Here is a 144,179-nt window from a genome sequence, read left to right as displayed (position 1 = left end):
TCAGACAGAACAACGGCAAGGGATTGGGGGCCAATCCGACAAACAACTATCCAACAATTATCCCCACACCCCTGAGCGAGGTTCTCACTCCCCGCTTACCTGGATAAGCGGAGTTGAAACTTGAGCAAAGCTTCCTCCTCTGGATTCCCTCCTCCTTTCTCTCTCTCTTTCTTTCTCTTTCTCTTTCTCTCTCTCTTTCTCTCTCTCTCTCTCTCTTCCTCTTTCTTTCTCTAAGATTTCACTTCTCACTTCAGTATAAAATTTTCACCCCCTGCCTCCTATTTATAGGCAATCTGACGCACCCGGAACGACCCGTACTGATTTCGGAACGGCCCGTTCCAGATCCTTCAAAGATGGGCAAATTTTTCATCTGGAACGGCCTGTTCCAAAATCGGAACGGCCCGTTCCCAAAAAGCAGAACGGCCCGTTCTGAAACCAGAACGGCCCGTTCTCAATCTCAACAGAACGGCTCGTTCTCCCTCCGGAACGGCCCGTTCTCCATACCAGAACGGCCCGTTCCAGGCCCGTTCTGGGACGACTAAAACCTCACATTTTCAACATTTGGAACGGCCCGTTTCACTTTTGGAACGGCCCGTTCCGGAACCCAAAATACCCCTATAACTTTATTAAAATTACGAAAATGCCATTAAAATAATAATAATAAAAAATTGGGTGTTACAATTCTTCCCTCCTTTTAGAAATTTCGTCCCCGAAATTTACCTGAAAACAGAAATGGATAAGCTTCTCGCATCTTGCTTTCTAATTCCCTTGTAGCACTTTCTTCAATATTTCCTCCCCAAACGACCTTAACCAAAGGGATTTCCTTTCCTCTTAGTTGTTTCACCCTCTTGTCATCAATTCTTAAAGGAACCGTTTCATAGGTAATATTATCCTTCAACTGAATGTTGTCAGACTCAATGATATGGGAAGGATCATGAACATACTTTCTGAGTTGGGAAACATGAAAGACACTATGGAGATTTGAAAGAGATGGAGGCAAAGCAATTTGATAGGCTACTTCACCGATCCTTTTAAGAATTTGATAAGGACCAATGAAACATGGAGTAAGCTTACGGGATTTCAGTGCTCTGCCTACTCCTTTCCAAGGAGTGACTTTAAGGAATACATGATCACCTTCTTTAAACTTAAGGTCTTTTCTCCTCTTGTCATTATAACTCTTTTTCCTACTCTGGGTTGCTCTCATCTTCTCTTGGATCATCTTAACCTGTTCAGTAGTTTGTTGAACTATCTCAGGTCCTAACATGACATTCTCTCCAGGTTCTGTCCAACATAAAGGTGTTCTACATCTCCTACCATATAGAGTCTCATATGGTGCCATCCCAATACTGGAATGGTAGCTGTTATTGTAGGTAAATTCTATCAAAGGTAGGAAACTATCCCAACTACCCCCATGTTCTAAGATGCAAACCCTCAACAAGTCTTCCAAAGATTGTATGGTTCTCTCAGTTTGGCCATCTGTTTGGGGATGGTAGGCTGAACTCAATCTAAGCTTAGTGCCTAAAGCCTTATGCAAACTCTCCCAAAATCTAGAGGTGAACCTAGGATCTCTATCAGACACAATACTAGTAGGAACTCCATGCGACCTCACGATCTCACTGATGTACAACTTGGTTAACCTCTCCAAAGAGTACCTAATATTAATGGGAATAAAATGGGCAGACTTAGTCAATCTATCCACAATGACCCATATAGCATCCAAGTTCTTCACAGTCTTAGGTAACCCAACTACAAAATCCATAGAGATGCTATCCCACTTCCACACAGGCACATCTAAAGGTTGCATCAAACCTGAAGGTTTTTGGTGAACCTTAGCTTTCTGACATACTAAGCAAGCATACACAAATTCCTCCACTTCCCTTTTCATCTTAGGCCACCAAAACATCTTCTTAAGGTCTTGGTACATCTTAGTGGCTCCTGGATGGATACTAAGGATACTCTTATGACCTTCTTCTAGAATTGCTCTCTTAAGTTCTGGCACACTAGGAATGCACAACCTATCCTTAAATCTTAAAACTCCATCCACTCCAATTCTAAACTCACTTTTCACACCTTGATTCATCTTCTCTACCTGACTCAATAAGAAAGGATCCATCTTCTGACCTTCTCTAATCTCATCTATCAAGCTATTAGTCACTCTTAAAGCTCCCAACTTAATACTCTTAGAGGTCAACTCACACCCTAAGCTCATATCCCTAAACTCCTCAATCATTTGCAATTCCCTAATCATCAAGGAAGACACTTTCAAAGATTTTCTACTCAAAGCATCAGCTACAACATTAGCCTTGCCAGGGTGATAATTCAATTGAAAGTCATAATCTTTAAGGAACTCTAACCATCTCCTCTGCCTCATATTCAATTCCTTTTGGTCAAACAAGTACTTAAGGCTTTTATGGTCACTAAAAACCTCAAATCTAGACCCAAATAAGTAATGTCTCCACAACTTGAGCACAAAAACTATTGCAGCTAACTCAAGGTCATGGGTAGGATAGTTTTGCTCATGAGTTTTAAGTTGTCTTGAAGCATAGGCTACTACCTTACCCTCCTGCATAAGCACTCCTCCTAAACCCAATTTAGAAGCATCACAAAATACCTCAAAAGTCTTACTAGGATCAGGTAATACTAACACAGGAGCACTAGTTAATCTCCTCTTAAGTTCTTGAAAACTTTCCTCACACTTAGAATCCCACACAAAAGGTTGGTCTTTCTTCGTCAGCTTAGTCAAAGGAAGAGCTAGCCTAGAGAAATTCTCTATGAACCTTCTGTAATAACCAGCTAGTCCTAGGAAACTCCTAATCTCAAATACTGATTTAGGTATTCTCCACTCTAACACAGCTTCTACCTTAGCAGGATCTACAGCTATTCCACCCTTGGATATCACATGTCCTAGAAAGTTCACACTATCCAACCTAAATTCACATTTTGACAATTTAGCATACAACTGTTTCTCCTTAAGGGTTTGAAGAACGATCCTAAGGTGCTCAACATGCTCTTCCCTAGTCTTGGAATACACTAAGATATCATCTATGAAGACCACTACAAATCTATCCAAGTAAGGGTGAAAGATCCTATTCATTTAGTCCATAAAAACACCAGGTGCATTAGTCACACCAAACGGCATAACTAAATACTCATAGTGCCCATAGCGAGTCCTAAATGCAGTCTTAGGAACATCCTCAGCTCTCACTCTAATCTAATGGTATCCTGACCTTAAATCTATCTTACTGAACACACAAGCTCCAACTAGTTGATCCATAAGGTCATCTATCCTAGGCAAAGGATACTTATTCTTAATGGTCACTTTATTCAGTTGCCTATAGTCTACGCACAACCTCATGCTCCCATCTTTCTTCTTAACCAACAAAACAGGCGCTCCCCAAGGCGAGACACTAGGCCTAATGAATTGTTTTCTTTGTAATTCCTCTATTTGTTTCTTAAGCTCAACTAACTCTGTTGGGGACATCCTATAGGGTGCTGTAGATATAGGTGAGGTACCTGACACTAAGTCTATGCTAAACTCAATCTCTCTCTCAGGTGGTAAACTAGACACATCCTTAGGAAATACTTCTGGAAATTCTCTCACTAAGGGAATCTCATCTAGCTTACTATCAGTCTCAAGTGTTAAAGAGGCTAAGATCATGTACACTCTTTCATTGTCTTTTAAACAAGTTTTAATATCAGCAGCACTAAGAAATTCCGTACTCTTACATTCACTAAAGGAAATAGATTTCTCAAAGCAGTTTAAAAGGACATGGTGAGAAGATAACCAATCCATACCAAGAATTACATCTAATTGACTAAGAGGCAAACAAATTAAGTCAACTAGAAACTGCTTATCAGAAACTGTCAAAGGACATTTCAAACACACTAGGGATGTAGTCACAGGACCATTAGTAGGGGTTTCCACAACTAAATCAAAATCTAACAAAGACACAAGCAAATTCAATTTTTGGACACAAGAAACAGAAATAAAGGAATGAGTTGCACCAGAATCAAATAGTACAACAAAAGGAGTCTCAGCTATGAAACAAGTACCTTGTATCAAATTTTCTGACCGAGAAGCTTCAGTACCACTAAGAGCAAATACTCTCCCCACAGTCTTTGGACGCTCAGTTTGCGAACCCGATCCAATAACACGTGTTCTTCGTGGTTCAGGACATTGAGTGCTGATGTGACCTTTGCCACTGCAATTGAAGCAGGTAATCTCCTTGTCAAGACACTCAGACTGATTATGACCAACACGTCCACACTTCCCACATCTTCCTGAAGGAGTGGACACAGACCCTCCAACACTTCCAGTAGCACTAACAGTGGATCCTCTAGTAAGCAACTTGCTTTTATTAGCAGCAGCTTTACTCCCTTGAAATCTATTAGAAGCGGAGTAAGGCTTACTCCTTCCCGAAGTACTAGAATTCACAGCACGGATAGGACCTCCAACTCCTTTATAAAAAGCAGCACGAGCACGATTGTCACGATCATAAATGCTGCACTTATTGACCAGAGTGGGAAAGTGATATATCTCCTGATAGTTAATTGCAGTTTTCACTTCAGGACGCAGACCATTTACAAATTTTATGCATTTAGCTCTTTCACCACCCTCACCATGGTAGTGTGTACAATAACGAACCAAAGCATCAAATTTGGCAGCATACACAGCCACTGTGTCGTTCCCTTGATTCAGCTCAAGGAATTCCATTTCTTTCCGACTTCTCACATCATCCGGGAAATACTTCTCAAGAAAGACCTTCTTGAAGTTGTCCCAATTCAAGTGCACTCCTCCATCAATCATCCTCCGAAGTTCTCCTTCCCACCAAAAGTGAGCATCAGCAGTCAACATGAATGTGGCCAACTTCACCTTCTGAGCGATAGGACAATCCATAACATTGAAAATTTTCTCTATTTCTGTTAGCCAATTCATAGCAGCATCTGGGTCATATCCTCCTTTAAAGGTAGGTGGGTGATTTCGTTGAAATTGCTCCAACCAGTTAGGAGTAACTTCAGTCCTATTGTTATTATTCATAGCTTGTGCTAATGCTTGAAGAGCATCATCAATCGCACGATCATTTCTACCAGCCATAGTCTAAGAAAATAATACAATCAATAAACATAATCAATCATCATACTAGCATACCAACAAGTTTTACAATCAGTTCAGTCCATCATTCATGTACCAAATAAACATAGTAAACCAAATAAGCATAGTAAACTCATAACTCACGGTCGATTAGATCGACCTGCTCTGATACCACTAAATGTGACACCCTCTACCCCATTATTAATATACAACAAATGTAATAATAAAATATTTCTTTTCTTCTTTTTGGGTAAATAAAATCTTTCATAGTTGACAAATATTTCAAATATAACAAGGTAGAAGATTCACATTCGTAACTCATAAATCATAACTCCAGTGTAAAAATTATAAAAGAAAAGAAGTTAAGATTTTCAATACAATTTAGTGTAAAACAAGAAATCATATATATACAAATAATAATAAAGGAAATATAAATTAACTCCAGTAAAGGTGGCAGTGCCTCCTGGTTAGGAATTAATTTATACTCCCAAATCATATAATAAAAAAATATAACAAAAATGTACATCTTGGTCTTTTATCAAGAACGTTCAAATTACAATTCTTAACATATATTTTCCTTGAATTATACATGTTATCTACGTTATCTCTTTGTTAGAAAATTACAAAAGAAGAGAAACTAAAGTTATTAAAACAATAACATATTAAACTAAGCTAACTATGCCCCGATGTCACATCCTATCAGAGCATGCCCAATTGAAGCCTTTAAGCCTCATCACCAACATCCTCATGATGCTGATCACCTGCAACATAATTTAAACATATACAAGAACAACAAGGGAGTAAGAAACATCTCACTCAGTTTCAGGTGCAGAAATAAAGGTTAGATAGCACCCACACACACACAACAAATATAAGTCACTTATAAACAATACACATACATCATCAATATCACATATATATTCATTTATCATGCAATGATGTCATGATCTTGACTTATAAATGCATGCATGTGGCGCCATAAGGAAGTTTCACATATCATCACTGGTGACCCTAAGGCACACCTTGTTAGCATGTTACATCGTGGGTGACCCTAAGGTACACCTTGTTAGACGTGGGTGACCATAAGGTACACCTTATTAGCATGTTACATCGTGGGTGACCATAAGGTACACCTTGTTAGTCGTGGGTATGCGGCCTCAGCGGCACACCTGGAGTAATATATGCATATGATGCATGTCATACATTTATAATCTCATTGACTCAACATTTAACTTATTACATAATTTCATTTAGTACATCATGTCATTATTTGTCATAGTATCATAATCATAGTTTGTCTCAATAGTCCATTCTTAGGTCTCATGTCATTTGTCCATATTTCACATGGTCATGTCATCAATATTCCTCATAAGGTCCGCATAGGTATTCACAGAGAGCATTCTTGTTCATATTAAAACTCATTTATTATTAACATTAATTTCATACTCATTTATTACTTTCAACAAAGAACAAAGTAGAATAAATAGAAAATCGGACAGAACAACGGCACCTTCAACAAAAACAAAGTAGAGTAAATAGAAAATCAAACAGAACAACGGCATCTTCAACAAAGAACAAAGTAAAGTAAATAGAAAATCAAACAGAACAACGGCATCTTCAACAAAGAACAAAATAGAGTAAATAGAAAATCAGACAGAACAACGGCAAGGGATTGGGGGCCAATCCGACAAACAACTATCCAACAATTATCCCCACACCCCTGAGCGAGGTTCTCACTCCCCCCTTACCTGGATAAGCGGAGTTGAAACTTGAGCAAAGCTTCCTCCTCTGGATTCCCTCCTCCTTTCTCTCTCTCTTTCTTTCTCTTTCTCTTTCTCTCTCTCTTTCTCTCTCTCTCTCTCTCTTCCTCTTTCTTTCTCTAAGATTTCACTTCTCACTTCAATATAAAATTTTCACCCCCTGCCTCCTATTTATAGGCAATCTGACGCACCCGGAACGACCCGTACTGATTTCGGAACGTCCCGTTCCGGATCCTTCAAAGATGGGCAAATTTTTCATCTGGAACGGCCCGTTCCAAAATCGGAACGGCCCGTTCCCAAAAACCAGAACGGCCCGTTCTGAAACCAGAACCGCCCGTTCTCAATCTCAGCAGAACGGCTCGTTCTCCCTCCGGAACGGCCCGTTCTCCATACCAGAACGGCCCGTTCCAGGCCCGTTCTAGGACTACTAAAACCTCACATTTTCAACATTTGGAACGGCCCGTTCCGGAACCCAAAATACTCCTATAACTTTATTAAAATTACGAAAATGCCATTAAAATAATAATAAAAAAAAATTGGGTGTTACAAAAACAGTCCCTGTAGTGTGTAATCTATTTCTGACACCCATTCTTTTGTACTTTTCTTTTTTCTTTTTCTTTTGAATATATCTTCATGATTTAAACATTTTTGTACCATTTGAGAATTGTCTAACGACCATAAAATTTCAATAATTTGTATTATTTAGTTATTAAAGTTCTGTTTTTCATTTTTTATAGAATCGACATGGTAAAAAGACATCTTCCTATTTTTGAGCTAGAGGAAGTGCATGAACTTCATAAGCTTGCTTAAAGGTTTGAAGAGAAAATTTTTGCTATTGCAACAAGCCAAGTACAATCAATTTATGATTTTGTATGCAAACATATACAATATGAAAGATTGATTATTTAATGTGGTATTCCCTAATTTTTGTTTGAATATCTACAAAAAAAAAATATCTTTGAAGATGCTTCTAATGGAGACTAAATCCCAAGGCACTATGCCCCCAACATACCTCCAAATCAAGGTGGTCTTAGTTGGCTTTAATTGAAAAAAATTAAAAATGATTTTATATAAAAAATAAAAATAAATAAAAATTAAACTATTTATTTTAAATTGGTTAATATTTATTATTATTTTTTCATTTTAGTGAAAATATGAATGTTTTGAATTTGGATAGTTGAAAAGCAATTATTCTATTGATAAATGAAAAAGATAAATGTTAATAAATTAAAATAAAGAAGATAAAGAAAAGTTACACACACGTATCTGTATATGTCAATAAAATCATAAATGAAATTTAACTTATTTTACTTCTTTTTCTTCTATAATGTTTTTCAAAAATGACGGAAGGAAAGAATAATACTATAACTTAAAGCTTATATTTTAATGCATTATGTTTTAATTTTTTTTATAGCAGTTATTATTAGTATCAAATTATTAATGTATTTTTATCTTTCTATCAAGTTGGCCTATATAAACCCATTTGGCCTATCGGGTTATATATACGGATTGGACTAAAATAACTTATTTCTATTTAGATCATATTTATTAAGGTACAATCTAACCTTATTAACGGGCTGGTTAGGTCGGCTCATCGAACTGAACTTAATTTGATAACTTTAATAATACTAACAACTAAAGATTAATATACATTTGCAAGGTGTGGCTTCCACTAGCCAAACATTATTTTAACATCGATAGAAATTGATCCTTGGAGTACCAGGTCGACCAATATCCCAAGGTAAGTCTTACAATCATTGGGACAAGAGACTTAATTAAACAAAACAGTCTACTTGAGGTAATCTTATTTGATTCAGGTAGAATAATTACGAGCAACAAAGTTCTCCCTTTTGGTATTTAATACAATTGCATACAAGACCATTGATTAAGCTAGAACAACCTTGTATCAATTAATTCACATGTTTGGAGATTTTCAATAATTATTTTAACAAAATTTCCTATTTATTAGTGTCCTTAATATTAAACTATTTATATTAATTATTACCTTATTTATTTTAACTTTCAGCAAAATAATTTATTTTTAAATAAAAAATTATAAGAATTTAGAATTAAATAAAAATATAATTATAAGTACCTCAAAAAATTATTTACAAAATAACAAGCATCTTTTATGGACTATTAATGATGTAATATTATGAGTTTGTTAGGGTACAAACTTATAAGTACTTTGGAAAACTTCTCTACCGAAAAATGCTCTTTATTTTCAATAAAAAAAAATTCTTAAAATTACTTTTAATTTGTATCTAAACAAACTCTATATATATTAAACTTTAATTTTTTCACTAGTGCAACACTAACATCAACTCTTTTATATGCTTCTTGCAAGTAGGCATAACAACTAAACTCACACTTGTATATATATATATGAGTTTGGGCACGAGTTTTTCTCTACTTGAAATATCGGGTTTTGGTGTGGATTTGGGTATATAACTCTCCACCTTACTCCCTTACTCGTCCTATTGTATTTTTTTTACAATTAAAAACATATATATATATATATATATATATATATATATATATATATATATATATATGCATATACATATGAATATAAAAATTAGTTAAATTTTTAATTTTTATAAATATTAAAAAATATAAATGAATTATTTTAATAATTAAATAATTTAAATTATAACAATAAATATGAAACAAACTTAAAATTATACTTTTAATTAAAAATATAATTTAATTCTTAAATTTTCTATTTATAAGTTTTTTCTTATTTATTATTTTTTATATATTATTTATATTATAATATAATTATTAACTTATTTATTATATATATATGTATAAATTAAAATAAAAAATTAAAAAAAATGTAATGGATCTCTGCAATTTTACCCAAAGTTGTCAAAAATTGATAGGAATGTGAATGAGTATAAAAAAAATATAAATCTTCCTTTTTAAAATCTAAACTCAAACTCACCCCCTTTTATGGGACAGAAACGGAGAAAGCAAAATCCCTCCACAAACCAGGCATCCCTACTTGCAAGACATGTCCCTAATCTTTTTAAGAAGGAATAGGACCAAATAATTGAATGTGGTTGTTGAAACATAGCACATGGTTCCGGAGCAACAACAAAAACCATAATAAAGAAAATAATAATAGTGCCAGAAAGGAGAATATTAATATTTTCCATATGTGATGGAGACAGACAGTGCGTGACACAAAAAAATCCTGTAACATGTTTGACATTCTTAGTGCAATATGATGAGAAACTATTCTACCCAAAGAACAGAGAGATCAATTATATAAAATCATATATCCTTTTATGTTAATTTATATTTATAAACTAATTTAATAATTAATTTTATCAATTACTTAATTTAATGTTTATAGCTAAGTTATCATTTATTTTTCCCAAGGTTTAGATGATGATCAGTGGATTTTTGAATCATCGGGCATTATACTTCTTCCATTCTATTTTGTTTTAAGTTTCGACAATTTTTGTGTTTCAATTTTATTGTCTTTTTTTATTTCAATATAATATTAAATATTTTTTTTAGTATATCTTTAATTATTATTAATACATTTCAATTCATGTGTTTTTTTTAATACTTATTTTATTGGTGGGAATCCAAAACGTTTAAAGATATATTGAGAAGTTATCTAAATTTTTGTACTATAAAATAAGATATATTAATTATATTTCTTAAGTCTTATACTAGAAGCTTAAATATCAAATAAAACGAGACTGATGAAGCATATAGAAATTGTTTGTTAAATTTCAATTTATAGTCTAAAAGTTTCTTTTAAACTATAAGTTATTTGGTATTCTTTTGAAAAAAATTTGAATTTATATAAAATTAATTATCTCATACAACGAGAAAACATATTTATAAAATAAAAAATATTATGTAAAATTATTTTAATAATAATAAAAAATATTATGTAAAATTATTTTAATAATAATAAAAACATATGAAAAAAAAAATCTAAAAACAAATATTTAAAGTTTAATTTTTTAAAATGTCAAAAATTACTTAATTAACAAAATTTTATTTTAATGATGATTTGCAAATAATTTATATGTATACTATTAACAAAAGGAATATTCATTTTCAAACTCAGTTCAGATTCTAGGAATATTCATTGTTCAAATAATGTATGCATATCTCAGGTTCAAATTTTCATGTGCACTTTTATTAGACTATTTTGTCCATGTAATTACTTTCAACCCTCTATTTCTTTCTCATCATATTTCTATTTAATTTTTATTCTCTCTCTTCTATGTATATTTCCTTTTTAAAATTTTCAATTTCTGTAATTATTCACCTACTTCATTATCTTTCTCTTATTTTATTTTTTAAAAGATATAATTGTAACACATAACATCTCTTTTTTCGTAACATCTTGCATTTTCATAATTAAATTAATTATGTTTTATTATAAAATTAAAGGTTGATTTTTATGGAGCGTTTTGATATTAAATTTAATATTTTGATATTAATGTAATTAATTATATGAAGATCAAAATATAATATAATGTTTACTATTATTATTATGAGTGTTTTGAGGGGAAGAAAAGGTGTAACTTGAGTTAATGTTAGTAACTATTGTTAAGGTTAAAGGGAGGTTGAGTCTTTTTTTAAAATTAAGGGGAATTCGTCAGTTTTTCTTCTTAGGGTCTCATTTTTATTTTTACGCTATGAAGAACCAAGAGGAGAGGAGTCAGGAGGATATCATCTCAGAAACCCATAATCTTCGCTTTTTACTGATCGAGGTAAGAGAGAGTGAAAATTTTCGCTCTAAGGCGGTGTTGGGGGAAACCCTAATTGTTTTTTGTTCTTGTTTGTTGTCTTCCTCATAATTCTTGTGCCCTTAAATTGTTATGAATTGTAATTATTTATGATTAATTTCGTGCATTAAGCCCTTTTTGGTATGAATTGAGTTGCTTGTGGGTTCCAATGGGAACCTTAAGAGTATGCGTGAATGGTTAATGTGTGAGTAGTTAATAAAAATATGTAATTACTTCTAATCCATGCCTTATTCGTGCTTATTATGAGTATTATGTAGTGTTTACCGATTTGAAATTATCAATGCATGTTTTGGGTTCATTGTTCGCAAATCACGATTCTACAAGTCTTGGATTTTTGATATGGCGCTAGAAGCCATGTGCATCTCGTCGGGTGTTGTGGTGCCCGAGAATAGAGTTCACTCTTTGTTCTATTGATTCGAGCATGAGATACATCTCATTGAGCGCTATTGAGGCCGTGAGTCTCTATGCCACTCGCGCTGACCATGGGTCGAGTCTCATCAAACGTGGGAACTCTAGGTAATTTGTTGTTGCCATCTCGCCAGGTGTGATGCGAATCATGCCAAGCATGAACCATCTCGAGAGCTATGAGTGCTTTCTAGACTTTGTGTCAGGTGAAAATTGACTTCTGTTAGGTGTCATTCCATATATGAAACTTGTTCTTTTACTTGAGTTGAAGTGGATAGGTTGAGTGATTCGAACGTTTGATGAGTGTGCAATAAACATGAATGTTCTTGATACATTGATTGAATGAAATGCTTGACTCATGTATGACAAATAATGTATTTGGCAAATCGTATGTATGACAAATCATTTGTATGTCAAATTGTATATATGATAAATTGTTGAGTATGTGTAGTGATTCATGATATGATAAAGAGTCTATGTGACATGCATTATTCGCACGCAAATTGTTGTATATGCACTATGAATATCTTGTGATTGGTACCACATGCATGCAAATCGAGAGTCCATGTCTATTACATCTCGTATTCCCATGTGACTGTATTGCATGTTGAGATTAATGATTTGATGTATTGTGAATGAATTATTGTGTTTGATAGTGTTAATCATATGTTAATACCATATTGTTGTTATAAATAATGTATGGAGTGTGTTTGGCTATTCATATCTTATTTCATGCCATGAGTTACAATGAGAAGTTTTCTAACTCCCCTTGTTCCATATTGTTGTTGTAAATGTTGATGTAGACAAGACTCATCAGGCTAATGATGATGTTGGTGACAAGGTTTAAACCTTATCTTGGGAGGCTTTGATGGACATGTGACATTGGAGATTAGACTAGTGATGTTCTTTATTAATTTTTATTATAGTATTTATGTTTACTTTTATATCTCGACAAGTATGAAGTTTATTTAAGAGTTTGTTATGTGAAACTTTTTACCTTGTTGTGTAAAGATTTCACTTTGATTAATTATGCATGGATTTAGAAACTTTTATATCTTTAATATGAATTTTTAATTTATATACATATGTGGAGTAGATAGTGTTACAATAATAAAGGGGATACTATCATTTTTTTAAGTATATATTTCTTTGACCTTTTTATGTTCGTAACTACTTTAAACGACTCTTTCTTTCTTTCTCTCTCTCTCTCACCATCATTTTTATTCTTTTTTTTTTCTCAACTCTATTTCTCCATAAGTCTTATTTTTCGAATTTTGCATTCTTTGATTAACCACCTATTATATTATATTTTTTTTTAAATTAAAAATAATAAACTCATTATTTAAAATCCCTAAGTTGATTATTTCAAAAACTCATTTTAATTATATTTTTTCATAAATAATGATCTATTTATTTTTTAAGCACAACCCATTATTGAGAGCTAGGCCTCACCACCAACATTCTCAACACCATGCTGATGATCACTAACAGAAATCACAAGAAAACAACACAAAAAAAAAGAGTGAGAAACATCTCACCCTAACTCACAATGCAAGAATGCAAACCAGTTAGTCAAACACAAACAATGCATACAACAAGATATGACATACACATATAACATTATCTTAATAGTCATTCAGTTGTAGCACACACCAATTGTAACACTCCAATTTTCAAAAAGGTTATTATTATTATTATTATTATTATTATATGATATTTGGTCATAATTATTTTAATAATTGTAGAGAAATATTATTTTGTACGTTTTAAATAATTATTGTTTTGGACAATTATTTTGTACGTATTAAATAAGTATTTTTATTAGTATTTTTAAATAAAAATTTATGTTTTAAGAGAAGGTTGATTTTATATGATATTTTGTTATTAAAATTATATTATTATATTTTGGGTCAGAAATATATTATTATTATAGAGGAAAAATATTTTATAATATACATGTATTTATTTTATTTAATTATTTTGAGGAAAAAGATAAGTGGGTTAGAAGAGAAGGAAAACGGGTTGGGTTGACCCAGTCCAATGGATTAATTTTAAGAAAGAAGTCAGGTAGCATTAACCCTATCTGCCTCATTTACGTTTTGAAGGGTTAGGAAAAAAAAAAAGAGGAGAAACAAAGAGCTCTAAGGAAGAGTACTCAGGAACGACCTTAGATCACACCAAGATCATTCGTCTTCTGCTCATCCAGGTAAGGGGGAGTGAGAAACCTTACTCTGGGTGTGGGAATGTATGTTGGGTAGTGGGATTGGCCTCCAATCCTGTGTTTGTTGTATGCTCATGTATGAGGGGTTTTCCCCAATTGTATCTGTTTCATCTATTGTTTCTCTTGTATGTAATTAATTGTATAAATTGCTTGAATGAATGATTAATTTCAGTTTTAAAATTGTAATTGTGTGATTTGAGATTTCTATAGGTCCTTACAGGAAACCCTATGAGAAAATAGGCAAAATATGAATGTTTTCTGTTTTGCCTTCTGATTGCTTTGTTGTGTTCCTTAATGTTTGCAGAGTGTAAATATGTGTTTAATTTCACAAATAGATGAGTTTTAATATGGATTAAAGTGCTATGTGAGAATTGTGAATATAATGTGATAATGTGAATATGATGATTAAATATGAAGATGAAATATGAGGATGAAATGTGATGATGAAATGTGATGATGAGATGTGATGATAATAATGTGATATGAGAATACATAGAGTCTTGATTGACATGCATCATGTGCATAAATGTTTTTAAGGGTACGATATGGAATACACCGCCAGAGAAGGCTTCCTAGTGTAAAAGCTTTGGGGATTAGTCCTTGGGGATAGCTCGGTTTGGAAGTCCCAGTATCGCCCATTGTGTGCATGGGATGTATCTTGCGCAGCTTAGCTATCCCGACGAGACTCTGATAGTATGTCCTTCTAGTGAGAGTGCGCAGAGGGTGTGACCCGGCATGTACTCCTAGACTACTCTTCGTGTATTGCTAGCGGCAATATGCCATGTGATGTTTTACTGGCACCACATGCATGATAAAATGTAGTTCGTGTCCATCCATGTGCATTTTAATGTTATATGATAAATTGATATTTTTATGTCTTGAATGAGTGAGATGTGATATTATTACTAATTTATCTGTGTTATATATGTTTTGTTTGTGTTTGGCTATCCGGTGTATATTCCTACACTGTGAGCCAGAGTGAGATGTTTCTCACTCCCTTTTCTTGAGTTGTTTTTCCTTGATTGTCTTACAGGTGATTATCAGCATGAGGCTGAGGATGTTGGTGATGAAGCTTAGGCTTCTATGTTGGGATTTGCTCTGATAGGACATGTGACATCATGGCGTAGATAGGATTAGATTAGTATGTTGTTTCTGTTAAATTATTTTGAAAATCTTATCCTTATTTCTTTTGTGATTATGTTATTTTTTTAAGTTATTAATGTGGTGCTCTCTATCTGAACATGTTTGGTATATTAAAAAAAAATGAAAGACTATGTTATTTAAATTTTATTATTTGTATTATGATATGCGGGGTAGAGGGTGTCACACCAATAATATAATCATCACTCTTAATTCATTCATAACATAAACAATATAAGATAAAATTATAATACATTATGCAACAGACATAGACTACATGTTAACATGTATGTGACGTCATTAAAACATCACACTTGTGCATTGCTGTTAGCAATACACGTAGAGTAGTCTAAGAGTACACGTCGGGTCACATCTTCTATGCACTTTCACTAGAAGGACATACTACCAGGATTTGGTCAAGATAGCTAAGCCACACAAGATACATCTCATGCTCATGAGGGTAAGATTGGGACATACTAATTGAGCTATCCCCAAGGTTGGTTCCCAAGTTTTTACATAAGAGACCTTCCCTGACAGTGTATTTCGTATCACTCTCTTAGAAAAAGATATCTTTTATGCACATGATGCATGTCAAATAGACTCTATAACACATTATGCAATGGACACGAACTACATGTTAACATGCATGTGGCACCATTAAAAACATCACACTTGTGCATTGTTGCTAGCAATACATGTAGAGTAGTCCAGGAGTACACATTAGGTCACATCCTCTGCACACTTTCACTAGAAAGACATACTACCAGAGTTTGGTTGGGATAACTAAGTCGCACAAGATATATCTCATGCTTACAATGGAATGACTAGGACATCCAAATTGAGCTATCCCGAAGGATGGTTTCCAAGTTTTTACACAAGGGACCCTCCTTGACGATGTATTCATATCATACCCTAAAAAAAAGACATCTTTTATGCACATGATGAATGTCAAATAGATTTTATGCACTACATTTACATGGTTCCACAATTTCACATTTCACATATTCCTCATACCTCATTACTCATCATTTACTTTCATATATTGATTAACAAAGATTAATTCATATCCGCATTATCATCACATTATAAGAATTACAACATATGATTATGCAAAAGAGCAATAAAAGAATTGCAATAAGAATGTCACCCAGCGACATAGGTCTTGTGCTGATGCAATACCTTCAAAGGACCACATTGGTCTCTATTTGGAATACATCTAGCGTGATCGAGCCCACGCCTGATGAGAACACCACCGAGAGCTCTCTATAGTGTCCAAGCTTGACATGAGTCAGCTCACGCTCAACGGAAGTGTCATAAGGAACCCTAGAGCTTTCACGCCTAACGAGTGTTATCTCGTGCCCAACATGAAAGACCCCATGAGTAGACATTGCTCTTGGCCTTAATGACACTTGATATGCCCCAAGTGGGGCTTGACGACGTATTAGAAATCATAGATCTACATAATCACAAAATTTGGAACACACATATCAACTCAATTTTCACATTCCAATTGGTAAAACATTCCCAAATTATGTAATAAGCATCCTAAACAACATGATTCACACATAGTTGCATACTTAGTCAACCTCTTCATACAATCATCAATACATTCTCTTAGAGTTTTCAATAAGAATCCATAGGGATCTCAAATCCTACAATTACAATCTAAAACATACAATTGATCATACATTCAAATAATTCATGTCATTAGTTATGTACATGAAGAACAAGAGGCAAAACAAACGTATTTGGAAAAAATCCTTCATACATGGGCAAACAACATTCATAGGATTGGGGGTCAATCTCACTACCCGGTATACAAACCAACACATAGAGCGAGGTTTCACACAACCCCTTTACCCTGGTAAGTAGAAGAAGACAAATGCATGACTTTAAGGTGATTTCCTTCTTACTCATATTCTTTGAACTCTGAAACGTGAAAAGAAATGCGTACGTAAAGAAAGTGTAAAAAGGGTTTAATCAGAAAATTACTATTTTAAAAATCATAACCTTCGTTTAACCTCAGTTAAAATATTTAACTACAGTTACTAATTCTTTTCCTCTCAATTAATTTAATAAATATTTAAATAAAATCAATAGTAATACACCTTATTTTATATTCTACAATATATTAAATAATTAAATAAATATTTAACAACTCTTATTAATAAAAATAAAAAATACAAAAATTATTCATAAGATACTTATATTATATTTTATGAAAATAGGGTTTTACAAAATGTGCATTAAAATTTTATTATTACAAACTTTATTATAAAACATAATTTATAATAAAATAGTGGTCTTTTTATAAGTTACTTATATTTTTCATAAAACATTTTTTTTTCATTTCTTGTCCTTATTAAAGTTTATGAGAATATTTGTTTCTTTTTGTTTGATAAATAAAAACGAGTTTAAAAAATAAATGTTTTTTCTCTCATTTTTTTAACTCTCCAATTGACATTTAACTATTTTATTGGTCTTGGTGCATAAGTTTTGATATGCAGGAATATCTTCACCTCTCTCATTAAATTTTAATTATAAGTAAGAATGGTAAATTATATAAATTTTTTCACTTCTTAAACTTTTTTGACTAAAACATGAACAATTTACATTGATGTCAACTTTATTTAATGTTCTTTATTTAAAAATACCCATATAGTAATAAATGAAAGTGTTCTTACCGGAATTTGGTCGTAGAGGTGATCCGTCCAATAAGATCGGTGAGCTTCCTTTGCCTGATGTATTGGTGCTCCAAGATGGGGGAGGTACCTGCAAAAGAGACTCCGATGCCAAAGTTAGGGTTTGTATGTGTAATAGTCTCGTATAAGTAATGCACGTACCTTGGAGTGAATTAGGTTTGCCTTGGGCCTTTTTGGGCTTGAGATAAGATATATCATGATATGATATGATATGATTGAAGGGCGGATCTGGTTTGGGACGAGATCCTTGGAATCAGCTATGATTTGCTCAAATACCGGGCTGACGTCGCGCAGCACGTGCCCGGGGCTGTTTTGTATTGCCAATCCGGGCTCGGAACCCAGGTGCGAAGTACGGTTAGTACACTAGCCCCCCGAGCTCTGAAGACCGTAAGTCGAGGAGCTGAGACCGGGCTCGCCAGTGGGAAATACCGGGCTGACGTCGCGCAGCACGTGCCCGGGGCTATTTTGTATTGCCAATCCGGGCTTGGAGCCCGGGTGCGAAGTACGGTAAGTACACTAGCCCCCCGAGCTCTGAAGACCGTAGGTCGAGGAGCTGAGACCGGGCTCGCTAGTGGGAGGTAGCTTTCCACGTGCGCCATCTGAGGGTCCGCCATGTGTCGCGACTGTTTATTTCCCGGAAACGTGCAAGTGGCGTATTAAGGGAAATGACGGTTATGCAATGATGGGTTGCAATTAATGTGTCATCAGGCGTGCCCCTTGGTTGACACGTCTCGCGTCGGTTTTGAATTTTGGGGGAGAGTTTTTTCCTTTTCTTCCACTCACGCCTCTTCGTTTTTACTCTTTGTCTTTCTTCTGACTTCTCGAGTACGAGAGCTTTTCTTGCTTTCTTGCCTTTGCGCTTTCGTCGCCGTTTCCGGTAACCCTTTCTTTGTTAGAGTTGTTTTCTGAGGAGGAGTACCAGGTACTTCCTTTTTATTTGCTTCTTCTCTCTTTTCATGGCCGGTGGAAGTGGTGCCAGATCCTCTGCGTCTGCCAGGGGCAAGGCGCGTGGCAAGGCGGTGGCTGCTGGAAGGGTCGTTGTTGAGAAGAAAGACTCGCCGCCGTCTGGGGGCCCGGAGCCAGGCGTTCCTGGTTACGACTAGGTTAAACGCGAGGTGGCTGAGGCTCAGAGCATTTTTCGCTCTTTCCTCGAAGTGAATGTGTTTCGGAGGGCGCATAGGGTTTGTGATTCCTCCATCTCCCACATGATTCGGCTTGAGCCCTGTCAAGCCGATGAGGGCGTGTACATGGGGAGGTCTACTGATCCCCCCAATTTCTATGTATATCAATGCTTTTTTAGGGATTTGGGTGTCTGTCTTCCCTTCACTCAGTTTGAGTGTGATTTTTTGAATTTCATCAACACGGCTCCTTGCCAGTTGCATCCCAATAGTTGGGGTTTTTTGAGGGCTTTTCAGGTTCTGTGTACAGTTCTAGGTATATAGGTGTCTCTTCGCGTCTTTCTTCATTTTTATCAGTTGAAGATGGGCGTTCCGCCTTATGGCATTTTGTCCCTGAGCGGGAGTAGGGATGGGGGTTTGTTTACTCCCTACTCCCAATCGTATAAACGCCCTCGTGGGTGTTGATCCTTTGGAAGATGAGGTGTTTTACTTTGGCGGTTTGCCGAGGTTTCCGTTCTATTGGCGTCCCAAACCGTCTAGGTTTCACGGCTTGGGAGATCAGAAGGTGACGGCCGCGGAGGCGGCCTCCATTAAGAATCTTGCCGCGCTCCCTCATCTGCTGGATTGCAAGCTCGTTCTGTTGCTTGCAAATTCGCCTTATAGGGATAGGGGCCTAGAAAGTGAGTATTGTACGCTTCAATAGATTGTCGGGCTTGTGTAGTTGCCTTTTACTGATGTGCTTCTGTTTCTTTTCTGCAGGCATTATGGGGAAAAACTTGTGGCGCGAGCTTAAGCACCGCTACAACGTTACCGAGCTCGAGGTTCCTGAGCCTCCGGAGGAGGATGTTGCCCCCCTAAAGGCTAGTCGGAAGAGAAAGAGGGGGGGAAAGAGGCCGTGGGAACCTCGGTCCTTCCAGGTGCCGAGGAGGTGGCCTCCAAGGCTGCTGATGTTGATGCGGTGGATCTCACTGAGAGTCCACCACCCCAGGTGGCTTCTAAGGAGGTGGCTCAGGTTGTTGAGCCTACTGAGCAGGCTGCCGCGATGGAGGTCCGGACTGCCAGGCAGGCTGCCCGAGTTGCCAAGGTGGTGAGTGTCGTCTTTCTCGGACTTTACCTTTTCCTTTTGTTGTGTTGTCCGGCTGTCCGATCTGGGTGATTTTTGCAAGCAAGAAATACCGCTGAACCTGAGGTGCAGGCGAGAAATGCCGCCGAGCCTGAGGTGCAGGCCGTTGAGCTGGTCGCCCAAGCTGCTGAGGTGGGTGGTGTTTTGTCTCCTTGTTTCCGTGGTTTCTCGTATGTCACATTGTTTGTTTTTGACGTGGGACTAGTTTTTTGCAGGCGGGGCCGGGGTCCCTAAAGTGGACTTTCGGGGTCCCTAAAGTGGACTTTCGGGGTGCTAAGCGGGGAGCACCGTCCTCTGCCACGGATTCGGCGCCGCAGGCGGGCTCGTCGCAGAGGCCTGCCCGGACTCAATACCTATCCCATCGCTTTGGGAAGGGTATAGATAAGGTGCGGCTGGATCACGTGAGCGCCTCCGCCGACATGGATTCATTGTGGAGCGCGGGGGTGACTGCGGAGGGGTTCTTCCCTCAGAGTTCGCTGATCTCCGAGGACCGGGGATTGATAGACAGGGTCAGTCCCGAGGACAGCCTTGATGCTGCCCAGGTCATGCTGCAGAGAGTGATGGGTATAGTGAGCCACTGGAAGCCTAAGTGGGGCCAACAGCGGGAGGATTTGGCTAAGTAGCAAGAGGACCTGGCCAAGTTGAGGGGCCGACTTCAACCTTGGAAGGAGGCAAACAAGATCCTGAGGGAAGAGAATAAAGCTCTCAGTGCAGCCCTTGGTGAGGCGAAGCGGCACGAGGCTGAGCTCCGTTCTGCGTGTGGCGACCTGGCCCGGGTGCAGAAGTCTCTTGAGATTGCGTTGCGATCCAATGAGGCTTATGCCTCTCAAGTGGGGGAGTTGCAGGAGCTCGTCGCCTTTTCTCGAGGCCGCGCTCGCTCCTTGGAGGATGAGGTGACCTCTAGTCGTGGCCAAGTACGGGCTCTGGAGGACATTGTGACCTCTCTTAAGGGCGAGTTGGCGACGGCGACTGAGGAGCGCCTCCGTAACGAGGTAATTCTTGGTGGCCGTGAGGACGAAATTGCCACCTTGAAGGCGGAGCTCGCGGAGCTGGTGGCGGGGAGGGCGGCCACGGACAAGAGGCTCGCGGAGGTCGAATGCTCCGTTGTGGTTGAACACAAGAGGGGCTTCCAAAAGGCTGCTCGTCAAGCTCGGCTTCTTGCTCCCGGATTCGACTTTTCTTCCATGCATGTGGAGAAAGTCGTCCGCTTTGGGAGGCTAGTCAAGGAGGACGATGCCGACGACAGTTCTGGCGGAGATGCTTCAGCCTAGGCCGCCTTTGTAATAGCTGGATTTATTTTTCTTTGGCTTGAATTGATGTACCGAATTTTGAGAACTTTGTTTGTATGTATATATTTTGTTCTGTCTTGTCCGTGTTTGCGTTTAATTTTGGCTGTTCGCGCTGTTTGAGGCACATGTTTGGTGTCTGCTATATGCTTCTGTATTTGGTGATACTTCTACCTTGAGTTGGTGAAGTCGAGATTCGAGGTCGGGCTTAGTTTTTGTTTAGTAGGACTTTTTGTGGGAGTTCGAACCCGGTCGTAAATGAATGTGTTAAGATGCGTATCCGACCTCGAATTTTGACTAAGTAATTGTTGTGAAAGTTCATAAATGACCCTAGACTGGAGTCAAAGTCCGAATTTGACCTTAAGTTGGTCGTGCCGGGGTTTGAATTCGACCCCGGTACTGAGAGTGGGGTGTGCTTTGCCAGGGTTCAAAGTCGTCCTTAGGTTAGCGGTTTGTGCTCGACCCCGGATTTTCGTGTTCGAGGTTCGTGTTCGACCTTGCTTTAAAATGAACAACACAATTAAGGTTCGAATTCGACCTTATGCTTAGAGTCCCGAGGTTCGTGCTCGACCCCGGATTATCATGTTCGAGGTTCGTGTTCGACCTCGCTTTAAAATGAACAACATAATTAAGGTTCGAATTCGACCTTATGCTTAGAGTCCCGAGGTTCGTGCTCGACCCCGAATTTTCGTGTTCGAGGTTCGTGTTCGACCTCGCTTTAAAATGAACAACACAATTAAGGTTCGAATTCGACCTTATGCTTAGAGTCCCGAGGTTCGTGCTCGACCCTGAATTTTCGTGTTCGAGGTTCGTGTTCGACCTCGCTTTAAAATGAACAACACAATTAAGGTTCGAATTCGACCTTATGCTGAGAGTCCCGAGGTTCGTGCTCGACCCCGGATTTTCGTGTTCGAGGTTCGTGTTCGACCTCGCTTTAAAATGAACAACACAATTAAGGTTCGAATTCAACCTTATGCTGAGAGTCCCAAGGTTCGTTCTCGACCCCGGATTATCATGTTCGAGGTTCGTGTTCGACCTCGCTTTAAAATGAACAACACAATTAAGGTTCGAATTCGACCTTATGTTGGGGGTCCCGAGGTTCGTACTCGACCCCGGATTTTCATGTTCGAGGTTCGTGTTCGACCTCGCTTTAAAATGAACAACATAATTAAGGTTCGAATTCGACCTTATGCTTAGAGTCCCGAGGTTCGTAATCGACCCCGGATTTTCGTGTTCGAGATTCGTGTTCGACCTCGCTTTAAAATGAACAACACAATTAAGGTTCGAATTCGACCTTATGTTGAGAGTCCCGAGGTTCGTACTCGACCCCGGATTATCATGTTCGAGGTTCGTGTTCGACCTCGCTTTAAAATGAACAACAAAATTAAGGTTCGAATTCGACCTTGTGCTGAGAGTCCCGAGGTTCGTACTCGACCCCGGATTATCATGTTCGAGGTTCGTGTTCGACCTCGCTTTAAAATGAACAACATAATTAAGGTTCGAATTCGACCTTATGCTGAGAGTCCCGAGGTTCGTACTCGACCCCGGATTATCATGTTCAAGGTTCGTGTTCGACCTCACTTTAAAATGAACAACATAATTAAGGTTCGAATTCGACCTTATGCTGAGAGTCCCGAGGTTCGTACTCGACCCCGGATTATCATGTTCGAGGTTCGTGTTCGACCTCGCTTTAAAATGAACAACATAATTAAGGTTCAAATTCGACCTTATGCTTAGCGTCCCGAGGTTCGTGCTCGACCCCGGATTTTCGTGTAAGAGGCTAGTTTAACTTCGAGTGTTACAAAAGCAATTCGTGAGGAAATGGATTGAGCAAAACGTATAATTTTATTTATTTGTTCTTACGTGCCTCGTTAAAAACCCTCTCAGTCGAGGACCGAGGCGGGAAAAGAGTGCACAGCTTGTTCGTACTGAAAGTAAAAGAAGATTAAGCAAAAAACTTAAGGAGCTATAGTGGGGGGATTCCCCTCGCTTTGCTTGCTTGACGAGGAGATCTTCAGGCTCTCGGCGTAGCATTGTCAAGCTATCTTCTGATTAGCTTTAACGGAGATGACCTGACCGTCTTTGCCCGGGAACTTCATAGTGAGGTGTGGGGTTGACATTACCGCTCCGAGTTGGTTCAAGGTTGGCCTCCCGATGATAATGTTGTAGGAAGTGTTGGCTTCCACGAGGAGGTACCGGACCATGACCCGCCTTGTATCTGGTGGTGTTCCGAAAGTCGTCAGCAAGTCTACGTATCCTCGAGTGTGAACTCGTTCTCCCGCGAAGCCGACTAGGGGCTTCGTGTGAGGTTGAATGAGAGAGTGGGGGACGTCTAGTTTGAGGAAAGTCAGCCAGTACAGGACGTCAGCCGAGCTTCCCTGGTCAATGAGTGTTTTCTGCACTTTTCAGTTGGCTATCTCCACGATGATGACCATGGGGTCATCCTGGTTAGGGCTGACGCCGGCGTAATCTTCATCGGAGAAGGAGATCGGTGGTGAGCTTTGGTGCGGGGCCGAGGTGGTAGAGTGGACGCAGTTGATGCTCTGCAGGTGTCTTCTTCGGGCCGAGCTGTTGGCGCCTCCTCCCGCAAAACCACCTGCAATCGTGTTGATTACTCCCCGTAAGGGAGCCGATGCTGTTTCCTGACTTATTTCGGCCTGTATCGCACCGTTAGCGTTTTGCTGGGACCCTGTGGGTAAGTCTGTGTGAGCTCCTGACCCACGACCTCTCCCGCGTCCCCGGCCTCCAGAGCCACCTCGGGAACCTGGCTGTCGCTGGATGTAGTGGCCGAGGTGGCCTGCCTGGATGAGCTCTTCGATGCGGTCCCGGAGCGTGCGGCACTCGTCAGTGGTGTGGCCGTAGTTCCTGTGGTACCGGTAGTGTTTGGACTAATCGGCGTTGTTGGGGGTGTGGCCGGGTGGTGGGAGGGCTAGTAGGTTATTGTTACTGGCTTCTTCCAGGATGTGGACTCTCGGGGCGTTTAGGAGAGTGTAGAAGTCATACCTCTCGCTTCTGTTGGCTCTGGCCGGCTTCTTGAATTGGCTGTCATTATTGACTTTTACCTTGTCCTTGTGGCCCTGTTCCGGTTTTGCGAGGCCCTTCACGCGAACTTGGTCGCGGAAGGCCGAGTGCTCTTCCATCTGAATGTAGCCGATGACGCGGGCACGCAGCTCATCCATGTCGCGGGGGGCGTCGCGGCATAGGCTGTCGACAAACGATCCGGGTTTCAGTGCCATGAGCATGGCGTGCAGCGCGACCTCCGGGTTTAGATTCCAGATCCGAACCGAGATGTTGGAGAAGCGCTCCATGAAAGCTCGCAGAGATTCATCATCGTTCTGCCTGAGGTTGGCCAAGGCGGCCGAGGTTGTATGATGAGGCCGGCTGATGGCGTATTGTGCCACGAATCGCCGCACCAAGGTGGCAAAGCTGTCGATGGATCCGGCTGGTAGTTGGGTGTACCAATGAAGCGCGGGTCCCTTGAGTGAGGTCGAAAAAACCCTACACAATATAGCGTCGCTGTTAGTGTAGAGGTTTACCTGAGTTGTGTACGAGGCGATGTGCTCGTCGGGGTCCGTGGTGCCGTCGTAGCGGTCGAGGTGGAGGGGCTTCCACCCGCAGGGCAGTGGGGTCTCCATAATGCCATCCACAAAAGGATGACGGCGGAAGGGTTCTTGGCCCTCGGAGACATGGGTGGGGGCCCTGCTAGTACCCTGCCCTGATCTGTGCGTGGATGCATGAGACCGGTGCGTGGTGGGCCGTGAAGTCGGTGCCTTGGTCGTCGCTCGGGATTGGGAGGCTGAATGTGCCTCCTCCTCATGAGTGTCGCTCTCGTGCGGAGGTTGTTCGTAGTGGTGTCGAGGGAGCTGGGCGCGAATGCGCTTGTTCTCGGCACGTAATGCTGCGAGGTCTGCTTCATTAGCGGTCCGCATCGCTGCAAGGTCGTTTTCGTGCTGGGTGCGCATGTTTTGAAGGTCGGCGTCGTGCTGTTGTCGCATCTGCTCGACTTGGTCGATCAACCGCCTTAGGGTTGCAGCGTCGCTGTCCATGTTGACTGAGTGGCTTGCGTTGTCTGTTGCTCGTCTAATGTGGCTTCTAGTAGAAACCATACAGGTGGCCGATGAAGGCTGTCTCGATCAGCCCCACGGTGGGCACCAAATGTTCTTACCGGAATTTGGTCGTAGAGGTGATCCGTCCAGTAAGATCGGTGAGCCTCCTTTGCCTGATGTATTGGTGCTCCAAGATGGGGGAGGTACCTGCAAAAGAGACTTCGATGCCAAAGTTAGGGTTTGTATGTGTAATAGTCTCGTATAAGTAATGCACGTACCTTGGAGTGAATTAGGTTTGCCTTGGGCCTTTTTGGGCTTGAGATAAGATATATCATGATATGATATGATATGATTGAAGGGCGGATCTAGTTTGGGACGAGATCCTTGGAATCAGGTATGATTTGCTCAAATACCGGGCTGACGTCGTGCAGCACGAGCCCGGGGCTGTTTTGTATTGCCAATCCAGGCTCGGAACCCGGGTGCGAAGTACGGTTAGTACAGAAAGCACTGTCTACTATGAACGTGATCAAATATATTTTAAGAAATATATGTGTATTTTATGTGAAATTGTGAAAAATAAATGCATTTAAGAAACTTTATTAATCTGTGTGAAATTGGTTTTATTTGCATATATATAGGTACTGATGGAGTACTTCATTATTTTGTTTTATAAACCTAATAAAATTAACTAACATAACTACTTATATTGATATATGCAATTTAGTTAAAAGTACTTCATAACAAGGACAAGAGGAAACACATCTCATTACTGCATTCACCAAGCAATATTAAGGGTGTTCATTGGATCAGATCAATCCGACAAATCCAACAATCCAAACCAAATGAATTAAATTGCTTCAATTTTTTTTTGTTTAGGTCTAACCCGAACCTAACCAATTAAACCCTATGTTGATTGGTTCAAGTATCAAATTTATACATTTAAAATATGAACCAACCATGTGGAGAAAAGATAAACACTATAAGGGAAGTTGAATAATGTATATTAAAAACTCCCACGTATGCAAGTAAGTGAAGTAGTATCTATAATAGACGAAGGGTTAGCAAGGACAATCAATGAATACAAGAAGCTTTTATACTGGTTCACCTCAACCATCGAGGCTATGTCCAGTTCTTAATCTAACCAGATTGAGTTCCACTAACTTTTAACAGAGTTAAAAGTATTTTTCACCAAGTCGTTTTGGCTGAACACAAGTGTTCTTTAACTGACCTCTTCAAGTCACTATCCAAGTATTCTTTTTACAAAACCTCTTCAGGCTTAATTCCAGATATTTTTTTTACAGTTAATTCTCTTCAGGCTCTACCCTATATATAACAATGGTTATGAAGGTATTACAAGGTTGCAGTTGTCATCTCTTTTAGACGTGATTACAACAAATATGTTCAAGTACAAGAAAACTCTTGAAGAAGATATTCTTGAGTTGTATATTTTCTCTATATCTCAAAATCTTTTCTATGTATCACTTCTTTATCTCTTGAGTTTCAAAACTTCTTATATAGTAGTTTCAAAAGAAATGATCATTCAACTTCTTAAATTTGATTCATAGAATTGTTTCGTCTTACTCCTTCGTTTGATCTAGAGACAGATGAAGTATCTATTGGTGCATTAAATGTTTCAATTAATGTCTTTCACCTAAATGTACTCCTTATCTTTGATAGATCAAGCTACTTATCAAAGTAGAGTAACAAAATGGGAACAACATGAAGTAAAGTCACCATGTAGCAAGGATGCAGTCCTTTTCCTGTGCCTTTTTAGTGAAATTTGGGATTTATGTCCTTTACTATGATGCTCTACATGCTTTTATACACCTTTAACATAGTGTGAATTTCAAGACAATGACTTTCGATTTATTAAGGTATAAATTATTCATTTGAAAATTCAAATGCGTTAGGCATAGTAAATAATGGATGTTAACAACAATTGTATGCTTCGTCTGGTTTGCTTCATCTTATAGATGCTACTTTGTCTTACAAAGTCTGAAATAACGACTTCTCAAAAATGTTTTCTTGTCAAAAGACATAGCACTTATTATTAACTTATGAAAAATGGGGGATCTAAGATTGTCTTTTGACTTAATAAACCAAATCAAACCAATTAATTTATATATTATTATTTTTTATTGTATGTATTATTTTGAAGACATTTTTGTTACATACAATATGTAGATTTTTTCATTCCTTTTTTTCAAATACTTAAAGAAACCAAGAAGAACTATATTGCAAATCTATCAATTTATTTAAATGTTGAAAAATCTATTAATTAAATATAAATACATGTTACGAGATGAAAGTCCGATTATGATCCAAGAATAGTAGCAGAGGACATATGTCGCTGCACCTGAATTTTATTTAAAGAGAGAGAGGAGAAGAGACATCTCTTTATTTTATGCTATAGATAATAACTTTTGCATTATAAGGACTATATGTGCTCTGCAGCCAATGGGGTTGATTTTAAACAGTGTCAGACGTACGTACTAGTATTTCTCAAGTCCATGTGTTTATTAATTATAAAGATAATTATAATCAATTGAAACATATTTGTAGAGTAGCATTTCTGCTATGGTAAAAATATTTGAATAAAAAAATATTTTTTCTTTTTCTTTCTATTATATTTCTTTTATATTTCTTTCAAATTAAATAACTAAATTTTTATTATATTTTTTTTTATCTATTTATACTCATCTATTTCTATATTCTATATTTCTCTCCACTTTATTTCTCACATATTTCTTTCTTTTTTATCAAACATAGTTTAAAAGTCTTTTTTTTAGAGAAAATGTTTTACATTTCTTATTAATTTATAATTTTTGTCTTTTTTACATATTATGTTTTTGTCTAAAGTCTTTTTTACATATTATGTTTTTGTCTCCTATTTTTATTAATTTATAATTTTTATCTTTCAATTTTAAAATAGAAATATTTAATTTTTTAATTTTAAAAAAATATAAAATTTTAGTTTTATCGTCAATTAAACATATGTTAACCATTCTAACACTGACTTATGATATGTTATCGCTTAAGTCACATGACATTTACTGACTTGATATTTTAAGATAATATACATGAAGTTTAATAATAAAATAAATATCAACTACCTATTAAAAAAATTACAAATAAAAATCTTTTATATAATTTATAAAAAGATTATCTCTAAAAATGTCAAGTTATCTAAGAAATTATAGGTCACATGTCATCATTAAAATTTAGCAGTAAATTGATATTAAATTAATAATAAGATTATAATTTAATATTTTTAAAATAAAAAAAAATTAAATATTTTTATTTTAAAATAAAATATTAAAATAATAAATTGACAAAAATAGAAGACGGAAAATGCGATTTGGCCGAATTTCACAACACAAGACAGCTTTTGCACAAATAAATTTACAAACTTTCTTTCCCAAAAAATAATGAAGAAACTTGGTATGAAAAATGTTGCAAATTAAATCATCCATCCTAAACCATCTAAGTTACTCTCTTATACAGAGAGATGAGAGTCAATACAAAAGTGTTTCTATAAAAGTAAACTAAAATAACCTAGTTAATATGTTGGTCTATTAACCCGGATCTGTCTGAACCAAAGAAGAAAATATATAGATATATCCTTAATTTTTTTTTTATATATACATATTCTAGATAGTCTTAAAATTGATAATTAAATATTAATTTACGTTTATATAATTTAGTTTAATTTTTAATTTTTTTCAATCTCTTTTATCTTTATACATATCAGACAGCGGTCCAGAAAATCAAATTAATTACAAATTAACATTTTTTTTAAAGTTATTATAGTTTTACTCTCTTTATTTTTTAGTTTCTATAATTTAAAATAGGTGTTTGCAGTTCCTATATTTTTCTTTTCTAATTTTTTTTTAATTTTTATATTTTAAGATAGATTTTTTATTTCTTGTATTTGTAATTTTAATTCTTTTAATTCTTATTGTTAATTTTATTTTATATTATTTGTTTTGTATTGATATAGTAGAGATATCTAGTCTTGTGAGGTAAAAAAATATAATTTCTCATTAATATAAATGAGATATAAAAATGACACAAAGCATTAATGAATCTAATGTAAAATAATTTTAATAATAAAATAAAATTTAACATATAATATATAAAATTGAATTAATATTTATGTTACATCAATAATAATGTTACAAAAGATTAATTAAAAAGATTATAAAATTACAAGTTAGATTACAAAATATTTATTTTAAACTATAAAAATTAAAAAAAATTAAAAAAGATAACTATAAAAATAAAAGTATTTATTTTAAATTATAAAGAATAAAAAATAAAGTAAGTAAAATTATATGAATAAAAAATATTTTAATCTTAATTGTAATATCAGATGTCAAAACCCTGTCTATTAATTCACTCGGTCATTTGTTATTCTATGACGCTGACTACGATATAATGAGAAAATTAATGGTTTGATTTGAATAGCATCCTTTACTCTGATAGTTACTAGCATTAATTTGTCAATGTGTTTGGATCCGTACTCGTATTATATAGCGGTTCTATCTTATCTTTACGAAAAGACAGTAATTTTTAAAAGAGAAATTTTTTCCCTATATGATAAGACATCTTATAATTTTAAAAAAAAATATTAGATTATTTTTTCTTATTAAAAATTGGGAGAATAATATATATTTTTTTCACTCACTTCTTAAACTTTCACAAATCGATATTTATTATTTTTGTTAATATTGATGTTTATGGGGAAAAAAAATATTGAAAGGGAGTTGAATAATATCAATAAAAAAACGCAGCATTTTTTGGATCTACAAAGTAATAGCTAAATCTTAAGTGCAAACAAAAATTAAGAACAAAGAACAAATAGTATTTTTATATTAATTTGTCTTGATCACATATGTCCAGTTCTTGATCAATCTTATCAAGATCCACTATTTTGCAAAGATACAAGTATTTTTTCATAAGCCACTCTTGGCTCCACTTAAGTATTCTTTAACTTATCTTTTCAAGAAATTACTCAAGTATTCTTTGAACAATAAAGTCTCTACAAGTTTCAACAACAAAATATTCTTTATAATAAAATCTCTTCAGACTTCAAGCTATAACACATTTAGACTTGCCAGACATGTCTTTAGGGTTTTGTGGGTCTTGCTCCACCAATGATGTGACCACATTTAGAGCTTCAAAATCAATTGCACTGGTGTCAAAAGAAGATTGTGCACCTTTGCCTATTATCCTATTTGATGTTCCAACAATCTCTTCAACAATCTACAAGACTACGTTAAAATACTTGCATTTCTAGCACAAGATTGATCCACAAAGAGAACCATTGTTTCAGTAGATGGTGTAGATAATACATTGGAACTTCTTAGACTTATGGGGAGGCTGAAGGGACTTCAGCAATGACTTCTTCAACAACAAACAACCTAGTCTACATTATCTTCAGGGTAGTGTAACACCCAATGTTTTCACAATTAAATTTTATTATATAATTTAAAGGGTTAATTTTATAGAGAATTTTGATATTGGAATCATGTTTTTTTATATATTTATTTTGATTAAATTATTTGAGAATCATGATATAATATATTATTTTATATTATTATTATTTTTATTATTATTAATATTATTATTATTATTAAGTGAGGGGAAAGGATATGTAACTAGATTTAAGGTTCAGTAATCGTGGATGGGTTAGAGGGAGGTTGAGTTAGGTTTAATACCAAAAAGAGAGACGTGTTAGTTTTTTACTCACGCTCTTATTTTCTTTTTACACTTTGAAGAACTAAGAGGAAAGGAGCCAAGAGGAGATCATCTTGAAGACCCACGTTCTTCGCTTTTTGTTAATCAAGGTAAAGGGAAGTGAGAATTTTTGCTTTAGGGCGTGGGGTAATTGTTGGATAGTGAGGTTGGCTCCCAGCCTCTTTGTGTTGTGTGAAAGGGGCCCAAATGTTTCTTGTTCTCATTTGTTGTCTTCCATATGATTCTATTACCCTTGAAATGTTATAAATTGTGATTATCTATGATTAATTTTGTGCATTGAAACCTTTTTTGTATGAATTGAGTTGCCTATGGGTTCTTATGGGAATCCTAAGAGTATGTGTGAATGGTTATTGTGTGAGTAACTAATAGAGATGTGAGTTGTTATGAAACTTGTGTTTTCTGGATGCATTGTATGAGTGTTTTAGGGTGTTTTACCAATTGAATTGTTCTATGCAAGTTTTGGCTCGTAAATCGCATGTTTCGTAATTTTGCAAGTTTGGGGTTTTGATATGGCGTCGAGCACCATTTGCATCTTGTCTAACACTGTGGTGCTCAAGAATAAAGTTCACTCTCTATTTTGTTTGTGTCGAGTCTGGAATATGCTTCGTCAGGCGCTATCGAGGCCAGAGTCTCTATGACACTCACATTGGGTGTAGATTGGGGTTCGTTGGGCGTAGGGACTCTAGGGAAGTCCCTACTGCTATCTTGCCAAATATATATGGCATGGGTCACGTTGAGTGTGAGTCATCTTGAGAGCTATGAGTGTTTTTCTAAACAAGTTGTGTCAAGCGTGGATTAACTTTCGTTGGGTGCTACCCATGTATGAAACTTGTTCCTCTACTCAAGCTGAAAAGGTTCAATTGAGTGATTTGAATGTTGATGAGCGTGAAATAAACATGGATCTTTTGATATATTGATTGAATGAGATACTTGACTCTTGCATGGAAAATCGTGTATATGGTAAGCAAGACGGATCCACGTACATGCTTGTCGGGGCAGTTGCCCCCACTAACTTTTCAGTTTTTTCTTTTTAATATATATAATATTATATTATCTTCATTTAAAATCTAAAAATAGAAATTAAAAATTAAAAAAATTAAAAAGATAAAATTACAACTTAATTTGAGTCTTGTTACAATTATCTTTGTGTGAGAAGAAAGATTTTAAAAAAATTATATTTTAATATATTATAAAAATTAACAACAAATTACATGTTTTAGAAGGAAAAAAGAAAGTTGTTATGCATTTAAAGTGTAAATCAAGATAAAAAAAATTATAAATTAATAATATATGTATTTTAAGTAAAAAAAAAACTAAGGCACAATTGATCAACCATCTCAAGGAAGCAAAAATCCAGCAAGAGAACCAAGGAGAAACCAGTTCATCACACAGTCGTTTCATTCCTAGCCAATCAAGTCATCAGGGTATCAATGCTTTCATGAGCAGAACTGAATATTACGTGCCAGATGAACAGTTCCAGACAGCTAATGATCTAGGAGATAAAGACGAAGATGATTATTATGCTGAATTGATGATAGACAGTTGTTCGGATTCAGATGCATCAGATCCGAATCTCTCTCCCAATCACGAGCTCATCATCAAAGTCTAGAAATAGGACCACTAAACCAACTAGGGGACCTTGGTTCACTCTTGATGATGTTGACCCAAGTCAATGGAGATCTCAGCTAATTGAATTTGGAGCTTGGCTAGACACCAGATTCATGAAAGGAGATACTGAATCCTACAAAATCATTGAAGAATTTGGATGTAGGATGACTGATATCCTAAAAGAATGGTATGCTAATTTAGGTCTTTTTTCTATTTTATTTTTACTTTTCAATTCTATTTATATTTTGAAATTCCTCTCTACCTCTAACATATTTTAAAGTGTAGAAGAGTGAAATTAGAAAAAAAAATACTTCTTCTTCCATCTCTACTCATTCACAATAACTAAACTATATATTTAAAGTGATCTGTGAGGTTAGTATATTTAAAGTTATTATTTTATTTGAATTATTTTTTATTTTCAATGAGAAATTCAGTATTTTAATTTTTATTTACTCATTCTATTTTTATGTTTAGAAGAAACATTGTATGTTATGAATATTACATTAATTAAAATTATATTGCTTTTAGTTGTAGTAATGGAAAGGTATTTTAAAAGAAAATCATCTTCAGAGCAACCATCTTCTCCTCAAATACATGTTGAAAAAGAAGTCAAATTAGGTCCATCAACCAAAAAAAGACACTACAAGAAAAACTGTTATTATCTACGAATATTATCTATGGAAATTTTTCCGTATATAAATGTTTAATTATCTAGGAATATTATCTACAGAAAGTTTTCCGTAGATAATATTTAATTTTCTACGGAATATTATCTAAGGAATTTTTTCCGTAGATAATGTCCAGTTATCTACGGAAATTTCCGTAGATAACTTATCTACGGATAATTCCGTAAATAAATTTCGTAGGTAAAACATATTTTTATTATCTTTTCATTTTTATTTATTATAAAATAATTAGAATATTTAATTTAACATTATTAAAAAAATAATTATTATAAAATTTATTCTTTTTTAATTTAATTATTTATTATAATACTTTTTAGTTACCGTATTTACTAAAAAATTATTTTTAATTAAAATATATTTTATAATTTTAGTTAATTCATTATTATTCACTCACTTGATTAAAAAGTGATAAAATATAATTAATTTTTAATTAATTTAATAAAATAAAAACTTTAAAATATATATCTAAAATTTGTAACAATTTCTTAAATACAAATATTTAATTAATTAATTTTAATATATACTAAATTTAATATTAGAAAATTTATAAATATTTTAGTTATAATTTTTATTATCTTTTGATTTAATATTGGATTTCTTTTGATTATGAAAGATATTTACCTGGATTTGAGTTATGATTGTTATAATCTTTTGATTAAATATTGGATTTTATTTATTATAAACATAATAAATAAAATCTAAAATCTAGAGCAATTTCTTTGATACAAATATGTAATTAATTTTAATATATAATAAATTTAATATTAGAATATTTATTATAATTTTAGATATGATTTATATAATATTTTGATTTAATATTAAAATTCTTTTGATTATAATATTTTAATATATTTTATTTAAAATATCAGTTAACATATTTTATTATCTTTTCATTTTAATTTATTATAAAATAATTAGAATATTTAATTTAACATCATTAATAAAATAGTCATTATAAAATTTATTCTTTTTTAATTTAATTATTTATTATAATACTTTTTAGTTACCGTATTTACCAAAAAATTATTTTTAATTAAAATATATTTTAGAATTTTAGTTAATTCATTATCATTCACTCACTTGATTAAAAAGTGATAAAATATAATTAATTTTGGAAATGGCTTGTTCCAAGCCCGTTCCCATTTAGGGTTATAGGCAGTTTTAATAGTCTAGGCCCGTTCTAACTTGAGAACGGCCCGTTCTGGACTACTAACACTACAAGAAAAACTGAAATTTTCCCATAGATAACGTTTAATTATCTACGGAATATTTTCCGTAGATAATATTTAATTTTCTACGGAATATTATCTATGTAATTTTTTCCGTAGATAATGTCCAGTTATCTACGGAAACTTTCGTAGATAAGTTATCTACGAAATTATCCGTAGATAAGTTATCTACAGACGTAAATTTCCGTATTTAACTTATCTACGGATATTTCCGTAGATAACTTATCTACGGATATTTCCGTAGATAAATTTCGTAGGTAAAACATATTTTTATTATCTTTTCATTTTTATTTATTATAAAATAATTAAAATATTTAATTTAACATCATTAAAAAAAATAATCATTATAAAATTTATTATTTTTAGTTTAATTATTTATTATAATACTTTTTAGTTACCGTATTTACCAAAAAATTATTTTTAATTAAAATATATTTTAGAATTTTAGTTAATTCATTATCATTCACTCACTTGATTAAAAATTGATAAAATATAATTAATTTTTAATTAATTTAATAAAATAAAAACTTTAAAATATATATCTAAAATCTGTAACAATTTCTTAAATACAAATATTTAATTAATTAATTTTAATATATACTAAATTTAATATTAGAAAATTTATAAATATTTTAGTTATAATTTTTATTATCTTTTAATTTAATATTGGATTTGTTTTGATTATGAAAGATATTTACCTAGATTTGAGTTATGATTGTTATAATCTTTTGATTTAATATTAGATTTTATTTATTATAAAACATAATAAATAAAATCTAAATTCTGTAGCAATTTCTTTGATATAAATATGTAATTAATTTTAATATATAATAAATTTAATATCAGAATATTATAATTTTAGTTATTTAATTAGAAAATTTATTATTATTTAATATCAATAATAACATGTTTGATTCAAATTAAATTTTAAAATAAATGTTTATTTATTTATTTATTTTAAATAAATTGAGCAGAAACAAAAATTGAAAATAATGCTGATAAAGAAACTATTTATAAGTTTCAACTAATATCTTAAATAACCAGTTTTTTATTTATAATTAAATAAATATATTTATTTATTTTTATTTTATAGTTTTTTTGAAATAACTGAAGAGTGAAAAAACAACCTCACTCGCAAAACCCTAATTCCTCCCTCCAAACCTTCGCTTCTTCAATCTCCTCCTGCGCCATCTCCAATTTCACTTTCTCTGCTCCTTTCTTCGCTAGGGTACACTCTCTCGTCTTCCACTGCGATCAATTTCGTGTTGACGAATTCTGACTACGTCGCTGCCTCTGCTTCATTGAATTTGTTGCTCACTTGTTATGCTGCGAATTCCGTGACACGTTTTGTTTGTGCAGATGGCAGGGGTGGAGAACAGCGACGGGAACGGGAGTGAACGGGAATTAGCAGGAACTAGCGATAACAGTTATGCGGAAGCTGCAGAGCCTAGTGGCTCTGCTGGTGGCGAAGGGAACGATGCCGTTTCGTATGCGAACGTACTGCGTTCGAGGAACAAGTTTGTCGAAGCTCTCGCGCTCTACGAGCGTGTCTTGGAGAGTGACGGCGCAAATGTGGAGGCTCTCATTGGGAAAGGGATATGCCTTCAGATGCAGAATAAGGGAAAGCCTGCGTTTGAGACTTTTTCTGAGGCTATCAAGATGGATCCTCAGAATGCTTGTGCTCACACGCATTGCGGTATTCTGCACAAAGACGAGGGTCGCCTAGTGGAGGCTGCCGAGGTATGCTTATCTCTGTTCAATAACTCTGCTGAAATTGTTGCATTTGCATTGGCTGATGAGGTATTCCTCCATGTTCTATTCGCTAGTTTGAATTTTAGGTCGTAAAGGGTTTATTTGTTGATGTCATGCCGTCTTGCTTAGTATGCAGGCTTGCTTATTGTTGTAGATTGACTATGGCGTACAAATCGACTCTAAGTTTATTGTTTATGACCACTGACCAGAGTCTTATTGAGTCTTGCATATGTGCTTGTTAATGAACTTCTCAAAGTTGTAGTTCTTTTGAATGTAAGTGTTATATATTAGAGGGAATAAATGGTAGGGCTTGTTGAACTTGGATATTTATCACAGTTTTTACTAACATAACCGAAATTATTGTTCTGTAACTTGACTGTGCTGTTAATTTTCAATCGTGATTCAATTTTTTTTCTTCCAATTGTTAACTGGAAATCGTATCTCAAAGACACAATGAAAAATAGCTTTAACTATATTGTAATAATGATGTATAGTGTTCAATGTGATCATTTCAAATTGCCAAATAAAGTGCATTGAATAAGTGAGTGATGGAGTGAAATGGCTGTTGCAGAAGAATGAAAACAGAGCATAGTAATCATCACATAGGGTGCATGTAGTAGTGGTCTTCCAGTTCCTTTTCATTTAACTGTTTGTGCTTATCCGACTTTCATTTTTTTTAATGAGAATTAGAATTTTTGCAAAAAAAAAGCACAACTAACGAATTGGTGAATCATGTGATTCACATCTATAACACAGAATCACTCTGATTCATCCATGTATCTCATGATAGCCATCTAGGTTCATTACACAATAAAAATTGATCACTGTTAATCAAATTTATCACAATGTAAATCATGCTAGTGTTTATAGATGTTGAAAATTTGTGTGGATTATCACTGTTAATCAAATGATTTACTTGGAACAGTCATATCAGAAGGCTTTACAAGTGGATCCTTCATACAAAGCAGTTGCTGAATGCCTTGCCATTGTTTTAACAGATATTGGTACCAACACAAAGCTTGCAGGGAACACTCAGGATGGAATTCAAAAATATTTTGAAGCCCTCAAAGTAGATCCGCACTATGCTGTATGTAATTATTTCTTATTCATTAAACGAATTAATTTTTTTAGCTTTCCATTTGCATGATATATATTTTTATTTTATATGAACTTTGCAGCCTGCATACTATAATCTTGGTGTGGTCTATTCTGAAATGATGCAATATGACATGGCCCTCAATTTCTATGAAAAGGTTGCGTTAGAGAGGCCCATGTATGCTGAAGCATATTGCAATATGGGTGTGATCTTTAAAAATCGTGGTGATTTGGAATCGGCTATTACTTGTTATGAGAGGTACTCTATAATATCTTTAGCCTTGTCTTCTTTTTCTGAGTGAAGTTTTGCATGTAATTGTTATTTGTTATTTTAATTAATAATAACTTGACTTCTACTGTTAGGTCTTATGATCAATTGATGTTTTGTGGCAGGTGTTTAGCGGTTTCACCTAATTTCCGTAGATAACTTACCTACGGAAATTTCCGTAGGTAATTCCGTAGATAAGTTACCTACGGAAATTTCCGTAGATAAGTTACCTACGAAAATTTCCGTAGATAAGTTACCTACGGAAATTTCCGTAGATAAACGCATCCGTAGATAAATTCCGTAGATAAATTCTATATCCGTAGATAAAATCCGTAGATAACGTTATCTACGAAAAATTTTTCGTAGATAACGTTATCTACGACCTTATTATCTACGGATTTTTTTCCGTAAATAATCCGTAGATAATTATCAATTATCTACGGATTTTTTCCGTAGATAATGCTAATTTTTCTTGTAGTGAGATTTTTAGAATGTGATTTGGAAAGGCTTCCTAATGATCCTTGTTTAAGGCCAAAAATTTCAGATTATCATCCAAGTGATAGAGATGAAGTTAAAATATATTATTTGCAAAAGGGTCTTTGTCAACCAAAAGAGATAGATTTTACACAAAGACAATTTGGAGATATCATTCGTAAATTTAATCCGGATTGGTATTTAAAATATGGAAGTTGGTTAAAATATAGTCAAAAGGAAGATGCAGCATATTGTTTATATTGTTATCTTATGAGGTCACATGTTTGGGAACATAAAGGTAGTGGTGATGTATTCACAACAGAAGGTTTTACAAATTAGAAAAAAGTGAGAGATTTCAAGTTCATGTTGGAGGTCTAAATAGTTCTCAATCAAGCATGGAGGAATTGTCAATCTTTGATGAAATAAAAGCAACATATTGAAGTTGCAATGTGTAAGCAGTTTGATCAAACTAAAAAGGAATATCGAATTCATTTGATTGCAATAGTTGATTGCATTCGATTCTTATTACGCCAAGGTTTAGCTTTCCGTGGTAATGACGAGTCAATGTCATCAAGTAATAAGGGAAATTTTCTTGAACTTTTAGATTTTCTTGCTGACCACAATGAAGTTATTCATAAAGTGATAAAAAAATGCTCATGGAAATCTTAAGTTAATAGCTCCTACAAAACAAAAAGATATTGTTAGATCTGCTGCTAGTGAAACTACTAAAGCTATACTTGAAGATCTAGGAGATAATTTATTTTCTATTTTGATTGATGAATCTTGAGATATCTCAGTGAAAGAGAAAATGGTTGTGGTTTTACGTTATGTTAATAAAAAAAGGGACAAGTTATAGAGCGTTTTCTTGGTCTTGTTCATGTTTCTAATACTAATTCTTTATCATTAAAAATAGCTTTGGAGTCATTGTTTTCAAAATATGGATTAAGTTTATCAAGGTTGCATGGACAAGGATATGATGGAGCAAGTAATATGCAAGGTGATTTTAATGGTCTCAAGAGCTTGATATTAAAAGAGAATTGTTCCGCATCTTATATTCATTGTTTTGCCCATCAACTTCAATTAGCTCTTGTTATAGTGGCAAAAAAACATGTTGTAGTTGTATTATTTTTTAACTTGGTTGCTAATATTTCTAATGTTGTTGGAGCATCATGTAAGCGTCGAGATATTCTTCAAGAAAGTCAAATTGCAAAGGTGAAAGAAACATTGCAAAAAAGAGAAATCTCTAGTGGACGTGGCTTGAATCAAGAAACTACAATCAAGAAGGCAGGAGATACTAGATGGAGCTCACATTATGATATATTACTTAGTCTACTTTCCTTGTTCCCTTCCATGATTGATGTGCTTAAAATAGTTGAAGAAGATGACATAAGTTTAGCACAAAAAGGTGAAGCATGTGCTTTATTGAATTCTATGCAAACTTTTGAATTTGTTTTCACCTTGCACTTGATGAAAAATATTTTAGGTATTACTCATGAGTTATCTCAAGCATTGCAAAGAAATGATCAAGATATTGTAAATGCTATGAAATTAGTTTCAATGTCCAAACAAAGATTACAAGCAATGAGAGATGATGGTTGATCTTCTTTGCTCAATAATGTTTCATCATTTTGTGAAAACCATAACATTGTGGTTCTAAATATGAATGACACTTTTCAAACACAAGGAAGGTCAAGGTGTAGGGTAGAGCAAGTTTCTAATCTACATAATTTTCAAGTTGAATTATTTTTTCAAGTGATTGATCAATAACTTCAAGAGTTAAACAACCGTTTCACAGAAGCAAATACTAAGTTGCTTCTTTGTGTAGCATGCTTAAATCCAAGAGATTCATTTTCTGCATTTGACTAGGAGAAGTTGATTCGTTTTGCTCAATTTTATTCTTCTGAATTTTCTCCAGTTGAACTTTTGGCATTAGATAACCAACTTGAAAATTATTTCATAGATGTATGTTTTGACAGTGCTTTTTCAAAATTAGAAGAGATTGGTGATCTTTCTATGAAGCTTGTAGAGATAAGAAAACATGTTGTATATCCATTGGTGTATTTGCTTTTAGAGCTAGCCTTGATACTATTAGTGGCAACTACATCAGTTGAAAGAGCTTTTTCTACTATGAATATCATCAAGAATCAGATGCGAAATCGTACGGGAGATGAATGGTTAAATGATTGTTTAGTTACTTATATAGAGAGAGAGATTTTTGATAGTATTGAAAATGAGCAAATCATTCAATGTTTTCAAACTATGAAAACTCGTAGAGAACAATTATGATATGTATTTGTCTTTATAGAAATTTTATTTTTATATTTTGACAAATTTATGTATTTAAATACTTCTCCCACTACTTAAATTTTCTGAATCCGTCACTAATGGTAAGTTGTATATATGGCAAATCGTATGCGTGACAAATTGTATGTGTGACAAATCATTAAGTGTGTGTAGTGATTCATAATATGATAGAGTTTGTATTACATATATCATATGCATACAAATTAACAAATTAACAAATCATTTAATATGCACTACACATGTCTTGAGATTGGTATCACATGCATGCAAATCGAGAGCCTGTGTCCATTACATTTCAAATTTGCATGTGATTGATTTGTATCTAGAGATTTATGATAGATGCATTATGAATGAGTGATTGTGTTTTATAGTGATAATTATGCGTTAATGTCATGCTATGATATAAATAATGTATGAAGTGTGTTTGACTATTCATCTCTTATTTCATGTCACAAGTTAGAGTGAGAAGTTTCCTCACTCCCTTTTATTCCCATGTCTTGTTGTTATGAATGTTGTTATAGGAAAGGCTCATCAAGATCTTGATGATATTGGTGGCGAGGCTTGATCCTTGTCTTAAAGTGCTCTGATAAGACATGTGACATCAGAACTTAGACTAGGGATATTCTTTATTAATTCTTATGATAGCTAGGTTATGTTTAATTTACATTTCCATCTTAGTATGGCGTTAGTTTAAATGTTTGTTATGTGAGACTCTTTGCCTCATGTTAAAGATTTTACTTTGATTATTTATGCAAGTTATTTGGAGATTTTTATATTCTTGTTACGAAGTATTAATTTTACATGTATGCTAAGTAAAGGATGTCACAAATAAGAGGGAAGGGATCGAAATGATACATGACTAAAATAACCTGCTTGGTGAGAGGGTGTTGAGCTTCCCTTAATGCATGCAAATGGTTCATGTCACACACTCGTCACACTTTTTTTATGTTTACTTTTACACTCCTTTTTTTAATAATACACCCTCATCATACCTTTTAGATATAAGATATTGACGTCCTTTTTGGAGAAAAATTCAAATTTAAATTTCGAATTTGAACTAAAGTTATTTGGTCAAAGTACAACCTTGATTAACTTGTAAAGTTAAAAATTTTAAAATAATTAAAAATAAAATTTAAGGGGTACTTTTTGGTTACAAAATCTTTAATTTAAGGGTACTTTGAGAAAGAATAGAATAATTGAGGTGTACTATTAAATATATGGAGGTGCTTTTAAAAAAATCCTTCATCCAAAGTCTTGTAACCATGTGGGTCTCTTGATCGATCTATATTTTCAGCAATTAACAGGTTGGGCTTATCACTTTGTTAACGATCGATCTAGGAAGCTGTCCACAAATGAGAAAAAATGGTTTGATTTCAATATATAGCCTCCTTTCTCAGTAGATGCAATCATCATAGTATCTTAATTACTGTCCCAGTTCAATAAAAATACATTTCACAAAAAGAAAAATCTTATTGCAGAATCATTGCACCATATATACTTAATTAAAACAATTAAATATTAACAATAATATAGTGGAAATACATGATACATGCATTCCATTGATTATGCTGAAATCTTCCTTGCTGCTTCCGTTATCATCTCAATAGAATTCTCCAAACACGACTTGAATAATTGCTTGTCGATAAAGTCTTTCTCTACTCCAAATGCAATTCTTATCTTCCCCATGTAGCTCATGATCGTTATGGTGAGACTCTGCAATTTCATCAGAGTGTATTATCTTTAATTTGATATAGACAAATTAATATAAAAGAATGATTGTAAATTACAATGTTAAATATTAACGAGTTTAAAAGAAAAAAAATGAAAGAAGTACTTAGTACGTACTCAGTAATTTTATTTTTAAAGTTCAATTTTATGTACAGTGTATAAATGTAATTATTATAAAAATCATAAATTTATCATACATTTCCGAATTTTTTACTGGAATAATATTTTTTTTAAAAAAAATTACAAGAATGATCACTGTGCAGGATTATTTACCAAGATAGAACCATTTACTGTTCAAGCTCAGAATTCGGTTCCCCAAGAACCGAATTCTGAGCATCAAAATGTAATTTTTTTTGCTTTTTCAACTCAGAATTCGGTTCCCGAGGAACCGAATTCTGAGTTGGTTTTAATTTTTTTTTTTCGTGTCTGGGGCAAATGTGGGAAGCGGAACGGCCCGTTCCAAAAGCAGAACGGGCCGTTCTGCTTAAAGAAACAGAGTGCAAATTCTGTTTCTTTAAGCAGAACGGCCCGTTCTGCTTTTGGAACGGGCCGTTCCGCTTCCCACATCAGCCCACATTTGCCCTAGACACGAAAAAAAAAAAATTAAAACCAACTCAGAATTCGGTTCCCTGGGAACCGAATTCTGAGTTGAAAAAGCAAAAAAAATTACATTTTGATGCTCAGAATTCGGTTCCCGGAGAACCGAATTCTGAGCTTGAACAATAAATGGTTCTATCTTGGTAAATAATCCTGCACAGTGATCATTCTTGTAATTTTTTTTTAAAAAAATATTATTCCAGTAAAAAATTCTACATTTCCTATCTTTATATTTTCAGGAATATGATTATAATTGGGCATACTGTCGTATCATGATTATGCATCTCCAGTTATCTTGCGTATACACTTTACATGAGAATACTAACCTGCTATTAGTTTAAATGGAATTGAAATCAATTTTTTTAAATAAAATATTATTAATTAATATTGTAAATAATTAAAAAAAATATTAAAAATGATCAACCATCTAATAGAGATTAGTTATTTATAAAGACGATAAATACTTTAGGTCAGTAACATATAATTAAAAATAAACATTTTAGAACAGAAAGAATTATTACACGCAGATTTGTTGACGTGCTTTGTTTATGCTGATTTTGATAACTATACACTACTAGAAAAATGTTATTTTTTTTGCAAATTTTCTTGCAAAAAAATATTCGTAGAAAGTTTTTGCGAATTTTCCTGCAAAAAAATATTTGCAGAAACTTTTTATGAATTTTCCTGCAAAAAAATATTTGTAGAAATTTTTTGCGAATTTTCTACAAAAAATAATTTACAAATATTTCTTACAAATTTTGCTACAATTTTAATAATCATAGAAAATAAAATTTCATGGTAAAAATTTGCAGAAAATATTGTAAGAATTTTATTTTGTTTCTTGCAGATTTTCTTGCAAAAATAAATTTGCAAGTAATGTTTACTAAATGGTAGAAAAATTTTGCAGGTACCTTTTCCTGTGGATTTTCCTGCAAATTTTAATTCGCAGGAAAAATAAAAAATAAATTTAAATTAATAAGTTTAATATTTTAAAAAATCTTCAAGTCCCACATCGATTGAAAATAAAACAATTATAGAGTATATAAGTTGGAATAACACTTACCTTACAAGTTGAATTGTATGGTTGAGTGTTAGGCTTGTAATCTACAATCTTAGAATTTAAAAGATTATGTATGAGGCATGAAAATAAAAGATTATGAGTTCTTAAAATATAGAATTTATAATAAATTTTTTTAATTTTTTCGTAAAAAATATTCTTGCAGAATTTCTTGCGAAAAAATTTGCAAAAAAGTTTCCTGCGAATTTTTTTTGCAGGAAAATTTCCTGCGGATTTTTTTTTGCAGGAAAATTTCCTGCGAATTTTTTTCGCAAGAAATTTCGCAAGAAAATTTCCTGCGAATTTTAAAATTCGCAAAAATATATTATCCACGAAGGTATTACCTGCAAATAAAATTTCGCAGAAAAATTTGCAGGAAACGTTGTTCCTGCAAATTTTTATGAAAAATTCGCAGGAAAAGTCGCATGTAATAAGATAAATTCTAGTATATATTCTTTTAAAATAATGATTAAAAAATTAACAAATAAAATATTTTTATCAAGAAAATCATAAAACACATTAAAATATTAAATGTTATATTTTTAATTTTACTTATTATTACTTAATTACAATTTTTATGCCAAAGTTACACTAGCTTAAGAATTTTGTCCCTTTTTTTTTCCTGCGAATCTTTTTTCTCATCATTTTTTTAAAAAATTTATTCAATACAAGAAAATTAATTTGTAATGGAGACATAAATTGACACTCAAAGTTGAAAATTTAAGTATATTTACTCACAAACGATCTAACCATATTATGTGAGTTATATAGTAGCAACTTTGTAAGTTTTACTTACAATAAATAACCGTAAGTACAAGTATTTGAAAATATTTATAGATAAAAGTAAATTTTATTTTATCTATTTACAATCATTACATGTGTAAAAGCAAAACATTTGTACTATTTTTTCAGTTGACTGTTGTTGACCTGGTAATATTAATAATGTAGTAGTACAAATGATGCTAACTTAGATGGATAATATAGCATTTGTGTGATTATGAGATAAAATATGCAAAAATTTAATAAATGTGAGATAAAATATGCATTTTGCTAAAATATAGGGAGACAATGTGTAATATTTTAAAAGTAAGGGACAAAATGTGAGAAAAACAAAATTGATAATTTTTTATATTATTTACTATCCTTGAACTTCGTTGGATATATCATTCTAACCAATAAAAACTACATTCTTAATTACATACCAATCCTTTCTAATCGCAATTTACAAACCACCATTTGACCCCTCTAAACATTATACTTTCAATTTAATTTATTTTAATTAAGCACACAATCTTTATCTTAAAAACAGTTGTTTATAAAATTATATTTACATTTATATTTAATAAAAATGTAAATTGTTGTCTTCTTTTTTCCTAATCCTTTTCTTTCTATGTTGTTACGTTTATCTACATAATTATATTTTTGCATTTTACGTTTTTTGTTAAGTATTGTGTGTTTCATTCGTTTCTTAGATGTTGTTCTTGCGAAGGGTTTATTTATTTATTTATTTATTTATTTATTTATAATAATGATATTTTTTTTTGGGTAATAATGAAAGATTTGTTTTTTCAAAAATAACATATTTTAAAAGAACACTAATAGCATATTCTCTAATTCATTCATTTTATCACACTCATTTTTTTATTAGAATCTATTGAATCATTAAATAATAAATGAGACATACTAATTTTTTATTTTTTAATAAACTTTAAATATGATAGAGTGTGTGTTGTTAATAGTATTTTTTTATTTATAATTTTTTTATAATTATTTTTAATTAAAATATAATAGTGCAAAACAGATAGGGCTCTATTAATGGTTGACAACTTGACGACGACATGCATTGATGATCCGAACTAGGGTCAAGTTGTAACAAAATTGAGCGACAACAAAATCAATAACATCATTAATTGCCAAAGAAAAACTTTCAGACGCAACACATTCTAATGGAAAGTGATGTATGCTATGCCAGCCTGTGCATCCTTCAAGAGATTGATCCAAAACATAAAAGTACATGGAACAAATTTTTTCATAAGATAAAATTAGTTTATATAAATTATTTTATAAAGGTTTTCTCATATTAATGTTTCTAAAATTTTATTTTTAACTCTAAATAATTTAATTTTCTTTTTTTAAATCTTATAAATATTTTTGAATAAATTTATTAAACATGTTAATGTATGATAATACATAGAATTAATCGATTATAGTATCATTACTTACCTCAGGGGAACCTGCAACCATAAAGTAAAACCCTTTAACTGGAATATTAGCCACAGCCATTTGCTCCACTGGTCCAATGATGTTTGAGATTGTTGTGCTTGAGTTTCTTAAGGTAGTGTGCAAGTATTTAGCTGCAGCCTGAAACACCATAATAAGATTTAAAAAAATATTAATTACCAAAATTTTAAGGCCCTCTGATTGATAAAGTTGGTGAGGATTGACTGGGTTGTTGAAAGTTGTTAAGTTAATCTATTGAATCATGAATGTTTATAAGAATTATTTGTTGAAGTAGATGATAAATGCATGCAAATTAAATTAAATAAATATGTTTATATGATATTCTTATATAGGTTTTAATTTTATCTTATTAATAAAAGTGTATTTTGAGGTATTTTTAATTTTAGTTTTTTTAATTAATTAAGAACTCTTATAATTTTTTATGTGTAGAAAAATTATTTTAATAACCTTTACTTTCAATTATTAAGTTTTTGTACTGTGTATTCTACTATTATTCTTATACTACGTCTGATAATATTTTCAATCAAGTTTAAAATAAAATAACATGCATAATATTTTTATTGTGTTGATTAGTATAATGGTTAAAATATCTTGAAGTTTAATATTAAAATAATATAATAAATAACGTAAAGGGTGTAATCATTATTATTTATCATTATCAATATCTTAAAGTATATTTTAAAAAGTGATAAAAATAAACATTGTAAATAATCTAATGATTAAAATTAATAGTGTATTAAAAAAACCTAAAAGTAATGTTAACGACCACGAAAAAAGAAAAGAAAAAGAAATTTCTACGTGTAAAAAAGAAGGGTAATTTTTTAATAAATATTTTAAGGGTAAAAAGCTAGAAATTAGAAATACTACTTCTAATAATTTTTAAAAAAAAAAAAATACATCTACTAAAATAAGTTTGTTTACCAAACTCTATTAAATTTTTCAACTACAAACAATACCTTTCACTTTCATAATTATTACTAGTATAATACAGATTTGCAATCAAGAAAAAATCTTAAAGTAAAACATTAATTTTGGCCCTACTACAAGGACCCCCCAATCTACTAACTAAAAAATTAAAGGAAATATTTAGATACAGTTTTTTTTTAATATAAAGTTAACATGATTCTTTAATAAAGTTGAAGCATTATTCATAAATGTATATTAATAAGATCTACATTAAATATAAATACATAATATTAAAATAAAACTTTAACTTAAATTAGAGAATAATATCAACAACATCCAAAAAATTGTACCTAAATTATATATAAAAAAAAATTAATCTCATCTGCAATACAATGTTTATTGCTAACCTAACCTGACGAGTTTTTGCATACGATATATAACCTGAATATGAATTTTCTGTTAAAAATGTCATTCTCACGAACTGAGTGCAAAGTACTTATGCAGCGTACTGACCCATCATCAAATTTAAAGTGTTAATTTAATTTCGAATGCAAGATAACATTAGAAAAGACATTAAGATAGTTACCCTATAAGAAAAAAGTGCCCTAAATATTACTATGAAGTCTCCTAAAATTAATGATGGAAAGTGAGTGCATTTAATTGGGGAGAGGCACCTACCTCATGGCCTCTGAGTTTTCTGAGGGTATCCAAAAGCATGCCAGTGAGATGAGTGGCCAAAGAGTTTTTCCTTTTGTTCATCTCTTTGTTGGCTTCCCATACAAACTCAAGTGGGTTGGCATATTTGGAATCACTGAGCTCAGGAATTGGAACATGCAAGAATGCATATTGGTTCCCCCATGCAGCCCTACTATTGGTCTTTTCCACCATCTCCTTAACTGACTTGTACCCTTCTATGTTTCTTGTGTTCAGCAACACCAATGCTGTGGACTGTGTTTGGCTTGATTTCAGGTTTATTTCTTGCATGTATAGCCTGATGCCAAAGAAGATTACTCCAGCTAGCACATCATTTATGCTCTGTGATTTAGTCACAAAACCCAATATTAAAATCAAAAAATTAAATAAAATCAATAATCAACATAATAAGAATGAGGATTATGAGTTTAATGAATATAAATTAAAAGTATTTTTTTTAGAGTTTTTCTATTTTAAATAAAGAATATTTTTTTTGAATGAAGGTACTCCTCATAATTTCACCTTTGATTTATCCTCCTAAACTTGTTTTTCCCATGACCCCCTTTACTCGTGTTTTTAATTTTTAATTACAAAATTGTTACATTATTTTTATTTTTATTTTTCTCTGTTTCCTATACAAATAATTAAGTGCCGTTTTGTGATTAAGAAATAAAAATAGGGGAAAAAAAAAGGAAACAGGGCCTAATTAAATTAAAGCCAAAAATATTATATCAATGATTGAAATTGTATAATCAATAAGCTTTAAATCATATCTAAAAATGAAATTTTAATTGAATTTAATATGTTTCTTTTTAATCCATGCGGCTTAGTGATATAAAAGCAAGGTTAAATTGTAGTATTTCCCTCTCTCTCTTATCATTATTTCTCAAATTTGATCTTCTAACTTTCTCCAAATTTGCTCTATATATTAATTAATTATTTTTTTTATTAATTTGACATCCAATATTTAATAGAAATATTGATGTAACAATCTTAGGTGTGATTAATATTATTTTTAAAATTTTTAAATTTTATTTCAATAATTTGTACTTGCATTTATTCGAATCTTCTAAATATACATTTATGTGTATTATTAAAAAAACCTCTAATTATAATTAAAGTAATAATAATAATAGCTTCACTTATGAAATTGTACCTAAATTTTATGAAAAAAAAATATAATTAAGGCTCAAAAGGAAGTTTGAGTGGTAGTTAAGTTAAAATTTAAAAAAATAAGAAAACAGAGTATGGAGCTATATCAAGATAAAAGTTCAATTTATGTAGAAATTATATATGATAAGCATTATATTATTAAAGTCTAGTGTTATTAATTTGAGAGACATTGCACCTACCACACCAAGTTTAGCTTTCACTTCTTTGATCTGATCCAAAGAGATGGTCACATTTGAGATGACCATTTGCCTAAGCTTGACATCTTCAGCACAAGACCTAATTGGTGTTTGGTCATCTTCAATCAAGCTACTTTTCAACAAGCTCCATCCAAAATCCGACACAGTTCTAAATGCCAAGGACACCATGGAGGGCACCCTCTTCAAGGCCTCATTGGTGTTGTTGTAAATTGATCTGGGTCTTTGGCTTGATGGGAGTGTGAAGGGTAGACTAGTGTTGTCAGCCCTTTGCATGCATGAAAGAAGGGCACCCATGAGGGAGAAACCATCCCCTAGGGCATGGTGGAGCTTGAACACCACAGTGCCACAAGCATTTGTTGAAGGGTATTTGATGATGTGAAGTTCCCATAGTGGTCTATGTTGTGGTAAGTGTTCCAATGCTATTGTGGACATGTAGTCCTCAATATGTTCATCATATAAGAAGTTGGATGACTTGCCATTGGGAAATGTAGGAACTTTGATGTGGTCCTCTAGCTTCACTTCAACTTTCTTCCACTTTTTCTCTCCATTTTTGTCCCTAATCTGTTTAACAAGTACTCCATATACATATATAATCAGTATAATATTTTTTGAGGCAATAATATAAAAAGAGTATACTATATATGCCTAGTTAATGTTGTATATATTTTTATAGATATATAGTATATGCATGTGTATATACAACACCAACATTACTGATAAAAAAAAATGTAGCACAAACATTAAATGTGAATTTTCTTATCATTGGACAAAAAGGTATAATTTTGATGAAATGAAATATCCTATATAATGCACCGCATAATATATATATATATATATATATATATATATATATAATAAAGGAGGGATTAAATTAATTTGAGATTAATTTTACAAGAGTTATTCTATATTTTTTATTTTCTTTCGATTTAATTATTAACGATTATAGCAAGTAACTCACTTTTAATTACTAAATTAAATAAAAATTAAAGGATGAGGATAGATAGTAACCCTTAAAAAAATTACATTTGAGTTCTTTCTTTTTATTTGGGTGCAACTTGTTATTCTTTTATATATATCATTTTTTTTCCTTCATTTTTTTTTTTCATCTCTCTGTTCCTTCCACCTAAATCTAGTATTTCCCCTCTTTTATGTTTTTGTCCTTGAGAAACCACACCATACAGAAGAGAAACACAGCAAAAAAAAAATTACAATTTTGTTAACAATTATTTGCCTGTTAAAGTTTCCATATCACCTATGTTAGAATTTTCTTTATTTGGACTACTATTGATTGGTGTACTTTTAGTTTATTAAAACGGGTTTAATGTATGACCTGATATATTATTTTGTGATTCTATTTTGGGTTTTGAGAATCACCATGTGTAATATAATTATTGAGCTGAGTCCAATATACAAGTGTGCTAAGTAGTACATGTAGGGCCTAATGAACCTAATATTCATGATGGATGAAAATTAGGTAACTCAAGTTTCTATTTTATTCTTTTATTAAAAGGAGGTAGGATCCCCACTTGACTCTTGAGATATATACGCTCTCTGACGGTTCGGTTCCATCAGGGGTCAATCTTTGAAAGAGGAAGAGATCAAGCGAAAGAGCATGTCCTTGACGTATACATGTGCGTACGTTTTTGTGACACCAAGGGAGAGTTATAAAAGATGTCAAGAAGAGGTACGTAATTTACCTTAAACAAAAATAATATTTGGGTGTTTCTAAATTTTAGTATTAATCCTAATAATGTTAAAAATCTACTCTCTTTTTAAAATAATAATAATAATAATAATATTCACTCTCCCGACATCGTTGCAATATTTTTTTCTTATAGTTTTCAAGCACGATTTAAATAAAATTAAAAACAATTATAAACTAAGAGAACATGCAATTAGACCCATCAAAAGCTATCCTGAATTGCAATAATCTCATCTACAAGGGTCTTATAAAAGAACCAAATATATCATATGAGAATATCTACATAATGCCCAATGAAAATGCATGATGCTTTGACCCATTTCTCTCCTGCCTCTTCCCACTCCTTGCCTTAATAAGAAAAACAAAGTGATGTATATCTATGTGCTATTAGACTCGTATATATAAAGAAAAATATAGTTATAATAAGCTATATGGCTTATCAACAATAGAGATAAAAACAAAAAAAAAAAATTCTACTTTCTTCACTATTATATATATATATATATATATATATATATATATATAACTCAATTACTTAATTTATTAATAAAAAAAATAATTAAATCGATAATAATAATTTTTTATTTTTATATTTTTTTTTCAAAATTATTATTATACTACTTTTTTCTCTTAATTAATATTTATTTATTATAATTAATATATTTCTTATTAAATTAAATATATTTTTGTTTAAATATAATCGATACATAAGACAACATAAATTTGATCTTATATAAAAGAAACATATAATTATTCTGCATTACAAATAATACTAATAGAATTAGTATCAATTAGGTATATACATTAATTGTGCATGAGCGTAGGTATCGTAGTAGTAAAAACAATACAAATTAAATGAAACATGTTGTCCCATTAATCATTACATCCCCACTTGTAACTTATTAAACCTCACAACCCTTTCATTAAGACCAGATTTGACCAATATGTCAAACATGACTACAGATCTTAAGATAACAAAATACTCCCAACATTTTTTCATCTAAATAGGAAATAAAATAACTATATATGCTGATTAAAGACCATTAAGAGATGAAGTAGAAGGAAAGATCCCAGTTTTGCTAAATTTTGCAACAGATATTATACATTAGTAAAATTAATAAATACTTTATACTAATAACATAATATTAAAAACAAAAATTCTTCCGAAAATGGTGTACCATGATTGAGGAGAAACGTGAGTTGATTGGAAGGAAGAGATTCTGAAGCAGTGGCACGGTTTGAGAGTCATCAATGGGAATCTCAGCTTCCAAGACACCAAGAATGTACACACTCAGTGAAGAGCTGGTCAAGTATTGTCCTGTTGGACTCACAGGCTCAACAAGTTCTTCCTCATTATCAAATCTTTCCATTCCCTTCAATCAAAACAAGCTATAGCTAGGTGGAATAAATTTTGTTTTAGTTTTGTTGTTGAGATTCAGTTCTTGAGTTGGGGCTAGATATATAAAGTGAAGAGAGAGAGTGTGTGTGTGTGAGAGTAATTAATTAAATATCTTGGTTTGTTTGCTCCTCTTTAATGGTCACACAACCAGCACCCCCTACCCTATGGGCGGTTCCATAATGTTTACTAAAATTATAGAATTTCTTAATTTTTGGGTAGCTTCATAGCATTCAATACTTTTACACTGACAATTCATTTGAAGGAAGCTTGGGTGTGGAAGGGGTACAATGTGGAATAAATTTAGAAAAATGCTTACCACAATTTTACTAACATCCCCTTACTACTACTTTTTTTTTTAGTTAAAAAGCTATAAAATTTAGTTGATTTGTCACTAAATCAGGAATAAGATTTATTAAATGAAATGTAAAATTAATAAAATTATGATTTTTAATAAATTTTAACAATAAATGGTAAAAGTACATGCACTTCATTTTGGGGTGTATGTGGTAGGAAAAAGAAAAGATAGAATGAAAAGGAAAAAAGATGACAGAAAAGGTAAAATATAAGTGGTAAGTAATGTGATAAAAAAAAATGAGATATGAAAAGAAAATGAGGTAAGAAATAAAAATAAGAAAAATTAACTAAGTATATGTTCAAGACTATAAAAAATAATGACCCTTTATATATATATATATATATATATATATATATATATATATATATATATATATATATATATATATATATATATATATATATATATATATATATATATATATATATTAATCTTTGCACGTTAAATTTGGTTGTTAGACAAGTTAGTGATTAATCTAGCGACCAAAACATGATGATTACAATTTATCTTATTACTAAATGGTTTAGCAATCAAATTAAGTTAATATAGCAACTTCGGTCACTAAATTTGTTCAACTATAAAGACCTTAGTATTATTTTTTTTATTTTCTTTTCCCAAACATATTCATTAATATTAACGACAAATAAAATATCTGTCATTTGTAAATTTCAACACAAATATGAAGAAAAAAACGTTTTTCAATAAAATATTACATAGCTAGTGATGAAATAAATTATGTAAAGCCCTAAAAAAGTAACTGAAAAAAATTACCAAATTGAAAAATGAAAGGAAAAAAAAATGAATAAAATATCAATATGGTGGAGAGTCGTCAACATGTGTGATCGTAGCGATAAATGTAGCGATCGTACAAATAATGAAAAATAATGAGAAAGAGTTATCATATATATATATATATATATGATATTTTAAGTTTGATCATGTTAAAATACTTTTTATTAATAAAAAATGCAAAATTAGTGTCAATTCTAATGCAATTCAATTTACCTGAGTAATTGAATTCGTATGATGGGATTTATCATTGTTCCAAACCTAATTTCACCAGTCAAACACATTGAATAATTGTGTTGAAAACTGGATCGTTCAAGTGTGTTTAAGTAATAGTTGAACGGGAAATTGGTCAAATTACCTATTCGAATAACATACGAATGTAATGGAACATAAATTCCGCCAAGAAAATCAAAACTGTCCAAAACTAGATAAACACCTATATCAAATTAAAAGTCATTATGAACTAGTTTTTTTTTTTCTTCTACGCATTTTTTTTCTTCTTATCATTTTAAATTTCATAATAATATATATTTTTAATAAATAGAAGCTCATGTGTGATATCTATATAACACTCCAAATTTTCTAAATAAATTAATTTAAAGTTTTAATTAATTAAGCAGATTTTCTAAGAAATAATGTGGTTATTTATTTAATTATATATTTTAATTATTTATTTAATTAAGTGTATTTGGAAAAAATCATCTTTTACATTGTAAGTTTTTTTATTGTATTTTATTTAAAAAGAAAATAAGGGAATGAACAACTTTATAAATTAGGATTGTGAATTATGCTTTTTATTTTCACGCTTACGCTTTGTCCTTTTGAAAAAATTGAAAAATTGTCAAGAGATCTAGAAGGCAACCACTCCAGGGACTTGCATTTGTCTACAAATACTCATCAAGCTAAGAGGAGTGACAATTCTCTCTTTAGGGTGTGAGGTATCTATTGGGTTGTACAATGATGAGTTGTTTTATATTTTAAGTTCTTAATCTCGGGAATGGCTTGAGATACGTATACCAATAGCCAAGAAAGAGAAAGTATGATAAGGGATACTTTTGAATGAGTTATCAGTGGGTTATGATAAAGGTATTAAATTATGTTTTCAAGACTTTGTGTTTGAGTTTTTGTGCATGTGTGTGGGATATAAGATGCTTCTATGTGATGTACAAGATATGAAATGTTTATGCATGACATGGGAACTTTATGTGTGATGAGATAATTTTGAGTGATGTTATGTGCAATGTTAATGTTTGACTTGAGAATGTTGTGTGCAACGTTTGAGGCGTTAATGAATGATGAGATGTGAAATGATGATAATGTGTGCTATGAGAAGGAAGTGATGATTATATAGTATGTGAATGACTTGAGCTTGTGATAAAGCCATGGCGTGTACTTGTGATGATGATGATATGATGAGAATTGTGCATATAGTCTTGTATGTGAAACATGCATCATGGCCATGAGTAAATGCCTTTGGTCCATGAGAATTTACCTTTGGGCCATGAGAATTCAGCTTCGAGCCATGAGATTTTGTCATTAGGCCATGAACAATCGCCTTTGGGCCATAAGAATTTGCCTTCCTGCCATGAGATTTTGCCATCAAGCCATGAGAATACACCTTCAAGCTATCTGTATTTGCCTTCAAACCATGGGATTTTTCCTTTGGACCATGAGTAATCGTGTTTGGGTCATGAGAATTCACCTTCGAGCCATGAAATTTCACCATCAAGCCATGAGTAATCACCTTCGGGCCATGAGAATTTGCCTTTGGGCCATGAGATTTTGCCATCAAGCCACGAGAATTCGCCTTCGAGATATGAGTATTTGCCTTCAAGCCATGAGATTTTTCAATCAGACCATGAGTAATCGCCTTTGGTCATGAGAATTCACCTTTGGACCATGAGATTTTGCCTTCTAGCCATGAGTAATTGCCTTTAGGCCATGAGTAATCACCTTTAGGCCATGAAAATTCACCTTTGGGCCATGAGTATTAATTAGCCTTTGGGCCACATGTTATGAGATCCTTTGGTGCCATGTACATATAGTCTAATGAAGTTTGTGCTCATAACAATTGTGTGATTATGAGTATTGTGGCTATGTTGATGTTCATTGTATTACTTTTTAAAGTTATAACTGTGATGAATATTATATTGAAATGTTATATGTATACTTATGTTATGTTGTTGTTTGTGTGTGACTATTTAGCTCTATCTCATACCAATAAGAAAAGTGAAACGTTTCTCACTCTTTTATTTTTTTTCTATGTGTATTTTGTAGGTGAGGATCATATTAATGATAATGTTGATGACAAGGCTTAAGCATCGTTATATGTTTGTGGGTTGAGCTCAAATAAGATGTGACATCAAGATTGTAATTAGGATTTCATGTTTTTCATTAGATGATTTAAGTTAGGGCTTAATGTTAGATTCCACTTTGTATTTACTCTATTAGATCTCTATTTTGTCTATTGTTTTGGTTTCATTCTATTATATGATACCCCTATTCGAGAGGATTTGTGAAGCTTTGTTTATTCAATAAAGTTATTTTCAAAATTATTTTCTTTATTCATTAATTAATTTATATGTTTGTGTTTATATATGGGTAGAGAGTGTCACACTCTATGTACACATCACTATATTTTAATATATATATATATATATATATCATAAATAAAAAATTCTACAAACCAGGTAATGAAATTGGTTTACATAAAATTTAAAATTTTTCTTCATTTTCTACTTATTTTGGGTGGGGTCAGGCTACCTCAATATTATAATTCTTGATAGAGTTACTCTTCTCAGTAATTCATAGTATATATTGAATTTCAATTATTATATTAAAAATTCTTATTGAATAGTAGTGTAAAAATTTTGCAAAATTTAAAATGTATTTGATATTTCATTACATAAATTCAAATTAACGTATAATATATAGACTATGTTAGGAGAAAAATACTTACCTTGTGTGCACTCATGGTCTCAAGCAGGGATTAGTCACTGTTTTCGATGATGAGTATTTCATACCAATACCATATTTACAAAAAAAAATAACATATAATACATACACACACACATACACACACACACACACACACACACACACATATATATATATATATATGATGAAGGATCTACTTAAGTAACACTTGATATAATTATTCAACTTAATAACTCATGCTCTACACTAAATTTTAACGATCTAATAATTAAATTAGAATTTCTTAATGAATAAATCAAGTTTACAAATTATCACAAAATTTAAAAGCTATTTATACTTCTTTACATAAAATCGCATTAACATATAATATGCTTTTGTTGATAACTATTAATTTGACTTAATGTAAAAAAATATTAAATAATTTTTAAATTTTGAAAAATTTGTAAACTTAATTTTTTCATTAAAATTTTTTAATTTAATAATTGGATTATTGAATTTTAACATAGACTACACACACACATGTGTCTATATATATATATATATATATGAGGAGGAGGAATCTACTTACTCTAAAAGTAAGTATATTAAGACTTATTTTATTTAATAATTTATGTTCTAAATAAATAGTGGAGTAAGATTAAGTAGATTTACTTTTAGAGTAAAAAAATTTCTCATTTCTCTATCTCTCTTATAGTTGCATCATGTTGAACTAAAGAATTGTGAAATAGTATCTTTAGTAGTTGAACTACCAGTCCAATTTTAAAAATAAAGACTCATAACCCTTTTCATTTGCATTAGCAGGTCCCGTGTGGCAGTAGAAACATTAACAGGTCCTCATTGCAATGGTTAGCTATTATGATCACATGATCATTGAGCATGTAGACAGAAAGCTTCTTAAGGAGTACAAAGTTATCTGAAATGGAGTTCAAAGGAAGAGGACCTGAGGCCATCATTCATTAATAATTCACGAGCCAAAGTAAGCGAGGCAAGTTGAGCATTCAATGTGATAGGTGTCATAGGTATGATCATTATGCACTGCACCCAAACGTTAAACTAGTAATTGTCAAATTGAATACTAACTTGTAGCAAAAGAAGAAAAGTGTTACTTTCGATAACGTGTTATATAGATCTCAACAAAACTTATGGTATTAGATAGTTTCCCCACCATACGCCTATGCATTTAGGGGGCAAGGATGCCCTCCAATATAATTAATACCATGTGAATAGAAGGTTCCATGTCATAATTCGTAGACCCATTATTTGCAACCAATGGGTCGTTTTCTTGGGAGAAAATCAGCAATGACCCGTGTTTGGTTTTGTTCCAAAACATTTGGAGTAAGATAATACGTAGATAATTAAAAGTTATGGAATAGAAGTAGCATTGGATGATAGAGTGTGTGGAAAAGGTTACAATATGATAGTCTTGAAGATAGGTTTGAGGTTGTATCAGTCTCGAAGATTTTTTGGCTTGAATTACCTGTTTTATATTTGTGGTTTGTGATGGTGAACAATAAGGAACACTATTAGAAAAGTGTAATTTTCTTGCGAATTTTCATAAAAAGAAATATTCGCAGAAATTTTTTACGAATTTTCTTGCAATAATAATTTTACAATTTTTTTTTTTACGAATTTATTTGCGAAAAATAATTTATAGATATTTCTTACAAATCTTTTTGTAAAAAATAATTTACAAGAAATTTTTGCAAATTTTGTTACAATTTTAATGATCATAGAAATTTTTTTCCATAGTAAAAATTTGCAGAAAATATTGTAAGAATTTTATTTTGTTTTTTGTAGACTTTCTTGCAAAAATAAATTCGCAAGTAATTTTTATTAAATGGTAGAAAAATTTTACAGGTAACTTTTCCTATGGATTTTCCTGCAAATTTTAATCCGCAGGAAAAATAAAAAAAATATTTAAATTTATAAGTTTAATATTTTAAAAAAAACTTCAAGTCCTACATCGATTGAAAATAAAATAATTAAAGAGTATATAAGTTGGTGCAACACTTACCTTACAAGTTGATTTGTATGGTTGAATATGTTAGGCTTATAATCTACAATCTTAGAATTTAAAAGATTATGTATCACATGTTGGAGGCATGGAAACAAATGTTTCGAATAAATTCATTGTGAGCATTTGAAAGTTGAAGAATTATTGATAGAATTTATAGTAATTTATTTAATTTTTTCGTAAAAAATATTTTTGCAGAATTTCTTGCAAAAAAATTCGCAGGAAAGTTTCCTGCGAATCTTTTTTTTGCAGGAAACTTTCATGCAATTTTTTTTTGCAAGAAATTTCGCCGGAAAATTTCCTGCGAATTTTAAAATTTGCAAAAATATATTATCCATGAAGGTATTACCTACAGATAAAATTTTGCAGAAAAATTTGTAGGAACAACGTTTCCTGCGAATTTTTCATAAAAATTTGCAAGTAAAGTCGCATGTAATAAGAGAAATTCTAGTAGTAGAAATTGACGAACCTCTATCCTAACTTAGTCTTATTTTATCTTTTATTTTATCTTTCTTATTTTGTCAATCCCACGGATGGATGTATAGGTGTGGGCATTGGCTTGCACTCATTCATCTATTGAATCATTTGAGAAGTTCTTTAATGTACTTCCATTGATGAATGTAGATCTCTTCATCTGTCTGCTTAATCTGAAGTCTTGAGAAGAACTTTAGTTCTCCCATCATGCTCATCTCAAGCTCAGTCTGCATTAATTGTTAAAAATCCTTGCAAAGAGATTCATTACTAACACCAAAGATAATGTCATCTACATATATTTACATACTAATAAAGTTAATTGTAGACTCTCTTCTGAAAAGGGTTTTGTCAACTTTGTCTCTTTTAAAATTATTTTCAAGTAAGAAATTGCTTAATTTGTCATACTAAGTTCTAAGAGCTTATTTCATACAATAAAGAGCCTTTTTGAGTTTGAAAACATGGTTTTTGAACTCGGGATTTTTGAATCCTTGAGGTTGTTTGATATACACATCCTTTTCAATAATTCCATTTAAAAAGGCACTATTTACGTCCATTTGCTAAAACTTTATATTTTTGTGAGTTGCAAAAGCTAACATAATTCTAATAGCCTCTAGTCTGGCAACAATGATTTTAGTGAAATCAATACCTTCTTGTTGATTATATCCTTCGACTACTAATCTAGCTTTATTTCTTACCACTTTGCCTTGCTCGTCAAGCTTGTTCCTAAAGACCCACCTAAACACTTTGATGTGTTGGCTTGGGAACAAGGATCCAAACATCATTTCTCTCAAATTGGTGAAGCTCTTCTTCGATTGCAATGATCCAGTCATTGTCATTTAATGCTTTGTTAATGCTTTTGGGCTCAATTTCTAAAATGAGAGCATAAGATGCATTGTTTTTTAGAGCTAATCTTGTCCTTACTCCTTCAACTTTGTCTCCTAGGATGAGATCTTGAGGATGATGAATTATGAACTTCCAATATTTTTGAGGTCTAATTGCTTCATCTGAGCTTCAGCTTCAGGCCTTTTCATTTGTTTGTTAATTTGTAAATTTACAAATTCATCTTCCAGATCTGATAGTTTTCTATCAGTCTTCAAAGCGCTATTAAATCTTACATTTATGGATTCTTCCACCACATCAATTCTAGAGTTGTAAACTCTATATACTTTTGAGGTTTCTAAATATCCAAAGAAAATACCCTTACTACCTTAGAATCAAACTTCCCAAGTTGATCTTTGGTATTTAGTGTAACACCCCAATTTTCATACCTTATATTAATAATATTTTAGAAATTATTTTAGTATGTTAATGTATTTATTTTGGGATTTTTTGTACTATTTAAGTATTCATATGAGCATTATTTTGTTATAAAGCATGATTTGTAATTATTATTTTGATATTTAATGTAATTATTTTAGAGTTTTCATATTATTTAAATAATTATATGAACATTATTTTATTTATGAGACGTGATTTATATTTATTATTTTGATTAATGATATATATGTAACTTTTATGAAATGTATTTTATTAATAATTATGCTTATGTTATTTGATTAAAAAGAAGAGGTATGTTTTAATTATATTAATTATATTATGGAAAGGGGAAGGAAGGACATGAAGGTTATTGGATTAATTATTATTATTATTATTATTTTATTTTTATTATTTTAAGAAGGGAGTTATTAGAAGTTACCAGGAGTCATCTCACATATTCACTCTTTTGACTCATTTTCTTTTTATGCTCTCTAAAGATCAAAGAGAACCCAGAGAAGGAGATCAACCAAATTCTGCTCATGTGCATCTATGTGACAGGTACGATATGAAGTACACCGTTAGGGAAGCCCCTCCTTGTGTAACAGCTTGAGGGAGTCCTAGGGGATAATGCGGTTTGGATGTATCGATTCTGCCCATTTGTGAGCACGAGACGTAACTTGCACAGTTTCGTTATCCTGACCAGACCCTAGTAGTACATCCTTCTAGTTGAGAGTGTATAGGTAGCTCCCTACATGTACTCCTATACTATCTTAGATGTATTCTTTAGGCAGCACACCGGTGATGTGATATGTGACTAGCGCCACATGCATGAATTTATGAGTCGAGTCCCTGACATCATTGCATGATAAATGAGTGTGCATGTGATACTTATTGTGTATGTGTGCTTGTGACTTGTATTATGTTTGTTGTGTGTGTGTTGTCTAACCTTTATTTTTTGCACCTGAACCTGAGTGGGATGTTTCTCACTCCCTTGTTGCTCTTTGTATGTGTTTAAATTGTGTTGTAGGTGATCATCAGCATGAGGATGTTAGTGATGAGACTTAGGCTTCAGTTGGGCGTGCTCTGATAGGATATGTGACATTGGGTCATAGTTAAGACTAGATAAGGACTTTAGTTTCTTTCTTTGTTTTGGAAAACCTTTAACTTTATTTCTTCTGTAATTTTCGCGAGTGAATTATGATTATGTATGCGAATATGAATCTTTTACCTCTTTGTTAATTGAGACTTACCTAATTGAGAAAGCTTTTATTCATTCTAATTTTATCATACACTTATTGTATATTATATTAGGGTAGAGAGTGTCACATTCAAGATATAACATTCACAACCAAATGAATGGAAGTATGATATGTTGGGTCTTCTTCCTTTCCATAGTTCATGAGGAGTCTTATTTAGTAAAGGTCTAATCAACACTCTGTCTTATTTACTACCTCTGGCCAGAAATATTTTGGTAAATCATTTTCACAAAGGAGTGTTCTGGCCATTTCTTATAAGGTCCTATTCTTTCTTTCAACTACCCTTTTTGTTGGGGTGTTTTTGGTGAAGAGAAGTTGTAAAAAATGCCTTATTTTTCACAAAGAGCTTTGAAATTCAATTCCATGATTGCTTCTAATGGCAGATATGCAAAAACCTTTTTCATTTTGAATACATTTGCAAAATATCTCAAAGACCTTATAAGACACATATTTATGGCTAAGGAACTATAGCCATGTGAATCTAGAATAATCATCAACAATGACGAACTCATACTTTTTACCTCCTAGACTATGTGTTCTAGTTGGTCCAAACAGATCCATATGTAACAACCCAAGTGGTCTAGAGGTGGAAACTTCCCTTTTAGCTTTAAAAGAAGATTTCGCCTATTTTCCCCTTTGATAAGCTTCACAAAGAAGATGAGTTTTTCAAGATATGTCAGGCAGTCCTCTTACTAATCCCTTTTTTGGATATTTTTTAGATATGTTTCATATTGACGTGCCCAAGATTTTTGTACCAAATAAATTTTTCGTCTTCCCTAAAACCTTGACATGTTACATTTTGTTTGCTCAAACTAGTCATATCAATCTCATAGAGATTGTTCTTCCTCTAAGCAATGAAAAGTACAGACCCATCATTTCATCTGACTATGCATGAATCTTTATTAAAAGATACAGTATATCCACTATCATAGAATTGACTTATACTAAGTAGATTATACTTTAGTCCTTCTATAACGCCTATTTTTATAGTTTTAAATTTTAATACTAAACAATGTCTTTCTTATAAATTATTAAGATAATTATAAAATTAACAATATTTGTAATTATCCATTTTTTTTATAAATCTAAAATAATAATAATAATATATTTCTTATGTTTTACAAACACAACTATAAAATTAATAATATTCATAATAGACACAAAAGAAAATTCTATGAAATAATGTACATATAGTTGGATTTATATACATCGCATACTATTATAAAATATTTACAATAATTTATTCATTTATAAACTATTTATTTATACACTTCTACTGTAATAATTACATATTAGGTTGAAATAAATTTACTATTGGGTTAACATGATTGATAGGGGTAGATAGAAGGTATTACTATGGGGCCATCCATAACGATGAAAATTTCCTAGTTTTGAGAAAATATAAAAGTCGATAATCCTACCTCATGAAAAGTAATCGACTTGGCAATTGCATCAACGCTTCAATTCGTTCTAGAGAATACAACATATATAACAGAAGTAATAGGGTTAGGTATGTAACGACCCGCCATGATCCCTACACTCAGTGGAATCGCACTACAAATAGTGAACTAGGAGAAATATTAAAACTGGATAACTCATACATACAGGTATATATATATATATATATATATATATATATATATATATATATATATATAATAGAACTATGTACAAAATACAACACTAACTATGTACAGTCATCCAAAATAATATTCCTTAGTGTCGGTCAAGCACAAACAATAGTTACCCAAGAAGGTAACTCTGACACTAGGACAAAACTCCTCATCTCGCAGCGGTCACCTCAACTCCAAGTTAGCCCTGATCTACTCCCATACAACGTATGATCATCGCAGTCCATCCACATGGAAATAGAAGGGTAAGCTACAGTTCAATAAACAACCATACAAGTATAAAATAATAATCTATACTACACAATAATACAACTATCATTCATGAAGTCAAACACCATACACCTCATCATGATAGCAATCATGCAATAACATGCAACTCATGAAAGATATCAATGCATATCAATCATTTAATGCATTGTCACACATACACCTAGGAGATCTCCCTAACAGCAGAGCAGTATAAGTGACATCCCAATCCTACCGAAACCACCCCAACCGTTTTCACCCCTAATGTGCCCACTCGGTCACAGCTAAACAGGATATAAATCCTCACTCGGGTTTACTCGGATGATGTCACTTACACAATTTGGAAGTTCGGTTCCACCGTCAGGTATAACACAACTGGATATAGGCTTACCACGACCTTGGCATGCATTACCAAGTCACTTGTGGAGTTCGTCCACCGACTATCCGCAAGGAACCACACACCTTCCCTAATACTTGGTTAAGGGAATAATCCTCAACCTTATACCCCGCTTCAACACTAGCTAAGGACTTAGAGGAGACTCACCCAAACCAATGGCCTACATGAGCACCACTCTCACCCAAAACCAGTGGCCTATCTAAGCACCACTCTCATTTATACGTGGCTTATCCAAGCACCACTCTCAAGTCTAGTCCAAAAATAATTCCCTCTCCTCAAGTCCTAGGCTAGACACATGCCATAAGGCATCACATGCAATAATGCATCATACATCATACATGGTCAATCCACCATCATGATCAATATCATACATACATGATCCAACTTTCAACTTCAAACATGAAAAAACATCATATTCAATCAAAATCATTAAGCAGACTCAAGCCTGACGCATTCATCTCGCGCCCAGCGCAACTCAACCTGAGAGTTCCAAGACTCTCCCACGCCCGGCGTGGAATTACCACACCCGACATCACTCAAACAAAGACCTCCAGGGGTCTCCACGCCCGACGCACCAACCCTGCACCTGGCGCCAACATAGGCAGAGACCCCCAAAGGATCTCCACGCCCGGTGCACGCAATTCGCGCCAGGTGCCACATCAGATACGAATTTACAAGGTCACTTTCTGATATCACGCTCAACGTGGTTCTCCTCACTCCCTGCGTGACTCATCCAGAGACCTCAATCTCAAGTCGCACCCGGCGTGACTAACCTCGTGCCCTGCGTGAATTTGAAATGGTTGCCTCTAATGAATGCACGCTCGGCCCCAAGAACTGCGCCCGGCACAAATTCAAACAACAACCTCCAAAACTTCAAAAATTTCCTCCGATACCTGAAAATCAGCAAATTCAGCCACATGCAAACCAAGAAACATAATGCATAGGCTCCATACAACTCAAAAACAAGTTCAGAATCAACATGCACCCACCCGATGCATCAAAATCATCAAAACCCCAATTTTTCCAAAGCCCCAAAATGAACAATTTCTCCAATCCAACCATGCATTCTCAATATTCATGCATCAATTGAGTTTCTAAACTCACATGCAACTAAACAACATACATTCTAGCTTTGCTCACCCGAAGATTGGCTCAGAATAGCCAATAATTGAGAAGAAGAAGAATTTCCTCCAAAGCTCGTCTCCTGGACTTTAACCTTCAAAAGTAACCTTCCTAGCCTGAATTCCAAGAGAAGACAGAAGAGATTAGTAATCTAGAAGAGAAGAGGAATCAAACAGAGAATTTTGGGAGAGAAAGGAGCTCGCAGACCCAGAGTCCTTCTTTTTAAAACTTCTCTCTAAGTTTTCTTTGAGAATGAACTTATGAAGTTTCCTTCTTAGAGAAACCCTTATATACTCTTCTCCCTAAAGTCAACTAAACTCTGAAATCTACTCACTACGTTACAATACCCCCCAACAAATAGAAATTTTCGTCCCCGAAAATAGGCTTACCTGTAAAAAGGAATGGATATCGTTCCTTGAACTGACTCACCACCTCCCAAGTCGCCTCACCAGTAGCTGCATCCCAAAGAACCTTCACCAAACTGATGGACTTGCCCCGAAGCTCCTTCAACTTGTGATCAACCACAGCTACCGGTCTCTTCTCATAGGTCGAGTTCTTTCTTACTTGCACCTCATCCATCTTTACCACGTGACTCGGGGCTCTAATGTATTTCCTCAACTGTGAAACGTGAAACACATCATGTAGGTTGGACAAAACTAGAGGCAACGCCAACTAATAAGCCACTGGACTTACATGACGAAGGATCTGGTAAGGACCAATGAATCTCAGTGTGAGCTTCTTGGCCTTTACAACCCTTCCCACTCTAGTAGTGGGTGTCACCTTGAGAAATATGTGTTATACTTCCTCAAACTCTAAAGGTCTCCTCCTCCTATCAGCATAAGACTTCTGTCGACTCTAGTTAGCTCTCAACCTCTCCTGAATCTGTCTCACCATCTCAATAGTCTTAAGAACTAACTCTGGACCAACCACTACTAACTCACCCTCCTGAAACCAACACAATGGAGTCCTACATCTCCTGCCATACAAAGCCTCAAAAGGCGCCATGCCAATACTCGAGTGATAACTATTGTTGTAGGTAAACTCAACTAATGGTAACACCTCCTCCTGGCTAACCAGATGATCCAACACACAAGCTCTCAAGAGATCATCAAGTGACTGAACCATCCTCTCTGACTGACCATTTATCTGTGGATGATAAGTGGAGCTTAACCTCAACCTTGTCCCCAAAGCCTGATGTAGAGTCTGCCAAAACCTAGAAATAAACCTTGAATCTCGGTCAAAAATAATACTGGAAGGTACACCATGCAACCGTACTATCTCTCTGATATACAACTGTACAAGCTTCTCTAAGGACCACCTTTTGTTGACAGGAAGAAAGTGCGCACATTTTGTCAACCTATCAATAATCACCCAGATAGCGTCATTGTTCCTAGTTGTCCTAGGCAACTCAACCACAAAGTCCATAGTGACACTATCCCATTTCCACTCTAGAATCTCCATCAACTACAAAACCCCTCCGGGGCTCTGATGCTCAATCTTCGCTTTCTAACAAGTCAGACAAGTGGCCACAAACTCTGCTATCTCCCTCTTTATACCAGGCCACCAAAACCTCTTCTTGATGTCCTGATACATCTTAGTCATACCGAGATGTATGCTAAGGCGACTACTATGTCCCTCCTCCAGAAAAGCTCTCCTCAACTTTGAATTTTGAGGTAAAAAAATCTGACCTCTAAATCTCATAATCCCATCAGTACCAAGCTCAAAACCAACTGCCCTCTCGGTACCAAGAAATCCCAAAATCCTCAACAACTCTGGATCCTGTAACTGCTTAGTTCCCACCTGTCTCAAGAACTCATTAGTTATGGTAATCATACCACAATTAATGTGATCTTGAACAACCTCCACCTCTAATATCAAATCTCTGAACTTCTTAATCGGCTCTAACTCCTTAATCATCATAGTCGACATGTGAATGGATTCCCTACTCAAATCATATGCTACCACATTCGCCTTTCCAGGATGGTACATCAACTAGAAATTGAAGTCCTTTAGGAATTTTATCCACCTCCTCTGGCTCATATTCAACTCATTCTAATCAAACATGTACTTTAAATTCTTGTGATCACTAAACACACTAAACTGCACACCATAAAGATAATGCCTCCACGACTTCAAGGCAAACACCACAGCTGCAAGCTCCAAATCATGAGTGAGATAGTTCCTCTCATGGGTCTCAAGTTGCCTCGAAGCATATGCCACTACTTTCCCTCCCTACATCAATACACAACTTAATCCCTGGTGAGAAGCATCATAATACACATCAAAATGTTCACCAGTGTCAGGTAACACCAAGACTGGAGAAGTAGTCAACCGTCTCTTCAACTCCTGAAAACTCCACTCACAAGCGTCCGTCCAAACAAAAGGCTGGTCCTTTCGGGTCAGTTGGGTCAAAGGCATTACTATTTGGGAGAAACCCTCTTTGAATCTCTGATAGTAACCCGCTAACCCAACAAAACTCCTAATCTCCATAGCAGTCTTTGGACCCTCCCACTAAACCATAGCCTCCACCTTGGCTGGATCCACGGGAATCCCTTGCGCTGATATCACGTGCCCCAAAAACTTCACCTCAGACAACTAAAACTCACACTTGGACAGCTTGGCAAACAACTACCTCTCCCTCAGCACCTCAAAAACCAACCTCAGATGCTCACAGTGATCCTCCAAAGATCTAGAATATACCAATATATCGACAATGAAGACCACCACAAATCTGTCCAAGAACGGTCTGAAAATATTGTTCATGTAATCCATGAACACTGTTGGAGCATTAGTGACACCAAATGGAATCACAACATACTCATAGTGACCATACCTAGTCCTGAAAGTAGTCTTCGGTATGTCACTCTCCTTCACCCTAATCTGATGATATCTGGATCTCAAATCAATCTTCGAAAACACGAAAGCTCCCCTCAGCTGATCCATTAAATCATCAATCCTCGTATGCGGATACTTGTTCTTTATCGTAAACTTATTTAGTTGCTGATAATCTACACATAAACAGACCTCACCATACTTCTTCTTTACTAACAGTACCGGGGCACCCTAAGGAGAAACAATGGGCCTCACCATCTGTTTCTCCAACAATTCCTCAATCTGCTTCTTCAGCTCTACCAACTCAGCTGGAGTAATCCTATAAGGAGCCACTAATACTGGTCCTACACTTGGTACCAAATCAATGCTAAACTCAACATCACGCATAGGTGGAAATCCTGACACATCATTTGGGAACACCTCAAGAAATTCACTGACAATCTCAATCCTAGTGATGGCCCTCTCCGTCTCAACACTCAAGGAGGCAAACAACATAAAGCACTCAGCTTCATCCCTCATCAATTGCTCAGCCTGACCCGCTGACACCAACATCTCGTCCTCCAACTGCAGAAATACCAACTCTCTCCAAGCACAATCTATAAGGATGTGATGGGCAGCTAACCAATTCATCCCTAAGATTATGTCGATACCCACCATGGGCAACACAATTAGGTTCACCCGGAACCTCCTACCAAACACCTCTATCAGAAATCTCACACACATCTCAAATGTCACCACAGAAACTAAAGCCGGAGTAGACAAAGATAAATCAACATGAAATGCAGAAACTGATAAACCCAATCTCCTCACATAGTCAATAGAAATAAAAGAATGTGTGGCACTAGAGTCAAACAAGAATAAAACATCCTCACCTGCTGCCTTCCCCTTCCCCTTCACCAAGTCTGATGAAGTGGAAGCCTCTGCGCCTGACAAGGCAAACACTCTCTTCGTAAATGTAGGCCTGGCTGGCCTCGGGGCACTCCTAGATAGAGTCGGTGGCATCTGACAATCTCTAGAAATGTGGCCTAGCATGCCACATCTAAAAAAAACATTTCCCGAATGGGAACAATCTCTAACCATGTAGGCTCCTCCACATCTATAGCACCCCACTGGCTGTGCTCCACCCTGAGGAGTAGCAAGGCGAGGTCCCTTACTAACACCACCTCTTTGAGACTGAACAAGCCTATCATAGGGTCTCCTCTGCTGACTTCCCTTCCTAGATCCAGATGATCCATCCTGAACTCTAGCAGCCTTACTGATACCTCCACCACCACCCTCTAGTCTCCCAACTATCTTTACCTTCTCAACCAAGGCAGGAAACTCCACAATCAACATAAAAACAATCACTCTTTTCAACTTATGTCTCAATCCCTCTGCAAACTTTCTACATCTCCAAGCCTCAGATATGGCCTGAGAGTAGAAACGAGTTAGATGCTCAAACCTCATAGCATACTCAAAAACAGACATACTCCCCTGCTATAGTCCCATAAACTCAATCTCCTTATCGTATCTAACATTATCCAAAAAATACTTCTCCAAGAAAACTCTCCTAAAGCAATCTCAATCAACAACTACACCCCTACTCTCTAACATCTGTATGGTGTCTCTCCACCAGTGCTCAGTCTCGCCCGCCAGCATGTACACTACATAGGCCAACTTCCTCTCCTCAGAAGATTCGAAGACACTGAAGATATCTCCATCTTGCTCAACCACTTATCTTCCACATCAGGATCTGAATCTCCCTTGAACTGAGGAGGCTGACATCTCCTCAACTCTACCAAATCTCTCACATCCTAAGAGACCACTGGTCTAGCTGCCTCAACCGTAGCTCTACCCGCCTCCATCTGAGCAAAGTGAGCATTCTACTGCTGCATTGCCATGGCCATCATCTCCATGGCCCTAGCGATCTGGTCATACTGAGGCCTCACCATACTACAAGAATTCAAACATTCTTTTAGTAACACTGTACCACCAAAAATCACCAAAACTAACACATATCAGAGATATGACACAATAGAAACCTAGAAGGATCACTCCCCACAGAGTATCCAAAAGACTCGACCGGCTCTGATACCATAAAAGTGTAACGACCTGCCATGGTCCCTACACTCAGTAAAATCGCACTACTAATAGTGAACTAGGAGAAATATTAAAACTGGATAACTCACACATACGGGTATATGTATGTATGTATATATATATAATAGAGCTATGTACAAAATACGACACTAACTATGTACAATCATCCAAAATAATATTCCCTAGTGTCGGTCAAGCACAAACAATAGTTACCCAAGAAGGTAACTCTGACACTAGGACAAAACTCCTCATCTCGCAACGGTCACCTCAACTCCAAGCTAGCCCTAATCTACTCCCATACAAAGTATGATCATCGCAGTCCATCCACATGGAAATAGAAGGGTAAGCTAGAGTTCAATAAACAACCATACAAGTATAGAACAATAATCTATACTACACAATCATACAACTATCAATCATGAAGTCAAACACCATACACCTCATCATCATAGCAATCATGCTATAATATGCAACTCATGACAAATATCAATGCATATCAATCATCTAATGCGTCATCACACATACACCTAGGAGATCTCCCTAATAGCAGAGTAGTATAAGTGACATCCCAATCCTACCGAAACCACCCCAACCGTTTTCACCCCCAATGTGCCCGCTCGGTCACAACTAAACAAGATATAAATCCTTACTCGGGTTTACTCGGATGATGTCACTTACACAATTTGGAAGTCCGGTTCCACCGTTAGGTATAGCACAACTGGATACAGGCTTACCAGGACCTTGGCATGCATTACCAAGTCACTTGTGGAGTTCGCCCACCGAGTATCCGCAAGGAACAACGCACCTTCCCCAGTACTTGGTTAAGGGAATAACAATCGACCTCATACCCCTCTCCAACACTAGCTAAGGACTTAGAGGAGACTCACCCAAACCAGTGGCCTACCTGAGCACCACTCTCATCCAAAACCAGTGGCCTATCTAAGCACCACTCTCATTTATATCAGCGGCCTATCCAAGCACCACTCTCAAGAGACTTTATGAGAGCTCTTCCAGTTCGAAAATAATTTCCTCTCCTCAAGTCCTAGGCTAGACACATGCTATAAGGCATCACATGCAATAATGCATCATACATCATACATGATCAATCCACCATCATGATCAATATCAAACATACATGATCCAACTTTCAACTTCAAACATGCAAAAGCATCATATTTAATCAAAATCATTAAGCAGACTCACGCCTGGCGCATTCATCTCGCGCCCGGTGTAACTCAACCTGAGAGTTCCAAGACTCTCCCACGCTCGGCGTGGAATTACCACGCCCGGAGTCACTCAAACAGAGACCACCAGGGGTATCCACGCTCGGCGCATCACCCTGCGCCCGAAGCCAACTCAGACAAAGACCCCAAAAGGGCCTCCACGCCCAGAGCCACATCAGATACGAATTTACAAGGTCAATTTCTGATATCACGCCCGGCGTGGTTCTCTTCATGCCCGGCGTGACTCATCCAGAGACCTCAATCTCAAGTCGCGCTCGGCGCGAATAACCGTGCGCCCGACGTGAATTTGAAATGGTTGCCTCTGATGAATGCACGTCCGGTGCCAAGAACTGGCCCAGCACAAATTCAAACAACCTCCAAAACTTTGAAAATTTCCTCCAATACCTGAAAATCAACAAATTCAGCCACATGCAAACCAAGAAACATAATGCATAGGCTCCATACAACTTGAAAACAAGTTCAGATTCAACATGCACCCACCCGATGCATCAAAATCATCAAAACCCCAATTTTTTCAAAACCCCCAAAATGAACAATTTCTCCAATCCAACCATGGATTCTCAACATTCATGCATCAATTGAGTTTCTAAACTCACATGCAACTAAACAACATACATTCTAGCTTCCCTCACTTGAAGATTGGCTTAGAATAGCCAATAACTGAGAAGAAGAAGAATTTCCTTCGAAGCTCAACTCCCGGACTTCAATCCTCCAAAAGCAAGCTTCTTAGCCTGAATTCCAAGAGAAGACAGAAGAGATTAGTAATCTGGAAGAGAAGAGGAATCAAATAGAGAAATTTGGGAGATAAATAAGCTCACAGACCTAGAGTCTTTATCTCTAAAACTTCTCTCTAAGTTTTCTTTGAGAATGAACTTATGAAGTTTCCTTCTCCGAGAAACCCTTATATACTCTTCTCCCTAGAGTCAACTAAACTCTGAAATCTACTCACTACGTTACAAGGTATGTTGGGAAGATCCATCTATTTGTATTATAATTAATTAAATTCACAAAAAAAATAAGGAGTGAGAATAATTATCCAATAAATACAAATAAAGAAATAAATAGAATGTATAGAATTATTTGTAGTCAATATTAATTATATATTTTAGATTTTTCTTATTGTAGTGAAATTTAAATTATTTTTATAGTGATTTGTCAAGATAAATGAATTTTATCATAATCTCAATAACAAAAAGACATTTCACCTTAAGTTTTTTTTTTTCATTTAAATCCTCAAGGTCAAATCTTCAACTACAAATTAATTCAAATTTTCATTCCTATAGCCATAGTTTAACATTTATCTTTATAAGGAATGATAATATAATAATGAATTGATCTTAGAAAAAATAAATAAAATTATATTATAATTAGAAATAATAAAAATGTTTAAATCTTAGAATATTTTTAATTATATAAGATTTAGTATAACATAGTTTACAACAATAAGAAATGTTTAAGAATATTAAACTATTTACATGTCAGTTATAAATATCATAAAATAATATAATAACATAAATTAGTAACACCTTATTGATTATTTAGAATTAAAAGTATCATAGATTAAATAAATGAACGAGATTAAGAACACTTCATTAAATAAATATTCTTAGATATAATATAAAAAAATATAATAATATAAAAAATTTAAAAGGGATAAAAGTCCTCTTCCCCTTAACTTAATACTTAAAGTGCTAGTACGAATAAATTTGAAGAAACAAATAAACTTCTCCGATTTGTATTCCCTTTCTTGCAACTCTCTCTCATAACCTCTCACTTTCAATCTTCCAAAATTCCTATTCCACGCTCCTTCTTCACATTTCTATTTATAAGCCATTTTGTAATCATTACTTAGTTAGTTTTTTCTGAAATTTTTTTCTTTTCCTTTTAATCTAAACTATTCCCGTTGCATATAGATAAACATTCACATGCAATGAATCTTGATTATTGCACGGAAACTTATCCGTGCATTTAATGTAGAGATTTTTTTAACCCTTTTTTTTTTCTTCTACCTATATTGTATATATACATATATATAAATTTAAAATAATTATTTGTATTAAACATTTAAAATTTATCAATTTTGAATATTTATATTTCATAATAATAATTAAATATTATAAATAGTATTTTAAAATTTTATGATGTAATTACAGATTATATATTTTCATTTTAGTTTATTGAAAATATTGTAATAAAAATTTTAATATATTATAAAAATATTGTACTTAATCTCTATTTATTTTAAAAATATAATAACTATAAATTTACACTATTATTTTAAGAATATGATAATAATAAAATGGAGAGTATATATTGTATAAAAAATTTAGAATATTACACCTTCTACATAAAGAACATTAGATATAATAGGTATTGAGTTTTTAACTATCTTACCTATACCTTTAATCTTTCCTTTTTCGCTTTCGAAGGAGACAGATCATTAATGTAGTTGAAGGTCTAGGAACATAGACCTTTCTCCTATCATGTGTCGCAAGCATCCATTGTCCATGTATCAGTGTAAATCCTTTGGCTTTCCCACCAAGGATATCTGAAACATAAACTATTTGAGATTTTGCTACCCATATCCTCTTGGGTCCTTTCTTGTTAGTTCCATTTCCCTTGGTCTTTCTCTTGCCTAAATTTTTATATTCATATCCACTGGCTTTGTGAGAAGAGACTTTGGATTTGGTCTGGGGAGTCTTAAGACTTGAATCAAAACCAAGACCAATTTTGTCAGATGAAATCCTTCTATGTTTTAACAAAAGATTTAGTTTGGTGGATCCATCTACAAACTTGTTTAAGTTTTTCTTTAGTTGTAAATTTTCATTTTTTAGGATTTCTATTAAGAGGAACAAAACTTGTGATTTTACTTTTGAGACATGATATTTCTTTAGCATCATTTGTCATTTTTCTCTTGAGTTCAAGATTCTCTTTTTCCAGCATTTTATATTTTTCTTTCAATTTCTTGTGCTCAAGGGAAATCATGTCAAAGTTTGCTAAGAAAGTTTCAAAGGACATTTCATAACTATCATAATCAGATGAGTAAGAGTCAGAGTTAGAGTTTACCTCTATATCAGTTGCATCTAACTGTGTGTCTGTCATGAGACAAATGTTAGCAACTTCTTCATTTAAGCTACTACTTTCATTGTTAAGATCCTCTCAAGTGGCCATAAGATTTCTTTTGATCTTTTTTTTACTAGACCAGCTTTTCTTGAGTAATGGACAATCTGTTCTTATATGTTGACTAGACCTTTTGCATTCAAAGTAGACGATGTCCTTGGTCTCTGATTTGTTGATCTTTCTCTCTTTTTCCTACTTATTGTGAAGGTTTCTTGATCTTCCCTTCTTTTTCAACATGTCTTTGAATTTTTTGGACATTAGGGAGATTTCATCACCTGTTGAGTCTTCTAAGGAGTCATCTGATCGGTCAGACTCAGATTCAACTTTAGAGTTTTTCCTCTTTCTTTTCCTTCACTCGTTTCCCCGCTCTTTAAGGTAATAGTATCTTTTGCCTTGATTTGATCTCTACTATTCAAATGAACTTCATGAACACGAAGTTCTCCAAGAATTTCTTCAAGGGTGAGAACTTTTAGATCTCGAGCTTCGAAAATGGTCGTGGCTTTGGGCTCCTAGACTTTAGGAAGGTTGTCTAGGATTTTGAGGTTATTTTGAGCTTTGGTAAACTCGGTTCCCATGGATTTTAACCCATTAAGAATTGTTTGGAATCATCCAAACATTTCGCCAATGGTTTCATTTTCTTTCATGGAGAACAACTCATAGTGCCTCTAAAGAGTAACAGCTCATTTGAGTTTAGCATCCTTAGTGTCCTCATGAGTTACCCTAATTGCATCCCACATCTCCTTTGTAGTAGAGCAACTGCAGAACTTGGTGTACACAATTTTGGAAGAGAGCAAGCAAGTGTGTATCTTGTTTTGGTGTTTTGTTGCAAAACATTGTAATCTTCTCAAGTGTATTGATTTTCAGTCTTAGTTACCTCAATGTCACCCTAGGTGATGATCCTCCAAAGTTAGTACTGGGTGGAATTGATGAACATTTCCATCCTGTCATTCCAGTAGGGATAGTCCTCACTGTTGAAGGTTAGAGGCCTTGTGAGAGAACCTCCTTCTAGCAAGTACTGTCCTTCACTACTTCCCATTTTGGATCTTTTTCCTTTGGCACTATTAAATGCTCAACCCCATCAAAGGCTCAACTTTGATACTAATTGTTAGAGAAAAAAATACACACTAAAAGGGGAGGTTGAATAGTGTATATCAAAAACTCATTCCTTTTGTAGTGAAGTAGTAAAAATGCAAACGGACGAAGTATTGAAGGGTGATCAGACGAAGCACTTAGAAGTAGATGAAATGGCATAAGGTGTTTTTATACTAGTTCGTCTCCAACCTAGAGATTACGTCCAGTTTTCAATGCAACCAGATTGGGTTCCACTATCTTCAACAAGATACAAGTATTCTTTCACAAGTCACTTATGGCTCAAACCAAGTATTTTTTACAAGTCACTCTTGGCTAAACCCAAGCATTCTTTACAAGCCACTCCTGGCTAAACACTAAGTATTCTTTACAAGTCACTCCTAGATAAAACTCAAGTATTCTTTCAAAAATCCTTTTGAGGCTCAACCTTTACAAATGAAATTGACAAGAGTTACAAATATAGCTTTGTCTCTTCTAAACATGATTGCTATGAAAATACAGCACAAAAATACTATAAATAACTAGATACAAGATTTGCAAATGAGATATTCTTTGTAGTGCTTCAGCTTGTTCTTAGCATATTTGTTCAAGGTAAACTGCTCAATGAATATTACTCTTTTTGGTATAGCGCTTTTCTTCGTGTATGTATATGATGTCTCTTTCTCTCTCTCTTATCCTTTTTTTGATAGTTTGAAGGCTTAATCCTTATATAGCAGCTTTAGAGACAATGACCATTGCAACAATATTCAAATTTAAATGTTCATATTTCTTCATGTATTGCTTCATCTATCTTCCTAGCTAATCTTAGACAATATTGTTGATGCATTTAATGTGAGCATTAAATGTTTATCAGGATGTATGTACCTCTAATTTGATCCAAGCAACTACTTATCATCATTTCCTTCTACTTTTGAGTGTAGCAGATAGTGTCAGCATAGAGCAGTTGGGGCTGGTGTAGAGTCCTTTTCAGTCTCTTTTCCATGATATATGGGATCTTGCTTTTTGGCTTTTCATGATTATTTTGTCTTTTTCCTCATTAATTCTCTTCAGGACTTTCGAAACTCCTTTTTGCTTACTCTATTGAGGAATATCACATTAAATAAAGTGCAATGTTAGTCGTATAAAAACAATGTTCATTTAATATCAGTCAGACGAACTGTATGCTTTATCTGATTTCTATTATCTTATAGATGATATGTGTTATCTTCACATTTTATCTTATCTATTTCATCTTTGAAGAATGCTTTCATTTGCTTATGATTTTTATTTTGTTTGTCATCATTAAAACTTAAGAAATCGTCTATAGTTTTAAAACAAGATTTTTGATTTGACAATTCTCTCCAAATTGAACTTTATTTCTTCAAACTACTAAAAGTCACAATGAAGTTGGTAATTACTTGAACCTAATCCTTTGGATTCGATATCTAAATTTTGTCCATTATTACTACTATAATAAGATATATTTACTTTAAACACATGTTAGACATAACAACATATTCTATCAAATGTATATGCATTTAATGAAAATGGTGGTTTGTTTGGTTTGTTGTTGGCTGGTCTATATATGATGTCATTTTTAACAATACCACACCTTAGTGAGTATGGGTTTGACTTGATTAAATTTAGATCTTGGACGTCATGGTTAACAGCAAAAGTAAAAGATTTTTCATCTTCTTTCTTTGATTTGGTCAATCAACCCTTTGGAATGCTTGAAGAGTTTGTAGGTCTATATATGTAACACCCCATTTTTCATACTTTTTATGGAGGGTAATTTAGTAATTTTCATAAAATTTATTAAGGGTGATTTAGTAGCTCAGAACGGGTCATTTCCAAACTGGGACGGGTCGTTCCAAAATACTAAAATGGCTTATAACCCTAGTTGGGAACGGGTCGTTCTGGTTTAAGAACGGCCCGTTCCAAACATGGACGTTATGTGTAAAAATGAAACCCCAGAACAGGTCATTTTGATTTGAGAACGGGTCATTCCATATGTAAATATTACACATGACGAATGAGTCCAGAACGGGCTGTTCTGGATCCGAAACGGGCCGTTTTGGCCACTTATGACATCTATAAATAGCAGACTTTGGCATTGCTTCTAGATACACTCTTTGAAGACCAAGGAGAACCAAGAGAAGGAAATCAACTAGATTTTACTCTAGCTTCGTCTTCTGCTTATCTAGGTAAGGGGGAGTGAGAAATCTCGCTCTAGGTTTGGTAATGCATGTTGGGTAGTGGGATTAGCCCCCAATCCTATGTTTGTTGTGTGCTCATGTATGAGGGGTATTTCCCAATTGTATCTGTTTCATCCCTGTTTCTCCCTGAATGTTTCAATTGATGTAATTAGTATGTATGTATGAGTAGTGTTGGTGTTTGGATTATAATTACAGACTTTGGTGTTCCTATGCGTTCCCTATGGGAAACCCTAAGGGAATGCACTAGTGATTGTAAAAGGAGATTGTTTCAAGAGGCAATTATATGAGTAAATTATATTGTGTTAAATGTTTATTGTATGAATTAGAGTGCTATATAGGTTCTTAAGAGAACCCTATGAGAAACAGGCAAAATATGAATATTTTCTGTTTTACTTTCTGATTGTTTTGTTGTGTTCCTTGTTGGATGAGATATACGAATATGTGTTTAATTTCGCAAATAGACAAGTTTTGATATGAATTAAAGCGTTCTGTGGAGACTATGTGAATATGACGAGATAATGTGAAATGTGAATATGAGACATAAGATATGAGGATATGTGATATTGTTACCTGATGATTTGATATGATAATGAGACATGCCGATGTTATATGATAATGAGACATGACGATGTGATATGATAATGAGACATGACAATGTGATATGACAATGAGAAATGATAATATGATATGATAATGCATAGAGTCATGATTGACATGCATCATTTGCATAAATTCTTTTAAGGGTACAATATGGAATACACCACCAGGGAAGGCCCCCTTGTGTAAAAGCTTGGGGATTAGTTCTTGGGGATAGCTCGATTTGTAAGTTCCAGTTTCACCCATTGTGCGCATGGGATGTATCTTGTGCGACTTAGCTATCTCGACGAGACCCTAGTAGTATGTCCTTCTAGTGAGAGTGCGCAGAGGGTGTGACCCGGCATGTACTCCTAGACTACTCTCGTGTATTGCTAGCGACAATACGCCATGTGATATGTGTTACTAGTGCCACATGCATGATAATATGTAGTCCGTGTCCATTACATGTGCATTTTAATGTTATATGTTAACTTGATATTTTTATGTCTTTGATGAGTGGACTGTGATATTGTTGTTAATCCATCTATACTATGTACATGTCTTGTTTGTGTTTGACTATCCGGTGTGTATTCCTACATTGTGAGCCAGAATGAGATGTTTCTTACTCCCTTTTCTTTTGTGTTGTTTTCCTTTGACTATTATACAGGTGATTATCAGCATGAGGTTGAGGATGTTGGTAATGAAGTTTAGGCTTTTATGTTGAGCTTCGCTCTGATAGGACATGTGATATTGGGGCGTAGATAGGATTAGATTATGATGTTATTTCTATTAAATTATTTTGAAAACCTTAGCCTTATTTCGTTGTAATTTCTGCTGATTATGTTATTTGTTTAAGTTATGAATGTGGTGCTCTCTCTCTAAACATATTTGGTATTTTAATAATAAAAGATTATGTTATTCAAATTTTATTATTTATGTATTATGGCATGCGAAGTAGAGGGTGTAACACCCCGAATTTTCTACTAATAGGCTACTAATTATTATTTATTTTTATATTTATGAAGATTATTATTTTAGTTAATTAAAAGGGGCTTTATAGAATATTTTAAAGGTTTGTAATAATTTAAATTATTTATAAAAAATTAATTCTGATTTTTTTAGGCCCAAAACGGCCTGTTCCGAAAAGCGGAACGGGCGTTCCAAAAAGTGGAACGGGCCGTTCCAGATAAACAAAATGGCCTAAAATCCAAAGTTGAAAACGTGTCGTTCTCCTTATGGTCAACCTGTGTAAAAGTGAACTCCAGAACGGGCCGTTCTAATTTTAGAACGGGTCGTTCTGCTTTTTGGAAACGGGCCGTTCTGATTTCAGAACGGGCCGTTCCAGTTGAGAAATTTACGTATATTTGAAGGCTCCTGAACGGGCCGTTCCGAAATCAGTACGGGCCGTTCCGGGTACGCCAGAATGCCTATAAAGAGGAGGCTTGGGCTGTGAAAAATTTATAACTTAGTGAGAAGGTGAAAATCTTAGAGAGAGAGAAAAAGAGAGAGAAAGAGAGAGAAAGAGAAAGAAAGAGAGGGAAAGAAAAAGGGAATCCAGAGGGGGAGGTCCTGCCCAAGTTTTAGCTCCTACTGATCTAGGTAAGGGGGAGGAGAACCTTATCTCTTTAAAATTTTATTTACTACTATTTTTATTTATTTTTTATTTTTTATGTGTATTTATTTAGTGGGGTGTCCCTAACCTCATTTTTTTGCTTAACCTATGTTTATTTTTATCTATAATAATTGTTAAGATGCTCATATTTTATATTGTTTAATTATTTTATAATGATTGTCATTTTTATTTATATCATTGGTACTTTTAATATATTCTTTTTACGTAAATATATTTATTATCAACTATGATATAGTTGTGATATCTTGGACTCGTTTTATTGTTATTATTTCTTCACGTATTTATGAAGATAAATATTGTTCTATGGCCATAGAAGATAAAGTTTGAATTATTTGTAGCTGGAGGTTTGACCTTGGGGATTTAAATGAGTAAGAAATGAAGGTGAAATATCCTATTGTTGGTTAATGTGAAATATCCTTTTATTGGTTGATATTATGATGATGCTCATTTATCCTGACTAGTCACTACAAGTATAATTCAAATTTTATTGTATCATGAAAATCTAATATATGATCTGTATATATATTTATATTTATATTTATATATATATATATATATATATATATATATGTTTAATATTGATTATAAATAATTCTGTTTATTCTTTTGAATTATTGTATTTATTGGATATTGTTCTTACTCCTCTCTTTTCTTTGTTTTTAAAATTAAATATATTATAAAATAGATGGATCTACTTGGGATTTTAGAGCATTTTGCAGTGATTATAGCTGTTGTCTTTCTTGGAAGAAATTGGAATGTGGAGGCTATTTGATGAATCTATTATAATTGTTATTGTAAATTTATTTCTATTATCAATGTAAAGTTTGTAATAGAAGTGAAAGAAAGAAATATTGTGTAAAATAATACATTATTATAAATACTTATGTTATGTATTAAATTCACAAAATATTCTGTTTCTTTATCTTTATCCATAAAAAAAATATTTTTAACGATATATTTGCGAAAATTTTATATAAGAAATATATAATTATTATTATATAAATTGGGCGTTAGAATCGGGCGTTACATTAAGTGGTATCAGAGCAGGTCGATTCAATCGGCCGTGAGTTATGAGTTTACTATGCTTGTTTGGTAGACGAAGTCTATAATTTTTAACGATTGAATCTAATGAGGTTTTGAATGTTTTGATGAAAGGCTAAAGTGTGCATCTCTGTTATTTTATTTTTTATTTTCTTTTACATGATTTAGAAGTTATAAATTATTCCTAACTAGGAGGCTCTGCCACCTTTACTAGAATGAATTTATAATTTTCTTTATTACTTTTAAATTTGTTTTAATATGATTTTTGAGTTTTGATGCTTACATGTTAATTATTATTATTAAGTTACATGAGGATTCTATTTCAACTTTTAAACCATTTGTGTTAAATATGTGAGTTGTTTTGGTTTAGAATTGTAGGAAGAAGCTTAAATAATGGTTCTAAAATATTTTAAGGTATTTTTGTGGCCTTAGAATTTGGTGCGCTCTTTTAGTGATTAGTGCAGGGAATGTTTTAGCTGCAATTTTACTGTGCTAGTACAAGTATTATATTGTCAGAATTGGATTTTATGATCTTCATAAGAGTTGTAGTCTTGGAATGTTATTTTTTTAAGGGCACCAAAATCAGGTTCAATGGAGATCTAGAACTTCCGATATGATTATTTTATTGAATAAAGGTCTAGTGGTTAGCGCTGATTATATCTATTACAATTTTTGGAATTTTTAGCTAAGTATATGATCATTTTAGAATTTTAAGTCTTCATAAGAGTGATAACTTATCTTGATAGCTTTCTTTTGGTAATAGGTTTGAGATCATTTGGTGATAGCCTGTATAATTTTCTATATATCATTTTCTTTGATAGTTGTTAAAGGGACTTGCTTAAGAATGAGAAAGAGGAATCTTATGTAAATACCACAGAATAAGGTTTGGTCCTATTCATGGGGATTCTGTAAATATTCCATTCCAAGAAAAAATTAGAAACAATTGGGATTGTTTTTGGAGATTGGATGCAGTTACTAATTCATGATCTAACATGTACAGAATGAAAACTTCATTCTCGATTCTACAAGAATTTTTATGAAAGCCTTTCATTTTCTTCTCTTCGATGGAAGTTTTATTTTCCCAGAATGTATCCTAATTTTTGACCTAATTCTTCTTCTGATGATTGATTCAACCTCTGATCAAAAAGATCTATCTTGGTTCTATTTTATCATGATATTTGTGAGTTATTAGGAAATCAATTTTATTCTGATGTTCTGAGGTATTGTCTTGTGGATCAAAAGTTTCTTTAAGGTTGTATGATGTTATGTGGTAAAAGCTATTCATGTACAGGTTATACGTAGTAAACGGTAATTGATTCATACATGCTTAAGGATGGTATATATGAAGGTTTAAAGTAGGCATTCTAACTGATATGCATGTATGTTGATATGTGGATAGATGACCTTAGGGATCCATTAATGAATATTTGTGTGTTTAGTGAGATTGAGCTTAGGATGTGATATCATCATATTGGAGTTGAGGGTGAAAATATATTCAAGACAGCTTTATGCTAAGTTATTTAAGTATGAATTTTTACTGTATGAAGTGAATTTTCTAGGTCCTATGATTTCTAATGGAGATATAATGTATATCTATTTATGGTAGAAATTATGTTTAAGTGGGAGATACCAAAGTCAGTTAGTGTGGATATGAGTTTTCTTGAATTAACTTATTATTATAGGAGATTTATTGAGGAAATCTCTTAGATAACCTTACCTTTGACTAGATTGATCAGGAAAAGATAGTTGCCTTTATGGAATAGTAAGTGTGAAAGTAGTTTTCAAACTCTTAAGAAATGATTGACTAGTGTTAAGACTACCAGACTCTAGTGAGTGATGCTTCAAAGGCAGATTTGAGTGAATTGTTGATGCAAAAAGAAAAGGTAGTAGCTTATATTTCTAGACATCTAGGTATGAAAAATTCATGAGAAAATTACATTACCCATGACCTTGAATTAGAGGTTGTAATGTTTATGCCTAAGATTTTGGAGACATTACTAGTATGATTCTAAGTTTGAAATATTTAGTGATCATAAGGATCTTACATATCTGTTTGATCCAAAAGAGTTGAATATGAGACAGAAAAGATAGTTGGAAACTGATAAGAATTAAGATTTTAATCTTAGTTGTTATTTGGGAAAAGTCAATGTGGTGGTCGATATTTTGAGTAGGAAACAAAGATGTATCTTTTAGCTCACATTAGGAATTTAAGTTTGACTTATGAAATTACTCCTAGTAGGGTGAAATTAGGTATGACTCGAGTAAAGAATGGACTATTGAAGGAAATTAGAGAAACATAATTAGTTGATTCATTTTGATGGAAAGACTTGAGACCATAAGACAAGGTAATAAATATGAGGTTGCCTTGGGTATAGATAAGGTGGTAAGACTTAGAGATTGATTATACGTACCTAGTAAACTTATGCTTAAGTACTTGATCCTTGGAGAGAGTCATAAAAATTAAAGTAATATGGTGACAAATGCCTTAAGTAGGATGATCATTCATCTATCATTTTGATAATGTAAGGGTTGAATTTGATTGAGGAGATTAGAAACTTAAGCATGATGTGTAAGCTCACCCTTAGGAGCATTGAATTGAGTATGTTGAAAGGACTAATAGATTAATGGATGTGATTAGAGGACCCAGGAATTAAATCCTTTCTTAGTAAGCCAAGTGGAAAAAAGATTGGTAGAGGTATAGATAACCCTTTACACTTGGAAGTTAATGGTGTTTTGAGGTTCAAATATAGAATCTATGTGCCTAGTAATTTCGAATATGAATCATTTTATCTATGAAAACCTTGAAACTTTGTTTGTGTTAAAACGAATATGAATCATTAAAAAAGTTTTTTTTTTTTTTTACATGTTTGCACTTTATATATCATCAAATACAATATTTCTTTACAAGATATGTTATTAAAAACATCATATATTCAATTTATTTTATCCTTTTTTTATTTTATAGAAATTTTTATTTTATTTTTTTAAGTATTTCATAAAATTATTATATAAAAATATATATAAATGAAGTAAATTTAAATAATTTTTAACTTTTCTTACAACTTTGTCTCTCAATTTTTTTTCTTAAAATTTCTAAATTAGGGAACATTTTAAATAAAATAACAATAGTGTATTTAAGCATATTGATTATATTTAAATAAAAGAAAAATATGTTGATTTTTATTTAAATAAGGATACAAAATAAATAAATTGAAAACCAATAGTCCCACCTTACTTTTCAAGTCGCCCCAAATAAAATTGTTAACTAAAACGCCCAAAAAAAAAGGGCAATAGCACGAACTTTGCCGTATCCTAATTTTATTAATCTGAATATCAGTTCAGTGATATTTCGTATAAATTTAAAATTTTAAAAATAAATATTAACATTATTCTTTAGCAGTGTGTTCCACAATATATTTGAATAGCTTATAAATTTATTGACTAACTTATAATTTATTTTGACTAAAATAAATTTGTTTAATACAAGAATTTATTTTAGGAGCTTGTTTTTAGTCCTTTTTTTTTATTCTCTTTCCTTTTTTTATCTTTACTATTTTTTTTAATTTTTTATTTCCATTAATTTACTTGAAAATATTATTTATTTATTTTAACTAGAAATTATTTTATCAACCTTTTTTTTCATCCACTTTTATTATAAAATAAATAAATATGTAATTTTACATTAGTTAATTGGACTAATATTATTAAATATTTTTAATTCAATCACTTCAAAATTTTCTAAACTACAACTTATGAACTTTTAATTAGTTTATAAGTTTTCAATTAACTTATAAACTAATTTTACTAGACAAACTTAATTCACAAATTCATTTTTTGCATTTAGAGATTAGAGATGCACTTTTACAATGCCTTTTCTTTTTCTGTTTTTTCTTAAATGGAAAATTCTTGGTAAATGCTAATATGTACCAGATAGTTTTCGTAAAGGCGCAGAAACGTTGTTTTTCGTTAATTAGTGTTTTATATTTTTCAAATTTAATTTATTATTTTTAAATAATATTGGTCTATGTACAAAAAAAAAGGTTAATATGTACCAAGAAAAAATAATATTGGTCTAGCAATTCTAGAGTTTCGTACTGCAATCTTTTTTCAAACCAAATAACACCGCTCAAAATTCTAATCTACTCTTGACAAAATATTATTAGTCACAGTTAATTTAAAATATTAAAAATAAAAATACATTAAATTTCGAGTAAGTTGCTATTTAAAAACTGAAGCTGTAAGAAATGTGCTATATATCTACCATGATTATAATTTGCTTTTAGGTCATCTTTTTATGAATATGAACGTATGAATGTTTATTTTCAGATTTGTTAAAATGTCATGTAATAATATTTTTAGATATTTTTTATTTTTGAAAAAAAAATTATATTTTCATGAGTAGGAAAGTTTTATTCTCATAATTAGAAATGAGGATGTAATATTCTGGGTAGAATATTAAAAGATTTTTTATTTAAATTATTTTAAAATTTAAAAAATGTCTAAAAATATTGAAGTGAACCAAACACTTATTCTCACATTCTCATAAATAAACATTTCAGATTATATTAATTTTAAGAATATTATTTTAAAAAAATACAATACTATTTCGTGAAAGAAAAGAATTATTACAAGTAAAAAATCATCGTCCAATCATCAAATAATGCATCATTAAAAACTATATAATTAGATTCACTTCTCACAATAACCACAGATATTTTGGTTTCTTTTGCTCTCCATTTAATTTTCACCAATAAAGAAGTTGTACACCATATATTTTCCATGATTGAAGCGAAATCCAACCAAAGTTTGAGGTGCCTAACCATGCAACGTGTATGATTAATCAAAGTGGCACGTGGGTCCCTCCGAATCCTAGTAGTTGCATTTATTGGCTCACAAACTTTGCATATCTTTTGCTTCAAACCATGAATGGCTGAACCCAGATAAGGCACAGTGCATAGAATCGTAGAGAATTAGTTGTCGTTGTTGATCATTGTCGATGTCAATTAACAACCACCATTAAGCCATTATCATATACCATTAATGGAAATACTAAGTAGCAACCACCCCAAGATCTTCTTTGCAATTCTGAAGCTTATGTACATGTCATAATTTAACAAACTTGCATACACAGGTATGGATTTGATTTTCACTCCTTAAATTTTATGTTATCATATTGGTGTTTGTGTTGTCTAGTGTTTGTTTCTTTCTTCGACATTTTAATTTGTTAGTTTTCAAATGATGAAAACATGGCCTCAAGGGAGTTTCCTTTTGTTGCTTTAGGAATTGGTATGTTTTTGTTTGGAATAAAAAGCTGTTATTAACTTTGGTGGCATAAGATGGTTTTAGTCCAAAGTTTGAATTAGGAAATATATTTACAATTTGACATGTGTGATATAACTTTGACTATTTTGGAGCTGTGTGACAAGTGTTGATGGTCTGAAAAAGTGTGTTTTCCGTTCGAAGGTGAATATGTTATTCTCCTCGTCACTGATCTTCAGTACTGTAACTACTGTTTTTACTGTGAGCACACCCTTTTTCTTTTTTGTACGAACAAGGGTACAAAATGTTTCAAATGATTGATTTCTCCACACTGTTCTTTCTATGTGTGCTGACCTATGATGCACCGATACGATACGCGTACGTATCCGATACGGCGATACGATTATTTAAAAATATATAGGATACGATACTTGTAAGATACATGTTCATCAAGGACCAATAATTCTATGTTTCTATATTAAACATATTTATATATCTTATTTAGTTGTAATGGATATTTCATAATTTTTCAAAAATTTGAACATTTTATTGATACGTATCACTAATAAATATCGGTGAAGTATCTAAAAGTATCAAAATTGAATAAAGTTTTTATAATATTTTTAAAGGCTAGGATACTTCATTGATACGTATCGGTGAAGTATCCAAGAGTATCGTGTTGGATACATATCGGATACGGATACGTGAAGCAAATTGAAGTATCCGTACTTCATAGGTGCTGACCTAATAACATGGATTTCATTCTTGCTATTTGACAGTTTCATTGTTTCATGCTTAAGCTGAAGATAGGGGTACCAAACACAAAAATAGCAAATTTCTGTTCTGATAAAATGATTAAAGAAGAGTTTAATTTATATGTTTTATTAGTGTAAAAAAAATTATACTGAGAGGGGAGTACCACTTCGTATATGCTTATAATCTCTGTGACACCCTTCTACTCTAAGCATAATAAATAAGAGTTTTTATAATAAAAATAATTAAATTAAAAATATTATAAAACATATTTAAAATTTAACTCTTCTAATAAAAGGATTCACAATACTTTAATTTTAAAAACTCCTTCTCATCAAGAAATAAAAAAATAAAATAAAATAAAATAAAAAGGCATAAACCGTTTGTATATACAAAACTCCAACAAAAATATAATTATTTTATTAAATACTTATTTTATTTTATTTATGAAAATCAGAATGTTACAATTTCTGACATGAATTAATTGTTATTTATAATGATGAATATTTCGTACCAACAATGTAGTTACTAAAAAGAACACATCTTTGTTCACATGACTTTTAAGTAGGTATTATAAAAGTTCACAAATTTATCTTATATGATTGGAAAAATTCTTTACTATGTCAATGAATACACTATTTAGAATTTTAGATGTTGCTTATCCTTTTCTTGCTTTTATGTTTTTCCTTTCAGGTTTTCATGGCTGCATTTCTCATGTGTTACAAAACGCTCTACAAGGACCAAAATCTGCCAGCCCAAAATGTAGTGAAGCATAATGAGAAGAGGCTCATGTATGAGTGTGATAACATGATGAGGACCAGCTCTTCAATTCCTGGTCATGTTTGCAGAAGTTGCCAACCATGGAATAAAGTCAACAATGTCCTCACAAAATCAAACACAAATGAGAAGAATGTACCTAGGTGCACATTTCTTGAAAGAGGTTCTTTGCACAAGCATGTAACAAAACTTTGTGGTTCAAAGATAGAAAACCTTCACAGAGTTAGGTGTTCAGCAGAGTCTAGCTCTGCTGAGAAGCAACTAAGGTCATTAGACTCTTATTTTGGAAAACTCCAAGATAATGCAAAATTGCGTACATTTGATTCATCACACAAGTTGATACAGGTGCATCACATAGAGGGTGCTACATCAAAAACTGCATTGGAGTCTCTTGATGAGTATCTTAGCAAACTAAATATTGGTAAGCGTGATTACTTCTCTCAATAAAACCTTCTTCATATGCATGACCAGATAATCGAACTCTTAACAGCTTTTAAAAAGCTCTATTATCTATTAACTGTGCTAGAATTTATTGGTTCATTTAACATCCTATATCACATGGGGAATGAGTATTGTAGTGCCTTCTCATTTAGTATGTAACTTCTATGCACTATCAATGTGAGAAAAAAATAATTTCACACTTGCAACCAATTAGAATTTATCAATATGTTTTTTATTGTAGTTATTATAAAAATCAACAAACTTACCATACCATACATGATAGTTTATGATTAAATGATAGTGTAAAATCGCTTTACACTTATTGGCATAGACTATTTACTCTCATTTATTATCCTTATCTTCTACCTGACTAGTTCTTCTCAAATCACAACCACTTAAACCTTGTGTTAACTGAGAAGAACAAGTTTGTTTCAAAGGTTGAATGCGTAAGTACTTTTATATGCAGGCACAAACCAACAATCTCGTATGCCATCTTATGTTGAGAATCTTAGTGAAGAAAATTTAGCACCAAAGCAATCTCTCAGCAAAGACATTGAAAGATCAAACTTTAGGAAACGAAATGCTTATGTGGATATAAGAAGACTAAAAGGTGTACAAGGTCCAAGGTCTGCTATAGATTCACAGCAACATGATGAAACCTCCAATCTCTACCTAATGTAAGTTCATCTCTGTCATGGTCTTTGTTTTATCCTTTCAATGGCTACTCTTGATGCTATCATGCACAATTTCCTTATTTACTTGTTTAATATTTGGCATATTGTAAATAGAGAAAATAGGTGGTGCACTGTTTTGATCTAATCACAAATCACCATTTATGATATGTTGCTGATTTTTATAACAAATAAGTAAAAATTAATCATATTAATTGTGATATATAATTGGTTGGCAGTGTAAAATTCAGGACATGACCATTAAATTCTTGTAAATAACTTGCTTTAATCCTTCTTTGATGTTATATTTGGTGCAGTGGCATATTGGCTTCTGTAAACATTGCAGTGTTTCTATTTGAAATGGCAAGTCCTATAAGGAATGCTGATTTAGAGCTGTTTTCCATCCCACTACTATATGGAGCAAAGATAAACCAATTGATCATGGTTGGAGAATGGTGGAGGCTTGTAACACCAATGTTTCTGGTACACGATTGAGAATTGGGTCTGTGTTTAATTTCCATTCCTCAGATATAGAGAATTGTTTACATGTCACTCATCATCGTTTGACAAAATCACATGGTTTAATTTTTTGTTTGATTTAAATTTTTGGGTTAAGCCAATACGTTTTAGCCCTTACAAATATGAAAAATTCGATTTTAGTGTTGCAAATTATTTTTCGTTTTATTCTCGTGAATTTAATATTTTTAAAATAGTCTCTATCATTATTTATTGATATTGTGACATGTTTCTAGTCATATTACATAAGCTACTTTGACTTGATTTAATACATGTTATATTGTCATTAAATAATGATAGAGACTATTTTAAAAATTTTAAAAATTTATGACAAAAAAAATAATGAGTAAAATAAAGAAATTGTCATAGTTGTTGGAATAAAAACAAATTAAACCCCAAATTTTTTCTGTTTTACACTCCATTTACTTTTGGGAATTGACTTTATTTTCAAGTTTTACTTTCAAACCAACAGTATCAAAATACAGCCATTACATTAGAATACAGATGTTGCATTGCAAGAATGAACTCATTGCTTAAGACTATGATGATCAGTATCAGTGAACATCATGCATAATGAACGTAATCTTGATATCTAGAAACACTTTGCAAAAGAATATGAAAAAAGTGTCCTCTGTCTGTATACTTATAATACCAGATTCTAATCTTACTGTGACTATATATGTTTTTTATGCCTGCTTCTTATATAGTATATTTTTATATGCAGCATGCAGGAATATTTCACATGGCTGTTAGTTGTTGGGCCCTTGTAACATTTGGGCCTCAAGTTTGCAAAGGCTATGGTTCATTTACATTTTTGTTGATCTACATATTGGGTGGAGTTGCTTGCAACTTCACAAGTTTTCTACATACACCAGATCCCACTGTTGGTGGAACTGTAAGTATCACGTAACAATTCTCGGCCATTATCCTTTTATTTCAACATTTATTTAACAATTATTCTATAATATTTTATTTTCAATTAATAGGAATTTTAGAGAATTATATTTTAATGTGAGTTCTAAAACCAAGGAAGACTTCGATGCTTCCCTCATAATTAATGTTTAATTTTTGTGAACATGGATGCTACATGAATTCATTTGCTCAAGTTCTAATGGCGTGTTTAGATGAGAAATTTATATAGGGTAATTCATTTATTTGAAGAATTTCAAATTTCTTGAGGTGAAATGTTTTGTTTGGATGAGGAATTTACAAAGAATTTGAAATCCAAATATTTGTAAAATTTCTTAAAATAGTAGAATTTCAAATTCTCCCAAAAATGGAAGAATTTGAAATTCCTCATATTTATTTTTCTTATTTCACCTATATATTTTATCTTATCTTTTCATTCTTTTAATTATTGGATATTCAAAAATATTTTTAAAATTATTAAATATTATCTTATATTAATTTTTAAAATTATTAAATATTATCTAATATTAATTTTTAAAATTACTAAATATTTAAAAATGGATTAATATCTATTTTTATAAAATTTAATTTAAAAATCTCAACATATAAATATATTTTTAAAATCAATTTTACTATGATGGAATCAAATTATGATATTCAACCTAACAATTTAAAATTTAAGAAATTTGAATTGACTCATCCAAACAAAATATTTTAAGAATGATAGAAATTGAAATCAAAGTAATTCATATATCAAGAATTAAAAATTCCTTGAATTTATAAAATTCTTCGTCTAAACACACTATAAGGGTTTGAAGGAAATCAAGTGAGAATCATTTTGTTAAACTAAGTACATATATTAAGCAAAAATTGGTCATAAAACCTTTTATTGGAGATCTCATGTTATCTAGTGATAAGACCATAAAAGTGTATATAAATGGAAAACATTTTTTATCTTATAAGTTAGTTTGTAAGATTAAGTTAATTAGACTCAAATCTACATTCTAAGATGATATCAAAATTTAACTTAATTATTATTGATTGTTGTTGACCTTATGAGATTGTCTGTTATCGAATCATCCATAAATTTTTAGATTTCACATCGATTAGTGATAAGATCATAAAATGTGTATAAGTTAAGAGTAATTCTCACCTTATAAGGTGATTTTGCAAGGTTGAGTTAAGTTCAAACTTCAAACCCAATTTCTAAGAATTTTAACAAATGATTATTTGTGAAGATGGATGAACTTTTGCTATACCTTTCTTTCTCTTTGATCTCTTTTGTTTTGTCTAAAACTCTCTTGCTAACTTCTACTTGTACTCAGGGACCTGTATTTGCAATAATTGGTGCTTGGCTCATGTATCAAATTCAAAACAAAGATGTTGTTGCAAGTGATGCTTCAGAGAGCCTGTTCCAGAAGGCAGTTATCATTACAGCTCTTATTTTCATATTAAGCCACTTTGGTCCAATTGACGAATGGTATGGCATACATTATTCAGAGAAAGTGGTTTACTCATGAAAAAACTCAATAAAACATGAAAGGAACTTAACTTCACAAGGAAGTGGCATGCATGAAAATGAGTTGATCTCATAGGATAAGAGCAAGTTCACTTTTCATATCAACAAAATGATTTGATGTGTCAAAAATATGCGTTGAAGCCCCAAAACAGGAGAAATTATTGAATGGTTTGGAGCCACCTAGGTCTTTACCAATTTTCACGTGATGCATAACCAAGTTTTGTTAACTCTTTCTTTTTTAAAAATGAAAAGCTTGATTACATGTCTCTTGAAAATTGGTCGGATCATGACCACATGATGATTCCAGGCCCTTGGCTGTTCATGGATTGATTTTTTCAAAAATTCAAATTGAATAGGTTTATTTTATAAGAATATTCATTTGATCAAATCATTTTTAAAAGCATATAGATTTGATATTTTTCTAAAAATAAATCGGATTTTTTTAATTTGGATTGATTCGATATAATTTGATTATCTACTTTATACTCGTATATAATTTAAATTAATCTATTTTATATATATAAAAAATCAATAAACCAAACCATTTTTACAGATGGATGGTTCAGTTTTTCTCAAAATTGATTAATTTTTATTATCATGAACAGTTCAATTTTGATTGATTATCTTCGATTTGGATTTTTTTTCAAACCCTTCTTAAACCATATAATAATTTCTCCCAAAGTATAGGATTGGAAGAAACATATTGAGGAAGAATGAAGTTATATATTGCAAAAAGCAAATGTTTAAATTGTAAAACTGATTCTGATTTGTAGGTCACACTTTGGAGCAACCTTCTCAGGCATGGCATATGGCTTTCTAACTAGTCCAATACTTCAATTGAATAATACATCATCATCAGGAACTGGTCAAGAAGAAGGACTCAAACTTGTTAGAAAATATGGTGATTCTTGCAAATCACTTTTCATATTCACCATATTCATCATTGTTTTAGGCTCATTCCTTTTCTTCATGGATCCCCCACCAAATGCACTGGCCTCTGCCAATGTAGCAGCTGCTGACGCATTAGAATATATGCTTATATTTGGCTGATGCAACAACATGTCATAAGGTTTCTGAAAGATTTATTACCTTGTAGAAGATTAGTGGCAACTTCCCTACAATAAGACATATACGTTGTAAAATAGGCAGAAAAAAGTGAGAAGTGCATGAGAGGGACTTATATCACTTAGATTAGGCTCTGCTGTTTATTCTAGAATAAACGTATTATAGTGTTACAAAAATATAATTGTATAAGGTAAGTCCCCGACCCAATAAACTATATGTTATACCATCACCAGTATTTTCAAGAGTAGATTACAAATTACAATTTTAATGCTTGATAGATGCTTAATGAACAAAGTTCTTCTCCATTTAAAAAAAAAAAAATTACACTCACCTCTTTTGAAATTAATATATGCTACTCCTCTGTCTCATCAAGTATAAAATAAAAATAAAAATAAAAATAAAAATAAAAATAACTATATGTTGGTGTCAAATATAAACAAATTTCAACTAATTTTACTGTATTTAATGACATTATTTCCAAAATATCTTTCATATTTAATTGTGATTCTAATTCGACCAAGTAAATTTTTTTATTCTTAATATTAAATTTAAATGAAGAGTAATTTATAAAATGATTTTTTTAAATAGGATTAGTGAAATTAAATAATATTATCTTGTTCCTATACATAAGAGACAAATATTCCATGAGTTTGACACAACTACTCAAGTCTTTAGTTCCTACTAGTTAGGACCTGGGATCAAGCTGACTTGTCTTGTACTTTACATCCTTCTATGCATATTTGCATTAGGGATGAGGTAAGCAATTCGTAGTTACATTGAAAATCTTTAAAGTTGTATATACATACATATATAAGAGACATATGAAAAGTATTATATCGATCATACTTATAAGAAACATGTAATATTATGAAACTTCAGTGTAATGTTATAAATTTTTACTATCTCTTCTTAAAAACAATACATATATATAAATATATATTTCTTTTAATTTTTAGTTACCTTATTCAAAAAAAAAATATAAATATTTTATTTTGATACATTATGATTTTTATAGTTGAACAAATCAAAATATTATAATTCAAATATTATCATAATTTTCTAGAATAACATTTTAATTATTTTTATAATTTTCAAGAATAACATTTTGATTATTATATATAAATATGTATATATATATATATACACGTATATTCTAAAAAAAAATAATTTTTTTTAAAGTGATCATAAAAAAAAACGAGGATAAGGGTGCAGCAGAAAAATCTTTGCTGCAACACCCTACACTTCATCACAAATGAATCATCATGCTATCCATAAGAAACTAGGAATAAATAGAGCATAAGAAACTAATCAAATGGAACAAAATTTTCGTTAAAAATTAACTAAGTAATCATTGTCATTCACTTTATAAATAGGCTTCACATTCACTTTATAAATAGGCTTCACATGCAGTGAAAATTGGAGAACACAAGCTTACGGAAGGAGAAAAAAAAGAGAGAAGGAAGAGAAGAGAGAAAAAGAGAAAGAGAAAGAAACGGAGAGAAGTGAGTAGAAAGAGGATAGTGAAATTTTTACGAAGTTAGCTCTTGTTAAATCTACATTTTAAGGTAAGGGGGAAAACTTTATCTTTTAAAATTTTATATGTTATTATGTTTATTTAGTTATATTATATTTTATATGTATTTACTTAGTGAAGTATCTCTAACCTCACTTACTTGCTTAATCTATGATATTTTTTACTCTTAATAATTAATAAGGTGTTCATATTTTATGTTGTTTAATTATTTTATATTGATTATCACTATCATTTACTTGATTGGTACTCTTTAATATATTCCATTTACGTAAACTATATTTTATTAAATTCTAAAAAATTAAAAATAATCAACTTATTTAACGTGATTATTTTTATGTTAAATTTAACTAAGATATAGTTTTGTTAAAATATTCTAAGCTCATCTTGTTGTTATTTTTTATACATTATAAAGACAAATGTTATTCTATGGCCATAAGAAATAAAGTTTGAATTAATTTGTAGTTGGAGGTTTACAGTGAGGATTTAAATGAGTAAGGACTTAAGGTAAAATATCATTTTGTAGTTGATATTATTATGCTCATTTATCCTAACTAGTCACTACTAAAATAATTCAAATTTTATTATAACAACGAAAAATTAATATATACATATATATATATATATATATATGTGTGTGTGTGTATGTTTGTGTATGTGTATATATATATATATATATTATATAATTATGTATTTACTGTTGATTATAAATAATTTTGTACTTTTATTTAATCATTTGTATTTATTTGATAATTGTACTCACTCCTTATTTTTTTCTGTTTAAAATTAAATATATCACAAAATAGATGGATCTAACTGCAATTCCATGTCCCTTTACAGTTGTTATCTTTGCGGTTTTTCCTGGGGGTAATTGGAGTGTAGATGTTGTCTCCAACTCAGTCACATTCCAAGGTATAGGATTGTCTTCGTTTGTCTTTTTTCCCAACCAAGAAAATCTCACTATTATAGATGAACCCATTATAGTGACTTTCTTTTTACCACCCGCTAACCACGCTAATCCTATTGTAAACTTATTTCCACCATCAATGTAAATACTATCGTGGAAGTAGAAAAATATGGTATGTAAATAGGCATGTGTTGTAAATATTATTAGAATAATATGTAATGTAAATATTAAAATAATAATGTAAGATATAAGAAGTTTATAGTTACGTATGTTATTGCAAATATTTTAATGTAATTATAAGTTAATTATGTGTATGTGCGTTCGAAAAATCATTCTTTGTTATCACGTATAATATTATTAATAACATACTTATGTTCTCAATCTATAAATATAATATAATATATATATATATATATATATATAGGGGAATGCTAATATACTCCCACCTATTTTTTAGTAGGAGTATGTTAGCAACTTAGCTACACCAAAATTTTAGGACAAAAAAATCACTCATTTCTTTTGATTTAGTTAATTCGTACAAAGGATATTATAGTAATTTAATTTAATTTTAAATGAAAATAAAATATTTTCTCTCTCTTATTAATTTCATTCTCCAATTCATTTCTTTTTTCTATTAATTAATTTTTATTTGTTCAGAAAGAGAGGGAGAGACATCATGAGAGATGGGAGAGAAATGAGTTAAAGAAAGAATTTAATATGAGAGATAAATAAGTTAGAGAAAGAATTTAATAAGAGAGAGAAATGAGTTGGAGAAAAAATTTAATAAGAGAGAGAAATGACTTAGAGAATGAAGTTAATAAGAGAGAGAAAATATTTTATTTTCATTTAAAATTAAATTAAATTACTATAATATCCTTTGTACGAATTAACCAAATCAAAAGAAATGAGTAGTTTTTTGTCAAAATTTTGGTATAGGTTACTAACATACTCCCACTAAAAATAGGTAGGAGTATATTAGCATTCCCCATATATATATATATATATATATATATATATATATAATATTGGGGTTAATATTTATACAATTAGACGTTACAAAACATAAGTCTACTTCTAAATACATTAATTAGTACTTCATTTATCTTACAATAACGAGTTTAAAATTTCTACCCAAATTAAGAATAACAATAAATATATCACTTTGTTATATGATTTTATCACAGATTTTTCTTTCTTGTGCAACTTTGTGCAGGTTAAGGAACATTAAATATACACTTTTAAAGCATTTTTCCTACTTATATAATATGATATTTAAAAAAAATAAAACCTTCTCACTTATATTTAAGCCAAGAATCAAGGATTAATTTGTGTGACGCCTTCTACCCCGCATATCATAAAACATAATATAATATAAAATTGAATAACCTCAATATAATAAATAGACTCAAAATTCTGAATACTCAGCTACTAAAATTATAAAAATAAAAAAAAATAAAAAAACCCTTCAAATTTAATGTGTGATTTGATGAATTTAAGCTAACATTGCTTATAATTTTGTTATTTTAAATTATATGCATAGGACATATAATTTTATTAATTTTATTATTAGTTTATTGGTTTTTTCACCTTATGGGTGTATATTCAAGCTTTAGTACATTTCAATCAAATACTTGAACAACTTTATATCAAGGTGTAGTATATGAAATTATTTATTTATTTTTATTTGTAAAGAAGGTTATATTTAAATAAAAAAATTTCTTTTCCTTTTGTTATAAATGTTGCTTGTTGTCACTTGTATATTTCTCTATTTATAGTGTTGTTTGTTGTCTTTAATGTTTCGCTTCTTGTGCATACACTTGTTTATATCCTAGTATTTGTATTGCTTTACTTTTGCTACAAGCTTAATTACTTTATTAATAAATTATATTGTTTAAAACTAATTTCTTGTTTTCTTGCCAAAAAAAAGAAGTAGAAGTGATTGTCCCATTATGAAAAAGTTATGAGAGCTACTTTTAATCATAAAGGTTTTATCATTGTTAAGAATACAATGTCTAAGTTATGAGTGGTAAGGACAAGGGTGAATGCATCATTCTTAGAGTTAGGAAAGAATTAAAAGCTTATTGGAGTGGAGATGAAAAGTGATACTAACAAGCAAAATCGAGTTGTTGATAGTGGAATTTCATTGTATACTAGTGGATCTGTTTCTATTGTAATGCATCAAAAAATAATGGTAATTAAAATTATATGTTCAACTAACCTTTATAGATTTTAATTATAAAAATAATTTAAATTGTCATATTATATATGTAGGTTTATGAACTTAATCAAGATCCCACAATATTTGATCTAATGGGAAGGATGAAAAAAGATAAGGATAGACAATGAATGAATGATAAGGCAAATGACATAGTTGTAAGAAAATATGTTCATTTAAATCTTAATTAAATGTTAAGAATAATCATCCAATTGATGACGCATAAGATGTTTTTGGTGAACAATCTATGATCGATGACAATGCCATTTATTTTGATGTTGTCAAAAGAAGCAAGAAGGGTAACGTGTATGGATTGGGACAATTAGGTGATGAGTTTTTGGAATCAACTCAATGCACTCAACTTGATCTTAATCCTAACATTAATTATCAAGAGGTTGTTGGTCCTTGTTTACTAGAATCTAGAAGGGGGTTTGAATAGATTCTTTCCTAAGATGACTCTATTTTCAAAATTTCTTGATTTTAACCTACCAAGATATTCAATATTCAACCTTTAATCAATTTGATTTAACAAATTACAGTAAATTACAAGGTATAATACTAATATATCAGAATTTCAATGTTAATATAGTGAATCAGTCACTTGTAGTCAATGTTGATTTTATATTACCATCTTCTTAGTCAATTTCAATTACAAGAATGATATTTAGAGTATGTGTGTAATTGAAATAAAATATCTCATAAATCTTTGAATTCTTTAATCAAATTTATAACAAGATTATTCAAGAGATATAAGGTAAGAAGATAAAGGACACAAAAATTTATACCAGTTCAGTCATCTACTTGGCCTACATTCAGTTTCCTCTGATTTAGTACCCCACCAAATCAAAGATCATTCATTATAATATTGTTTACAAACACTATGCACACACAATATTACAAGAATGCTAACACACATCAATCTTGACACTACAAAACAAAATGAGCAGGTTAAAAGATCATAAAGATATCACCTATTTTGTGTAGATATTGATCTTTCACAATTACATTCATTTCTTGAATTTCTTCTTTCAATAACACATGTTAAATCTTTGCATTTCTAGTATTTCAGAAAATATTTCTTTGATTAGCCTTTGATTCTTATTTCTGAAAGTATTCTTTTTCTCTAATGTTATTTTTCAAAAAGGTTCTCTTCTAAATTCATAAAAGATAGTTATTTAAAGGTACAAGACGTAATTTAGTTATAAAGAGTCATAATGAAAGTAATATGTTACCTAATATGGTAATTAATTACCAGTTCCTCTAAAAACTAAATTTAGAACATAAACTATGAGGGTAATTGATTATGGGATATGGTAATTGATTATCCTAATGAAATTTTTTATTCTTCAGCCTTTTCTCAAGCAAGAGGTTCTGTTTTAATCTATTACCAACTCTGGTAATCTATTAACATAGAGGATGTTTGAATATCATTTTCAAGTAACAGACTTGATAATCTATTACCCTAAATGGTAATTGATTAACAATGTTACCTTGAAAACTCTTGTTTAAATCAAGACATATTTCTATGTTTAAACACTTGGTAGTAAATTACCTTTTCACGATAATCTATTACTTTATGTTTATACATGAAAATACTAAGTAACAAATTTTTGGTTTCTTAAAAGCTTGATTAGTTCTTGAATTAAGCATTCATCATCATCATCAATTATAAACAAACAGACACACATGCCTATATCGATTATAATCAATACAATATCTTTTTTCATAGGTTTAAACAACATCTATATAATTCATCATCAAAACTAAAACATTCTTCAGGAGCCTTCAAGATATCTCATCATCTCAACAGAGGTCATTACTAACCTCAATGTAGAGTTGGTACAAAAAAATATAACAATGGAGTCAATTCAATCAGTGTGACACCCATTCTACCCCAACATATATTAATAAAATAAAAGAAGAAAATTTTTCATAACTCTAAGTAAAACGGTTCACATATAAAACACCTCCAAATATCCAACTAATTTGAAACAAAATTTAGAAATAGAAATTTTACAATTGTATCTAACAAAATAGACATGAAATATGAATGAAATAAAACTCCAAACCTAAGCCCATTGCCCCGATGTCACACTATCAAAGCAACCCATACTTCAAATCTTGGCACCTTGAGTGCCACCCATTCTAGTTCCTTTTCACCTAAAATAACCCCAAATTGTATGGTGAGAAAAGAAAATACTCATATACAAGTCACAAAAAGAAATTTCAGCCAATACAAATTTAGTGTGTGTGTGTGTGTGTATATATATAATAAAAAATTTCAATCAATCACACCTCATGTTATCAATTCTAGAAACCATTCCATACTACCATCTCACCACAATTCTATTCAATTCAATCACCATCACAATACAAATATGCACCATGAACACACTCACATCGATGTTCATGCACCACAACCTCCTAGGAAATATTGACTCGGAGTACCGCACAATGGGCGAACCTTATCAATTCCCTCAAGCTCCACCTCGCACTTATCCACTGTTATACGCCACACAGGCTAGTGGATATATAAGTGTAACATGAATTCCTTATTATACACCACACAAGCAAAGGTAATGCACTATCCAGTTAATCACGACACAAACCAAGGCGGTTACACCTATATATTATACATTCCTTGTTATACACCACACAGGCCAAGGTAATGCATATGCGTCTATCGATGGTCATACCATTCCACCACATCCATTCTCATACTCATCCATGACAATGCATTGCACATAAACATTTTCATACATACGAATGCTTTACACACAAACATTCTCAAACATAATAATGCATTACACAATTCTTTTCACACATCCCTCATTCAATTACCAATTATTCACAGTCAATCACCCTCAACCAAGTACACACCATTCATACATATATTTATACATAACACTCATCAAAACCACATACAACTCACACTTAAGAATAACAACGGACATTTCAGACCTGCGCCCAACGAAATTACTGTTCTCCCGATGTTAAGCTCAACTTGAGAGCTCCAAATCTCATCCGTGCCCGGTGTCGGGAAGTCTCGCCTGGCACTAAGGCTTGGCAGGGACTACCTCAAAGGAGTCACGCTTGGTGTGAAATAACCCACACCTAGCGCAAACCTTCTGGGCTTCACATTTATCACTATGAATGTGAGCCCAATGCAAAGAACTAAGTCTAACATGAATGCGAATTCCAATAACCCATAACGTGAACAAGGCATTCCAAAATTCGTCAATCATCAAACAAACACTATTTTCATATTCCAATCGATCAAAATTCATTACAATTACTCGAAAACACATTATAACACATCAATCTCATGTAAACATGCATCAATTATAGAATCCTCAATCCCTCATGAACCCTAACTCATAGACACATTTCAAATAATTCAATATCTCTCCCAAAATATTAATTTTAACATCTAATACCAGAAATACAATCACAAATCCACATAGAAATTATCAAAATCATCAAACATACAAACAAAAACGAATATAAAACTCCTAAGAATTCTAGGGACCTCTCCCTCTACCCATTCCCTCCTATAACTACGCATATGAAAATCCTTTTTTCCCTCGTACCTTGTTGCATTAATTTGAATAATTCTGATGCAAATTGAGATTGTTCCTTAGCACTCCTCTTCATATCTTTCTATTTCTCCTCTCCTCTTTTATTACTCCTTTAGAATGCCAAAAATGAGATAGACGAGGGTTAACTCTACTGACCACATTCTTAACATTCCCTCGAGCTGGGTCAACCCAATCCGCTTCACTTCTCCACCCGCTTCTCTTTTTTGCCAAAAATAAATAAAATACATAATAAAATACTTTTTCCTTCAACAACAATAATAAAAATATTTCTAACCCCAAAAATATAATAATATACTAATATTATTATTTTTGAAAAATAGGGTGTTATAATCAGAGTTAGATAGGACCTGGAACATTCTTTAGCAAGTTGTTAATCACTTGAGATTATCACCTATGACATTCGGTACTATTCCATCAAATCAATATGGTTAATTATATAATATTAAATATGTATTTCTTATATGGTATTAACACAATTATATCATTAATAATATTTTACATAAAGGCAAAGAAGATTTTGTGAACTTATTTACATATATCATATTTACGTCTCATACCATACTAAAAACATTTACAATACATACTTATTTATGTACTATATATTTTATACTTCTACTATAATATTTACATTGGTGGTGGAAATAAATTTACAATTGGATTAGCATGGTTGGCAGGTGGTAAAAAGAAAGTTATTATAATAGGTTCATCTATAATAGTAGGGATTTCTTGGTCGGAAAAGAAAACAAAAGAAGACAATCCTATGCCTTGAAACGTGATTGAGTTGAAAACGGTGTCCACACTCCAATTTTTCGCAGGGAAAACAGTAGTAATAACCACTATAAAGGGATCTGGTATGGCTAGCAGATCCATCTATTTTATATTATAATTAATTCAATTTTTAAACAAAGAAAAATAAGAAGTGAGAACAATTATCCAATAAATATCAATAATTAAACAAAATGCACAGAAATATTTTTAACCAACATTAAGCGAATATATTAGTTTTTTTTATATAATAAATTTTGAATTATTCTTGTAGTGACTAGTAAGGATAAATGAACATTATAATAACAAATAACAAAAGGTTATTTTACCTTAAGTCCTTTACTTATTTAAATCTCCAAGGTCAAACCTCCAACTACAAATTAATTCAAACTTTTATTCTTATGGTCATAAGTTAACATTTATCATTATAATGAATGATGATATAATAATAAGATGAGCTTAGAAAAATTAATAAAACTAAATTATAGTTAGAATTAATATAAAAATAATTAAGCTAAATAAATTAAAATATTTTTAATTATTTAGAATTTAGTATAACATAGTTGATAGAAATGAGATGTATTAAAGAATATTAATCTAGTAAATGGCAGTTATAAATAACATAAAATAATTAAACAACATAAATTAGGAACACCTTATTAGTTCTTTAGAGTTAAAAATATCATAGATTAAGCAAGTAAAATGAGGTTAGAGACACATCACTAATTAAATATAGACAAACATAAAATAAATATAATCATATAAGAAATAAAAATTTAAAAAACATAAAAGTCTCTTCCCCCTTATCTTAAAAAAGTGTAATCGTTTTAGATATATCTTAAAGAAATTATTTCCTCATTTTTCTCTCTCGTGCTCCTACTCTGTTTTTCTTACTCAAATGCTCCCACCCTTTCTAAAATTCTTCTCCTGAATGGTCCCCCATCGTGTTGCTATTTATAGGCAAATTTTCATTCATTCATTTATTTATTATTATTCTCTAATAGTTGCAATTGGATTACTCTTTTCGTGTTTAGTTGCTTAGGGGATAACAATTAATAAATATGAGATAAGCTGATAAGATTTTCGTACGCAGCAGTAACAGATTATCTGTTGTAGATTTTTTTTAACTATATATATATATATATTTATAAAAGTCTTCCCTCTATCTTCTAACCATATATATATATATATATATATATATATATATATATATATATATATATATATATATATTTAAAATAATTTTATTACTTATATTAAGCATTTAAAATATAATAATTTAAATATATATACTTTATAATTAAAATATTATTTTGAAAAAATATTATAAATGAGATTTTAAAAATTTTATAATATAATTAAATCTTATATATTTCCATTTTAATTTTACTAAAAATATTGTAATAAAAAATGTAATATATTATAATTATATAAAAATATTGTACTTAATTTCTCTGTGTTTTAAAAATATGATAACTAGAAATTTATACTATTATTTTAATAAAATAATAATAATAATAATAATAATAAAATTTAGATTATTGTATAAAAAATTTAGGATATTACAGTGAACATGACATTGACCCTTCAACTAATGATCATGGTGACCCCCACCATCTGTGATAGCCTCTACCCCAACATTAATACACATAAATGTAAACAATAAATTTTCTTTTGAGTAAATAAAATCTTTCATAGTTGATAACATCTTTCATGGATAAAACAAATGTCTCAAATATCACAAGATAGAAGGTTCACATTCGTAACTCATAAACCATAAAAAGTCAACACGTAAGTATCAAAACTCAAGAAATCATAAAAAAATAATAAAGGAAATATAGATTAATTTCAGTAAAGGTGGCAGTGCCTCCTAGTTAGGAATTAATTTATAACTTCCAAATCATGTAATAAAAATATAACAAAGATACATACTTTGGCCTTTCATCAAGAACATTCAAAATTACAGTTCTCAACATACATTTTTCTTGGATTCAATCGCTGCAACTATAGACTTCATCTACGTTATACCTTCGCTAGAAATTACAAAATAAAAAAACTAAGGTTTTCAAAACAATAACATCCTAAACTAAGCCTAGTTATGCCCCAATGTCATATATCCTATCAGAGCATGCCCAACTGAAACCTTAAGCCTCATCACCAACATCCTCATGATGATGATCGCCTGCAACATAATTTAAACATGTACAAGAATAACAAGGGAGTGAGAAACATCTCACTCTAATTCAGATGTAGAAATAAATGTTAGATAGCACACACACACAACAAATATAAGTCACATGTAAACAATACACATACACAATCAATATCACATGCACACTCATTTATCATGCAATGATGTCATGGACTCGACTCATAAATGCATGCATGTGGCGCCATACGGAAGTTTCACATTTCTCATCATTTCATCACATAGCTTGTTACATCACTGGTATGCGGCCTAAGCGGCACACCTGGAATAAGTCATTTCATCACATAGCTTGTTACATCACTGGTGACCCTAAAGTACACCTTGTTAGCTTGTTACATCATTGGTGACCCTAAGGTACACCTTGTTAGCTGGTTACATCACTGATGACCCTAAGGTACACCTAAAATATCTCAGTACATCACTGGTATGCAGCCTAAGCGGCACACCTGGAATAAGTCATTTCATCACATAGTTTGTTACATCACTGGTATGCGGCCTAAGCGACACACCTGGAGTTGTATATGTATATGATGCATGTCATACATTCACTATTTCATTAACTCAACATTTCACTTATCATGAAATTTCATTTATTACCTCATAAGGTTCGCACAGGAATTCACAGAGCACTTTAGTTCATATTAAAATTTATCTATTTTCAAAATTAATCACATATTCATTCATCATCTCCAACATAAGGTACACCTAAAATATCTCAGTACATCACTAGTATGCGGCCTAAGCGTCACACCTAGAATAAGTCATTTCATCACATAGTTTATTACATCACTGGTATGCGGCCTAAGCGGCACACCTGGAGTTGTATATGTATATGATACATGTCATACATTCACTATTTCATTAACTCAACATTTCACTTATCATGGAATTTCATTTATTACCTCATAAGGTTCGCACAGGAATTCACATAGCACTTTAGTTCATATTAAAATTTATCTATTTTCAAAATTAATCACATATTCATTCATCATCCCAACAAGAAACACAGTAGAATAATCAGAAAGTAAAACAAAACACATTCATACTTTTCATGTTCCTAGAAACATGCATCAGGCAAGGGATTGGGGCCCAATCCGACTACCCAACAATTATTCCCACATCCCCGAGCTAGGTTTCTCACTCCCCCTTACCTCGATAAGAAGGAGCTGAAACTAGAGCAGAACCTTGCTGATCTCCTTCTCTAGATTCCCCTTGGTCTTTAGAAGGTTTAGAAGAAGAAGAAGTCAGAAGTGAATAGTATGATTTGAAATCAAGCATGAGCCTCCTATTTATAGGCATTAGGGGTGGCCGGAACGGCCCGTTCTCAAATCCAGAACGGCCCATTCTAGACTCATCTGTTATATGCAAAATTTACAACTATAACGGTCCGTTCTCAAAATCGGAACGGCCCGTTCTCAAAATCAGAACGGCCCATTCTAGGGTTGATTTTAACACACATTGACCATAATTAGAACGACCCGTTTCTAACTTAGGATTTTAGGCCATTTTATTATTCTGGAACGACCCATTTCACTTTTTGGAACGCCCGTTCTACTTTTGGGAACAGCCCGTTCCGCTTTTTGGAATGGCTTGTTCTAGGCCTAAAAAAACATAATTTTATATAAAAAAATAATTTTTCATAAATATTTAAATTATTAAAAAAATCTCTAAAATGTTTTATAAAATTCCTTTAATTAATTAAAATAACTATAAAAAAATAAGCTCTATAAAAATAATAATAATTAATTATGTAGAGAATTCGAGATGTTACACCATCCATCCACGAACTCACCAACTTAATTTAAGATTTCTTATGAAATTGTTGACATATTAGTTCACTTTTATTTTGAAGACTTGAAGTACTTTCATCTTTTAGATTTCCTTAGTTGTATCTTGAAGACTTTGAATACTTTAAGCTTTTGGATTAACTTTATAGTTGTATTTTAAAGAATTTGATGTCATCTATTAAAATTTGGTTGATGTATGTGATTAGGACTGTGTTATTGTTGATAGTAATTGTATATGTTATATACAAATTTTATTGAATGGTAATATATAAATACAAATAAAACAAATTATTGTATAGATAGTTTAGCGACCATAAAATTAGTTGCTAAAAGGGTTGTATATTTTTCCAATGACTATATCAGTCACTAAATTGGTACCTAAACACAATAATTCTATATTTGTTTTTATTGAATTTGTCACTAATTTAGTGTCCAAAACGATGGTATCAAATATTGCAACCATTACCAATATAATCCATGACTATTGAAAATTTAAGTTTGCTATTGAAATAGACAAAATAATGTATGCTATTTAGTAACCACATAAAATAGTGGCAATATTGATAACTTTAGTAACCGAATTATGTATTTAGCTTTTCCAATTATCATCGAATAAAGCTAATTTAACAACTAACTAATGTGTTCAATTGCTAAATAATTTAGTTCAGTGACCAAATAATAATTTTTGTCACTAATAAATTAACAATTGAAATTTTAGATACCACTTTATTAAGTTGATCACATGTATATTTACTGATCAAATTTTATAAAATTACGACCGATATTTACAATCATTAAATACTTTTTTGTAGAAATATATTTCTCTATATCTATAAAGTATTAAAATAAGAAGTGCACCATTATATAAAAATGAATTATTCATATCATATTAAAAAGTACTTTAAAATAAACACTAAGTAAATATTTACATATAATATATAATAGTTTGTGATTAATTATATTATAAAATATTCATATTACAACATTATGTATTAATAATATTAACATAATAAAATTATCCCTTTAATTATATATTATAGATTATCAATATTAATATAAAATAAATTATAAATATAATTATTTTTTTTTTATATTTTACATAAATTTAATAGACTGTGTAATTAAGCTATTAATTTTTTAAGAAAAATATATTAATTTTTTTTACCTGTTCACCGATACAAAATTTAATAAATAAGTATATACCTGATCCTTTATTTTTTACAAATTTTTAAGTACCAAAATATATAACGTAGTAAGTTATTTCAGAAGACCCAAAAGCCCAATGTGGGTGATTTAGTAGTCCAGAACGGGCCGTTCCCAAACTGGAACGGGCTGTTCCAAACTACTAAATTAACCTATAAAATGTAGTTGAGAACGGGGCGTTCCAAACCCTAGAACGGGCCGTTCTAGTTGGAGTACGGGCCATTAGGAGGGAGTACGGGTCGTTCTGGATGGAGAACGGGCCGTTCTGGATGAGTCCCAGAACGGGCCGTTCTGATTTCAGAACGAGCCGTTTTGCATGTATTTTTTTTACATGGTGAAAGGGTGTAGAACGGGCCGTTTCGGATTCGGAACAGGCCGTTCTGGCCACTCCAGAACTTCTATAAATAGGGGTTGGTGGTTGAGGAGAAAGTGAAGTTTTTAGAAAGAAGTTTTAGAGAGAAGGACTCTGGGTCTGTGAGCTCCTTTCTCTCCCAAATTTCTTTGTATGATTCCTTTTCTCCTCTAGATCATTAATGCCTTCTGTCTTTTCTTGAAATTCAGATTAGGAAGCTTGCTTTGGGAGGATTGAAGTTTCGAGTTGAGCTTCAGAAGGGAATTCTACTTTTTCTCAGTTATTGGCTATTTTGAGCCAATCTTCAGGTGAAGGAAGCTAGAATGTTTGTTGTTTAGGTTGCATGTGAGTTTAGAAACTCAATTGATGCATGAATGTTGATAATCCATAGATGGATTGAATAAAATCTCATTTTTTGGGGTTTTGAGAAAAAGGAGGATTTTGATGATTTTGATGCATAGGTTGGATGCATGTGAGGTTTAAGTTTATTTTGAGTTGTATGGAGCCTATGCATTGTGTTTTGTGTTTGCATGTGGTTGGATTTGTTGATTTGGATGAGAGTTGTGAAACTCTCTGACTGGGTTTAGGCTAGGCGTAGGTTGAGCGCGCCAGGCGTGAAAGAGCTTAAGGCTCTCGTGTTGGATGTTGGGCCAGGCGTGATTTGGTTGCGTCAGGCGTGGAGACTCTTAGGAGTCTCTATCTCAAGGACACCGAGCGTGAGTTGAACGCGCCGGGTGTGGATGAGTTTAGGACTCTCAGATTGGGATTAGACTGGGCGAGCTCAGGCTGCGCCGGGCGTGAATATGTTTATGAATGAAATGATGCTAATGCATGTTAATTTGAAGTTTTGGATCATGTATGTATGATATATGATGTATGGTGAGGTGTGATTCATATGTATGCATAGTGATGATATATATGAATGTTTAAATATGATATGGCATGAGTATATGTTCATATATGTATGATTATTGATCATAATGGTGGGTAGACCATGTATGATGTATGATGAATTATTGCATGTGATGTCTTATGACATGTGTATGATTGTTGATCATGATGGTGGGCAGACCATGTATAATGTATGATGCATAATTGCATGTGATGCCTTATGGCATGAGTCTAGCCTAGGACTTGAGGAGAGGAAAAATATTTTCGAATTGGAAGAGCTCACATAAAGTCTCTTGAGAGTGGTGCTTGGATAAGTCACTGATATATGAGAGTGGTGCTCAGGTAGGCCACTAGGTTGGGTGAGTCTCCTCTAAGTTCTTAGCTAGTGTTGGAGCGGGGTATGAGGTCGAGGGTTATTCCCTTAACCAAGTACTCTGGAAGGTGCGTGGATCCTTGCGGATAGTCGATGGGAGAACTCCACAATTGACTTGGTTATACATGCCAAGGTCGTGGTAAGCCCGTACCCAGCTGTGCTATACCTGATGGTGGATCTGGACTTCTAATTGTGTAAGTGACATCATCCGAGTAAACCCGAGTAAGGATTATATCCTGTTTAGCTGTGACCGAGCGGGCACATTAGGCGTGAAAACGGTTGGGGTGGTTTCGGTAGGATGAGATGTCACTTATACAGCTCTATTGTTAGGGAGATCTCCTATGTGAATGCGTGACGACGTATTAGATGATTGATATGCATTGATATCTGTCATGAGATACATTTATTGCATGATTATTAATATGATGAAGTGTGGTGTTTGACTTCATGATTGGTGGATTATATTTTATGCATGAGTAGTATTGGATAGAGTGTGTGGTGTAGAACTATGAACATGATTGATAGTTGGATGATGTGTAGTATAGATTTTATTCTGTACTTGTATGATTGGTTTTGAACTCTAGCTTACCCTTCTGTTTCCATGTGGTGGAACTGCGATGATCATACTTGGTATGAGAGCAGGTCAAGGCTAGCTTGGAGTTGAGGTGTCTGCTGCGAGACAGGGAGTTTTGATCCTTGTGTTAGAGTTACTATTTTGGGTAACGGTTTTGTCTGTGGTTGATCGGAACTAGGGAATATTATTTTTGGGATGACTGTACATATATGGAGTTCTATTTTATAACCAGAAACTTAGTTATTTTCATTTTTATTTGTACATGTATGTATGAGTTATCCAGCTTAATATTTCTCTTAGTTTCACTAGCAGTAGTGCGATTCCACTAAGTGTAAAGACCATGGCGGGTCGTTACAAAATATCCTTTTATATAAAAATAATTAATATAAACCTTATTTTCCCACCTTGTTATTTTTAAATCCTAAATTTGCACTTCCCAAACATTATTATTTTTAAATGATATTTTTTTCATCTCATTTTTTCTCTCTAAAACTTTATTTTGTCTCTTCACTATGCATTATTAATTTTTCTTTAATTCATTTACTTATATTTTCATATTTTTATCAAGAATAATATTTTTTTAATAATTTCATTGACAACCAACCAAATGAATGATTTGATAGGTGATAACTTGATAATAATATTCTTGTATTTTCTCTCAAATAATAATTGCTGACCTATGATATGTTCACCTCTAAAAAATAATTTCTTTAACATATAATGTTAAAAATAAAATACATTAATTATAAAACAAATTTTTGAAGACTTTTTTATAATTGAAATTCTTTAGTTAATCATATAATTTAGTGCTTAAAATATTATTAAACAATTTATCTGAGTGATATTAAACTATTTTTTTAAATCAGGTGTTTGAGTCAAGTTTGTAAATAAAAATAATAGTTTTTTGACACCAATAAAAATAACAGCTAAAATTTACTAAAAATGAGTCAGTTAAAACGTTACAAATAATAACATTTAAAAGGTATTACTATAGCTATAATATATGTAGGTATATGTCTATTTGACATATAGTTATACACAATTTTAATATTGATTTTGAATGAGATTTAACAACATATTTTGTGTGTCATTGTAGTCTATACCCACACTTTTTAATAATATACCAACATATATTGTAGTTATTGTGCAAGTAAAAATAATTTTTAGTGACATGTATAGTGTCACTATAGGGTGTGTGTTACTATATGACAATTTTGTTGTAGTGGTTGTTTTTTTTTTGTTCATTCCTGGAGTATCCACCGCCGATAGTGACTAATCTCGGTAATTTTTAGTGACATGTATAGTGTCACTATAGGGTGTGTCACTATATGACAATTGGTTCGTTCCTGGAGTATCCACTGCCATAATAGTGACTAATCTCCTCGCTACGTTGGAGGCACCTCAAAAGGTGGGATAACTGACCCCAAGATTTAATGGGGCTGCATACACAAGGTAGGATTCGAACCCTTGACCTTGCTTAAGCGTAGATCAACCCCTACCGCTGAACCACACGCTTGGGGTTTTGTAGTGGTTGTTTGATAGTACCAATAACATATTTTAAAAAATATTGATGTTTAAAATATAACACATTAATTACCATAATGAATACTTTTAAATGACACATTAAAAAATAACATTTAAATTACAAAAAAAAAAAAATCTACAATATTTATTTTAGAGAATAAATTTTTATTTATTTCTTTTTATAAATGATAATACTATTTAAGAAATTAAACTCATAAATATAATAATCAATGTATATATTCAAACATTTTTAATTATTAAATGTTATTTTATTTTGACTTTAATTATTTTAAAAATTGAAAAATAGTAAAAACAACATATTTATTATAATTTACTTTTTGCATATTCATAAATATAATAAATAAATTCATAAATTCAAATATACAAATATTAAAATCATTAAAATACATTAATTACAACAATGAAGATTTTGATTTTTTTGTGACACATTAAATAGTAGGATTTGACTCCGTTAAAATGATAGAGTGTAATAATGTCTATTGATTAAAAAATTCAATGATAGGTATCTACTGTTCAACTTCTATATATTAAATATGAATTTTTACCTTATATGACAGTATTTTTAGGGACTTTTCTTTAGCGAGAGAGTTTATAGTAATTTAAATTTTTTTTATGTAATTAGGTTTTTATTTATCAAAATTATTTATAAATTAAATATTAATATTTCACAATAAATAATCAATGAATAAAAACATTTTTTTTATATTATAATACAAATTATTTATCATAAATATAAAATATAATCTATATGTTTAAAAATATTTATGTATAATAATTTCAATTATAATTTATATATTCAAACATAGTATTTATGTATATATATATATATATAATTTTTTATTCTAAAATTTTTAATTATATTATATATAATAAACATATATTCAAGATAAAATACTATTTATAATTAATTTTAAATTTTTAAAAAAATTATTATAATGTATTTTATTTTATTATTATTTTTTTAATTAATGATTATTATTGTACTTTATCTTCTGCACCCTTCACTTTAAAGGAGTCAAATTCTAAAATATAACATTTAGATTACAAAAAATTCTCCAAATAATATTTTATTTAAAATAAAAAAATATTATTTTTATTTTTATTTTTACATTTTTTTATTATTTTAAAACTAATATCATTAATATAATAAGTGAATGCACATATTCAAACATTTTTAATTATGATAATATTATTCTATTTTGTCTAATTAATTTCAAAATTAAAAATTAAAGTAGTGAAATTAATAAATGTACAAATTCAAGTACACAAATATTAAAATCTTTAAAATATGTTAATCTTCCCCCAAAACTTAATAATTTAAAGGGAATACATTGTTTTTTAACTGCATTTTGGTTTATGTTTTTATATAGATTTCCCCCCTTATTTATATATTTTTAATTTAAATATATTTTTAATCATTGTAAAATCAACGAGTTTTGTTTTGGTTTCTATAAACTTTTTTTGTTTGATTTTCATTTTTCCAAAATTTATAAACATTATTTTTGATCCATGTAAAATAATTTATTTTTTGGTTTTGGTCTCTATAGTGTAAATATTTTTCTTTAATTTTTATCTCTCTAAATTTTAAAGTTATTATTTTTGGTCTCCAATTATCATTTTAAAGTATATATTTAAGACTTATTTTAAGGACTTATAAAAAAAATTAGAAGTGTCAACGTGTCACAGGTAAATAAAATATCACATATAGTTATAGGTATTTCTTTGGCTAGTCATATAATCTTTTAATGAGTACATACATAGTTAGAAAGGGCCATATAATATTGACTAACATAATAGTTTTGAATTTTAGAGATAAAAAATAAAAATAATATTTTATAGGGATCAAAATTAAAACATACTCATTTTACAATACTAAAAACATATTTTAGTTTACTCTAAAACTAAATAGTTACTACTCGTTAAATAATTATTTTTTAATACAAGAAAGAAAAATAAATAAAATAATATAATAACTACCTATTTATTTTATTTTTAGTGAAGGTATAGAATGTCTCATTCTCTACTAGTGAACATAAATGGAATATGATAATTAATATAATTTATTAAATAAATTGAATATAATAATTTTAAAAATGTATTTTCACAAATAAAATAAATAAATGAACAAAATTTAAAACTTGTAATTATTAAATTATATTATCAGTGTGGGTTTGCACAAATTGTCTAGGATTTGTTCAGAACTTGCATGTTCAATGATGTGAATTTAATACCTCTAATATCATTAAAATTCTACTTAGTGGAAATATTTACACAAAATTATCTCTTGTTGCGAGTCTCTCCTTTATAGGGATGTTCTATGGATCATTAACTTTGTAATAATCATCGCGCATCATCCTTTTTTTTTTTTTTTTTTTTTTTACCATTTTCATATATCAAAAAATAAAATTATTATTTTATTTTGAATTTAGTTATTTTAAATATTAAAAAATAATTAATACTTTCTTCATTTAATATTTAAAAAAATATTAAAATTCATATATATAAAACTAAATTCACAATAATCAATAAATGAATGCCCAAAGTCAAATAGTCATTTATAAAAAAAACTTAATAATAATAAATTAGTTTCAATTTTGTTTTAATGTTCATCCATTTCAATTGAAAAAAAAACCCTTGATTACTATTCTCAATTCTTAAATACAATGAATGTTAACACTTAAAATAATATCTTAAAATAATAAATTTCTTTGCATATAAATTCTTTTTACTCCATTAAATTTGAACATAAATTTTACATTTACATCCTCTGAATAAAATATTTATTTAAGATTAAAGACATTTATAGCCACAATTAAATTGTGTTTGATTATGAGTTTAAAGTTTTGAATGTTTGTTATCCGTTTAAACATATTTATTGGTTTGAAAGTTTTGAAATACGTGTTATTAATTTAAATATATAAAAAATTCTACACGTTTCGAAATATGTTTCGAAACATATTCCAAAACTTAAAAAAATAATTTAAATTATAAAATATTAAATTAAATAATTATTTTATAATAAATTTATTAAAAAATATAAATATTTTATACATTTGGACGAGGAAACAATTCTCCTAAATATATTTATCGATCTAAAAAGTTTAAACACATTTATCAGTTAAAAAGCTTTGAAATACGAGTTATTAGTCTAAACACATTTATCATATTGAAAGCTTTGAAATGCGTGTTATGAGTATAAGTGTGTATTTGGTTTAGGGTTTAGGGTTTAGGGTTTAGGGTTTAGGATCCAAAACTCACAAAATCATGTTCAACGAAAAAGAAAAAATATTACTTCTCAATTTGATGCTTTGAAATGTGTGTTTACTCTGTTTAATGAAATCCAACGATAAACCAAACATGCTTTAAATACATTTATCAATCTAAAAACTTTGAAATACGTATTATCAGTCTAAACACATTTATTGATCTATAAGCTTTGAAATGCATTTTTTTTATACTTTTTAATGCATAAAGTGTAAAAGAAATGTGACTATTGCTTTGTTATGTTTAAATACCTGTTTAAAATTATAAACAAAAAAACATAGGTCTAATGTTAAAATAGAAAAAAATTTGTGAGTGTAATATTTTTTTTCAACACTAAATGAGATGAACTCAACTAATTTTAAAATACACCCCTTAAAGTTAAAAGTAGATTGAATTAAATTTTTTTTATCTAAATACACAATTTATCTCTTTATTTTTTCTTATAAAACCCATTTCTATATATTTCCAAAAGATACATCCCCTCATTTTTTTTAATCATAAAGTAAGAAAGAGAGAGTGAGTGAACAACCCCTCCCAAAATTACCAAATTCAAATTTGACCAAAAGTTTTTGCAACTCTTCTCTGTTCCCGCCGTCTCACCATTCAAGGAGGGAATTTCTTTTTTTCCCAAAACAAGCTTAAAATTTTTCACATTATCACCCTTATTAAACTCGCATTTTTCAGTGTCTTATTATAACTTACAACAACAAAAATTTCAAAGTTAGCTCGTGAGAGTGTTGCTGTGTGTTTGGTGTTTGTTTTCTTAACTCTCTGTTGACTCTTCAATCTCCGACTGCAACATGGAAATTGGGTCGAACCAGGTTGTTGCTGGTGACAAGAAAAGGAGGCGCTCCAATTCTATTGGTATTAGAATAGTGGGAACCAGAGTCTATGATTCTGCAAATGGGAAAACTTGTCACCAGGTACTTGGGAAATGGGTGATTTTTTAGATGCCCATTTTGTTTTTTTACTGCGTTTTATGCGCGATTTGTGTTGTGGTTTGTAGAAATGGCGAAATCCAAATGTGGGTATGTGAGGGAACTTGGGAATTGGGTGGAAAATGGGAGCTTTGGTAGATGGGGTTGTGTAAAGATGATGATATTCAGAGCGTGTGAACCGATTGCTTTAGAGTTTGGGTTCTGAAGATGATGTTGTGTTAACTACTAAGATGTTCGTCGTTGTTGTTTGATGTGGTCTTATCTTGCTTAAGCATGTTTGTCTTTTTCAAGTAGAGGATTTGCAGTTTAGTCTCATAAGAAAAAAAAAGAAAAAGAAAACAATGATTATGATGTTGTGATTTTTCTTTTACTTTGGGTGTTCTATTCCATTTTGTGTCGTTGCATGGGATGGTTTGCAGGGATAGAGAAATCCGGGTGTTGTTAAATGTGGGAGCGTGGGAATGATGTGGTTATACGATAATATGATGTTTGTAGCTTTGCTTTTGGTTTGGGTTTTGTTTAGTTTGTGATTTTGTGTCTGCTTTTGTTTCTAGATTGAGTTATTTTTGGAATTGGATGATAACAATTTTGTTTCTTGATTTTCAACATTGAAGTGTCGGCAAAAAACCATGGATTTTTCTGCTGCATGTAAGAATATAAAGAAGGGGAAGCCATGTCCCATTAGGTTCTGCCACAAGTGCCTCTTAAACAGGTTAGCTTTCAGCAATAAAAGCATTTTTTAATATCTTATTAAATGTTTTTAATTTCTAAATTATTCTATTTTGTTAAAAACATGTTTTTGGGAATATGTATGGAAAAGACTTTGACACTTTATCATAAATTTTGCTTAAACATAGTTTTTGTGTAAACATTAAGCATGTATGAAGTGTAGGATGTTTTGAAGAAATTAATCTCTAATTGTTGGTTAAGAGATATCCTTGGTACAAAATACAAATTAAAAAGAAAGTATAATGATAGAGTTACTTGTATATTTGCATGTGTTTTCACTTTTGAGAATTTTTCTGTGGTGAATTAGGTATGGGGAAATTGCAGAAGATGTGGAAGACTTGGCTGAATGGACATGTCCAAAGTGTAGAGACATCTGCAACTGTAGTATTTGCGAGTTAGTTTCTTTACCTATTTTGAGTGGTATTGTATATGTGAATTCATTCTGAAAGAAGAGAGTGATTTTTGTAGGAAAAAGCATGGTCGAAAACCTACTGGTCAACTAATTCGTATGGCCAAGGCATATGGTTTCAATTCTGTGTCGGAAATGCTTAGTGCCAGCAGAGCTGCTGATAAGTCTGGGGATATAGAATCAAACAAGGTGAATGACATTGTTTTGCCTTCAAAGGAATCAAATGTGGAAAAGGTGTTATTTTTCTCTCTATCTAATCTCATCTATCATGTGTTTGACATATTAAGTTACTTACATTATTTGCTGGTTAAAGAGCTCCTCTTTAACTATGAAAAATCTTGATGATTGACGAGATAATTATGGCAGGAGCAGAAACGTGGTCGTAATTCAAGTTCTGCTAAGGTTGTTAAGAGCAAAGCTGTTTCACCTATGAAGCAAATTGCATCAGATAAGGTACCGTAGTTATTTCATTTTTGTTTTATTTATCTTAGTTGCTGGCAGATAAATTTTACTCATTGGTGTAGGTTGTGAGAGGAGTTAGTTTTTACTATAAAATTGTATGAATAGTTGATATTGGTCCACTTAAACTCTATAGCATTGTGTCTTATGTGCCTTATTGATACTTGTACTTGTATCCCTGCATCATACCGGCTCTTGTGGATTTTGCTTGATGTTCTTGTTTGTTATCTCTTGTAGGAGCTTGTAGTACTTCTCTCTGGTGAACTTGGGAAGGAAAACTCTTCGGATGTGAAAAGTGATTTAAAGCTTGACCCTCTGAACGGTCAGAAGGCATCATTGTGCAAAATGTCCAAGAAAACAAAACGTGAAGAATTAAAGGAAATATCTAATGAAGACAATGTTGATGGTGCTCGCAAAAAGAAGAGCTTGAAAAGGCCTAAAATTTGCAAAGAAGTTCCAAGGAAAGAAACAAAAGGAAATACAAATGATGACACTAAGGATAATAACAAAGTCTCTAAAAAGGGAACGAAAGTAGATAGCAACCATGATACTGACAGACCTGCCTCTGGGTTGCAAACACAAGCAAACAAAAATAATTGTAATGATTTTGGAGACCATGCAAATGATATTCTTGGTCCTGTGACTTTGGCTCCACAAGATTATCTCTTCAATCCCAAGTACCATGATAATGCTGGTGCCAAGCTCCAAGAAGGAATAGCAAGGTTCCCAAATGATGGTGTCAACAGGGAAATAGAAAAAATTGAAGAGGAAATTCCTTTGCCCCCTGGAACTGAGATAACAGAAATATTGGACAGTGAGTTTCCACCTGAAGAAGTTGGGAATGCATTGCAGCTTTTAGAGTTTTGCAGAGTGTTTGGAAAGGTATTATTCTTTCATGTTTTTGTTTGATTAATTGCAACTCACTGTTGCATGCAGTAGTTGACCAACTGAACTTATATAATTGGATAATTCTTCTAGTGGTACAGAAATATAACAAAATCACAACTACTTACTGTTTTTATTAATATCATGCAACATAAAAAATAAATGTTAGATTATTTTGTAGTTGGTTACTTAATTGAGTTATTACATAATGAAAGAATGATATTTCCTTGTGTTTTATGATATTATGTATTCTAGATATAATGGTGTTATTGTTGCGGATATAATTATTGTTTTAAACTCAATTATGTTGTAGTCATTCATAATTGCTTTATCAAGTTTTCAATTTTATTTCTGTATATAATTTTAATGTGTATAATTTTAATCAGGCTATTGATCTAAAGAAAGGAGAAGCTGAAGCCATTTTACGAGAATTAATACGGAAACGAACTTTGCGTCGAGGACAAAACACTTTAGTGGTTCAGTTTCAAATTAGAGTGTTGACCTTGATACTAATTGATTCAGGAAATGAGTGAGTTATTCTTTGTAACTTTAATTTATTTGTTTAATTATAATATTGGGGTGATAGTTTTTTCTGTAATATTTGTTTGGATTAAAGTTGTCATACTTTGGTGTAGGTCCCCATCCTTAACTACTAACAATGGAAGTAATTCATGGTTAAAGCCTCTAGAAGATTTAATTACTGAATCTAATGTTGTACTAAAAGATTTCCCTTTGGATTGGCTTCGAGAAGGCATCAACGGATACAACAATTTAGATTTATCCTCAAAACTTTCCCTGCTGAATTTTCTCTGTGATGAAGCATTAGGCACAGAGTAAGTATTTCAAGTCTATTTAGAAAATAATTTTATTGTGTATTTTGCTGTTGTTTTTATTATTTTTCATCTCTTCATCCATCTTTTCCTTTTCTGTTGGTCTTCTTAATCTTGTTATAAGTGATTGAAAGCATGTTTAATGTGTCCAGGAAATTGAGAAGTTATATTGAAGATGAAAATTCAAGGCGTGCAGTAGATGTTAAAGAAGCAAAGTCAAAGGTAGCTGCAGCTAAGGAAAAGGTAACGGGAAGCAAGGTGTTATGTTCTTTGTATCTTCATTGTCCTTGCTGTTACATTGTTGTTTATAATTTTGTATGCATGTTATCTACAGGAAAAGGGTCTTAGGGAGAAGTTGCAGAAAGAGATGGCTAAAGCTTTTATGCCAAATGTGTCTCCCTTTCCAACGGAGAAGCACCATGCTCTTCTTACAAAGATTAAGACTGAAATGGCTCAAGCTCATGCTGAGATGCTTGAGTTGAAGGGCACAATTCCAAAAGGTATGCTATGATGTTTATGAATTATGCATCAACTTGGTTTGGTAAATTAATAAGTGGTCTTACTGAGATCAAAATGGAAAGCCATGTTTGTTTACTTTCTATCTTGTAAGAATTTAATGTTTCTGATATTGTAATGATTGACATTTGTTGTTCTTATATTATAGAGAATAATAGTTCCGATGCTATGAGAATCAAGCCCGAGTTTGTGGACTTCAATGGTCATGCATTTTGGAAACTTAGAAGTTACAATGGTGATGCTATTCTGTTGCAAGGTAATTCTTAAAATGCATTAGTTTAATTTTTGGGAATGATGATACTGTTGTGATTTTGGATATAGCAAGTTTTCTAAAAGAATGCAACATGCAGATATTAAAATACAAGATGAAACTGCTACAGCATCAGAGGAAAAATGGTTTGTTTATGGTCATGAAAAGAAGGACGAGGTTTATAGGTATATTTCCTCAAGGTGAGTTAATTTATTAAAGTTGAGGTGAATTGCTCTTGTGGTTTTAGATATTGGACCATATGGTACTTAATACTAGAGAATTTGCATTCGTTATACAATAACTTATATATGTAAAGAACGTGATGGTAAATAGTTACCAAAGCTAGTTTTAGTGAAGGTGTTGAATGTATTTGAGTGAATAGTGATCACACATTAATGTCAGAACATGCAAAGATAGATCGGGAAATATGATGAAAAATATAATTTGTGACAATTTTCTTTAGCTATTAATTAGTAAATATAGTGAATTATGAAAATGGATTCTAAGAAATCATCTAAGATACTTTAAGATATAATAATGATAATATGTGAGATTTTCTATTTAAAACCTTAATAATCGCTTTTTAATGTTTGTCAATTTAAACTCAACCATGTGCATGCATGCAGTTATCTATCATTGTGAGCGCAACATTTTGTTTGAGGTGCATGCACAAGGGTATGGACAGGGAACATGTAGCTAAACATCTGGGAATACTGAATATAATAGTTTTATTAGTGGCATTGTAGTTATCTATCCTATAATTGACGATCAAGTTCTTCGTTACCTTGGTTGCAGGGCTAAGAGGCTTAAACGTCACAAGGTTTCAAACATGCTTTACAGTGAAGCTAATCCGTAGGATGTTTCTGGTTAGTGTTGCAATCTATGATTATTATCATTGCTTAAAGCATAATATATAATTTTTAAATGGTCAAAAGTCCTTATAAGTGTTCATAATAACATAACTGTTAGCAAACACATTCGTTGTTTGGTGAATTGCATTGCATATGGGTCTTGTCACCAAGAATGTTGGTGTTATATTTTGTTAGACTTGTGTAAATTTATCTAATTATAGTGTGTTATCATTAGTTAAGTAACATGATATGCACTTTATTTGTTTTGAACTTGGACATGATTATACTAAGGAAAGGTTTTCTTGTTTTTGCAGGCTGTGGGTGATTTTGGTTGAGGGTTGAGTGGGTTCCCTCAATGTTGATTTCTGTGTACAAAGGGAACTTCATTGTGGTCATCAATCTACTACACATAGGAAGATTTTGAAGTTGCTGATGTTGTTAAAACATAGAATCAAATATGGATTTCTTGCACCTTATTTCATTGGACAGGAAGCTTAGGAGATTTAGGTTTCTAGATTTGTTGTTTAGCTTCCAATTTTTTGATGATAGTTAAAAATGGTCATTAGGTTCCAATGTAATTACTTTTCATAGCTGTATTTTTCTTCATTTGAATAGTTAGGATGCGGATTGATACGTCCAATTGGATAGTAATGTCTTCTAAAGTAGTACAATTTAATTCTTGGCATTCTAAGGCTATATCTTTCTCACTTAATGCTTATTGAGTCTCACGATTACACATTACTTATTTAGTTTTTTCTTTAATCTCATTAATACATCTTATTTTACTTTTTTAATATAGGTTAAAATAATTTTTTAAGTTTGTATAGTTTTACGTATTTTACTTTTAAGTTTTTATAATTTAAAATATATTTTTAAATTCTTATATTTATTTTTTAAAATATTTTTTAGTTTTATAGTTTAAGATAAATCTTTTAGTTTTTACACTTTCATTTTTTTTTTAAAATTTTAAATCTTTGTTAAATTTTTTATAACATTGATGTGACATAAGTATCAAGTTAACTTTGTATATTTTATGTCAAGTTTATTTTTGAGTTATTTTAAATTAATTTTTTTTGGTATTTTGTCTCTTATATTTTTATCTGTGATATTTATTGTTAAAATATTTTTTTTATCTTTACAAAATTATTTGTCAACACAAAATAAACAACATAAAAAAAATTAATAATAAAGATTTAAGATTAAAAAATTATAAATATAGGAAATTAAAGAATTTATATTAAATTATAGAGATTAAAAATGATGGAAAAGATAAGTGTGAGAACTAAAAATATTTATTTTAAACTATAAGAATTAAAAGGTAAAGTAAATAAAATTATAAGATTAGAAATTTAAAAAGTATTTTAACCTTTGATATATAATCATTACTGAAAGTTATTTGTTGGGTTACGCCAGTTAAATACTTATAAATTAAAGGTTAATAGTTTTTAAATTTATATTAATTTTAATTTTTTATTTTGAATAAATTTTATTTGATTTTCATCTTTAAAATTTTCTTTTATAAATAAAAATCTTGATGTCAAAGACTAAAATGTTAATTAAAGGAAAAATTTTAGGATCAAAAATAAAAATCAGCAAAAATTTCAAGATTAAAACTAGTAACAAAATTGTTGAGAGATTTAAAAATAAAAATTAATAAAAGCTTAAGAACTAAATGCATATTAAATATATGATATTATTTAAGCATATGTGCTAATTAGCAAAGCTTTCAATGATTTAAATAAAAAATAAACACAGGAGGTATCATCTTATTAAGAATTGTGTAAGGAGTGCAGTTGGAAATGGCAAGACAAAATATCTCACATCTTAGCCTGGTGGGTAATTCAAGGGCTTTATCAAACATTTGAGGTACTTATGTTTCCATGCAGCATTTGTTGCTATTAAATATTTTTTTTCAAATAATTTAGTTTTATTTAAAAGAGAAATGTTAACGACTTTTTTTTTTTAGTATATTCTAATATATAGTTTTATTTTTAGTTGAAATTTGTCAAAAAGAACTGTTGTGGAAGTTTTATTCTTTATTTAATGAATCTTATTTATAATTTTTAATAAAATTTAGGGAATAGAAGGAATGGATTAGAAAGTGTAATTAAGGAAAAATATGTAGGGATGAAAATTAAAATTAAACTTAAATTTAATGGATATTTATATAAAACAGATAAATTATAATGATTTTTTTCCATCAAATGAATGAGGTTATGTACGAGTAATTACTTATTAAAAAAGTAAATCAATCATTGAAGTATCATGCTTTCTTAAATAGACTACTGAAATTATATAAGCAATAGTCCTTAAAATATAAGAAATCAAGTTATATTGAAAAATTCTTCAGATTAGTCTCTCAATTTTAATAATATATTAGCCCTCTCAATGTTAATAATATATTAGCCCAAGGAGAAAATTGATGGATTTACAAAATTTTAGGGACTAATAGGGGTATTTGTGGGGTGGATAGGGATGGATTCACTTTTATCCTTACTCGTCCCAAAATTTAAATTGGATCACCTTTTGTAAAAATTTAAACATGACCTAATAAAACGTTATAATATTTGAGATGAATTGGGTTAATCTGACTTGTTAACACAACTTATTAATTTTAGTATAATATTATCTTTGGTTTTAATTATAAAAAATATAAATAAATTATCAAGATCAAGAAAAATAATTAATATATTATGATTAAATTATATGAGATTCAAATTTTATTTTAAATATATTTTTTAATTTAAGTGATTATTATATTTAATGTTAATTATAAATAAATATATAAAAAATAAAGTTAATAATAAATGAAGGATATAAAAAAAATTTAACTTTGATTGTTACTTATAATTAGGATTAGGTAGTATATGACTAAATTATAAAATTAAAAAATATACATTTATGGTTAAAGTATATTTTATAATATATTTTAATATAAATGATATTAATAGTCAAAATATTATTTATTAAGTTAAAAAGTTGTATTATTAATACATAATTATTTTAAAATAATATATATATATATATATATATATATATATATTTAAAATATAACATTAAATCGAGCTTGAACGACTCGAAGTATCGTAATATCTCATTTTTTATTTATAATAAATAAATAATAAATTAAAATAATTAAAATATTATAAGAAAGATATTTATTTTAAAAATAAAATGGGGAGAGGTAATTTAGGAGGTTGTGGGTTAGACTTTGAGACCAATTTAGAGACTAATTAAAAAGAAGAAAGAGGAAAATGATTAGATTATTGTACATTTCTAAAACCTAAAATGCTCGTAGGAGAAAAACTAGGGTAAACCACTAGAGGAAGCATGGATTAGCGTTCAAAGTTACAAAAAGCCCATTGTTCAACATAACCATCACTCCAAGTAGAGGAGTGAGATTGTCGAGTCCTTTGGGCATATATGAGAGATCAGGGTAGAGAGGTGATTGCTAAGTCTCCTAGATTGTCTGTTTGATGGAAAATTCATGTATATGAGATCAATTGTAGATGTATTGTTGTTTTATGCTAAGATTCTTATATTTGTTATGAATTAATCATTTGGATGATGAATTTGTGCATCTTGAGGATTAGTGGTGTTACATGTGAAATTGAGGGTTTTGGGATTGAAATATGATGATTTGATGATGTTCTAATGTTGCTTGATTGTGGATTGAATGATTGAAAGCATTGTCAAATTACTATAAAAAATTACTAGATTTTCTACAACAATTTGTAATATAGGAAATAAATTAGGTCTTTTTTGTTGAAGAATGATTAAATTTAAAATTTTCACGCAATTGTTAGCAAGAGAATTTGGAATAGCGAAACAATGATCAATAATTAAAAATGCAAACAAAAAAATTAAATGGAAATTTCAATAAGTAATTACATTGATTCAAGATTTTAATTTTTACGACAAAATTTTCACAATTCAAAATACAATTCAATTTTAATCAACATAAATCAACACGAACATGATTAAAAAAAAAATATCTAGATCTAAAGAACTTCATAAAAATGTGAAACACAATCGCGATCTCACAATTTTTATGAAATTCAAGAACGATAAACGATTGATTTAAGTAATTTAGGTTATTTTAGGTCTAGATCTAAATTTAGATCTAGATCTAAATTTAGATCTAGATCCAAAATTAATTATAAATTTCGATTCTAGATCTAATTAAAACAAAATTCATAATCATTAATGAAAACCAATGGAGAAATGATTGTTGAATCTTCTCCATTAGTCTCCTTGATGCTCCTTATCTTCTTTTATGGTGAATCCAAGCTTCAAAACTCAAAAAATGATGGTGAAGATGAGAGATGGAGGCATGCCACTTCTAAGGTGGAAGATAAGCAAGAATGGAGGACCTTGCCATAAGATAAAAGGTCTTAAGGAGAAGTGTCTCTAAGAGAGAACTAAGACTTTTAGAAGAGAGAAAACTCAAGTTTGAATCTCATAAATGCTAAAAAATGACTGAAATATACAAGAAGGGTCCAATATATAGGGTTTAGTAGCTTGTGGTGCAAGTTACTCTAATCTAGGTTAAAAATGACCTATGTTAGGTTAACGTGAACTTCAAGGCAACTAACCCTAGTCTAGTTAACCATCTAGCCAACCTAAGCTCCACATGTCACTTTCTTAGATCTAGAATAACCAATAAAAGCTTGCCATGTGGCAACACAAGGAAAATGTGATTCATGTCACCATCTAAGATTTAGAAGAGCCAATGGGAGCTTACCATGTGGCATGGCATGTTTGGTGTGACTAGACAAGATTATGTGATGTTGCCTCGTTGAATGGCCTAGGAACACCTTGTTCCCTCCATGTTGGACGTCCAACACACCAAGTGTGTTGTGCAAGTGGATGTCCCACATGGATCATGGTGAGGTGTTCTTAGGCCTTCCAAACCCAATATGTACAACAAGCCATTTCTAGTTGCACCCATCCTAAATTACTACTTACACCCTTAAAATAAAAAATACAAGGACATAAATTCCTACATTACTTGACCAAAATACAAGGTCAAATAAAAAAAAACATATTTACCACAAAGAGAAAAAATGGACTAAGTAATAAGCCTATAGCTCAAAAGGAGCTTAGACTTTCTGCCTTCACCATGAGTCCATTCCTCTTGCATCCTCCTTAATTAACATTGCCCTTGTGATAGGTCTTGTGCTAGGAAATATGTCATCAATCATGAAAACAAAAATTAAATCTAGAAAGGAGAAGAAAATAAAGAGAATTCATATGGTAGATATAGATCAGGAACTTGAATTTTACCATAATTCATGAAGCCTTAAATCGAATGAACGAATTAGCTACACATCTCCATCGAGTTGTTGCAATCAATTCGTGTAAAAGTATGGAGATAAAATTCAGAGAGAGAGAAAGAGAGAAAAAGAAAGAGAATTTAGAGAAACTTGTAAAGGAAACAACTTTAAAACTCAAAAATATGAGAGAAAGTGTACATAACAAGTCTTATAACACCTATTAATAGATCAATATACTGGGCCTAATCAAAATATTTACAAGGCCCAACCCACTTATTAACTAATTAATGAGGTTAGACTACTAATATAATAAGTTCCTAAAGTAAACCTAAAATGAAGTGCAGAGACGTAACATTGAGACACATTTTTAGACCTTTAAACGTTTGAGCTGAGTAAAACTTTTAATAGAGAAGTTGTAGAGCTCTTTTTTAGATTTCCAAGTACACCAAAAAAGTTCAATTTTGTGTTTGGGAGCTCTTGATATGGCCTGTGCAAGACAACGTGTCAAAGTGGATAAAAAAAATATGAAAATTAACTAGAATTTAGAATTAAAATCAAAATAATCCTCTAAAACAAATGTTAACTAATTTATCAATTTAAAACACTTCTAAACGTCAAATAAGCCCAATGTAATGTACTTAAATATGTATTAATTATGCACTATCAACCTTAACTTTTTTTGATTAACAAAAAATTACATAGTAACTAAAAAACACTCAACATAAAATATACAAGTTCGGAGTACACACAAAAAACATGGCAAACACATAAGACACTGGCCAAATGAACCAACTTGCTCTGATACAACTAAATGTGATACCCTTCTACCCCAAATAATTTAACAAAAAAACAAATAATTTAATAAGAAGAATCTCATAAAAATAATAGTAAATCTCCTATCTTCAACACTTTGGAAAAAAGTTCACAAAACTTTATCCCTAAGTTTATTATAGAAAAAAAAAGATAATGTATAAATTAAAGCTATGGATAACCACATATTTGAACAAAACTCTCAACAAGAAAATATAAGAAAATAGAGGTTTCACAAATGCAAATAACTACTAAGACTAAACTTTGCCCCAATGTCACACTAACTAGACCAAAAACCCTTTTTAGACCTCTCATTCATCAAACACATCCTCTTGTACTTGTTCTAGTCCTACAAGTCACATTCAACCCAAACATAAACATACATACATAGAGAGTGGGAATACATCTCATTCATACATAACATATATAAGACATAAAGGTAGACACACACATATCTATCATATCAATAACGTCTCACACATAGAACCATTCTTCCATACATGTACAATAACCATCTTCATACATCAATACTAACCATTTCTATACATTCCTTCATCATTCATAATCATTAAGTCACACAATATAACTCAATCATAATTTAAGACTCGTATAATGCATTCTCCTAACTCTGTATGCATGTGGTTCCAATCTCCTCATCATCGAGAATACATAATAGCCTGGAAGTCATGGAACAGTGCCACCTCATTGAATAGTGTAGGGACCACCCATGGTAGCCTCCCATTCCCGTTAGAGGCTTTCCTACTATAACACCTCCTAGTGTATAAGTAGATGACCTACAATATTCCACCTGCATAGACTCACACTATCCTACAAACAAAACATGTATGCATGCACTCAATACACAAATAACAACAAATATAATATGCATAACTCATCTATTTGAGTGCCAATCCGCAACACTAAACTTATTCCTCTCATCTCATCATAGTATTTATCATAATATACATCATCACATCGCAACAATTCATCATCATCACATTCATCACAACATACATCATCACATCCCAATAACTTCATCACATCAATTAAATAATATCCCAATACACAATCAATCCTACATACAACTCACTCATAGCATCTCATGCTCATAAGAAACATATAAAATCCATATTGCTTTATAAACAAGGATTTTCATATAATTTATAGGCACTTATAGATTCATGACCACAACACCTAATGTACATACAAATCACTCATATCATTTCATGCTCATTAGAAACATACAAAATCCCTTTTGCTCTATCAATAAGGGTTTTCACAAGATTCACAAGCACTTATAGATTCATAATCATAACACTCAATACATAATCAGCCATATGTATGACTCACTCATAACATCTCATGCTCATAAGAAACGTACAAAATCCACATTGCTATATAAACAAGGGTTTTCACAAATTTCATAGGCACTCATAGATGTTAGAAAAGAATGGCCAAATCCAAGAGGGGGGGTGAATTGGATTCAATGACCCTTTAAAAATTTATCAGAGTTTTTGGATCTTCACTTTCAATTACAAACTTTTCTATGACAGAATTCTCACTTGAAGCACTTCTCAAGACTTGTTATGATAATAAGTATGCAATATGCTAACTTGATTACAACATCATGAGGTTCATCAACAATGTTCAATTTACAGATTTAAAACATCAAGAATTACATTCACTTGTTAATCAAATTTTATCTTCCTTAAAACTCAATCAAGAAATTACAAAACAAGAGATAAGGTTGAAGAAGATTGCACAAGTCTTTTATACTGGTTCAGCCACTCCACATGTGACCTACATCCAGTCCTTAATCACCACCTGATTAAGATTTTTCCACTATCTTTAAGCAAGAAGGTTTACAAGCAAACACACATGCATATACTTCACTACTAAAAGATAATCACTTTCTTGACCCCAAGAAAGTACCCCTTGTAGATCCCACTACAAGAACCTTAATCACTTGAGAAACCCTTCTCAAGATTTTCCACAAAGATTCACAAAGAAACAAAAATGAAACGAATTCACCTGGAATTCTTGAACAATTCTTTGTCCTTCTCTTTCAAGAGTATGATGATGATGATGATTTTCACAAGTTCTTTCACAAATGTTTTTCTTCTTGGAATTTCACAAAGAAACCTTTCCAAGATGTCACACAGACTCTCTAAAGTGCTTTTAGAAGTTGATTATCAGTTCTCACTCAATTGTCTTATGTTTCAAAATAGTTCAAGTCTATTTATAAAAGTTCAAACCCAGATAATCGATTATTTTAAAGAATAATCGATTATTTTGTTCTTCATATTTCTGGAAATCAACCAAGAACAATTTAATCGATTATTTAGCTGGATAATCGATTATTCCATAGAGTTGTTTCTGAAATAATCGATTATTTTGGCAAATAATCGATTATTACAGCAAGGCATTCCACTTAGCCCATTTGCTGAAATAATCGATTATATTTAACAATAATCGATTATTTTGAGTCAGTTCTTAAAACTTCATTTTAAGTCTCAAAATAATTTTCCAATGTTCTCAACTCATCATCATCTACTCCCTACTTGATTTTAGACAAGATTTGCTTAATGCACAAAGCACACACACAAGCACAAATATAACAATTCTTTTAACACCTTATTTCCTAAACACTATTACATAGCTATACTTCAAAGCATTTTTCTTGAACTTCCTTGACTTTGTTTTTGTGTTCAATGTTGTTGTTGCACACTTGTTGTCTCCGGCTGTTGTGATCATCAAAACTCTTTTTCAGCTCTCCTAAGCTCAACAATCTCCCCCTTTTTGATGATGACAACCCATGACAACCCACGGACAATGATATCAATCCATAATGCACTTTGTGCCTGCTTCTTATTGTGTCATGAACCAAAACCTGTACAACACACACACACACAAAGCACAATACCTGCAACAAAAACTCAACACACAATACCATTTCTCCCCCTTTGGCATTATCAAAAACAAAGTAAGCCAAGGTTAACAATTATAAGCCATGTATAGAATTTTTCAGCAGCTCAAACCAAATCAGTTGCTCATTATTCAACCATACTTCAAACCAAAATAAACCAATGTGTGATGCCAATTGTGCACCATACCACAAACCAAATCAAATCAAGTCAAGATATCCATTATCTCAGTACAAAAACAGAGTATTTCAAATAATCACATTACAACATATATGCTCACCAAAAACAGAGCATTGTGCACCAGTATTCCAAAATAACCTTTGGAATCAAAATCAAGCCAATCACATAAGCAAACCAAACTTCAAATTCATCAAACTTAAATTGTTCAACATCAAAAACAATAAACTTGTTCAGGAATTAAAATCATTACAACCCAATTGAACTTATAAATTGTTCCAAACGTAAATTTAAAAACTAAACAAAAACAGAAATCACTCCTCATCATCCGGAATACCAAGCTGTGTCTTGATGATTCTAACTTCGCGATCCAGATCATCAAACCTGTCAAGCAAACCAGAAAACAAAGTCTCATGTCTCCTTGACATGTCCATAACAACATCAATCTTGTTAATCATGATCTGCTCAAAAGGTGAGAACGGCTTTAGTTCCGGCTCAGCTTCTCCAGGCTCAGCTTCCACCTGTGGTGGCTGATCCTCATCATGAGAAGGCACACCGTCCTCATCTGTAGCTGGCTCCGGGGTAGGAGGAACATCTCCTTTAAACACCCACTTGTCTTCTTGCTTTAGCATCCCCATATGATGCAAAGAAGACTTCTCTATTTTGTTCGATGCGTGCAGAACAATCTTTCTTTCACCTGTTAAATCTACACCAGCAATCTCAAAAATTTTTGACAGAAGCAAAGCATAAGGAATTGGACCGTCTTCCTTTCTCCTTGCCTTCCAAATACAGTCATTCACAACCGCCACCCAATCAATCTTAATTTTCTTCTTAATTACATGCATTAACAAAATGTCATCCCGAGACATCTGAGCATGGTTGTGCAACCTAGGTTTTAACATCCAGGCAATAATGAAGGAAATCAAGCGAGAGTTCTTTTTCATACCTCCCGCCAAGAACTTTTCATAGTTTGTGTTGGATGGGTTCCGTTGACAATCCCGGAATGTGATCAGTTCTTCAAAATCTCCAAAGTTGAATGGCTGGGGTTTCTCTGCTCCAGTTCCGCTCAGACCCGCAGCAGCTCTCAATGTGGGTCCGTCCAGCCTGATTAACTTCCCCTTAACCACCGATTGCATAACCCCATTATTAGTGGTAGCAAAACAGAGGAATAATCGGATGAGCTCCGGATAATAGGGTCCGTCCATCTCGAGAAACGCCTTCAACTCTTGGTACTCCAGGAGGGTTGGAAAGCTAAACCCCTCATTCTTGAACCAATCAAGCTTTAGGGTCTTCGGAGGGATGATTCTCCGACCGGCATACCATTCGAAATAGTATTCTTGGGCCTTCTCATCGGCGAACCACTTCGAGATGAGTTGCTCCGAGGGAAGAGGGCGCTTGCTCCCCCTCACTTCCAGCTTCTTGGGTCTCTTGGAGGAAGATGCCATGGTTGGGTCTTAGAGAGAAATGAAGAAGATGAAGGATTTGAGAGGTTTTGAGAGAGTTAGGGTTTTGAGGGTTTGGGAAAAATGAGAGAATGAGAGAAAACAGAGGTTGTGTGATGTTTTGAGGTCCTAACACGTTCTGGGTATAGAGAAAATGGGTGGTTTTAAGGTTTGGCGCGGAGTTAACCGTTTTAGGAAAATTTAAAAAAAACGCCCAAATAATCGATTAGTTGTGCAAATAATCGATTATTTGCATCAGTAAACTCAGTTTAAACCACTTTCTGATATGGATAATCGATTATTTTAAGGATAATCGATTATTACAGAGGGTTCATTTTCCTTATACTCCCTAGATAATCGATTATTTACAGAATAATCGATTATTTCAGTGACCTTTGAGTTTCTTCTTATCAAATAATCGATTATTACCCAAATAATCGATTATTCCAGTGACTTTTGAGTTTCTTGCTTACCAGATAATCGATTATTACCCAAATAATCGATTATTTCCGAAACTCTTGGAATTCTTCATGTTCCAGATAATCGATTATTTCCTCAGATAAGCGATTATTTTCATGAGTCACTTTAAGATAATCGATTATATCTTAAGATAATCGATTATTCCAGTGATGATTTGTTTCACTGAAAATTTTAACTTCTCAAATTTCACCAAGTCTTGTTTGCAACTTCCAAATATTATCTTCCACACATCTCTTGTATTCATTCTCACAACATAATCAATTCAAACTTGTTTCACTAATTATTCCCAACTCAATTCTCAATTGATTGAACCTCTCTCTAGGTAGAGGTTTAGTAAAAATATCAGCTAGTTGTTTACTTGTCTCTACAAACTCCACAACACAATCATTCCTTTGAACATGATCTCTCAAAAAGTGGTGTCTTATCTCAATATGCTTAGTCCTAGAGTGCAAAATTGGATTTTTGGTCAGATTTATTGCACTTGTGTTATCACACCTCAAAGGAATCTTGTTCAACTCAATTCCATAGTCTCTTAATTGTTGCTTCATCCAAAGGATTTGAGCACAACAACTTCCAGCTGCTATATACTCAGCCTCAGCTGTACTTAAGGCAACACAAGCTTGCTTTTTGCTATGCCATGAAACAAGTGCACTACCTAATAAGTGACATGTTCCACTTGTGCTCTTTCTATCTAGCCTGCACCCAGCAAAATCTGAATCTGAGTAGCCAATTAGACTCAATGATACTCCTTTTGGATACCACAAACCAACATTAGTTGTACCCTTCAAATACTTAAGGATTCTCTTTACACTTTTCATATGAGATTCTTTAGGATTTGCTTGAAATCTTGCACATAGGCACACAACAAACATTATATCAGGCCTACTTGCTGTCAAGTATAAGAGTGATCCTATGATACCTCTATATTTTGAATTATCAACAGCAATTCCTTTCTCATCTAAGTCAAGATTGCAATTGTTTGATATTGGTGTGGCAGCCTCCTTACACCCTTCCATACCAAACTTTTTCAAAAGTTCATTGCAATACTTGCTTTGACTTATGAAAGTTCCATCATGCATTTGTTTGATTTGTAATCCCAAAAAGAAGGTAAGTTCTCCCATCATTGACATCTCAAATTCTCCTTGCATTGTTTTGGCAAATTCTTTACAAAGAGAGGAATTTGTAGATCCAAACACAATATCATCCACATATATTTGCACATACATTGTATCATTTTTAAATCTCTTAACAAACAATGTATTGTCCACCTTTCCTCTTTCATAATCATTCTCAATTAGAAATTTGCTCAACCTATCATACCAAGATCTAGGAGCTTGCTTCAAGCCATAAAGTGCCTTTTTGAGCTTGTACACATGATTAGGATTTTTGAAGTCCACAAATCCAGGTGGCTGTTCCACATACACTTCCTCTTGTATCAGCCCATTGAGGAAAGCACTTTTTACATCCATTTGATAAAGCTTGAAATTCTTAATTGATGAATAAGCAAGAAGTAGTCTAATAGCTTCAATCCTTGCTACAGGGGCAAAAGTCTCATCATAGTCAATTCCTTCTTCTTGATTATATCCCTTAGCCACTAATCTTGCCTTATTTCTAAGAATTATTCCTGATTCATCAAGCTTATTTCTGAAAACCCACTTGGTTCCAATAATTGGATAATCTTTTGGTAATGGCACTAAATCCCACACTTCATTTCTTTCAAACTGATTTAGTTCCTCTTGCATAGCCATTAACCAATGCTCATCTTTAAGTGCTTCATCAATGTTCTTAGGTTCAACTTGTGAAACAAATGCCATAGTGTTGCAAATATTTTTGATAGCACTCCTAGTTGTAACACCTTTACCAATATTTCCAATTATGTTATCTATTGATAATTCTCTAGAAGTCTTCCACTCTTTTGGCAATTGTTCACATGTTACCTTTTCTTTCTCATGTGATACACTCTCCTTAGATTTTTCATTTGGTTCACTCTCCAATAGGGGTTGATCAAGCAATTCATTTAAATCTTCAATTTCTGTTTGCCTTGTCTCTTGCTTATTTACTTCATCAAATACTACATGAACAGATTCCTCTACTACTAAAGTTCTCTTATTGTAAATTCTATAAGACTTACTATTTGTAGAGTATCCTAGAAATATTGCTTCATCAGCCTTTGCATCAAACTTCCCAAGTTGTTCTTTCCCATTGTTCAGCACATAACACTTGCAACCAAACACTCTAAAATAGGAAATGTTAGGCTTCTTTCCTTTATAGATTTCATAGGGTGTTTTCTTTAAAATAGGCCGAATTAGAACTCTATTTAACACAAATCAAGCAACATGTGTCATCAAATTCAATTTTAAAGCCTTTATCACTCAATTGACTAATACTCAGCAAATTATGTTTCAAGCCATCAACAAGCAATACATTTTCAATCAATGTTTGAGAGGAGGAATTACCAATATTTCCATGACCAAGAATTTTGCCTTTATTGTTGTCACCATAGGTAACATACCCTTCATTCTTCAATTTCAGACTTGAGAATTTGGAGGGATCCCCAGTCATGTGCCTTGAGCAGCCACTATCAAGATACCACAGCAAATTTTTGGCCCTCAAGCATTCCTACAAAATAAATTCAGAGGAAAAATTTAGGTACCCATGTGGAGGGTCCTTGTTGGTTAGTTCTCAGCCCTTGACTCTTCTCAACCCAAATCATTTTTCCACTTGGAACTCCAAATTTTCTTGAGTAACAGTTCCTAATAGTATGACCCATTTTACAACAATAAAAACAAGTTGCTTGTTTAGAAAAGTTACTTTTGAGTTTTCTAAAATTTTGACTTTTCACAAAAGCTACTTTCCTAGACTCAAATGGTATGCTTGTGCTTGGATTAAAGCCAAGTCCACTCCTATCAAAAGTGTTTCTTTGCTTTCCCAAAAGAATATTCAAATTTGCATTTCCCTTTGTGAACCTTGCAAGTGTGGATTTCAAATCAGCATTTTCTTTTTCAAAAACCTTGCAATGTTCACAAACATCTTTTGAGGAATGAGCTTCACTAAAGTTAAACATTGTTTGAAGATTTTCATGCTCATGCTTCAAATCTTCAAGTTCTTGTTCAGCTTTAATTAAAGCATTTTCATACCATTTCAGCTTGTTTTTCAATTTTAAATTTGAGGCACCTAACTTGACAGCCTCTTCATGAATTTGAATGAAAGCTTCTTGAAGTTGGTCATAATCAGGATTTGATTCAAGGTCTGAGTCACTTACTATTGTGTCTTCTGCAGTTCCAGCCATCAAACACAAATTGTTTTCCTCACTTTCAGATTCTCCACTTGTTGTGCTTGAGTCATTGTCTTCCCAAGCAATATAGGCTCTTTTTCCTTTTGCATTTTTCTTAAACTTCTTCTCCTCTTGTTGCTTCTTTAAGATATTTGGACAGTCAGCTTTCATGTGTCCAGGCTTTCCGCATTCAAAGCAATTGAAGGAGGAGGAGGATGCTTCCTCTTTCTTGTTTGGCTTTTTTTTGAACTTATAGGGAGAGTTTCTTTTTCTTCTTATAAACTTTCTGAATTTCTTCACTAGCAGGTTGAAATTTTCGGTTTCGGAGTCATCGGAGCTTGTTTCTTCATATACCTCTTTTCCTTTGGCAGTTTTTAAGGCCTTCAATGACACTCCTTTACCTTTCTTGTCTTGCTGCTCATGTTCATCAAATATGTGCAGCTTTTGTTCATGCTCCCTTAATTTTCCAAAGAGAGTAGCTAATGTTAAGGAGGTCAAGTCCTTTGATTCTTCAATGGCTGTCACCTTTGCTTGCCATGTTCTATCCAAGCATTGCAGCACTTTTAGATTCAGCTCTTCCTCTTCAAATTTCCTGCCAAGATCAACAAGGTGATTTATCAAATGTGTAAATCTTTTTTGAAAATCAGAGATGGATTCACCATTTTGCATTCTAAACAATTCATATTCTCTAATGAGAGTATGTTTTCTTGATCTTTTGACATCACTTGTTCCTTCATGAGTGACTTGCAAGGTGTCCCACATTTCTTTAGCTGATGAGCATTGTGAAATCCTGAAAAATTCATCAATAGACAATGCAGATGTGATTATATTTTTTGCTCTCTTATCATGTTGGGCTCTTCTCCTTTCCTCATCACTCCACTCACTCCAATGTTTCTCCTTGTAGACCCCTAAAATTGCCCGGGTCGGAAATAAAGCTTGAAGACCCTCGAAGACTGAAGGAAGATCAGCCAGAAGGACTCCTGGAAGGCCCTAGGAGGGTTCTCTGTAGGTCTAGAGGTCTTAGAATAGCTCAAAATAAGAAAGTGGAGGGAATACGGCCGTACTGAACTTAATACGGCCGTATTGAAGCTTCAATACGGCCGCAGTGAACACAATACGGCCGTATTGAAGTTTCTGAAACTTCAATACGGCCGCGGCGAACTCAATACGGCCGTATTGAAGCTTCAATACGGCCGCGGCGAACTCAATACGGCCGTATTGAAATTTCTGAATTTCAATACGGCCGTATTGAACTCAATACGGCCGTATTGAAGTTCAAAAATTTCAATACGGCCGTATTGATTCTGTAGCCCGTATTGCGCCTATTCCCTATAAATATGACGCCAATTGGACGTCATTTCACACTTTTACACACAATTTTAACCCTCTCCTTGAGTATTCAGGGGTTTTTTGAGCAGTGCTCTCCCTAGAAATCACTTGGAGAGTTGATCCGACGAAGTTCTTGAGCCCCGAGCCATTTTGCTTGAGGATCGAACCTAGTCGAAGGGAAATCCTCCGGATTTCCAAGTCAAAAATTATTTTTAGGAAGGAGTGAGCGGGCTTGTAGAGCGAGGGAACGCCAAAAAGCTTCCCAGTTTTACTTGATATATAAAAAGCACGCTTCAAGAGGTTTCTTTTCTAAAAATCCCTTCTTTTACTGCTTTCTGTGTGCATATTTAACTGTCATCATGTAGATAGTTAATTTATAATCGCTTATAATAAATAGGGGTAATTTAGTAATTTTACACTGTTATTTTAGAAATAATCTGTCATAGGGAACCCGAAAGGGGCGCTGTGGGGTGCTAACACCTTCCCCACGCGTAACCGACTCCCTTACCCGACTCTGGTTGTAATGGCCGAAGTCGATTTTTGAATCGATTGCCTTATCTCTTTTTCCAATGTTTTGAGTAAAACATTGGTGGCGACTCCACGAACCCTCCTTTTGCGAAAACCACTAATCCATGGAGGGTCCCGCTTGGGATTAAAATGGATTGGTGAGACTTTTAATAAATAAATTGGATAAGATCGACAAGGTCTCAGTTTGAGAATAAATCGTTCTAATAATCCAATACATTTTCAAAACCAAAATAAGAAGCGAGCTCGACCGTCTTCGCGACCGCCGAGGCCCGTTTGGGCCGGGTGGCGACAGATGGCGACTCCACTGGGGAAGCTTCGAGAGTCAGTCCCATTTAGTGACAGATTATTTTTAACAAATAATAGTTAAAAATTACTTTATTACCCCTCACTTGTATGATAACATGTTTATCTATTTGGCTTTAATAACTGTTGTATTTTTAAATTTACGCAATTGTTTGAAATACAAAACTGTACACAAACCTTTGCACACAACAGTTCCCTCTATACCCGGGGGCATGAGTGATTAACCATAGGGAGTGGATGTTAGTACGGCCGGTTGTCGAATGGGTCTATAGGTGCCCGTAGACCGTTGTCGGAAAACATCACTCAAGGTGATAACCATGAACTTGAGTCCGACGGTGCGTTGGAGCTTTCCATCGACCTACGATAAGAGGAATTGGGTCCCTATAATGGGGGCACCTTGGGGGCCTTGGACTGGTGAGAACAGTTAGAACCTACCTTGAATATGCACCATTTCTGCAGGATACCCCTACCTCGTGATTCGCTCGTGACTGTTCGTGGATGAGTGAATTGTTTGTGTAAATGTTTATGTGCAATTGTTTGTGCATTAATAAATAACCTCGTGATAAGGTCTAAAGAATAATCCCCATGCATGAAAAAAACATGACATGAGAGGAAAGACCATGTGTGAAAATATAATAAAAGTGAGGAGCATGTACATCATTACCAATAAAGATATCATGCATCCTCATAAACCATGCATTCTAGGTTCACCAATACCTTTTGACATGAGTAAAAGAGACCCATAATTATCGAGTTTCTCCGTTGTGGAGGGATCATAAGTCGAGGAGGGTGGTAACATTCCGTTTTAAAAAGGCAGCGCCTTAAAAATGGAGGGTTATCAAGCTCATGTCAAGAGCGTATTCATGAATAAACTAATTAGATTAAAAAATTCATTTTAGAAAGTGGCTGGTCATCTCTCTGTCCTCACACGCGCACAAAAAATCAAGAAAATGGAAGCATTGGAGGAGCAAAATAAGAAGCTCACAACCGAGCTTTCACAGCTTAAAGAGCAGATGGCGCAAATGATGGAACTCATGCGTCAACATAACGTCCATGGATCAAGCCACAGTGACCATGGGTCCCATCATGAGGGAGAGGAGGAAGGGCATGAAGAAGATCCTCCACACGCTATACCTATAGGGGCTGGAATTGTAATCAAAGAGCCCGAGGTTTCAAAAGAACAATTCCACGCCCTAGAGGATCGGTTGAGGGCTATGGAGGGACATGATTTTGACATCAAAGATGCCGCCGACATGTGCTTAGTGAGGGACATTCAATTCCCTCCTAAATTTAAAGTGCCGGATTTCCCAAAGTACGTGGGATCGACTTGCCCCAAAAGTCATCTCACCATGTACTGTCGCAAGATGGCTGCATATGCCACAAATGAAAAGCTCTTGATCCACTGCTTTCAAGAGAGCTTGGCTGAAACTGCACTCAACTGGTATATGCAGCTAGATGGAAATCTAGTACATACATGGAGGCAGTTGGCCGACGCCTTTCTCAAGCGCTATAAATACAACATCGACCTAACACCCGATAGGTCTGATCTTCAAGCCTTGAGTAAAAAGAACGATGAATCCTTCAAGGCGTACGCCCAACGTTGGAGGGAGTTGGCGGCACAGATAGAGCCCCCGCTGTCAGATAAGGAGACGGTGTCCTTATTCATCAACTCGTTGACTGGTCCCTATTACGATAAAATGATAGGGAACACAACGACACTCTTCTCGGACATCATCACCATTGGAGAAAGGGTGGAACAAGGACTTAAAAGTGGGAAGCTGGCTAAGCCTTCCCAACCATATGAAGCTAAGAAGGCCTTCGGGAAGAAGAAAGAAGGAGGAGTCAACGCTGTAACCATTTCTCCATCTTCTTCCGCTTCGAAGTCAGGCAAATCGCAAAACAACTCTGTGAAGAAGTTTGATAAACTTCCGACCACTTATAGCGATCTCTTGCCGAAGCTAGTAGAAGCCCAACTTCTAGCTTATATTCCACCGAGAAAGGTCGACCCACCTTACCCCGATTGGTACAAACCACAAGACAAATGTCTATACCATTCAGGAGCACCAGGGCATTCAACAGAGAACTGTCTAGCTCTCAAACACAAGGTCCAAGGCCTTATTGATGCTGGGTGGGTCACTTTCGATTCGACAGCGCCCGACGTGAGCAAGAACCCTCTGCCGAAGCAGGAGTAGAGAGAAGGGCAAGCCACAATAGGGCCTCTCCTTAGTTTTCTTAATTTTCTTTTTGGGACTCATGATCAGTACCCGAGATCATGAGGACCTTTCATGTAAATAAGGGTTTTGTACATTCGTACATATATCAATAAAGAGGCATCTTTCACACATTATTCTCTCATTTTGTTCTATTCTCTCTCTCATTAATATTAATAAACTCTAAACCTAAACAGAACCAATAAATAATTATGTCTGTGATTGTTCGCTCCGATCGGGATCCGAAAGCCGAAGGTGAATGGGTTGAGTTGGACAGTGATGAGGAGACCATCTCTCCGGATCTGCAAAGACTGCTAGATCAAGAAGCTCGTTTACTCCAACCGTATCAAGAAGAATTGGAGACCGTGAATTTGGGGCAGGGTCAAGAGTTGCAAGAGGTCAACATTGGGACCCGTATCAGTGATGAAATAAAAGCACAATTGATCCAACTATTGAGGGAATACAAGGACGTATTTGCATGGTCGTACCATGATATGCCCGGTTTGGACTCCAACATCGTCGAACACAAGTTGCCATTAAAAGAGGGGTTTCGACCCATTAAGCAAAAGTTTCGACGAATCAAGCCCGAATGGTCCTTAAAGATTAAGGAGGAGGTAGAAAAACAATTGGACGCGGGATTCTTGGTTGTATCCCAGTATCCCGAATGGCTGGCTAACATTGTGCCAGTCATCAAAAAGAATGGAAAGGTTAGAGTGTGTGTTGATTATAGGGATTTGAATCGTGCCAGTCCAAAGGACGATTTTCCCTTGCCCCACATCGATACACTTGTGGATCACACCGCCACAAACACACTCTATTCCTTTATGGATGGATACTCGGGGTATAATCAAATCAAGATGAATATAGAAGACCGCGAGAAAACTTCTTTCATTACACCCTGGGGCACTTTCTGCTACAGGGTGATGCCTTTTGGACTTAAAAATGCGGGTGCCACCTACCAACGAGCGATGGTGACGCTATTCCACGATATGATCCATAAAGAAATTGAAGTATACGTGGATGACATGATCGCAAAGTCAAAAGACGAGATGGACCACATCCAATATTTGAGAAAATTATTCAATCGGCTTCGTAAGTATCAGCTTAAGCTAAACCCGGCTAAGTGTACTTTCGGAGTTCGGTCGGGTAAGCTTCTCGGGTTCATCGTCAGTGAAAAAGGCATAGAGGTGGACCCCGATAAAGTAAAGGCAATAATGGAAATGCCTCCTCCTAAAACTGAGAAAGAAATTAGAGGATTCCTCGGCAGGGTGAACTACGTCGCAAGGTTCATCGCACAGTTGACTGACACGTGCAAGCCAATATTCAAGCTGTTGCGCAAAAATCATTCCGAATCTTGGGATGAGAATTGTCAACAAGCTTTCGATAAGATCAAACAGTGCTTGGCCAATCCACCAGTGTTGGTGCCACCTGTCGAGGGAAGACCATTAGTCCTCTATCTAACGGTACTTGATGAGTCCATGGGAGCTGTGCTAGGACAACAAGATGAAACAAAGAAGAAAGAACAAGCCATCTACTACCTGAGCAAAAAGTTCCTTGATTATGAAACCCGCTACACGCCACTAGAAAAGACGTGCTGTGCGTTAGCATGGGCAACACAACGGCTCAGGCAGTATATGATTAGGCATACTACTTGGTTGGTCTCCAAAATGGACCCAATTAAGTACGTGTTCGACAAACCGATAATCACTGGGAAGATTGCCCGATGGCAAGTGCAATTATCAGAATTTGACATCATACATGTCACACAAAAGGCCATCAAGGGTAGTACTCTAGCTGATTACCTAGCACACGGGCCGACCAATGACTATCAATCCCTTCAGGATGATTTCCCCGATGAGGATATAATGCATTTACAACATGAAGATCCTAAGGATGATACGTGGACCATGTATTTTGATGGAGCCTCCAACATGCTTGGACAGGGGATTGGAACAGTATTAATCTCCCCACAAGGAAAGCATATCCCCTTAACGGCAAGACTCAACTTCGACTGTACAAATAACATGGCCGAATACGAGGCTTGCGCGTTAGGAATCCAAGCAGCAATCAACAATGGTATCCTAAAGCTCAAAGTATTTGGAGATTCGGCTTTAGTCATCCACCAACTGCGAGGTGAATGGGAAGTCCGAAATCCTAAGCTGATACCATATGTTGAGCATATCAAAGACCTGACACAATTCTTTCAAGATGTTGTCTTTGAATATATCCCAAGGGAGGAAAATCAGTTCGCTGACGCCCTTGCTACACTATCATCGATGTTCGCCTTGGATAAGGAGCATGAAATGCCCATCATCAATATCCGGCGGCACGATAAGCAAGCGTTCTGCCTACTGATAGATGAAGCTGTTGACGATCATCCATGGTTCCATGACATCAAACAATATCTGTCAAAAGGGGAATATCCTGATATGGCTAGCGATAATGATAAAAAGCATATTCGAAGAAGGGCCATGGGATTTCTGTTGATTGGAGGAACCCTCTACAAAAAGAATTATGACTCGGTCTTGTTGAGGTGCATAGACCAAGTCGAAGCTCAAAACGTAATCAAAGAAATACATGAGGGGGTTTTCGGTGCCCATATTCCCGGGCCTGCAATGGCTAAGAAAATCCTCAGAGCAGGATATTATTGGTCGACCATTGAAAGGGATTGTTACCAATACGTCCGGAAATGCCACAAGTGTCAAGCATACGCCGACAACATTCATGTCCCACCAACGCCACTCAATGTGTTGGCTTCACCATGGCCATTCGCAATGTGGGGCATGGATGTTATTGGACCCATCGAGCCAAAGGCATCCAATGGACATAGGTTCATCCTTGTGGCCATTGACTATTTCACCAAATGGGTAGAAGCGGCATCGTATGCTCATGTGACCCGAAAGGTGGTAACATCCTTCATCAGAAAGAATATCATATGCAGATACGGTATTCCCGACAAAATCACCACTGATAATGGATCCAATTTGAACAATAAGATGGTGGAAGAACTGTGCAAAGAGTTCAAAATTCAGCATCACAACTCTTCCCCATATCGACCAAAGATGAATGGGGCAGTCGAGGCAGCCAATAAGAATATCAAGAAGATAGTACAAAAGATGGTTGTCTCATTCAAAGACTGGCATGAGATGCTACCCTTCGCTCTCCATGGTTATAGGACTTCAGTACGTACATCCACAGGAGCTACTCCATTCTCCCTTGTTTATGGAATGGAGGCAGTTCTGCCGGTTGAAGTCGAGATACCTTCTCTGAGAGTAATCATGGAAGCAAAACTTTTCGAGGCAGAATGGGTTCAAAGTCGATACGACCAATTGAACCTTATCGAAGAAAAACGACTGAACGCCATATGCCATGGTCAAGCCTACCAAAGGAAGATCAAGAAGGCTTTCGACAAGAAAGTCCATCCTCGAATCTACCATGAGGGAGAGCTGGTGATGAAGAAATTGCTACCAGCTCAAAAGAACAAAATCGGAAAGTGGGCCCCAAATTACGAAGGACCATACGTCGTAAAGCGAGCCTTCTCCGGAGGAGCATTGATTCTCACAGACATGGACGGAGAAGAACTTCGATACCCAGTCAACGCTGACGTGGTAAAGAAGTATTATGCTTGAAGACGTTGCTTGCGTAAGCCCGCTAGGATGAAAACCCGAAAAAGGGCATCCTAGGCAAAAGTTAGGGCAAAACAAAAAGCCCGCCAGTACAAGGGTACTAGGCAAAACAAAGGCAAAATTATCCCCGCTAGGATACGTCCTAGGCAAAAGTTAGGGGCAAAAGAATAAGATGTAAAAGCAAAGCAAGCAACGGTCACTTGAATCGAAAACCAAAAGGCGGTTCAAGTGATTATCTTCTAGAAGCGAGCGTCTTGCAGCATCTACACTCCTGGCTCAGGCATCTCACCCGAAGCGATTAAGGGAACGGGAAGAGCGACAATTACAGATATAATTGTTTAAGCCAAAAATGTATAGCCTACCTTGGCCAGCCATTCTTCAGAAATTTCCTTCTGTATATCTTTCTGTAAAAATACTTGTGAATATCAATAAAAATATCTATTCATTTCTTTTCTCTCTTGACCATGTGATTATGCCTCTAAATTGATGTTTCAAAAATTGTACGAAACTCTCTTAATAATCGGTCAAATAAAGAAAATTGGAGGGGTTCCTATAAAATCCATAAATCTCCTGCATAAAGGCTCATAAAAATACTCCCTCGCGTCAATGACGGAAAGTCCTCCAAGAAGAGGAGGATAGGGAGAGCCACTCACTTTTCTAAATAAATGAACAAAAATAAAAAATTGTATTGCATTTGTGCATCACACACACATTAGTTGCACATTCAAAGACCTTATCATCAGGCAACTGCATAAAATAGAAAAATAGAAAATTGCTTGTGTATGACAGCAGCAAACAAAATGCAAAGATTCAGAAAATCAACAGCGTCATACAGAATAACTGAGCCTGGAGAGGCTTGCCGAAAGAATACTCTCAGAACAACTGAGCCTGGAGAGGCTTGCCGAAAGAATACTCTCAGAATAACTAAGCCTGGAGAGGCTTGTCGAAATAATACTCCTTCAGAATAACTGAGCCTGGAGAGGCTTGTCGAAATAATACTCTCTCAAAATAACTGAGCCTGGAGAGGCTCGCCGAAATAATACTCTCTCATAATAACTGAATTTAATTTCTTTAGCACTTTTAATTTCTGTATAGCAAAAGCCAAAAACATAAAAAGGCAAAATACAGAAAAAGCCAAATCAGAAAAAAAGGCAAAATACAGAAAAAGCCGAAAATGAAAAAGGCAAGGATATAGAAAATCCAACAAAAGGATTGCACAGAATAACTGAGCCTGGAGAGGCTTGCCGAAATAATACTCCCGTAGAATAATCGAGCCTGGAGAGGCTTGCCGAAACAATACTCAACAGTTTGTACAGAATCACTGAGCCTGGAGAGGCTTACCAAAATACTCCTCATCCTCCACATCAAAGAATAACTGAGCCTGGAGAGGCTTGCTGAAATAATACTCCCATAGAATAACTGAGCCTGGAGAGGCTCGCCGAAACAATACTCCCTCAGAATAACTGAGCCTGGAGAGGCTCGCCGAAACAATACTCTCTGACCATACAGAATAATTGAGCCTGGAGAGGCTCGCCGAAATAATACTCTTACAGAATAATTGAGCCTGGAGAGGCTCGCAGAAATAATACTCCCCAGAGGAAACCTCAACTCACGCTCTTGGACTCAAAATCCCCAGCGAGAGCTATCAAAACAAGATCGACAAAATTCCCAATGGAAGCACGATCGCCCAAGCAGAATATCCAAGTCAAAGGACTTAAAACTTCCTCAGTGGAAGATAGCTCTCTGACTCAAGCGCTGAGTGAGGCTAAGCCTGCAGAGGCTTCCTAAATAATACTTTGGGATACATAAGATCCCACATTCCCCAGTCGCCTACTCAGAGGCATCCCTGCAAAAGAAAAAAAAATCAAAAGATCAATAAACTATTCCCCAAGTGGAATTCGGCTATCAGCCGGACAATGAACATTGAGAAAATCCGCCTAACAGAAGAGGCCAATCAAAATCAATCCCCAGTGGACGA

At 32.7% G+C, this 144,179-nt stretch overlaps 7 protein-coding genes across 9 annotated transcripts; 4 read left to right on the top strand and 3 right to left on the bottom strand.

The window, feature by feature from the left end:
• Window positions 1–24,033: 24,033 nt before the first annotated feature.
• LOC145954757 (uncharacterized) lies at window positions 24,034–25,734 on the bottom strand. Its single transcript, XM_083069446.1, has 2 exons — window positions 24,632–25,734; window positions 24,034–24,493 (listed from the first exon to the last, which is right to left on the bottom strand). Exons 1-2 carry the CDS (start codon window positions 25,732–25,734, stop codon window positions 24,034–24,036), a joined length of 1,563 nt encoding a protein of 520 aa, XP_082925572.1.
• Window positions 25,735–36,105: 10,371 nt separating this feature from the next.
• Window positions 36,106–38,231, top strand: LOC109816466 (putative UDP-N-acetylglucosamine--peptide N-acetylglucosaminyltransferase SPINDLY). The gene is made up of 5 exons (XM_083069445.1): window positions 36,106–36,185; window positions 36,317–36,697; window positions 37,635–37,796; window positions 37,888–38,063; window positions 38,198–38,231. The coding sequence occupies exons 2-5, from the start codon at window positions 36,317–36,319 to the stop codon at window positions 38,229–38,231; spliced, it is 753 nt and encodes a 250-aa protein (XP_082925571.1). The 5' UTR covers window positions 36,106–36,185.
• Window positions 38,232–38,993: 762 nt separating this feature from the next.
• LOC145954756 (uncharacterized) lies at window positions 38,994–40,145 on the top strand. The gene is made up of 2 exons (XM_083069444.1): window positions 38,994–39,120; window positions 39,460–40,145. The coding sequence occupies exons 1-2, from the start codon at window positions 38,994–38,996 to the stop codon at window positions 40,143–40,145; spliced, it is 813 nt and encodes a 270-aa protein (XP_082925570.1).
• Window positions 40,146–42,203: 2,058 nt separating this feature from the next.
• Window positions 42,204–52,632, bottom strand: LOC109814018 (wax ester synthase/diacylglycerol acyltransferase 4). Its single transcript, XM_020378340.3, has 5 exons — window positions 52,323–52,632; window positions 49,425–50,003; window positions 48,058–48,414; window positions 46,456–46,593; window positions 42,204–42,563 (listed from the first exon to the last, which is right to left on the bottom strand). The coding sequence occupies exons 1-5, from the start codon at window positions 52,512–52,514 to the stop codon at window positions 42,414–42,416; spliced, it is 1,416 nt and encodes a 471-aa protein (XP_020233929.2). The 5' UTR covers window positions 52,515–52,632; the 3' UTR covers window positions 42,204–42,413.
• Window positions 52,633–60,077: 7,445 nt separating this feature from the next.
• LOC145954755 (uncharacterized) lies at window positions 60,078–66,482 on the bottom strand. The gene is made up of 4 exons (XM_083069443.1): window positions 65,913–66,482; window positions 65,715–65,801; window positions 65,411–65,639; window positions 60,078–60,289 (listed from the first exon to the last, which is right to left on the bottom strand). Exons 1-4 carry the CDS (start codon window positions 66,480–66,482, stop codon window positions 60,078–60,080), a joined length of 1,098 nt encoding a protein of 365 aa, XP_082925569.1.
• Window positions 66,483–85,743: 19,261 nt separating this feature from the next.
• On the top strand, window positions 85,744–92,969 carry LOC109814022 (Rhomboid-related intramembrane serine protease family protein). The gene is made up of 7 exons (XM_020378344.3): window positions 85,744–85,961; window positions 87,536–88,040; window positions 88,527–88,737; window positions 89,049–89,214; window positions 89,972–90,142; window positions 91,482–91,636; window positions 92,449–92,969. Exons 2-7 carry the CDS (start codon window positions 87,542–87,544, stop codon window positions 92,723–92,725), a joined length of 1,479 nt encoding a protein of 492 aa, XP_020233933.2. The 5' UTR covers window positions 85,744–85,961; window positions 87,536–87,541; the 3' UTR covers window positions 92,726–92,969.
• Window positions 92,970–114,465: 21,496 nt separating this feature from the next.
• On the top strand, window positions 114,466–120,534 carry LOC109814014 (uncharacterized). 3 transcript variants are annotated; one of them, XM_020378334.3, is made up of 14 exons: window positions 114,466–114,878; window positions 115,508–115,605; window positions 115,930–116,016; window positions 116,091–116,220; window positions 116,398–116,484; window positions 116,728–117,372; window positions 117,762–117,904; window positions 118,011–118,208; window positions 118,358–118,448; window positions 118,540–118,705; window positions 118,870–118,977; window positions 119,072–119,171; window positions 119,767–119,837; window positions 120,137–120,534. In XM_020378334.3, exons 1-13 carry the CDS (start codon window positions 114,756–114,758, stop codon window positions 119,825–119,827), a joined length of 2,037 nt encoding a protein of 678 aa, XP_020233923.2. In that variant the 5' UTR covers window positions 114,466–114,755; the 3' UTR covers window positions 119,828–119,837; window positions 120,137–120,534. The 3 variants fall into 3 exon arrangements, with proteins under 3 accessions (XP_020233923.2, XP_020233922.2, XP_020233921.2); XM_020378333.3 differs by having other exon boundaries at window positions 116,091–116,265; window positions 116,404–116,484; XM_020378332.3 differs by having other exon boundaries at window positions 114,467–114,878; window positions 116,091–116,265.
• Window positions 120,535–144,179: the final 23,645 nt, after the last annotated feature.

The sequence above is a fragment of the Cajanus cajan genome, chromosome 2 (assembly GCF_000230855.2).
Source record: "Cajanus cajan strain Asha chromosome 2, NIPB_CcT2T_4, whole genome shotgun sequence".
NCBI classification, from domain to species: Eukaryota; Viridiplantae; Streptophyta; class Magnoliopsida; order Fabales; family Fabaceae; genus Cajanus; species Cajanus cajan.
Note: the sequence above shows the minus strand (reverse complement) of the source record. Positions and strands in the feature narration are given on the sequence as shown.

What these genes read in the sequence shown, in the direction of transcription:
- LOC145954757 (XM_083069446.1), bottom strand. Translation starts at nt 25,734, where the DNA reads ATGGTTTCTACTAGAAGCCACATTAGACGAGCAACAGACAACGCAAGC. An exon ending in AGAGCCAACAGAAGCGAGAG is followed by an intron (nt 24,494 to 24,631) that starts GTATGACTTCTA and finishes CCGGTACCACAG; the next exon opens with GAACTACGGCCACACCACTG.
- LOC109816466 (XM_083069445.1), top strand. Translation starts at nt 36,317, where the DNA reads ATGGCAGGGGTGGAGAACAGCGACGGGAACGGGAGTGAACGGGAATTA. An exon ending in GCCTAGTGGAGGCTGCCGAG is followed by an intron (nt 36,698 to 37,634) that starts GTATGCTTATCT and finishes TACTTGGAACAG; the next exon opens with TCATATCAGAAGGCTTTACA. An exon ending in GCTATTACTTGTTATGAGAG is followed by an intron (nt 38,064 to 38,197) that starts GTACTCTATAAT and finishes GTTTTGTGGCAG; the next exon opens with GTGTTTAGCGGTTTCACCTA.
- LOC145954756 (XM_083069444.1), top strand. Translation starts at nt 38,994, where the DNA reads ATGTGTAAGCAGTTTGATCAAACTAAAAAGGAATATCGAATTCATTTG. An exon ending in TGACGAGTCAATGTCATCAA is followed by an intron (nt 39,121 to 39,459) that starts GTAATAAGGGAA and finishes CATTAAAAATAG; the next exon opens with CTTTGGAGTCATTGTTTTCA.
- LOC109814018 (XM_020378340.3), bottom strand. Translation starts at nt 52,514, where the DNA reads ATGGAAAGATTTGATAATGAGGAAGAACTTGTTGAGCCTGTGAGTCCA. An exon ending in TGAAAGCTAAACTTGGTGTG is followed by an intron (nt 48,415 to 49,424) that starts GTAGGTGCAATG and finishes ACTAAATCACAG; the next exon opens with AGCATAAATGATGTGCTAGC. An exon ending in GAAAACTCAGAGGCCATGAG is followed by an intron (nt 46,594 to 48,057) that starts GTAGGTGCCTCT and finishes ATGGTGTTTCAG; the next exon opens with GCTGCAGCTAAATACTTGCA.
- LOC145954755 (XM_083069443.1), bottom strand. Translation starts at nt 66,482, where the DNA reads ATGGAGATTCTAGAGTGGAAATGGGATAGTGTCACTATGGACTTTGTG. An exon ending in CTTACCAGATCCTTCGTCAT is followed by an intron (nt 65,640 to 65,714) that starts GTAAGTCCAGTG and finishes CACGTTTCACAG; the next exon opens with TTGAGGAAATACATTAGAGC. An exon ending in ATATCCATTCCTTTTTACAG is followed by an intron (nt 60,290 to 65,410) that starts GTAAGCCTATTT and finishes TTGGATATTTAG; the next exon opens with AAACCTCAAAAGTATATAGA.
- LOC109814022 (XM_020378344.3), top strand. Translation starts at nt 87,542, where the DNA reads ATGGCTGCATTTCTCATGTGTTACAAAACGCTCTACAAGGACCAAAAT. An exon ending in ACCTCCAATCTCTACCTAAT is followed by an intron (nt 88,738 to 89,048) that starts GTAAGTTCATCT and finishes TATTTGGTGCAG; the next exon opens with TGGCATATTGGCTTCTGTAA. An exon ending in TTGTAACACCAATGTTTCTG is followed by an intron (nt 89,215 to 89,971) that starts GTACACGATTGA and finishes TTTTATATGCAG; the next exon opens with CATGCAGGAATATTTCACAT.
- LOC109814014 (XM_020378332.3), top strand. Translation starts at nt 114,756, where the DNA reads ATGGAAATTGGGTCGAACCAGGTTGTTGCTGGTGACAAGAAAAGGAGG. An exon ending in CTAATTGATTCAGGAAATGA is followed by an intron (nt 117,905 to 118,010) that starts GTGAGTTATTCT and finishes ACTTTGGTGTAG; the next exon opens with GTCCCCATCCTTAACTACTA. An exon ending in TAGCTGCAGCTAAGGAAAAG is followed by an intron (nt 118,449 to 118,539) that starts GTAACGGGAAGC and finishes TGTTATCTACAG; the next exon opens with GAAAAGGGTCTTAGGGAGAA.